The sequence below is a fragment of the Telopea speciosissima genome, chromosome 8 (genome assembly GCF_018873765.1).
Source record: "Telopea speciosissima isolate NSW1024214 ecotype Mountain lineage chromosome 8, Tspe_v1, whole genome shotgun sequence".
NCBI classification, from domain to species: Eukaryota; Viridiplantae; Streptophyta; class Magnoliopsida; order Proteales; family Proteaceae; genus Telopea; species Telopea speciosissima.
The window spans coordinates 21867413-21992951 of NC_057923.1; the positions used below are offsets into that span (position 1 = coordinate 21867413).

At 37.8% G+C, this 125539-nt stretch overlaps 4 protein-coding genes, 1 long non-coding RNA gene and 2 pseudogenes across 6 annotated transcripts; 5 read left to right on the plus strand and 2 right to left on the minus strand.

Moving 5' to 3' along the window:
- The first annotated feature begins 7587 nt into the window (after positions 1–7587).
- LOC122672152 (la-related protein 1C-like) lies at positions 7588–12507 on the plus strand. The gene is made up of 5 exons (XM_043869651.1): positions 7588–8203; positions 8275–8446; positions 8538–8628; positions 11686–11757; positions 11834–12507. The coding sequence occupies exons 1-5, from the start codon at positions 7588–7590 to the stop codon at positions 12029–12031; spliced, it is 1149 nt and encodes a 382-aa protein (XP_043725586.1). The 3' UTR covers positions 12032–12507.
- Positions 12508–18082: 5575 nt separating this feature from the next.
- On the plus strand, positions 18083–30544 carry LOC122672153 (annotated as a pseudogene).
- A 3319-nt stretch (positions 30545–33863) lies between these two features.
- On the minus strand, positions 33864–62192 carry LOC122670580 (annotated as a pseudogene).
- A 28881-nt stretch (positions 62193–91073) lies between these two features.
- LOC122672154 (protein FAR1-RELATED SEQUENCE 9-like) lies at positions 91074–91604 on the plus strand. The gene has a single exon (XM_043869652.1). It carries the CDS (start codon positions 91074–91076, stop codon positions 91602–91604), a length of 531 nt encoding a protein of 176 aa, XP_043725587.1.
- A 1759-nt stretch (positions 91605–93363) lies between these two features.
- Positions 93364–93886, plus strand: LOC122672155 (probable calcium-binding protein CML23). The gene has a single exon (XM_043869653.1). It carries the CDS (start codon positions 93364–93366, stop codon positions 93865–93867), a length of 504 nt encoding a protein of 167 aa, XP_043725588.1. The 3' UTR covers positions 93868–93886.
- A 919-nt stretch (positions 93887–94805) lies between these two features.
- Positions 94806–117647, minus strand: LOC122671887. Its single transcript, XR_006334407.1, has 3 exons — positions 117514–117647; positions 97015–97020; positions 94806–94817 (listed from the first exon to the last, which is right to left on the minus strand). It is a non-coding gene; the product is annotated as an uncharacterized LOC122671887 (long non-coding RNA).
- LOC122671886 (serine/threonine-protein kinase AFC3) lies at positions 115805–121952 on the plus strand. 2 transcript variants are annotated; one of them, XM_043869359.1, is made up of 12 exons: positions 115805–116066; positions 116248–116368; positions 118083–118109; positions 118196–118349; positions 118444–118492; positions 118898–119012; positions 119206–119297; positions 119396–119543; positions 120819–120883; positions 121052–121149; positions 121399–121504; positions 121662–121952. In XM_043869359.1, exons 1-12 carry the CDS (start codon positions 115977–115979, stop codon positions 121797–121799), a joined length of 1203 nt encoding a protein of 400 aa, XP_043725294.1. In that variant the 5' UTR covers positions 115805–115976; the 3' UTR covers positions 121800–121952. The 2 variants fall into 2 exon arrangements, with proteins under 2 accessions (XP_043725294.1, XP_043725295.1); XM_043869360.1 differs by lacking the exons at positions 115805–116066; positions 118898–119012 and having other exon boundaries at positions 116091–116368; positions 118083–118349.
- Positions 121953–125539: the final 3587 nt, after the last annotated feature.

A 125539-nucleotide genomic window follows, 5' to 3' on the forward strand; every position in this document is an offset into this window, starting at 1 on the left:
TGTCCCGAACCCCCGGTTTCCTAGGATTTACATGTGGTTGCAGAATTTGGGCATGAAACCACTCCTGCAACCACTTTGTTTCCGAAACCTTATACTTAAGTGTTTATGGGAGACCTTTTGGGGATCCTTTCCTTTCGCTCGTTTAACCTTATTCCACTCTTTGTATAGGTTAATATATTCACTTTTGTGGCTTATTGCTTGATCGAGGCGACAACTGATAATCGTGGTGCTTGGCGTATACGTAGTGAGTGGGTTTGGTTGTTTGGGCTTGTTATTATTATTGCATTATATATTATGTACTCATTATAATTAATAAGCATGTTTGCGCATATTGCATAATTTTATATCTATGTGTTATAATGTTGATTGGTAATGTTATACCTTGATGGGTCTCGGTGCCGGAACCCCGAACACTATATACATTTATGAAGAAATTATGTTGAATGTCATGTTGAACTGTATGCGTCGTGCCGTGCTGGTAACCGGGCACTAAACCAGATGAAAAGTTGATGCGCCCGGATTACCTCTCGGGACGATAGGACTTACATGTAGTATATTTGTGGCTAGGATTTCACACCCTTATGCTACGACCCTTACCAACAGGGGTTTAGGTGTTGGGTAATCAGTACACCGGATTCTATGGAGGTGGGAGAGGCCAGTCATGGTAGTATTGGTTATCAGGGGTCTGCCACTGAGTGGTCTTGGAGGCTTCGATCGGCGTAGGTCCCACGTGACAATTGAGGTTTCATTGTGGCGATAAGTTAAGTGACCCACAGTGTCTCCCGAGTTGTCACAGTAGCATATGCCATTGACTTAGTTGTTTGTTAGGTGGAAAAATGGACTTAACATGTGCATGCATCATTGGACTATGTGAATTGCGTGTTTGTGCATCCCCATCCCCTCACTGGCTCAGTGGAGCTAACCCCCTCGTGCGCACACTTTTTAGATTATGATGCAGGTGATGGATATCTCGCGGGACTTGGAGTTCAGCCCTCGGGATACGATGAGATCGGTGAGGAGGAACCAGAGGCCGTGTTTGAGGAACATGGCGACGGGTGTCCTTGCGATGATTGTGCCTACGGGCCGTGAGGATATTCGGGACTCGATCCCTTTTTGATCACTTTTGAGGCTAAGGCCTATGGTGAAATACTTACTGTAATACCATTTTTGATAGCTATTAGATGGTCATTGGAAATGTAACTAATTACTGTATTTATCATCTAGCTTTGAACATCTTGTAACTATTCGATTTATACGCTTCCGCAATACTACTGATCCTTGGAATGTAATATTCCTCTTTTCTGCATTCTAATATTATATTGTGTTAATATTGGATATGACTGTGCGTTGGGACACTGTGTCAGTGATCCGGGCGGTTTAGTAGGATGACACGCGTCGTCCTAGTCACCCTTTATATGATATTATATTCCTTATCTGGAATAGGGGTGTGACAGTGGTAGTGTGGAAAAATGATGTATTCCTATCCCCGACAGACAGCCACTTAACCCTAGATCTTTGGGCCCAATAGGCCTCTTCTTGTTTCAACGGAGACTCTAATTTCTTGGACAGCTGGGCTTCTTCTTTCCAAAGGTTTCCACGACAAGGATCATCTTGTATAACCTCTAATTCATGCCTCACTTTACAGACTTCTAACTTAGCATTACCAAAAGTTTTCCTACTCCAGCCTCTAAGCTGATCTTGACATTTCGTCATTTTTTTATACAACTTAAAAGCATCAGATCCTGAAGTAGTAGTCAACCAAGCCTTATTAATGACACTCCTAAGTTCAGGATGATCTTCCCATTTTGCTTCGTATTTGAAGCAATAAGGATGCCGAACAGCATTGGACTGAAAGTTAACAGAAACTGGGGTATGATCAGACCCTACCATAGCATGTCGATGAATACTTACATTATCAAAGGTGCAAGAAAATATGTTGTTCACCAAACACTTATCAATGCTGGACATTACCAACTCAGAACCACTACGCTTATTTGACCAAGAAAAAGCAGGACCCGAAAAAGGTAACTCAAATAAATTACAATCAGTTACAGCATTATAGAACTCAGCTATTTGGGCAAAAGTTTTAGGTATACCTCCCATCTTCTCTTCTGGCTTAAGCACCTCATTGAAGTCCCCCAAACAAAGCCACGGTCCAGCCACAGTGTGTCCTAGCTGCACCAGTTCCCTCGAGCCACTATCCCTCCTGTCACGAATGGGATCACCATATACAAAAGTAAGGTGTAATGGACAAACTAAAAATTTGCAGAAATAGAAAAATCAAAAAAATTATTTGATATAGACAGGATAGTAACAGATACGCAAGAAGAATGGAAGAGAGCGAAACCTCCGGATAGGCCGATAGGGTCTTTACACCACAAATGAGTAAATCCCAGCTTCCTTTTTAGCTTTTCTATATATAGTTTTTGCTGCTTTGTTTCTAGCAGAAACAACAGATTTGGTCGGGTAGTAGAGCACACACAGCTCAGATACTGAATTGTCAAGGCCCGACCACTCCCTTGGCAACAACAAATTGACTTGTTCAAAACAAGGACATTTGGAGATCATCCCAACGCCACTTTAGTTGGCATACAGTCAAAGAGTTTCAAGAGCGTATAGGCAGAACTCAAATAATCGGACCAAAGAATCCCAAGGGCCCACAAAAAATATAATAAATTAATTTTAAAAAATAAAAAAAGAAAAGAAGAGATTTGAAAATGAAAGTAAGCGTCCTATGTCATTTAAATTAACGGTGGAACAACGTTCCGCAAGCATTTATTACCCAAAAAAAAGAAAAATTACAGATTAGCTAACATTGGGCTTGGGTTTACGGAATTAATCACACAATATTTATGTTAACGGAATTAGCCAGATCGAGTTTGGGTATTACATAAAGAGAAAAAGAACTTTGTCCGAGACTACGGCCTATGCCTGCACTCCCATGAGTCTATCTCTCTCCCCTCTATATGAAAAGACACCTCTGCCCCTTATTTGAGGAGGAGAGAGATAGACACATGGGCGTGTTTTTACCATTACTTTTGGGACTTTATTTGGAAAGACATTGAGGATTTTATTCGCTCTTTTTTCCTTACTGGGGTGCTTCCTCCTGGGTGTAACCACACTTTATTTTGCATGGTTTCCAAAAATGATCATGCCACTTCTGTTGCCGATTTCAAACCAATCAGTGTATGTAATGTGACATATAAAATTGTGACTAAAATCTTGGCAAATAGACTTAAACCTTTTCTCTCGTCCTTCATTTCCCCTTTTCAAGCGGCCTTTGTTTCTAGCCATCAAATAGGGGATAACTTTGCTATTGTATAGGAGATCTTTACCTACCTGAAATAGCATAAAGGGAAAACGGGCTTTGCTGCTATTAAGTTAGACATGTCAAAAGCCTCTGACAGAGTTGAATGACAATTGATTTTTAACCTCTTCTATTTTTTGGGGTTCAATGATGACTTGATTTCTCTTGTGAGTTGTCTGATCTCTACTACCTCTTTCTCTTTTAAAATTCAGCTTAGTTCTTTTGGCTTTCTCAAACCTCATAGAGGGCTCAGACAAGGATGCCCCTTGAGCCCCTACCTGTTTATTCTTGCTATGGAGGTTTTATCCCGTTTACTTGATGCTTATAGGGAGCTTGGTTTATTCAAGGGCATTAAAATTGCCAGACTTGCACTTGAAATCTCCCATATGCATTTCGCGGATGGCACCTTCATTTTCTGTAGGGCCACTAAAGATGTTTTTTAACTATTAAGCCAATTCTTGACCTTTTCTCAGATCTTACTAGACAAGAGGTAAATTTCAATAAAAGTGAAATTTTCTTCAGTAGGAATGTCTCTTTAGGAAACAAAAAACACTTGTGCTCTTTGCTCCAAATGAATGAAATGACCCCCAACTCAGTTTATCTAGGAACAAAACTCTGCCACTCTAGATCTAAATATAGAAATTTGCACCCAATTATGGAGCGAGTTAGATACAAACTTTCTTCCTGAAAAGCTAATTTTCTCTCCTTCGCAGGAAGACGAGTTTTGATCCAATCAGTTCTGGCTTCAACCCCATCTTTTTACATGTCTAATTTTCTTTTTCCTCTTAAAACTTGTAAAGATCTTGATAGTATTTATCTAAGATTTTGGAATAATGATCCTGCTGATAAGAGAAGATGTCTTTTAATTGGTTGGGAAACTATCTGCATGCCTGTTGCATCTGGTGGATTGGGACTTCGGAAATCTTCAATCCACAACAAAGCCCTAATCCTTAATCTTGGATGGAGACTGATTTCTGAATCATCCTCTATTTGGGCCAAGATTTTAAAGGCAAAATACTTCCCAAGATCTTCTATTTTTTACCCAAAAAGTCTTTGCAAAAGAGGATCATGGACTCCGAACAGTATTGCCAAAGTGCTGACATACCGACTCATAGGGAATGGTAAATCAACCTCTTGTTGGTATGATCCTTGGATTTCCTCTGATTCAGGTAATTTCTTACCTCAAATTATTAATCCTTCCTCAAGTTATAAGAATGTCTGTGATTTTATGACTAACAATGCTTGGGATCGATTAAAATTACATGCTAGTTTCTCCCCTTCTTCTATCAATAATATTCTTAGGTTTAATATTTCCTCCAATGATGACTACTGGAAATGTACTTTAACAAAAAATGGATGCTTCTCTACAAAAATGGCTGCCAAGTACATTACCAATTCTAGTCCTATCAATCCTTTGCTAGCCAAGTGGTGGAAGTTTTTTTGGAAACTTCACATTCACCCCTGTTTTAAAATTTTCTTTTGGCGTGTTTTAAATGCAGAACTCCTTGTCAGAGCCTCTCTTTCAAAATGGATGCCCATCGAACCTGCATGTGTATTTTGTGGTTCTTGTCCTGAATCAATTTGGCATCTATTCTTATCTTGTGATTGGACTAAGCGTATCTGGGCTTCTAGTCCTCTTGGATTGAGAACTGAGCATTTCTTTGACCCATCTTTCATCCACCTAGTTTCATCTTTGACTGGATCCACTGCTATGGATAAACAATCTTTAATCTGGTTTTTCTCTATTTTTATTAAAACATGTTATTTCATTTGGAATGAAAAGAACAAAGTTATCATGTGTGATTCTAAGGCTAACCCCATGTTGGTCATAAAAGATGTATTAAGATGGTCATCAAATTTGAATATTAATCCTCCTACAAGGAACCCATCCATGATGGACATTCCCTATTATACATCTTTAGTACAATTTACCCCTATCTTTGCTAACTTTGAATTGAAAATATCTGGTTTAATGGTCGTAGGAATATATGAACCAGATCTTAAATTAGCAAAAATAGACTTATAATATTTTGATAGATGGACAGAGTATCCTAGCAGATGCAGGTAACCTCACAACACAAGATGCAAAAGAAGTGGAGTTTTATGGCATTTGACAAGGATGGAGAAGAGCAAAGACAGAAAATATCACAATCAAGCAGATATGGTTATGCAATAAAACCCTTTTTGATATATTAACTTTTAGAACCAATTCCCCTATACTTGGAATCTTATAAATCTGTTTTTGGTCCTTGCAGAAGAAACTGAGAACTTTTATAGTATTGAATTTCTGATGTACAGGCATAGTATGACTGACCTAAACTCGATGTACTCTGTTTTCTAATCTTTAATATAGTTTTTATTACCATAAAAAAAACATTAGATGGTTAATTTTGTAAATCAAAATCCAATATTAACTAATCTAGTAATTTCCCCAAACAAAAATCTCCTATGTCATAAGTAAGACTCAGTTTATTACCCCAAAAAAAAATTGACTAAGTCAAATAGGAATAAAGCATAATTGGCTATAATTAATTTTTAAAATATAATTTCCCAAATGGGAAATTTTTTTCCTCCATCTATGGTTAGGGGTATTAAATGGTGTGGTTTTGATAAATAGTGTAGTAGGTAGAAATTGAAATTGTATTCAAGTTGTGAAACCAAATCATTTATCAAACGGCATTAGTTTCCTGATTTAAAATGGTTTAGGTTTACGGTATTAAATGGTTTTTGTCACGATTTTGTTATTGGTTTGAGGTAATAGGTTCATAAACGGCTTCGATCTCAATTTTATGACTCTAGGGAAACTGAAGAGATGAAACGAACATCGAAGGAAGAGGTAATAGGTTCAAAGACTTTCTTTTGTTTTGTTTTTTTTTTTTTCCTATAGATAGGCCCCAAGGTAATAGGTTCATAAACTGTTCAACGTTTTGATTAATATTTGGTTTAATAGTTTTTACATAGTTTTCAACTTTCAGTTCAACGGTTCAAAATCAGACCAAGCCGTTTAATAGACAATACCATTTTAAAAACCAAAATCAACCTATTTGCCAAATGATTTACTAGTTAGGTTTAAACAATTTGATTTCAATTTCGATAAACAATTTCAGTCATTCATGGGGGTGGGATGGTCATTTCGCCCACCCCCATGTGTTGGGCACAATCTATGCCCCGGGTGCAGAGAATAGTTTCCCTTCGATTTAATTTTGACACCCTTACCTATGGTGAAAGGTTACCACCTTGAATCTGATGATTATTGTTACTCTCCCAATGTCTTAGAGGCATGGAACGAGGAATTGAAGGAATCGATCGGTATCCCGTATCAGGAGTTGGATCAGTTAAAAAAAACACATTGTTCCAAAATGATTGGGCTGATACGAACCAATCAGTCATTATTAAGCCGATCTGAGCCCATATTGATCAATCCAGGCCGATCTCAAATCTAAAAACCATGATAGTGACCGATTCGGATCAGTATATATCAATATCGGTTCAGACCGATACCATATCGGATAGTGGATACGGACTTACCGATTACAAAATCCCTGGTTGGATGTCCGAAATTCCAATTATATTCCCAAACACCCGTCAAGTACGAATGTAACCAGGAAGAGGAATTCCCTTTCGAGGAAGGAAAACTCATGGAGAAACACGGTCTAATCCTAATTCTTGTGGGAATGGGGAACTAAAATTCTTAGTAGTTGCGGAAAGACTCGGAAATCAAAGTGACAGAGATATATATATATATTTCTCTGGAACCCAGAATATCCAAATTCCAAAGATATATTGGTTCTGTAATTTCCTCGTTTCATCGTATGCGAAAACGACGTCAACAGATTAAGCTTAAAGTGGTTTTTTTCTTTTCTTTACTGGTACTGAAAGCTTCGTTTTGGTCCCCACAGAGTTGTATTTGAATACATTCAGAAGCTCATCCCATGGCTAACCAGCCCTGCAACGATTCCAACACTTGTTCTCCGATCACAAGCAACCCTTGGAAGAAACAGAACAGTCAAGCTGCATTCATAATGGATTCTGTCATGGATGCTTCGTACTGGCCCCCTCTCTCTTCTCATAGAGTTTCCTCACCTGAGGTCTTTATTTTCTTTGGTTTTTGTTGTTCTCTCTCAATCTCTTTCATATCTTGGACGGTCTTTTAGGTTTTCTGTTGGTTTCGTTCATATCAATGACAACTGCTAAATAGATTTTGGGAATTTTTTTTTGGGCAGGTGATCTCGACAACTTCCATGGTTGAAATTGAAACTTGTAATTCTCTTCCTAAGGAGATGGCTGGAGCAAACGACCATCAGTATTCTTCTTCTACTATTGATTCTACGGTTTCAGTCTCTGCTCCTAAATTGGAGCATACTATATCGATGTCCTCATCTTCTTCTTCTTCTTCTACTCCATCCTCAATGGGGCTTAGGCCGATTAAGAGTCAGTATAACCAAAATCATCATCATCAGCAGTACCTTTCTAGGCGATTGGGTCCGAATCAAAGGGGTAATAGTTTCAATTCAAAGGGAGGAAAAAGAGATGGGTTGACAAATCAGCAACGTGGATTCCGCCATTGGAATGCTGGGTTCAATTACAATGCCAATGCTAGAATGGTGAATTCGCAACGGCATAACCACCATGGATTTGTTAATGGATTTGGATTTCTTGGGCCGCCACCGCTCCCATACGCATTTACTCATTCGACTACAATGGTTAACCCTCCATACGTTAATATTAATGTAAACACTCCAATGGTTAATTCTCCATACGTCAATAATAATGTAAATACTCCAATGGTTAATCCTCCATACGTAAATATTTATGTAAATCATCCACCTCCTACTCCAGTTCCGATTCCAGGCTATATGCTCCCCTTTGGGTATTACGGCAATGCATACTTTTCAGGTGAGTTTCTTGTTCTTCTATTCTTTTACGGGAATGTTTTCCTGTGATTAGTCTAACTATGCACTTTACAGAGGCATCAAATCCATCGTATTGTCCTCCTCTGCCTCCAGTGCTGTCTCCAGTACAGTCCCCGCCATCTTATATGGACGCAATGAGTGGAGCACTAACATACAATCAGCCTATTTTGCCAAACTCAGAAGCACTGCACGACAGAATACTCCGTCAAATTGAGTATTACTTCAGGTACTTAAAAAATTTCAAGACTTTGATCTATTTGTATACACATACCGATTATTGTTTTCCGAGAATTTAACTTTTTTGGTTGATAATGTAGCAATGAGAACTTGGTTAAGGATGGTTACCTGAAGAGTTTGATGGATGATGAAGGCTGGGTTCCTGTTCGTCTTATTGCAGGATTTAGAAAGGTGATTGCTCTACTCTGATATCTGTTTTCTTGTGCTATAATGTAGTTTATGAGGTCATTTTTATGAATTCCTGAAGCTCACAAAATCCCTTCCCCAAAAAAAAAACACCATAGAACGTGTGGTATGTCAATTCCAGAACACTCGAAGTTGTGGCTGAAAAAGATCAGTTTTATTCGTTAGGACATTAGGTAATATTGGTTGTGGAAGGAAAATCTGTTTGAGGTTTACTGGTTAGGCACCTGATTGTAAGGAGGCAACCGTCTGTTTTAGTCAACCAACATGACTATAAAGTTAAAAAAGAAACATGTTCAATATTTTTTCTTTTATTAGATACTGTTTTAGGAGGACTCTTCATCCTCTTCTCTCTTTAAAGGAAAGATGATGTAAACCCTTGCACCAAAACAAAACTTAATATATTCATGTATTGAGTTTAACTACTAAACTTTTTAATCAATTTATGAGCTACCCTCCTTAAGAGCTGGAAGATTCTTTATCTCATAGAGTTTTGGGCTTTGGCTTCTCTGATGAGCACATCTCATTCCCTTGGACCAACGTTTGGGAATGATGTGGTTCATGATCTGGCCAAGAGTGGTATTTCGTTGCCTATTTTATGTTGTGGGATATTATGTCAATGTATTGAGTTATTTCTGGGTTTTGATTTGGTTAACATCCTACATCTTTCATTTGATTTGAAACAGGGGTCTGTTTTCTACATATCTATTCACTCTGATTTAGAGAAGAAGATATTGGGTTTTCTTCTGCTTCTTCCTCTCCTCTTTTTTTTTTTTATATGTAAGAAAGCAATTAACAAACTACAACACTGATGTTGATAGTAAATCATTTAATGGACTACGAGGGCTAGAGTTTGAGAGGCTTTTGTCTCACTAAAATAGGATAGAGAGGAACCATTTTCTAGATGACCAACAATGAAGACTATATAGGATCAATCGCAGCTGAGTCCGAGAATCTTCATATATCTCCTCTACATCCCTTGCATGTGACTTCTATTAGCCATACCTGAAGCACATTTTGTGGGTTATTTCAAATATATGTGGGCAATCTTTATTTTTTTATTTTTTTTATGTATTATACATCCCGTATTAGATATATTTGTCAAACATTTTTAGCTTTATGAACCTTGGAAAAGGTAGACAGAGAGATACGTTAATGTCCTCCTCCCGAGTTGGTTAGATGGCTATTATAGATTATTTTCCAGTAATATGAGAAAATTGTATTTATTAGAGCTACTAAGAAATTTAATTTGATATACTTGCAGCATTCCATCTGAATTGAAAAAGAAAATATATTTTCAGGAAAGAATCTAATCACCCTTCTGTATTGCTCTTGAATTGCTTTTTCTTTCTTCCTTTTTGATTGTGTAATCCCACATAATCTTCTTCAAGATCTTTTTGTTGTGACTAGATCTGAAGAATCTTTCCAGCTTTCATGATTCATTCCATCAACCATAGAATTTTTTTGATTTGTCATTCATGAACATTAACATAAAAGTTGAAATATTAGGTCTTTGACTATTATTACCTCTGATCCTTGTTAGGTAGCCCATGTTTTTGCCAAACTGGTTGAACCAACTTGTCAGAGAGTGGGAATCATATTTTCCCTATTTGACATAGTCTGGGTTTATATGCTAGCCACACTAGCTTATTTCTCATTTTTTATGGTCTGAATATTTTGCATTGATACTGTAACTTTTCTGCTACATTTTCCAAGAACAAATTTTCCGGGTTTTTTTTTTCACAGCTTGTCTGTCTTTCCTCTTTTTTATTTTTTTTAATTAGGGAATATTCAGTACCCCCAAACATGTCCTTGTGTTAAAACAAATAACAGTCACATCCCACATGTACTTATTTTCTTGCCTTTGATATCAATACAACAATGGACATGATAGACACTGAAGTTTATATTAGCCTGTCAGGCTAAATCTAAAATATTTAATTTTAATGGGAAAGTTTAGGTCAAATGACAAATAAATCTTCTGATATATTTAACCCTTCTGTCCTTTTAAGTATGATAAATCTTAACTAACATCATATTATATATAATTTCTGGAAACCACTTGAATATACAGCTACTGGTATGTTAGATTGCTGCCAAAGTCCAAAGTTCAGGCACCTTGTTTGACCTGGACATGTGTATAGTTCCAAAGTGGAGTTTTCTGTGAGGATATATAAATATCTCTGACTGCATTTCTTGTTCAGGTTTGCTATCGATTTTTTATTTTTGTTTCTCTTGTAATATTGCTGCACGTATGCATGAATGTGGTAAAATATTTGATGCCTACTCTAATTTCCTTGAAAACAGATGTAATACACAGCTTCCATCGCTCAGTGAAGCGCAACCTTCACTGCAATTTTTCTTCTAGGTGCATGTTATGAACTAAAATTATTTTAATTTAAGGGTAGCTTGTTCGCCTAGGCTATTGTATTTAAGTTATAGTATTGACATAGGAGCTGACATTAAAATTAGTTGATCATTCTGTGTGTGTCAATATCATCTGGAGGTAAATATTTGAATACAGAATTTCCTACTTCCCTAAATGTCTATAGTTGCACTTCTCATTGATTTGGGGAGAAGCACACAACTTTTGTCTCACCTGATGTTTTTAGCTGCCTTCTATCATTATGTCTTCTTTGTTACCGGAGCATTTAAGCTATTTCTTCTCCCATATGTATTTTGTGTTCTTTCCAGAAGAAGTCTGTGGGGTTTTCAGCAAGTGGATAGGGAAGATCCTTTTAAATCTCAGATACTTGCACAAGGATAAAACCAAATGAACCTTGTTGACATGTAATTTAATTATAGGCTTTTGCATTTAAAATAACAAAAAATATGATAAATCAAAACTATAATTGCTTATCCCCCCCCCCCCCCTTTTGCAGTGGTTGCTGGTTTTTTTACCTTCCCTTTTAAAATGTCCTTTTTTTCTTGTATATATATATATATTTCATCATTAATATTGTTCTTTTTGCCCATTTTATTTTTCCATTTTAAAATGTTTTTTTTTTATTGATACTATTTTTCCTATCTTTCTCTATTGCATAGGTTAAAGCCATGACAAGTGATATCAACCTGATATTGAGAGCATTGCAGCCCTCTGCTGTTGTAGAAGTACAAGTAAGTCTTTATTTACTGTTTAATACCTGGTATGTTTTGAAATGAATGGATTTACTTATGATGACTGTTATTACAGGGTAATAAGATGCGTAAATATGGAGACTGGATGAACTGGGTACAAAATCGCTTCACGGATGCTCGATCTAGCTTTGTCACTGACATTTCAACAGGCATTCAAAACATTCATCTGAGAGAAAAAGCTGGAGCTGATGCACTCATAGCTGATGATTCGAACTGTCTCCATGCACAAATGAAGGGATCTGGTGCAAGTTAGTGACCACGGTGGTTGATTGAAAAAACGAAAGAAAGAAAGAATGAGATGAGTTAAAAAAAAAAAAGATGGAAATTTAAATAGGAGGAAAAAGAAAAAAGGAAAAGGAGAAAACAAACTGACTTCTGAAACCTGGAGCTGTTCTAAGCACATTAGCATGTTCAGCCCAGTACTGAAAGATTTCATTCTGTATGTGCGAAGAGGTTACATATGGATGGTAGAGGTTCCAAGTGAAAGCCCCAATCCTTTTAACCTACAGAGAAGGCAGTTGTTGTTGATGTCCATAGCTGTGTACAGAAGTATGTGTTCAATGACCCTTCATTTATAACTCTTCTTTGGGCTAGCCTGGTTTGGAGCCCCATCTTATGTTACAAATGATATTGGAACCAATTTTGAGTGTATCTATCTGGCCATATGAAGAGGAAGGCTCATTCTAATCCGGGATTCTTTTATTAGTATGGTCAAGAATGTGCAGACCACTGGAAAATGGATTATTGTAAAGTCCTAGCCTTTCTATTTCTACTAATGCCCTAACTTACTTTTTTGTTTTTTTAATTAAATACTTCCTTTTGTAAGTGAATATAAAAATGGATTATTGGAACTTGGGTTTGTTTATATTTGCATGCTTTTTATGACTTAGTTTGAGGTTAACTTGACAACAATCTTTGGCACATATACTATAGTTTGTAGGGATTCTTAAGTAATCTTCCATGTGCTTGATATTCTGAATGAGCTTGCACAGCAATTATAGTAGTCATTTCTTGAGGATGATTGACTGGTGAGCAAGTAAAGCCCTCTCTTAGTTAATACAACCATAGTTATCAAGGCGACCATGGTGTTTTAAAGCGTCAAAAATCAAGGCGACACCGCCATGGCGGCAAGGCGCCCGCCATGGGGCCCAAGGCGTTCAAGGAGCCTAGACCATGGCGACGCCTTGATAACTATGAATACAACTCAACTAAGCCCCTGATCCCTTCTATAATTGGTGTAGTTATTTAAATGCTGTTTTGTCATTCCATGGAATTAAAGTTGGTGCCAGAGTCATAACCACTAGAGTTCATCCGAATATATTTATTTCTAGTTCTATTCTTGCCAGTCATCTATCTTCAGAGCTCATCATCCACATTCTTATTTACATGTTGCCTAGAATTTTGGCACCATACTGCATTGTTCAATCCAGGGAACAGGGTATGGTTCAACGGGCTTGGTTTTTTCATCGGATTCAATCTAATCCAGTTTTGCTAGGAATAGACCAGTCAAGATTTCTGGTTCTGGTTCAATTCAGTCGGGGCTGTAAGTCCAATCTGGCTTTTTAAAACCTATACTATGTGCTCTACTGATGTGTTTGGGGTGGCGCCTTTGAAAAGAACCAAAACCAAAGCAAACCAAATTAGGTTGAACCAAATCCGCCTCAAACATCATTCTGCAATCATTAATTATACAACCAAAAATGAATCAAAGAGGGAATTATTGGAGTCACTCACTTTACAGTATAAGGTATTTGACAGCAGATTCGACTTTAGCTTCAATAATTGTATAAACTGAGTTTATATTTTTTTTAAACCTTATCCTTCATTTCTATTGATAGCTTACTTACATAATAGGGCCATATGAGAATTGCTTTGATCAGACCACACCTACCCGTAGGCCTTTTTCCAGTAAGTTCTAATGCAAAAGGAGTGATAGTAGTCATCTTATTTATGAGGTCCGCTCAAAAAAGAGTTCACAACTTTACGTGGTGATGGTGACGTGGTCGACCCCCAATGCGAGGATGACACCTGTCAGAGTTTCAGATGACACTAGGAGTTCTAATTGGTGTGTATATAGACTACCTTTTCACCCTTAGGTTTCAATATAATAACCAAGATATTTTTTTCCACCATTGAAGTACTTGAAGTTAGTGTTGTCCTCATTTGTTCAGTCAATTTGGGTTTGATATCAAGTACAGCATGTAGTTTCTCAACTAGATGAGTTTATTGATGGGTGTCAATCGGTCGGTTCCGTCAGGTTGTTTTGGTTTCAATGTTGCTTTTAGGGAAATCGAAACCAAACCAATAAGGACTTTTTGGTTTCGGCTTGGTTTCAATTTTAGTATAGTTTGGTTTCGTGTTGGTTTTGATTTATGATAACAGGTTGATAGCGGTTTGCTCATTTGGTTTGGTTTTCAATTTGTTATCGGTCAGTCCGGTGCGATCCAATTTTCAACCAATCCCATCATACCCCAGTCCAAAACCAATCCAATAAGGATCGATTTGGTTTGGTCTCGGGTTTTTTGGTCGGTTTCGGTTAATCTTAACGATATGGCCAATGATTTGACACCTTTAGCTTATTTCATTTGATTTTGTACAATGCACAGAGAAAACAAGGTTTGAAGTAAAGAATAGGGTGGATAGAAAGGTGTGATATGATGAGAGAGAGAGAGAGAGGTCCTGTGTCCTGATGTAGCTATGTTTGCATAGAGACGGCTTTATTTTCTTGAATAATATGTAAGTTTGGATCGTACTCTAGCTAGGAAGGCTAGGTAGGAGAAGTTTTGGACAATTAGTACTAATTCTATTCTTTTTATTTCATAAAAAAAATTAGGTAATTTGTTCAGAAGTTTATCTAATTGACTCAATTAGAAAATTTTGAAAATAGTAATAAGGGACAATGTTCTCTGTCCGAGAGCGGAGGGTGTGCTGGCACCTACTGCATTGTGTCTTCTCATTGTGCAGAGGAGAGAGACAAACAGAGAATTGTCGCCCTTGTAATAATTAAGGCCTAAGTTGTCTCCCATGTATATATAGGAGGACTCTTTTGCATTCTTAGTTCTGGTTCAAGTAAACGGAATCGACTGGAATCAATTTGAACCCTAAAAATCAAGTATGAAAGGGCTGTAATCAGAATTTCCTCAAATCATATTCTTAGCAGTCTAAATTTTTAACAGAATTAGAGAAATTTTAACCAATGTTAAAGCTCTTATTCAGTTACATGGAAAAATCTTTTTATTTAAGCTGGATCAAAATATGAAATACAGATACTTATCACAAAGTTTTTGAGTACCAATCAATTCTACTTGGACAGGGAATGGCTTTCTCATCCATTGGACAAAGAATTTTATTAATCACTTCCTAATAGGAGGATTGGACCGAGTTTCCCTCCACCCATGGTCAATGGAGCATCAATTCAACCATTTTATTAGTAGGCCGTGGATTAGAATCATTAAATCTTGACCATTGCAATTAAGCACATGTCCCACCATTGTGATACAGTGATGTATATTATGTCTACATATGGATATCTCATATTATTGCAAAAGATTATGAAATACAATGGACTCTAAAATACAGTATGTCTATAGCATAATTGTCACGGTGACTTGGCGATCCAAGGCGTTGGAGAGCGTCCAAATTCAAGGTGACACCAACTGGGGAGACCAAGGCGCCTGAATGCCTAGGCGCCTTAACAATGATGGTACTATATGGGAATCGAAACAATAAAATCTTCCCGCCATTATTTGTTCTTGGTGGAAGAAGGGAGTTGCAGAGTGTATTGAAGAACAGATGCTGAGTTCGGTGATCGAAGTGAGAGAGTATGATCGTGAGGGGAGAGGAAGACGGAGGGAGACAGATAGAGAGAGCACGGAGGGGAGAGAAACAGAGAGTGGTGACGAGATTGTCATGGATCTGGAATTTTGGTTTCTGACCTGCAGCAGACAGTGAGGAATGTCCACAGGTATCTGAAATTTTGGTTTCATAAATCTCTCTTTCATCTTGCATGTTGAATGTCTACTTGTGCTGTTAGCGGTGAATCGTGACAAGGGTGTGAAAAGAGTCTGAAATCGTGGTTTGATAGAAACCCCAATCTTCTATTAACGGTGTAGGAGAAAGTTTTCCTTCACCGCAGTATCCTTCACTCTTGTCATATTAATATGAGGACAAGATGATGTATGCTTTCCTATTCTCTCAATATCTGTCGTACACAGCTTGAATGTCTATGTAACAGACAGGCGTTCAATGCCGGACATTGTTGGGAAAGGAAGGGGATCTGAATATGGGGTTTTTTAGATACTGCAATAATTTTTTGGTAATGTAAGTAGCGTTCAATTTTATTATAATTGCATAATTTTTTCTATTAAAAAATATTTGGGTAATTTTTACATACCACCCCTGAGGTTTAATTAAAGTATGATTTGACCTCCCAGTTTTAGAAAATTCTGCGTACCCCATGAGGTTTACAAACTTTAACAAATAGATCTATTCCGTCACTTCATGACTAATTCGTCTAATCGTGTTAAAATCAAAGAATAAAGTTACAAAAATACCCCTTCAAGAAAAAAAATAAAATAAAATCTGCAACTCATCTTCCCCAAATCAATTGGGGAAAATGAGTTGCAGGTATCCTTGTTGGGAACACTATGGAAATCTGCACCGATTTCATGGGAACCCATTCCTAACAATATTCAGGCATGATAAGCTTGTATCCTCTTCTTCTTCTTCTTCTTTTACACCACCACCACCCACCATTGCCGCAGCCACCACCACCACCCACTGATTGCATTCTTGAACGGCCTGATGGACAGACCTTCCTTGCTGTTTTGGCAGCTTGTGCTAGTGCAAATGTTGTTGAAGAAGGTTCATGATTCTAATCGGAGGTTTGCCATTTCGAATAATAGGAAAGGGGTTTAGGGTTTCAAGTTTTGGGAAATTGGGAAAGATGAGGGTTGTCTGTTTCTATTAACTTGAAGATCCCAACAGTCGCTTAAGCCATTGTTTCCAAAAAGGAAAATAAAAAACCTGCAATCTCAGCAGAGAAATGATCATACTTAAGCCATTGATTTCTCCTCTGAATTAATTTTCTTTTGTCCATTTTTTTTCCCGCTTGAACAAATCGACGCAGTTTGGGAGAAACCCTTCTTAGAGCTTCTTCTACCCAACTCATCTTTGATGGCGACGAATTCTGTGTCTTTGATACCGACCATAACTTCCATAAATCTTAGACGACGAAACCGATGAGTCTTAATCTCTGCAATTTGATTCTCTCTTTGAGGGTTTCGATTCGTATCTAAAGATCCCACCATATTACTTTGGGTTCTCATGATGATGTCTCAATGCTTAATTTTGTCTTTCCTCAGTTTTTCAGTTGATTCTCTTATTTAGCAAAATATGGTATTGGGATCTGCTTACTCTTTTGATTATTATAACACACACACACTCTAAATTTTCAGGTTCTTTGATGTTGATGATCTGTTTTTGTTTATTCTTTGCTGAAAATTCTATAAAGTTGAGGCTTTTTCTTGATTTATGCACAGATCTACTGGTTTAACTCTTTCATGTTCACACGAAGAAGCTTCTTCTCTTGGTTGCTGTTCTGGAGTTCAGGGGTTCTTACTTCTACAATCTTGATCTGACAAAGATGAAGGGACAAAACTCCACTAGCACATCCAAGACATAAGGATACCTGCAACTCATCTTCCCCAATCGATTTGGGGAAGATGAGTTGCAGGTTTTTTTTTTTTTCTTTTCTTGAAGGGGTATTTTTGTAATTTTATCCTTTGATTTTAACACTGTTAGTCATGAATTGATGAAATGGGTTTATTTGTTAATGTTTGTAAACCTCAGGGGGGTACGCAGAATTTTTCAAAACGGGGGGATAAAATCATACTTTCATTAAACCTCAGGGGTCCTATATGTAAATTACCTAAAATATTTTTAATTGAAATAATTGACAAGTTGGAGATATTGATGCGTGGACATAGTAATACATTATACTTTAATTTAAACATTACTGATCTGTGCATACCAAACACATTGTATATATATTAGGGCAAAAGTATTCCTTCTCAATATTTTGTTATTTGATTTGTATTGCATATATCTTAATTTAACATTTCCATCGCGACATGGCATATATTTTGTGAGGGAACAAGGTGTGTAGGAGGGACTGGATTTTGCACTGCATTATGTAGACAGTGGTTGGTAATTAAAGCAGGTGTTTCTGATTTCGCTTTAATTTTAGTAATACTTAGATAAAAATTGAGGACATAATAGCACATTTGATTAAATTATGCAAAAAATGTGTGGTGATGTAGAGCAGACTGACGTTGAAGCAGCTGTGGAGGCTGATATAGGAGAAGCCTCGAGTGATGAAATCAATGTTGGGAATGAGAACTTTATTTGGTGTAAGTCAATTTTGGTTTGATACCTTCCTCCTAGTGTTTGCTATGTGTTCATGAAATGACTTTATTCATTAAATGAACATAAGAAGGGGTGTCTAAAAATACTTTCCATGAACACAGACGTCCTTTTGTATTGTATCAAAAGGAGATTTACTTCTCTTTAAGAACATGGCTTTTTAAATATTTGTGATTCTATCAATCTTTAATACAAACCATTTGAATCTTAAATAAGTCACAAGTCTTTTAGGAAGGAAAGAAAGATGAAAGAGTTGAAAACTCATAATTAACTATCTCGTGTAGTACAAGAAAAGCTGAAATCTCATATAAAATCTATTGGTTCACCACTCAATGATAACTGAATAACAAGCTCTAATGAAAGAGAAGGTACTCACTCACTCAAACTACTGACTTAACTTGGCCCCCCCCCCCCAAAAAAAAAAAAAAAAAAAAAACTTTCCAAATCAATTATCTTCATTTGGAAAATAAATCAGCAGCTGCGCAGAGGATATTGGGTTTTCAAATTGCTGAAGGACTAGTGTGTCGTAAAATGTAAATACATATGATTCTAGACTGTCCCAGCCACTGGCTTCTTTAATTTCTCAGGATACTGATGTTCCACTTTAGTTTATTTTATCTTATGTTTTCTTTCCAACTGATTCATCACTAAAGAATTGGTGCTCTTATGGGCTTTCAATGTATAACAAGTAAATACATTATACTAATTAAATCCCTCCTTTGCCCACTTGTAGTTTTGAAAACAATGATGCTTTTCTGGAAGATAGGGGTAAGCCAGTTGTAGTTGTGCATAAATCTCCTCCTCAAAATGTGCTACTTTGTTACAAATGGTACATGTATAAGTTTCTAATTTTACCGTTAATATTCTGAAGAAACCATTTATGGATTGGCAATTCCTATACTAATGAGCATGCACACATTGTTTCATGAAAGTGTGGAACTGAAACTTTGACACCAGTAACAGTGCTTTTGCACAAAATCCCGCTGGTATGAAATTTTGCCACATTCTGGCCAATAATACGTGGGCACTTAGATGCTACACACCGGATCCTCAGGTACTCAAAGTCCTGCCCAGGAAAAGGTCTTCTATATGCCAAGCACAACAATTTGAGAATTGAAGGCTATACTGATGCTGATTTGGTTGATTTAGTTTCAGACTGACGATCTACATCAGGCTATTGTACTTTTGTGGGTGGCCAGATCTAGTGCATAAACCTACCCAAAAACAGGTTATACGTTAGTTTATACTGAAAAAGATCAATTTAATATACTGGGTTAAGAAAAGGCTAAGAAATGTAGTCAAAAATAGTTGTCAGAGAAGAACAATGTTATAACATTTAGGGGGTAGCATTCTCTGTGGGGGAGCACAAGGGCCACGTGCACGGCAGCCAATGAGAGCGCACGCACTGACATCTCGGGGGCAGGATTTCCGCCTTTCATGGGAACGGAGCGGGGTAATCATTTCTTCCCCCCACTGTGTCTGGGCATGGTCCCTGTGTCCCCCACAGAATTTTTCTCCAACACTTGTTTTTCACTATTAATTGTTGTAGTTTGAAATATTTCTGATGCATGGCCAACAAAGTGGAAAAGGAATATATGATCAAACTTGGTTTCTACTGTGTTCTGACATCACTTCTTTTTACTTCTTGGATGTATGTCAGGATCTCTTGGAGGATACTGCCACCATAAGTGAATTCAATGCTTTAGTGGTATGTGATTACTTCCATCTCAACTTGCAGATAACAGTCATTACTCAACTGGGCTCTGTATAATTTCTCTTTCATTTCAAACACATGCACTCTCAAGTCTATCGTCCTCCAACCACTACCTAAAGAGACGCATCAGCCCTGGTCAACAGCTTCATGGGTACACTATCAAGACTGCCATTCTCTCGAGTCTTTCTTTTGGGGGGGGGGATGCTCTGATAACCTTGTATGCCAGATGGGGTAAGCTTCAGGAATCAAGGCTGGTTTTCAAATATATGCCAGGGCTAAATATTGTATAATGGACTGCATTGGTATCTGGTCATGCTCAACTGGAAGGTCAAGAAGAAGAGTCTCTTAGAATGCATGTTTGTTATTATGATGAGAGAAGGGGAACAATAGCCAAACCAATTCACACTTGCCTCCATTTTCAGTGCATGTGCGAGATTGGCTTCCCTCTCTCAAGGGGGTGCCATCTTTTTTACATGACCAGGGAGAAGTAGCAGAATTAGCTGCATCAAGACTTCTTGAATTGGAGCCTTGTGATACAAAAACTGTTGGCTAAACAACGGTCCAGGGATCAAACCATGGTTCCCTAGGGAGACCAAGATATTTATCTTTAGGGTTTTGCACGCCCTGGGTTAGCCCATGGTGTCCCATGGGTGCCCCATTTTAATTTTAGAGTTTCCCATGGTCGCCCATGGGAACCCTGGTGCATCCCTATTAGGGTTTCTCCTTCCCTATTGCATTCCATAAAATTAATTATCACAATAGGGACGGAGAAACTCGTCTCTAGTCCATCACATGGCAAGAGGGATCCATCCCATACTCGAATGCGCAACTGAAAATAATCGATTCGAGTTTCTTTCGCATCCCATAAATATTAATAATCAATGAACAGAAGGAATTAATAAAGAACTGCTAACCTGGTAAGCCTCAAGTGTTGCTCCTCCAATAGACAGTGGTTCTTCCTCCAATGAGCGCTCCAAGCAAACAGATTTGAACCTCCAATGGTGCTACCAAGGTTCTACACGCCAATCCTAGATGCCCTCAAACTCCTCAAGATGAGATCTAGGGTTTCACAAACCCTAACTCTCAAACACAGGTGAGAGAAGCAAGAAGAAGAAGAGAGATCACAAGAGGGAGAGAGAGAAACCAAAACTGCAGGAGAGAGAGTGTCTGCTCCAAAAACGTGGAGAGCTTCTCTTCTGTGTATTTTTGGTCCCCTATTTATAATAATAGGGTTTAATTAAATCCTAGACAGATTTAATAGAGCCCTAGTGAGAGTCTGACTCTCTCTCTCTCAGTCTGGCAGTTCTGTTTAAACTCAAAGTGCTACACAGGTGAAGAAGCAGAATCTAATAGGGAAAGTATTAATTAGATTATTAATTATTAATGGATAATTACAATTAGCACCAAATCCATTAATTAAATAAAGAGCCAATTAAATTAGCAAATTCCAAATAACTCCCTATATGATAACAATTTATCATATACAACCCCCCCACTAATCAACACCATCATTATGGAATCTAGGGCATGTACACATGTATTGCCAAACCCCAATCCATAGTACATGTCCATATAAGAGCGTCTGTGCATCCGATCAGGTCCCGCAAAACTCGATAAAACACTTTATTTGAAATAACTATAAATAATGTATCATTTTATGTAAAATAAATTTTGCAAAACCATTTCCAAAACGGTACTGGATCCAAATTCTGATCCGACCATGCACAGACAGTCTCTATCTTGGTGTTCCCCAATCGGGCAGTGGTGACCGTGTTGGATAACTCCTTCACTCACAAAATGTTCACGCATTCCCAGAACATCGGCTTTGACTCGCTTGAGTCTCGGTCATTGATGAACCAAAGAATGCGATCACACTTTGCAGTGAGGGGTTCCCTCAGGTACAGGTGTCGTGACACATGTCTATCCCTTCCTACATCGCGGCGAATACATGAGGGAATCGACAAAGTAGATTCTTCGCCAATGCACACATCAAACATGTGAGCACTCGCATTCGTACCCTGACATCACATGTCTAGGCATACCCAATGTGACGACCATATGATAAGGGTGCCCAGCCCAAACCCTAGTCGTGACTACCATTTTAAGTATAACTTACGGACACATAATGCTTAAAAAGTTTATATCGCATGTGACAATATTAAACTAAAATGTATAAATGTTCAATACAAAGGTGAACCGGGTTGAACCGGACCGAACCGGGTTTGATGGACACACACTTGTCCAACAATCTCCCACTTGTACATCAAAGCCAATTCCCCATACATTTTAAACCCATGCCCTCCATGTGTTTCTCAAACACACCTGGTGACAAACCCTTTGTCATGGCATCAGACACATTTTCAGTTGTGTCCACTTTGGAGATACTCACGTCACCCTGCTGGATAATCTCTCTGATGAGGTGATACTTCCGATGCACGTGCTTGTTCCCCTGATGAGCCCTAGGCTCCTTAGCTTGTGCAATGGCCCCTCTGTTGTCACATAACAGGGGAATGGGGCCCTTGACAAGATCAGGAACTACTCCAAAAATGTTAGGAACTTCCTAACCCAAACACCTTATTAGCCGCATCACATGATGCAAGGTGTTCATAAAAATAGGGATCGGCTGTAGATTTCTATTTTGCACTCCTCTATACAATGACACCTCCACTCATTAGACTCGTAACGACTCACAATACCTACTGTATAGCAAACGTCTGACCTCGTACGCAACATAGCGTACATTAGACTTCCTACTGCTGAGGCATAGGGAATCCTCTTCATCTCTTCAATGTCCGTCGGAGACTGAGGACCTTGAGATCTGGAAAGACTGACTCCATGTCTGAAGGGAACACTTCCCCTCTTGGAGTTCTCCATACTAAATCTGGCCAGGACTTTGTCTATATAGGTAGCCTGTGACAAGCCTAGCATCCTTTTCTAGCGATCTCTTATGAGTTTGATCCCAAGGATATAGCTAGCTTTACCAAGGTCTTTCATCGAAAACATTGTGGATAACCACTGTTTTACTAATGAAAGGAATCCTACATCATTACCAATCAATAATATGTCATCTACGTATAAAATAAGAAAACATACTGCCCTCCCACTGATCTTCTTGTAAACGCATGGTTCATCCATGTTTTGATCAAAACCAAATGATTTGATTGATTGATCAAACCTGATGTTCCAGCTCCTGGAAGCCTGCTTCAGCCCATAAATGGACCTCTGCAATTTTCACACCTTTCTTTCTTCCTCCAAGGAAGAGAACCCCTCTGGCTGTTCCATGTAGATTTCCTCTTGAAGGAACCCATTTAGAAATGCAGTTTGCACATCCATCTGCCGGATCTCATAATCAAAGTGTGCTACGATAGCCAATAAAATCTTGATGGATTTCATCATCGCTACTGTTGAAAAGGTTTCCTCATAGTCTATACCCTCTTTCTGGGTATAACCCTTTGCCACCAGTCTCGCTTTGAATCTCTCGACCTTTCCATCTGCGCCCTTCTTCCTCTTGAAGATCCATTTACATCCAATCGGCTTGACGCCAAGTGGTGGATCTACTAGAGTCCAGACCTTATTGGAATGCATCGAATCGATTTTAGAGCGCATTGCTTTCAGCCACCTAGTGGCATCAACATCCTTTAGAGCCTCAGAGTATGTCATCGGATCATCATCCGATTCAACCGATACCATGTGGAACTCTTCCACTGTTTCCTCTTCGGTTAGAAGAGTTAGCCTGGTGGGTGGTCTAATAGTCCTCCCACTGCGTCGAGGTTCCTCAGGTGTTGGTATTTGAGCGGGTATGTCAGTTGGTCTCACTTCTGGAAGTGACATTTATGAGCCATCTGATAGCTCTTTTATGATTACTGGTTCGGACCTCTGGGTCATCATTTCTTCCTCCAAAAATGTGACATGTTTACTTACAATGACCTTTTGGTCAACTGGGTCATAGAAATAATAGCCTATCGTGCCTTTAGGGTAGCCTAAGAAATAGCATCTCGAAGTCCTGGATTCTAACTTGTCTGTCTGTTGCTTTCGCACATGTGCTATGCAACCCCATACCCTAAGGTGTTGAATACTGGGCTTTCGCCCTTTCCACAACTCAAAGGGTGTCTTGGCTACAGACTTAGATGGAACCCTATTCAAGATATATATCGTCGTCTCTAAAGCGTACCCCCAGAAAGAAAGAGGCAGTTCACTATAAGTGAGAATCATCCTGACCATATCCAATAGGGTCCGATTGCGTCGTTCGGATACACCATTTTGTTGTGGTGTGCCTGGATTAGTTAGTTGACTAACTATCCCTTGGGATATGAGATGTTCTTTAAATTCATCCGATAGATACTCCCCTCCACGATCTGATCGTAAGGACTTGATGCGTTTATCGAGCTGTCTCTCGACCTCGGCTTGGAATTCTTTGAATTTATCAAAGGCTTTCGATTTCCTACGCATCAAGTATATGTAACTATATCTAGAGTAATCATCGGTGAATGTGATAAAGTACTCATACCCATATCTTGCTTGTATGTTTATGGGTCCACACACGTCAGTGTGTATCAACTCCAATAGATCTGTGGCTCTAGCACCTCTATTGCTAAAGGATTTCTTGGTCATTTTGCCCTGAAGGCATGACTCACAGGTGGGGAATGGTTCCACCCTCAGACTCTCTAAGGACCCATCCCTCACCAATCTACTGATTCGGTCCACATTAATGTGACTCAATCTTAGATGCCACAGATATGTTGAGTTCACTGGAGCTGCTTTCCGTTTCAAATCAACATTTGAAACAACATTCGTTCTAATAGGGCAATCTAGAAAATACAAACCACTTTGCATATATCTGGATGCCACAAAGGAATTATTAAAATGAATAATCAATTTAGAATGAAAGGAAAAACTATATCCGTCCAAAACAAGTTTTGAAACTGAAATTATCTTCCTCTTGAAAGAGGGTACATAATAGCAATCCTTTAAAACTAAACTAGCAAAACTAAAATTTAAAATAAAAGTTCCCACAGCCAACGCCATGGTCTCAGCTCCAGTGCCCATCCGAAGACGCACTTCATTTCTTTCCAGGTTCCTTGTCTCCTTGAACCCTTGCAAATCATTGCAAATGTGAACAGTGGATCCACTATCCACCAACCAAGAATTGGTCGGTTCAAAAGACAAATTAGACTCATAAAGAACGTGAACATCACATATACCTTCTTTAGCAGCCTCTGTTTCATCCGGCTTCTTGTCTTTCAAAGTTGCCAGGTAAGCACGACAGTTTCTTTTCCAGTGACCCTCCTTCTAGCAATAGAAGCACTTGCCTTTGCCGTTATTGCCAGACTTCCCACCCTTGGCTTTCAGGGTCTTGCCCTTACTTTCCTTTTTCTTCTTCTTCCCATTTGAAGAAGGCTTTACCTTAGTTGCATTGACCTCAACCTTGTCCTTTTTCAAGGACACTTCAGCCTCTACCAGTGCATTAGCAAGCTCGGTGAGCTCCATCTCCTTCTCAGACATCTTGTAGGACATTCTAAAAGGTGCGTAGGCGAAGTGAGTGACGCTAAGATCACATCGTCTTGTATCGCAGCTGAAATCAGTCCCCATGGATTCCAGTTTTCAAAGCAGTTGATCATTTTCATTACATGATCCATCACGGAGTCCCTTGAGATATCTTGGAGTTATGGATTTGACTCACCGCATCGGAATGTGCGTGTGTCAACTGCCTGTTGAACAATTTAGCAAGCTTATCCATTTTTACCCCAGCAGTGCGTATATCCTTAACTGAGTCTACAACTGATTTTTCCAACGATCCTAGGATATAGAGTGATGCCTTGGAATCCCTCATGAGGAACCCTTGCATCTCTTCATTTGCCTCAAAATCGTTCGGGTCGGGTTGAGGAGGAACTTGTTCATCTAGAACTGTGTACAGTCCTTCAGCAGTCAAGAGCAACTTAATGCTCCGGTACCAATCGACATAGTTTGTACCATTAAGTTTGTATTCGCTAATGAGTGTTAACAGGTTGGAATTAACGGCAGCCATCGTATATTAATCTACACATACACAAGTAAATAACCACATGCTAATTAATGACCATTAAAAATAATAAATTGAGCACACACACATCAATGGTCTTTCATGATTTGGGTTTTCCTCATAACCCAAAAGATGAATTGGATACCTACAACCCTTGCATGCATAACTTACCCTGTCGGGAGTCATTATACACACCATGGTAGTGTGGACTAAGCTGTCCGCCTCATGGGCTTCCAATATTTTTGGCCACCTGGGTGTCATGTCCAGATCCTGTCGGCTGACATACACCCAAGTCATGTACTTACCTATCGCATTAGTTAGAATCATGGAATCATGAAAGATGGCCCACTGTCGCAGTGCCCTCTCACTATCCATACCCTAACGTATATAGATGGAGGTAAATATAGATAAATGCGTGACAGAAGTCCTGACAATGTCCTGTCGGCTTATGCGGGGTCATGTCACACATTTTCTACATTTATCTTCAATAGGAGGCCATGGACATGTCTACCGATTAAGACTAGTCCATATCATACATGTATTGTGAATAAAGAGGGATTAATTAACTCTCACATACATGGATAGATTTAAACAACATAATTAATCAACATTAATTAAAAGTGATTATGGGATGACGGCATTTTTATCAGAAGCAATTAAAGAACCCTCCCAATAAAAATAAAACTAATAACTTTGGGTGCATTTATCATGCCATGGATGTCACGCCTCGATCATCTCCTCCGCCCGATCACGTCTTCAAAGTAGGTGACTTGCATCTCCATAAGCGTTGAGCACCACATGTGGATCACCATCTACATGCCCTGGGAGTCCTAACTCCTCTAAAATTACAATGGAAACCTAAAAAAATTCTATACACTTTCCTTTCCATAATAATAAAGAAACCCCGCATGGAGAAACCAACCCACCATTTGGGTTGCCCATGGGGTGGAGTACATTTGTTTATAAAAAAGAAAGGGGGAGAGAGAGAAAGAGAGAGAAGCATCACATCCACCCATAACCCCATGTATCACATACATAAACAATCCATCCATTTATTAGAATGCCATTCCATAATCACATCATAATATAATTTCATGCATGGGCATTAAAGCAAGTGAACCAAAATTTAAAACATGGATTCCTTCAATTATTGAACCACCACATCGCATGTGATATCATGTATCCAAGCCCATAAAATTAAAATCGCATTTTAATTGTAAGTGGGTAAAGAGGGAATCTCTTCACCCATCATCATCCTCCAAAAACAAAACAAAATAATAAAATTCTGTTTTGAAAAAACTGTTTTTTTTTTTTGTTAAATCGGAGGGAAAACAAGGGGGTGCATGCAGCCCACTTGCGCAGCTGTGCAGCACTCCTCGCGCAGCCCATAGGCACAGGGCCCATGGACAATGGCCTTGGGCTGTAGGCGCAGCCCGCTGCCCATAGGCTAAAGCCCACGGACAGCACCGCAGCCGCAGCCCGCAAGCTTGCTGCCCAGCAGCAGCCCACAAGGGGATGCGCACAAGGGTAGGTTCATGGGGAAGGGCGTGCACAGAGGCTTGGCAGCGTGCGCTCCCCCCCCCCCCCCCCCCACATATTCCACGGACAGCAGCCTGCAGCCGCAGCCCGCAAGCTTGCGCCCATAGCAGCAGCCCACAAGGGGATGCGCACAAGGGTAGGTTCATGGGGAAGGGCGTGCACAGAGGCTTGGCGTGCGCTCCCCACATATAGAACATGATTAAAAATTTTAAAATAAAAATTAGTAATCACAACCTAATTGGATACATGCTTCAATAATTGGAATAAACAAAACAAACCAAATCCATCATCACATGGGTAGGTTGTTACACTAACAACCTTGTAACTACCCATGTGCACATGGGAAGGTTGTTACAACAACCATATCCTAACCACCCATGTTCCAACTTGCATCCCACTCATGATAATCATATTAACCATTAATTATCTAATATTCATGGGTGGGAAAGGTGGCTCTGATACCACACTGTTGGCTAAACAACGGTCCAGGGATCAAACCATGGTTCCCTAGGGAGACAAAGATATTTATCTTTAGGGTTTTGCACGCCCTGGGTTAGCCCATGGTGTCCCATGGGTGCCCCATTTTAATTTTAGGGTTTCCCATGGTCGCCCATGGGAATCCTGGTGCATCCCTATTAGGGTTTCTCCTTCCCTATTGCATTCCATAAAATTAATTATCACAATAGGGACAGAGAAACTCGTCTCTAGTCCATCACATGGCAAGAGGGATCCATCCCATACTCGAATGCGCAGCGGAAAATAATCGATTCGAGTTTCTTTCGCATCCTATAAATATTAATAATCAATGAACAGAAGGAATTAATAAAGAACTGCTAACCTGGTGAGCCTCAAGTGTTGCTTCTCCAATAGACAGTGGTTCTTCCTCCAATGAGCGCTCCAAGCAAACAGATCTGAACCTCCAATGGTGCTACCAAGGTTCTACAAGCCAATCCCAGATGCCCTCAAACTCCTCAGCACAGATCTAGGGTTTCACAAACCCTAACTCTCAAACACAGGTGAGAGAAGCAAGAAGAAGAAGAGAGATCACAAGAGGGAGAGAGAGAAACAAAAAATGCAGGAGAGAGAGTGTCTGCTCCAAAAACGTGGAGAGCTTCTCTTCTGCGTATTTTTGGTCCCCTATTTATAATAATAGGGTTTAATTAAATCCTAGACAGATTTAATAGAGCTCTAGTGAGAGTCTGACTCTCTCTCTCTCTCAGTCTGGCAGTTCTGTTTAAACTCAAAGTGCTACACAGGTGAAGAAGCAGAATCTAATAGGGAAAGTATTAATTAGATTATTTATTTAATTATTAATGGATAATTACAATTAGCACCAAATCCATTAATTAAATAAAGAGCCAATTAAATTAGCAAATTCCAAATAACTCCCTATATGATAACAATTTATCATATACAACCCCCCCACTAATCAACACCATCATTATGGAATCTAGGGCATGTACACATGTACTGCAAAACCCCAATCCATAGTACATGTCCATATAAGAGCGTCTGTGCATCCGATCAGGTCCCGCAAAACTCGATAAAACACTTTATTTGAAATAACTATAAATAATGTATCATTTTATGTAAAATAAATTTTGCAAAACCATTTCCAAAACGGCTCGATCCAGTTCGATCCGACCATGCACATACAGTCTCTATCTTGGTGTTCCCCAATCGGGCAGTGGTGACCGTGTTGGATAACTCCTTCACTCACAAAGTGTTCACGCATTCCCAGAACATCGGCTTTGACTCGCTTGAGTCTCAGTCATTGATGAACCAAAGAATGCGATCACACTTTGCAGTGACAGGGTTCCCTCAGTGCAGGGGTGTCGGTGACACATGTCTATCCCTTCCTACATCGCGCAAATACATGAGGGAATCGACAAAGTAGATTCTTCGCCAATGCACACATCAAACATGTGAGCACTCACATTCGTACCCTGACATCACATGTCTAGGCATACCCAATGCGACGACCATATGATAAGGGTGCCCAGCCCAAACCCTAGTCGTGACTACCATTTTAAGTATAACTTACGGACACATAATGCTCAAAAAGTTTGTATCGCATGTGACAATATTAAACTAAAATGTATAAATGTTCAATACAAAGGTGAACCGGGTTAAACCGGACCAAACCGGGTTTGATGGACACACACTTGTCCAACAAAAACTTGGTCCTTCAGGTGATTGGATGGCCACCTGTGAGATCATTTAGGAAGAATGCGTTGAAGATCTGTGCATACGTAAAGGTGGCCGTAGACGGAGTGCCATATCTACAGAAGGTAGACTTGGAGTTAATACTTCAGCTATGAGCAGCTCTTGAGTTCTTTAGAGAAGATGTTCACCTGCTTTACCATCCGTATGTATTCGTTTTTACCTAATACTTCGAAAATGAAGACGGGATTAGAAGGGAATTTAACTGAATTTTGTGGTCCTTAATTGGCTTTTTGAATTATGAATATTTTGATTTATTTCAATTTGCATTAATTTCTTCAACAACAAATACAACCATTCTTCTTAAGTTTCAGAATATTTGTAGAAATTTTCCCTTAAAATATTCATGCACTTCATGTATATCTCCATACAATTATTTTCCAAAATTTTCAATGAAATGTACAAAATTATGGGCGATATGAAAAAACAGAGGAAATTATCAAGGTGAATTGTCCCATAGATTTTTATTTGAAAAGCTGGAAATACCACTTTGTTTTAGCCAATGTCTAATAATTTAAAACCTTAATGCAGAATGTTCGTCTCTTCATGCAAAAGGATTCGATTGATGAAAAGTTTAGAGGCAATTGGATTAGGTAACATCAATGTTCTATTCTGGAAAAAAAAAAAAAAAAAAAAACTTCTCTCCTTCTACATAGCTTATCATCATTATACATATTTCATGACATCTGAACAGAACCCTTTCATTGTTTGGTGATGCAGCACCAAGAACGCCTTTAAAAATGCACGAGCACAAGATGGGGAAGGAGCCCTTCGAAAGCTTTTTTTGGATTGATAACAACACCATGTACAGAGACTTATGTTACCCCTCCCCCCTCTCTTGTGTTTGATTTTCTTTTGTTGGGGAGTTTTGACTGTCTAATGGGAGTAGAAAAATAAGAGAGACTTACGTGTAGTTATACACTTCAAATTACTGATGTGGTTCCTGAAGTCCTTGGCTTTTTAGGTCTGCAAATCTAAAGATATAGCTTTCATATTCAAGAATTACATTTCTTTTGATTTTGTTTTAGTAAGATAGAGATTAGACCATGAGCAAGATGGCTTCCTTTTTCTGTTAAGCAGATCGAAGTCGGTTGAATCGAATCAGCCGAATCATACTGGATTTCGTTCAATTCAGACTGATTCAGAATAAATTGGAATCGATAGAAGCAGATTTCGTTGCCGATTCCATTTACTTAAACCATAGTCTAAGCTTTAAGTCTTGAACTCAACCCAGCCAATTCATCAAATGAATTGTTTTCTAGTTTTCAAATCCTTGTTGGGGTTGTGAAAATAAACATATTGGGAGAAATGACTAATTGGTCGTGACCCCTGTGCCTTTAGACACAGGGGGCATGAAATGACTGGTCCGCCCCCATGGAAAGACGAAAATCTTGCCTCTCGTGCTGATTGCCCAAATGCTCTCCCATTGGCCCCCGTGTTGGCATAGGGGCCATGTGACCAGATAGCATTTTCTTGCTCAAACATATTTTAGTTGCAAAGAAACAACGTTTATTGTTGGAAAACTAGGTTTTTGACTCAATTTAAATTTTTCGAAATCTGGTTAAGGTGAGTCATATTTTTTCTTATTTTTTTAATAACTTACTTCTTCTCCTTCTCCGAGTGATGAGTAGGAACTGAGACATAGAAATTTTTTTTTTTTAAGTTAACATTGAAGACAACAAACAAAAATTCTAAGGTTTTGTATGAATAGTATATGGCCCGATAAAAAATAAAAAAAAGAGACTTTTTGAATTTCACATGACTCAAGCAAAAACAAGAGTCAATAAAAATTTGGACTGACTCGGACCTAGTGGTCTGGTCATTTCTTAAACTTGGGCAAGTCTTCATGACACTTGATCAGGTTCCGTGTTTTTTTTACTCCACTTGGGTCAAAACTTTTAAGGTTATTGTCAATAGAAATAACTATGTAACCAGTTGCAAAATCGTCACTTTTTTAAAGTTTCCAAGGTTCTATAATCCTCACCACGAATAGTGTGTACTGGAGGTGCAAGGGATGTAAGCAAGAGTGAATCTTTTCAGCTCTCAGAACAAGCAAAAGCTTTCGCTTCTACTCTACGTAATTTGCATCCGTCAGTCGATTTTCGTTCAGTAGTGAGTTAAGAGCAACTTTGTTTGTCATAATGGATGATGTAGGAAGGTCTACAAGCCATGTACAAGAATATTAAAAAAATTAAAATCATTGAATTCAGAATAAGGAAGAAGTGCAACATAATTAAATGGTCCCACACAATTCTAGTTTCCCTCGTAGTTTCAATTTGTATACGAAGAGAATAGGTGATGTATATAACGCATGGTTGACGAGTAACTGATATTGTTGCCCTTACTGTAATGTTCTTGCACTCGTTTTTTTTTAAGCTCAGTAGAGTGTGATTTAGTTGAGTATTGCAACTTCACCTGAGAAGCTTCCGATATTAACTATTTTTTGGTACTGTAATTGAGAGTTTTGGTATAGACTATAGAGTCCACTTACTTTTGGAGACTAATAACAATTTCTTCTTCCCATATCACATATTAATGTCTTCTTGTTGGCGCATCATAATGCATGGATTTTTCATTATTTTCTGGTTGCAGGGGTAGGGACAAGGTGAGGGTGGATTAGGGAATTGGGGAGGGAGGAAAGGGGGTGGGCTGAGGTTGCCTTTTCGTGTTCGAAGGAGGAGGTTGAATAGAAAATTTAAAAAAAAGGAGGATTGAATATAACACAAAAGAAAAGCAATAAAAAATGATAAAGAAGAGGGAGAGATGATGACAAACGGTTAAAAAGTCGAGGGGTAATTTCATCATTTAAAAACATCAGGGGAGAAGAAGAGATCAAAGTTCACTTTGTGTGTGTGTGTGTGTGCACGTGCAGTGCCGGACACAGCGAGGCATGAAAAGATCATCTCACCCCTGCTTGGGCAGGGGTAAGGCGGTCTCTTCACGCCTTGCTGTGTCTACCGCTGCACGTGCAGTCTGAGCAAGGTGCTGCACAGGAGCAGAGTCCGTCTCAGGTAGGGGTAAGGCGGTCTCTTCACGCCTCACTGTGTCTACCACTGCACGTGCAGTCTGGGCAAGGAGCCGAGTCCGTGTTGGGAGGGGAGGGGGAAGGGGAGGGGGAGGAGGAGGGGGGAATCAGAACACATTTCCAATGCATGGGTGAGACACCCTTTTCTTATTGTTTTCCTTTTGGGGTTACCAGACTGTGGAAAGGGGAAAATCTAAAGGAAGAGTGCTCATGTGAATCAACACATCTACCACAAACAGTGTGACATGCAGCACCAGCCTCCAAGTGAATTGAACTCAAGAATTTGAGCCATTCGGAGTATCATATTTATTTTAGGTACAACTACAATCACTCCCCCCTATACTTATCCTATATTTACTAATACTCCTATCTTAGCCCACACTTGGACTAAGCTTATCAGAGGTATACAAAAAAAAAACAACTTAGTCTTTCAGTGTGGCGTACGCTGCTTGGAGCCTGCCAATTACATGGTGAGGGAGAACTAGCAGAATTAGCTGCATCAAGACTTCTTGAATTTGGAACCTTGTGATACAGAAGCTCACATTGTTCTCTCCCACATCTATGCTGCAAGTGGGAGGTGGAAAATGACGGCAAAACTTGAACGCTCAGTTAAGGAGAAAGGTGTTGTAAAGGAGACTGGCTACAGCTGGATTGAGGTTGGGAACCAGGTTCAGTCCTTTATGGCAGTAGATTCAAACCATCAACAGATAGATGTTATTTACAAAACACTGGCTACTTACTAAACATACCAAAGAACAGATTATTGAGGTTCCACTACAGCAACCGTGAAATTGGAAAGAGACTAGAACAAGTCATTTCAGAATTCTGAATTGCAACAAATGTGCAACATTGGGTATGTGCAAAATTGGCATGAGCAATGTTGGTATCTCTTTCTAAAACTTGTACCTGAATAACAAGTTACAATGGATAGCTGGTTTTTTTTTTTTTTTTGGGGGGGGGGGGGGGGGGGGGGGGGTGGGGGGAGAACCCGAAATATATTTAGAAGAAAGAACAATACAAAGGAGCCCAAAAGGAAAGCCAGGAGAGGGAGAACCACCTCTAATATAGAGAGAAACAAAAACAAGAGGATCAATGGAGCCGAATTTCAAGACCCCAAGAACAATTGTTCTTAGCAGTTCAAACAAGACATGTTACTTCTGTTGGTGGAGCTGCTGAGCGATCCAATTAAGATAAGCATGTGTTGTTCTACTCATAGGAGAACTCTTCTGGCATGTTACAAAGGGCTCGCATTGTATTGCTGGCTACATCCATCAACTGCAAATATTCATCTGCTCCATCAACAAGACACTGCAAACCACAGAATAGCAAAGTGAGGAATGTGCGCCAGTAAATGTTTCTAATTTCCTTTCATAACCAAAAAAAAGAAAAGGAAACAGAGACAGAATTATGCTTGTAATCAGACCATTTGGAAGCAACGGCAATATACATAGAAACACTAAATTTTAAATAGTGAAAGAAAGGAGTAAAACTGTGGCTATAGATTTGGGTTTTGCTACTATGACCACCTTTTTGAGCAACTTGAACATTTGTTTCAATGATTCAGTTCATCTAGAGCAGGTGTAAATATTTCAGTATCTTGAAAGTAACAAAGAATCTCATTTTTGTTATATCCAAACTATACCCAACTGCAGATGTTTGAATAAAAGGCACTGACCTTATCTGCCTCAGCTAATCTCTTGCAGATTCTTGACTTTTGTTCATCTGATATATCATCTGCTCCCACAACTACCTCAAACAACTGGCAGACATACAATCTCAGTCCCGAAAATATCGAAGAAAGGTTAGGCAATAGGGACAAATGAAAGACAGGAAGTTAAGAACTGCTACTGGTAAAACCTGGTAAAGCATCTGAGAAACTGGATATCCCTCTGCAATTATATTATTGACTTCCTTGTTTGCCAATTCAAAATCCCCACTTCTGCATGCTGCAAAAAGAGCCTGAACAACATCCTGTGGAATGACCTGGTAAATTGAGATTTCAAGAGTCAGGTAGGGAAACCAACATATAATGCCAGACTAAAAGATATTCAGTCAATCAAAGTTATGAATTGAAATTTTAATGTTGTTCCTTGTAGTTGCAGAGTGCAGACAATGCAAAACAATAGCTGTTTTTCTTCTTTACAACTTGTGTCAGATATTGGTTCATAAGTAAACGATTTGCACCAGTCTCCAATGTCACCAGCGGCTGAAGTACACAGAAAGTGTACAAACCTGATGGTTGAATATGCAATTTTATACATTTTGAACAATCCAACACTATATATAGTTACAACATAAGAAGATGGGTCTCATAGGTATTCAACAAAATCAAGTGGTAGTACAGGTTTTGAGATCTACCATCTGACGCTCCTAATACAGACAAAAAATGAGATTCAGGCTTAACTAGGAATATAGGTATAATTGCTGAAACATAGAGGAGAAGGTTATTTATCAGATTGTATATATTCGATGGATTGTATATTTTCGATGGATTAGCAAGGAACATGGTATCCATAGTTGTTAAGGCGGCGCCTAGGCAACGCGTACAGGCGGTTTTGTTGGGGCCTAGGCGACAGCCGCCTTATTGCAGGGCGCCTTGCAGTCTTGCACTGGTATCGAACCCGGTATTGGCCCTTATTTATGCCAAATATCATTTAAGTAAATGATTTTATATTCATTTACTTAAGATTATTATTCATAAATAAGCAAATACCTCCCTATTTGAATCCAATAAAAATAGTTAAAAAATCAAATTCCAAAAGGATAAAAAGTCAACCCCCCTCCCCCGGTTTCAAGAACAAAAACTGGATTTTCGACGGTAGGTGAAATTCTCAACTTTCAAATGTTGGGGTTTTTCTCAAATCTAAAAATTCTATTAATCTTAATATGGTAAAACATTGCTAAAAACCAAAAGTACAGTAAAATATTCATTTGTTTTGATATATAAAAAAAATATTTTCATTCAGAGCGATTTTTACAGCATTCGCGCAGACCAAGTAAGGTTTGACCAGAACATAACTTCTTCAATATAAATCAGATTTAAGCAATTTTGGATTTGTTGGAAAACTGGTTTTGTGCTCTAACTAATACAAAATGTCTCATGTAAAAATAAAATCATTTGACTAGTCAAACTTCTTAGAGAACAATAACTTCTCTCTAAATCGAGAACAATTTAATTACTTATAGATAAGATCATATTTTCACAGAACAGTATAAACCAAATGTATGTTTTGATTGTTTCAAACTTCCAATAGCTTGCTTCTTCAATTCTGCTGTCTTCTAGTTCTATGCTTATTTTTTATGACTTGATGTGGCTTAATATTTATTTTTTATGACATGATGCGACTTAATGTTATTTTTTATGATTTTCGATGACTTGAGGAGACTTAATGTTGATTTTTGATGACTTGAGGAGGCTTAATGTTGATTTTCGATGATATAAAGTATATATTGTAGCACACTAAATAATGTTAATAGGGGGGGGGGGGGAATAAAAAAACAACACTTGAAGGCGCCTTGGTCGCCTAGGCGGGCACCTTGGTCGCCTAGGCGGGCACCTTGTCGCCTAAGCGCTTAGGCCCCTCTCCACCGCTTTGCCGCCTTGACAACTATGATGGTATCTAGACAGATTTTAGAACGATGACAGGGTGACAGTTCAGATTGGGTGGATACTGTATTTTTTGCTTGTTAGTTGAATTTTTTATATCCTGCCATGCTTGCTGAATAGTGTCAATATGTCTTTCCACAAATTTAATTCCGAGTCTTGATTAACACGAGGGTAACTTGTATTACTTGAAATGATGAGATTTCTTAATCTAAAACCAGTAAGATTTTTAGAGCAATGTAAAAGAACATGCTTTAAACAAGCTCTCATCCATGTAGAAGTATCTGATTCATTCATGATTATATGAAATAGGTACACATACATATTTCCAGTTTGTTAGAATACCTCCAAAAAGCATTCGAAAAGAATCTAAATACACATAGGAAAAGGCCAAAATAGTAATAATCCACTAGCATCTTCTACAACTACCAGACTGAACGTTTGCAATTATCTGTGCTATATGGAACATATTCACCCATAAGCTTTCCATGGCACCAAACAGTGAGGGAGAGAGAGAGAGAGAGAGAGAGAGAGTTGAAGAGGAAGGGGGGAGCTTAAAGTTTATTGAACTTACCCCAGACACACTTATTAGGTCCTTAGCAGAAACCGATGAGCCAAACAAACGAGCAGCTCCCTGTAATAATTCAAAACATTAAAATATTGATGTTCAGTAATCTACATTCAATAATGAGAACCTCAGTCAGATGACAAGGGATGCGCCAGAAAAGGTAGTTCATTACACTGCATTTGGCTGTCAAGAAAATCTCAGATAAATATCTCAACTTAAAAACACCAATTCTCCCATACAGCTAGAGTCTTTCACATTTCAAAGTATGACCCAAGAATGAGAGAAATTTCCTAGGATAGTGGGTCCATTTTAAGTGCTTCATGTGGCCAAGAGCTCCACACATAATAGATTTTAACAAAGGCCACAGCAAGCACCCTTTTGTGTCCATGATAGCTTGAGAATACAATAAGTTTGCCCAGAAGTCAGAATATTGAAAAGCCCCTAGCAGCAAAAAGACCTCTTATAAGGCCAGGAAAAGTGCCTCTTGCAGCATAACAGCACCAAGGCGCAACTTGCTTCTACACTCTGTTCATGAAGAAAAACTCTTCAAGAAGTATACTTTCCATTGCAAGTAATCATCAATACATCCCTCTGAACTAATTCTCATAATACAACCAGACTTTGCCAAATCCTGAAAGCTCAGTCCATTACTAACAAGCTAAACGCTTACTGTAGTGTCCTACTATCTTATTTTGGATAAGGAAACACCAACTCCAACTTTTCACTCACAGGCCGGAACTTTTTTAGGGCCAATGTACCTTGGCAGACATCCCAACAGATCCAAAACTGAAAGAGAGAAACAGATCTCCAGAGAGAAAAGGAAAATCAAGATATAACCAGGACATGACTTTGTAAAAGATTTGAACTGGTCTTTCTAGTGTCAATCTACAAAGACTAAGGCATGTGGTATTATTGATTATTATACAATGAGAGCAATCAGAAACTTCAATGAATGATTAAAAAAAAGGTTCTGCCTATAACTTGTAAGTATGTTATGGCCTGTCGAAGATCACCTTGAGAGATTGAGCTTAAGGTTGAAAGAGCCTACATTGAAGTGACACCATTTATAAAAAAGTTCAACCTAGCACTGGATACTAAGATTCTAATTTTATATTGAAAAACTCGAACTCATATTTTTTTATTAAAATATAGAAGCCAAAAAAAAAAAGTCCACCACCTCTGAATCCAGATTGAGGCCCTCTTGTCTACAAATGGGCAAAGTACGGCTGTTCATGACGTCTTCTGAAAGTAGTTTGAACCTAAATTTGGCACATCTAGAAGCAAGTGGCTCTATTATCCTACAAATGATATAACAAGATCACCTAAAGAATTAATTTCTCAATATTGTTCCTGCATAATCCTTTGTAGTTTATGGTAACAATGGGATACACAAAGATAGTAGAAAAGACACACCTGCTGATGTAGTTACAGATGAAAAAGAATCTTGTAACTTTGGAGTAAGTTTCCATCGTACGACGCAATGCATTCTGCAGTAGATACAAGGAGAAGTTCATATTTTATCTGTCAGGGCATCAGTGTTTCACAAATCAGTACTTAAGAAGTAATGGAGAATTATCGTTCAACAAACCTAAGCATCTTCAGTCATTGAATCAGCCTCATCTAGGATAATGAAACCAAAGAAGCACCATATGAACTAAATTTTACAAACCAAAGTGAGAACACAATAGATGGCAGTATACCCCTGACGAGCACCAGAAGCTACAGAAACAGCAGCAAAATCCTTGATCTTGGTTCGAACAACATTGATTCCACGGTCATCACTTGCATTGAGCTCTAGCACTCTAGATTTGTAAAGTTCAGGTCTGCAAAAATGTTCCGTAATTAGGAGGGCACATACTTATTTCATAAAACTCAAGGAACTCAGATACTAAAAAACCATCTGAAAATTGACCATTTTTAGCTCATTAAGCAATGAGTTTTGAATCTCCATGAGTGGTTTCTATCATAGTTGTCAAGGCGACGCATAGGTGTCCAGGCGTCTTGGTCGCCTAGGTGCCACCTAAGCGCCCTGTTGTTGTCGCCTTGATTTTTTCCCTCCTCCAACGCCTAGGATTGCTTAGACGCCATGACAACTATGGTTTCTATATCTCCAAGCTGTCTTTTACATCTTCAGGGAAAACAGAGACTATTGAGTATTGTATGCACATTTGGAAATAGAATGATAAAAATGAGTGAACCACAGAATGAACAGTAATGTGTTTTGAAGGTGACCAAATTTCTTGGACAAACAGTCCAGGACCTTTCCATTTGGATTTATGAAGGATTCCCAGATGTGCAGACACCATTACCAACCCATATCATGTGAGGCCCACCTCTAAAATCAGGCCTAACTTGAGCTTTTGGAATGTCAGGTTCGGAAGGTTCGGATCTCAATGTCCTGGCCATCTCCGCATTGTGGGCATTGCCCATCGTTGAGACAAACCCATACCCCGTTGCACCGACTGCCAAGGAACCATCTAACACAGCTCTGATGGAATCCGAGGAGTCCAATGGATCCCCACACATAGTCTTTGCCTATGAGAAGTGTTTGGCGAGTCACTTGCAGCGTTTATCCGTATAGGGTGCCGAACAATAAGTAATAAAACTCATCTTGTATTTAAAATAAGATTATTATTTTATGCTCGTATCGACCGGCTGTGTATCAGACTACCACTATGACTGGCCATGCCGACTCAACCCAGTCGTACCTTGTAGGCCCCGCACGATTTAATCTTATTAAAACCCTGTGCCGTACACAGGTATGAAACCAATAATACTCGGGATCTCATTTTTATATTCCAGTATCGGCATCCACTAGTACAAGAATCACTTTCTAAAAACTCATTTTATTACTAACCCTTAGCCAATCAAGCCCTAAGGGCTAAACACACACACACACACATATATATATATATATATATATATATATATATATATATATATATATATATATAAATATATATATATATATATATATGTGACTTGCTTTGAGAATTCATTCTCAAAACTTGGATGTTAGAATCAGTCTTGGAAGGAATAGGAGAAGAAGAAGCTTGGTGAAGGGATTGGGTCTTGTTGGCTCAAATCTTGGCTTGCATGTCTTCAATTCCTCTAACCTTCACTCTAGTTCATCTTTAGGTAAGATAATCTTGATTCTCAACTTTCAATTTCATAGGATTTACATCAATTAAGTCCTTACCCTGCTGATCATGAGTTCTTCAACTCAACCTCCTAAATTCCTCTTAATTCCCTTCAATTCTTGTTTGAAATTATAAATTTATGGATGATCTCTTGATCATACATGCAATGGGTTCAAATTGACCCTATGGATGAGTTCATCATCTTCCCTTGAGCCCCTGGACCTGCTGCACTGAGTTTGGAGACCAAACTCAGTCAAAGAAGCCTGCAAAATTGGGCTCTGTTTCAGGGGCCAGCCCCTCAGAGGAGGTCGACCGGCCCAGCCTGGGCTTGAAGATCCGGCCCTCTGTAGAGCCCAAATCTTGGCCCAGATTGGAGTGGTTTTGGGTGCTGGTCTCATGTGGGTTTTCCTAACCTCTTGTGACAGTTTTGGGCCCTGCATCTATCTTGAACCTTCCTTCCTTGAATTGGATCTTTTTTGGTTGTTTGGCTTTGATCAAGAAACTCAAGGTGAGTGGGGTTTTGATGTTTCTTGTATTTTCTATTTGATCTCTTTATATGCATGATTAAAGTCCTTCAATATGAGTTTCTTATTGTGGATATATAATCTGTTATTAATTTCAAGTGTTGAATGAATTGGACAATATCTTGTTAATATTGTCCATGAATGATATTGTTACATTTCAAATGTTAGAATGCTGTTTTTATGGTTTGATTATATTGAGGATGATTGGTTATGGTTTCCTATGTTGTAACTGTTGATGTAATTGAATATTGCATAATAGTTGCTTGTGAGACCCTGTGTTCTTGAGTGGACGTGTATATGAAACACGGTGCACTCTCGAACACAGCATGTCATCATTTAGAGCACATGGTTAGGATGGAAACCCCGAACTACAACCATCACCAGCAGGGGTTTAGGTGTTGGGTAATCAGGTACCTGACGCTTGGAGAAAGGGATTAACCCAGGGTCAGGTGTACTTGGTTATCGGGGTCTGCCCGAAGGTTTGGTATTGGGTACCAAGCGTGGAGGTGGGCTTCTCGTGGTCTTGACTGAGGGAGTGTGATGGCGATAACGAAGAAGTGACCCAAAGCACTCCCCGAGTCATTACTGTAGGTCAAACCAATGACTTAGTCTGCTTGTTAGGGGGATTAATAAAATGGAAACATACATGCATCATGTGATTGATCGATAGTTATATTTATTGGAATATATTGCATGCATGATTTGTATGTTCTGTGTTTCCCTCTCATTGGGCTCAATGGAGCTCACACCCGTGGAAAACCTTTTTTAGATGACTGTGCAAGTGACAGACTGCCCACGTGCGAGTTTGAGAATGATGACGGTGAGGACTTCACCGAGCAAGAACTCGAGGAACATGACGGTTCTTGCATCTGTGATCTGTGTGCCTTCTCCTAGGCGGGCCTAATGGTTTAGGCAGTTCCTTTTGATTGTTCTCTTTTTGGATATGTATAGAACTTTATCTATGCAAATACACTTTTTCGATGATTGTAAATATGGGTTCTGGGTTATATAACTGAACGTAACTGAACGTACGTATACAAGTTTACCACATGGTCCTCAACGGACTTCTTTGTAAATATTTAAGTTATAGTATATTCCGCTGCTTTAATTCTCTGTTATATGTTTGGTAATTGTGCTGCATTGAGCTTCCTGGCTAGGTTGGGTGCGAGATTCCATCGATTCATGCTACGCCTGGACTGCCCAAGGCGGGGTGTGACAACTTGGTATCAGATCCATCGTGCTCCGCTTTTACCGACATTTGAAATACCAATGAAATGGTATTTTGGTTCACAGACTCAATGTGAACCAGTACTTACGATAAGATAAAAATCTAAATTAGAAATCATCATAGGTAATAGAGACTGGGTAGCGATCTGTATGATGACAGTAAGAACTGCAATAACAAGGATAAATTTTGGACAATCATAGGGTTAAACAAAAGCAATTACATTAATATATAAACCGATAAGTTGAGGTACAAGTTCAGTTGTGAAGGTTGGAAAACTTAGAAAGTTCAGTACATGACATAAAATCCAGCAGTATCTACTGCTGACTACAAAACCTTTCAAAAAGTAAAGAACAAAGTTGGCATGCTGGGCTGCCTCTACTGTGGTGGTGGATGCTACTGATAGTATGTCCCCTACTCCGCGATCTGCTTCTCCACGACTGTCATCCGGGTATTGAGACCCTTGTTCTCCTCCAATCCTTGTCTTACCAGCCCTTCGATGGTGTCCAAGCGGTCAGCAAGCCAGCTCCATCTCTGGTTCTCATCAGTAGGAAGTGTTGATGATGAAGATGTACCAGTGTGCGAACTAAATATGCGGGGCTGGAATCCTGTGTGGACATCACAGTGTGTCTCCACCTGTGGTTCACCGACCCTTTGACTGGTTTCATGTCCTTCCTCCCTTTCTTCTTCCCGTTCTTCCACCATGCTCACTGGGACCCTATCTAATTCTTCAGGAGATGCTACGGGAGACACGTAGTTCATATTGATGTGCATCTTCGAAAGCGTAGACTTAGTGAAGTTTACTGTCCTCTTTCTCAGGACTTCTTGTTCCACAAAAGTCACGCCATAGTGCCTGAAAACCTTAGTAAGTATCCTCCCATATCCCACAGGGAAGGTTACCAGCATCTAGGTCATCCCTGTGTAAGGCCATGTATCTCATGATCAAATAAGGAAGGTTAATTTCATGGTTACAATAGAGACAACAAGTAACAAAAGCTTGTAAGAGAGAGACCTCAGTGAAATGACCTGCCTTGGGAAGGATGTTATAACTAACAATCCTTGAAATGATCCGGGCTGAGGGTGTCAACTCCACTCTGATGTCACCCTGGTCAAGGATCTCCCATTAGTAATATTGGAGAAAGTCCATTCGTACTCATTCCCTTCAAAGAACTCGTCTACCTTAGTCAATGGAGCACAAAACCTCCACTCTCCACTGTTAGACACTCCTAGTATAGCTGCGAGCTGGCTAGTGTTGAAGGAGAAGTGAGATCCTTGCAAATAGCTCCTAATAACAAATTCTCCATCTTCATGGGTGCGATTGAGATTGTTGTAGAAAGTCCTCACTAACTTGGGGTAGCACGGATCATCAAGATCTAACATGGGACCCCATCCCAAATTTTCAAACCTTTCTGGGACCTTAAACCTTTCAAAGTCTTGAGTTACAACCTTTCGTTCTAACTCAATTGGTTTGCCTCCGTAATATTCTTCATATCGTACTTCACCTGCCATGGCAGGATACCAGTATCCGTCATATGGTAGAAAATCATCAATATCCACCTCGTTCACATTCATTTTCTACTACCTATAATAAGGAAGGAAAGAAAATTAGTTATGTAAAAATTCTAGCAAAACAGAATTTTAGCTAATTATCCAAATACAATCTCAACCAGCCAAGAAATTATGGGTAGATTACCCAAAAGTTAGTCTTTCATCATTATGAGGTAAGTTGGAAAGCAAATATATATATATCCATTAGAAGGGGTGAGGACTATCTCACAACTAAAATAAGAGTTTAAAAAAAAATGGAACTTATACAATCTCAAACAAGTTCAAGTTGGGCTGTCAAGCAAGACATAATAAACCATAAGCAAAGCATTACAAGAAACTAGTTCATTCCCATAAGAACATGCATTGAAAGTAAACAAAACAAAAATACAGCACCATGGGTTCCTTATGAGTCCATATTGGGTCTAACGAGTTAAGGATCTAACAACCTTAAGGACCTCACACAAACAACCCCACATTAGTTGATCAACCATATGATAAAATGAGCAAGATTGTAAAGCATTGTTAAAAAAAAAATCTGGAATTACATGAACCTAAGTTGAATGAAATGCAAGCTAAATGAACAGAGGAAAGTAAGCTGTCAGCCATAGGCATTGTATGAGGACATGTTGGGGTTAAACCTACATTTTGGTGGGTTCAAATCCTTAGAATCTCATGATAAAAAGGGTGCTAAGAGTGAGTCAAGCATTATGTCAAATAGTTCATGGGCATAAGAAGTAAAGAAGATTTCCCAAAAATGCCCAAAGACCTCTAAGTGGGTAGCAATTCTATATAAAAGTGTTTTTGGAGAGCATAAATGCTTGAAGCAACACAATATCTTAACTAAATAATAATTCAAAGCAAAACAGAGCATGGAATAGGAAAAAGAACTTGAGAAAGAAAAGCAAATGCTGGAAAATAGGAAGAGAGTGCTTAGAAAAAAAATAAGGGGGAAAAGGGTTAGGAAGCTTACCAACAAATAATATGATTCTTGAAGACTTGAAATGGTAGAGCTGTGATGGTGTTTAGAATGCTGTAGGTTCAAAAAAAAAAAAATCCTAAAGTTTAGAACCTATCGATGCCCATTGTAACAACTTACCAAGAACAAAAGAAGTTGTTGAAAAACAAGAGGAAATTCGAAATTTGGAGAAAAAAGAAGACTAAAGATGGGTTAGGAAAGTTCCCAAGAAGGATTGAGTCCTTGGATTGAAGCTTTGGGAAAGCTTCCTTGAGATTTGAAGTCTTTGGAGTTCGTGGAGATTGAAAACAAAGTACGAAGAAATGACCTCTGTTCCGATTGTTTTAAAAACCCAGTATGGGCAGGCCAGTCGGCCGGGTCATCTGGCCTGAAGCTCCGGCCCTGAAGATCCGGCTGTCCCAGGTTTTTTAAAAAAAAAAGGATTTTTCCTGTGGGACCACATAGGGTGGACCCCACACCCCAACTAAACTCTAATAGACACATAAACAGAAACTCCCCCCCCTCTAGTAAAAAAAATTTTTTTTGGTAATAATAATAATATTATACATACTTGAATAGTTGTATAAATGGAGTAATAAATCAAGGTTTCATACTTGTTCTACTATACAAATAGTTCACCACACTAGGCTATTCCTTTTAGTTTTCTTGTTGATTATTTTAATTTCATGAGGTATGTACTATCTAAATATCATTTAAACATGATAAATCATATTTTTAAATTGTTATATTAGTCATGAATGATTACTGGAAATCCTAGTGGGAGGATCTGGAATAGATCAAATTCTCCTACGATCATTTCCATCTTGTTTATTCCTTCTTTCTTCTCCAAAATCATGGTGCTACCTCCACGTGAACCTTGACCTACTATGGGTACTCGGACACCGTCCAATGTGGCCTCTACGTCTAGACCCAATGAAGAGGGTCAACCAGCAATGGGTGCACCACATTATCTCTCCGCCCAGGATGTTACCAACATTGTGGCGGGCATGATGGATCAGCAACAACAACAGATGGGTGGATTGATGCAGGAGATGCAACGTCAACAGCAACAATTCATGGCCACTACTACAGCTCAGATGCAAGCGAACACGCGGAACATGCCGCCTACGCCTGCATATCCCACTGCAAATGTACCACCAAGGGCAGCAGCGGCTCCTCCAGAGATCATAAATGATGCTATGTCCCGTCTAATGGAGAGGTTTCTTAAAATTCAACCCCTTACTTTTGGTGGGATTTCCAAGGATCCGCTCCAGCCAATGAAGTGGGTAAAGGAAATGGAGAAGGCATTTGAATTTTTGGGCTGTACTGAAGCACAAGAGTTACAGTGTGCCAAGTACAAACTCCAGCATGAAGCCGAAGCTTGGTGGCAGACAACCAAACCCATTCTTATGGCTGCTCACCCTGAATTGACATGGGAAATATTCAAAGAAAAATTTTCGGAAATTATTTCCCCAGTTGTGTTAGAAGGAAGAAAGAAGTGGAATTCACGGAACTGAATCAGGGACCCAAATCAGTTCTGGAGTATCAGCAGAAGTTCGAGGAACTTTTCTTCTTCGTTCCCGAGCATTTGAAGACTGATGAGGCCAAGGCAAGAAAGTTCGAGGATGGGTTGAGACCTTCCCTTGGCCATGTAATGGTAGCTCACAGGGCATAGGGCTACTCTGAGGTTGTCCAAATGGCCAAGGCTATTGAAGACAAGCAAAGGGAGAACTTTGTCGGACAACAGGGTACCGGGAAAAGGTCCATGCCTTTTTCTGATCAAAGATACAACAAGTTCTCGAGAACCCCATACCATAAATCATCTTCTTCGCAATTTCAAAAGAGAGGGACTGGATCGGCTGGACAAGGTTCTAAGCCTGCTTATGAGAAATCTACTGCTACAGGAGCCTCAGCAGAGTCAGATGGTCAAGATGACAAGTGTTTCAAATGTGGCCGGACCAGCCAGTTTGCAAGAGATTACGCTAGTCGGAAGACCCCGGTATATTCCCGACAATGCCAAGGTAGCAAGACCCAAGGCCGTGTGTATTCTGCAACGGTCGAAGAAGCTGAAGTAAATCAGGAAGTTGTAACAAGTACTGTTCCTATCTGTTCATCACCAGCATTTACATTGTTTGACACGGGTGCTACGCATTCATTTGTATCTCCTTCCTTTGCAATGAAAATGGGCGTGTTACCTAAGAAATTAGCCAAGGAATTAGATGTTAGTAAACCCACCGGGGCGGTGATTAAACTTGACACAGTATACGAACCATGCCTCGTACAGATTGTTGACTAGAACATGAATGCACATTTGATCCAACTCAATATGACAGATTTTAATGTCATATTGGGCATGGATTGGTTATCAGCACATAAGGCAAATGTAATTTGTGATAAGAGAGAGATCTTATTTAAGCCTAGAGGTGGAAGTGAATTCACTTTTGTTGGTGACAAAAAGAAGAAACCTAGAAGGACGATTATATCGGCACTTCAGATGAAGAAGATGCTTGATAAGGGATGCCAGGGACACCTTGTCTCAGTAAGGGACACTGAGAAGGAGGTTAGGCCTATGTCTGAAATTCCAGATGTAAAAGGATTTCCTGATGTTTTCCCTGACGTAGGCTTGGCCATTTATCTTTATCTAGGTTAAAGATAGTTTTTCCTCAGTTTAAGACTTTGAATAAATTAGTGTATGAGGGCTGCGAGTTGAATAAGCATCATCGTGCTACTTATCCCTCTCGTCCTTGGCCCCGTAGTACTTCTTTATTTTCCTTAGTACATTCCGATGATGGGGTCCTTCTCGGGCAAGTAATAGACATGGTTTTCGTTATTTTGTGACTTTTGTGGATGATTATTCCAGAACTACTTGGTTGTACCTTTTAAAGGATAGATCAGAATTTTTAACTGTGTTTCCGAATTTTTGCAATGAAATATTAAATCAGTTTAATGCTTCTATCAATGTCTTTCGGTCTGACAATGCTTTGGAAATTGTTCAGTCTGAGATATCCTCTTTTTGTGTTACTAATGAAATAATTCATCAAACTAGTTGCTCCTATACTCCTCAACAAAATGGAGTAGTGGAGAGAAAAAAATAGGCACTGACTTGAAGTTGCCCAGGCCCTCATGTTGCATAAGCAGGTGCCCAAACATTTTTGGTGTGATGCAGTTTTTACTACTTGTTTTTTTATTAACCCAATGCCATTATCTGTTCTTGGTGACAAGTCACCTATATCTGTTTTGGTTCCGGATGTTTCGAGTTTTACTTTGCCACCTCGTGTTTTTGGGTGTGTTTGTTTTGTTCATAATCACCATCTCCATGGTGATAAATTGGACCCTCGGTCAACCAAGTGTATATTCTTAGGTTACTCTAGGACCCAGAAGGGATATAGGTGTTACGACCCTCTTACTAGGAAACAATTTATCAATGCTGATGTCACCATCTTTGAAGGTATATCCTATTTTTCGGATTAGCCTACCATGTCTAGTGACCCATTAGCTGTGTCTGACCCTCCTCCTATTCCCGCCATTGTTCTTTGTCTTCTCCACTACAGCTGTACCGATGCAAGAGGCACTTCGGGCAGCTCCATTCAAATCATACTGGCCCATCTGCATCGCTTCCTGTACCTTCCTCAACCTCTAGTAGAGATCTAACCTTACCTACTTCTCCTGCCCTTCTAGCTAATCTGGATCCTGATGACTTACCAATCGCCACTCGAAAAGGTAAACGTCCATGAACTCAATAATCTTTAGTTGCCTATCCAATTGAGAAATTTATCTCCTTGTCCCATCTTCCATCTTGTTCGCATAGCCTTGCTACTGCCTTATCTTCTTATACTGTGCCTCGCACTGACACTGAGGCTCTTACTATCCCTGCTTGGAAGAATGCCATGGATGTGGAAATGGATGCCTTGCTAACTTGACATACATGAGAGTTGGTGGATTTACCTCCTAGTAAAGATCTGGTTAAGTGACAGTGGGTGTACACTATTAAGTATCATACTAATGGGTCTGTTGAGCGGCTTAAAGCCCGTCTGGTTGCTAATGAGTACACCCAGACCTATGGTGTTGACTACTTTGAGACCTTCTCTCCTGTGGCTAGACTAAACTCTATTCGTCTTATTATATCACTTACTGTGAATTTTGATTGGCCTTTATACCAGTTGGACATAAAAAATGCTTTCCTTTATGGTGACCTGCTTGAAGAGGTCTATATGGAGCAACGTCCAGCGTATGTTGCTCAAGGGGAGAATAGTAAACGTGTGTGCAGGTTACACAAGGCTATTTATGGGCTGAAACAATCCCCCCGAGCATGGTTCAAAAAGTTTAGTTCTGTTGTGACTGATTGTGGTCTTACTCAGTGCTTCTTAGACCATTATGTGTTTGTTCGCCACCAAGGAGAGAAGATGGTGGTTCTGGTGGTTTATGTTGATGATATCATTGTGTCAGGAAATGATGAGAGTGGGATCAAGGAGGTGAAAAGTTACTTACAACAGCACTTTCAAACTAAAGATTTGGGTCAGCTTCACTACTTCCTTGGGATTCAGGTTATCCAAAGTAAAAAAGGGAATCAGCCTGTCCCAAAGGAAATATGTTTTAGATCTCCTAACCGAAACTAGTATGCTTGCTGCAAAGCTAGTGGACATTCCTATGGATCCTAATCATAAGTTTGGCTCTGATGATGGTGAGGGTCTTAAGGATGTACATGTATACTGAATTCTGATTGGAAAGGTGTTATATTTGACAGTCACTAAGCCAGATATACCCTATGCTGTTGGGGTTCTCAGCCAGTTTATGCAATCCCCATGTAAGTCTCATTAGGATGCAGCAATTCGGATCCTTCGATACTTGAAGGAAGCCCCTGGGAAGGGACTGATTTATCGTCCAAATAGACATATGGAGCTTGTTGCCTATTCTGATGCAGATTGGGCAGGCTCGGCTAGTGATCGTCGGTCTACTGCAGGATTTGTACCTTTGTTGGAGGAAACCTGGTTACGTGGCGAAGCAAGAAACAGACCACTACTATTGCTAGGCCAGTGCTGAAACAGAGTATAGAGCCATGGCTCATACTACTGCAGAGTTGATGTGGATTAGGTCTCTCCTTGAGATGGGGTTTCCTGTTCCAACCTCTATGAAGATGTTTTGTGACAACCAGGCAGCCATCTATATTGCTAGTAATCTGGTCTTTCATGAGAGGACCAAGCATATAGAGGTGGATTGTCAATTTGTTCAGAGCGCCGCCTTGAAGAAACTTGTTAAGACTCCTTTTGTCTCCTCATCTGATCAGGTTGCTGATGTGTTCACCAAGCCCTTGTTTGCTCCTGGGTTTCGCTCGTGTTGTAACAAGCTGAGCATGGGTGATATATATGCTCCAGCTTGAGCGGGAGTGTTGAAATTTGTTATTATAGGGGCAAAACAGTCTTTGGTTTTATGTTTATTTTCTGTCCTTAGTAGGGTCGATTATGTAAGGGCATACTTGTCCTCCTGTATTTTTTTACATTCTATTATATTTATATAAGGGAGCAGACCTGCGGCAGATTCTCTAATTCTGTCCGCAGGTTCTCTCCTCTCTGGGAACTTGCGACATCTCTTTTCTCATCTCTTTTTCTTTCTTCTCTTCACCTTTTTCTCCATGCTCTGATCTGATTACTAGGTTCTAGTTTACTAACAGAGTTAGTTTGATAAGTCTAGTTAAGTCATTGTTAGTTAGGATTATTTACTTTATTTGTTATCTACTTTGGTTGTAATTTGACTCTTGAGTGTTTTTCTAGTTTTAATATAAATCGTGGGCTTAGGCTATGATTGGAATAATTCTGAATCCTATCATGGCCTAGGATTCTTCCTCCCTTTTCTCCTATCATACTCTCTCAGTTCTCTTCTCTTAATCTTCTTCAAAGATTCTGGTCATCAAGTACAGGTTTAGACATTTAGTTACATGGTATCAGAGCTATGAAGAAGAAGAGGAGGGAAACAAAAATATGAAACTCTAGTTGGGAAAAAAAATAATGTTTCTTTTTCTTTGACGAAGACTGATTCTGATGCAAAGGATTGCTGATAAAATGTAGGGAATTGATTTACCTTCACGGTGATGTGGTACTTGAGTGACCAGGCTGGTTTCCTGGAGTTCTTCCTCCCTCCTTTCTCCTATATTACTACTACCGTTACTCTGTTTCTGGGTAGTATTTGCAGCCTCAGGTATTGTGCTTGAACTCTTTGAATATCGACCCAATCAACCTAGAGTTCTGCGACCCAAACACTAGATGCATGCTCCCCATATCTTCCTCTGCAGTGGTATCGAAATCAGCAAACCAGACAGGTTCATAGTCTACTGCCATATCTGATTTCAGATTCATCCGGTTCCTTTGTTACCTGTCCCGGTAGCTATCCTATTTGGAAGAGCTACTAGTTATGATCTAGAAAAGGGCGTACCCAGTGCACGAGGCTCCCGTTAGAGTAGGGTCTGGGGACGGTCACTAGTTAGGATCTATAGACTGGAATTTCAGACCCAACTGTTATCTTGTGAGGGAGCTCAAACACCAGAACACTTGCTGGTTTTTCCACCTCTGCCATAGTCGAGATGTTCTCATGATTATCTTTCATCTTTATCTATTTTTTTTGTTTTCCAAAATAACCCTCCCCTGTTGTCTGTAATTCCTTTCATCCTCAACTTGTTATCCATGTGTTGAACACATTCGGTGTTGGAATTGATATCAACACAAGTAATAAGAAATTTTGATACGGAATTTGGTTTGGTATGCGACACAGTTGAATTATGGTTCAAGTATTGGTTCAATTTTATAGAGATTCGACCAGCAGCAATCTATCATCAGTTTGGTACAGCAGCTCCTATGCAGGTGTAGACAATAGAAATGAGCAGCAGCTGTATTGAGTTAAAGTTTCTTTTTAAGTGGATTCGTTCTCATCCTAATGCACACATATACAACACTTGATATCAAGGTTCAATCTACTTCTTTGGAAACCTGTACCGCAAGGTTTCCAAATAAAAGAAGAGTTTATTCTATTGGACATGCTCTTTAATCCTAGTCTAATTAGAATTCCTAAAGGCAAGCTATTGGGCAGCAATATAAAATTTATATTTACTTGTGACATATATATACAAAGTTCTGGTGGCAGCAATCAATTTGGAGTCTTACATGGACTGTAAAGACTGGGTTTTAAAGGATAAGATAGAGGTGCTGCCATGGGTGTCTAGAAATAATAAGAAAATATCACAGCAAGAGCCCAGGTTTTTCAAAATTCTTGAGAATCTCTCATGCGTGCAAGAGGAATCCAAGACTTCTAAGTTCAGTTGGAGTCTAATATATTAATGTTTCAAGAAGTCTGAGAGGAATCTGTTTCTGAGTTGCTGAAATCAAAAAGAGACGTTGAAAACCTATACAACAAGGACACCGACTTGTGCGGGTGTTTATTGGCAAGTTATCCAAGTAGAGCCTGAGAGGGATTCAATTCCCTTCATGCGTGGCCTGAGAAATCTATTGCTGATTTGTATGCTTGTGGATTTAGTTGCTGCAATTTAATAGCAAGAAGAAGCTTCATTCCCTATTGATCCGAGAGTTACTGCAATCTGAGGATATTTCTTGTGCATATTAAAGAGGTTCATTAGATCAACAAGATACAGCTGGAAGTTGATATCCGGGCGTTCACGACACAAGAGGATTACTTACTTGCTCACATGTGATAATGAGAGCATTTTACAGCAAAGAAGTCCATTGTAACAGTGGCTTCTAGATCAGCTACTGCCGACTTGGATTAGAGAAGTTTGAGAAGACTAGGTGTTGTTCAATAATTGGAGTCAATGAAGGTATGAGTAGTTGCTGCTGACATGGCATTAATTGATGCAATATAAAAGGGCTATTCACGGACAGAAGAAGCTGCTCTCTTAGTGATATGCTGCTAAACTGAAAAGAGAGAGAGTGAGTTGCGGATTCAAGAGAGAAAAGATTCTTGCTGCTGCTACTGATGTTTGAAGAGTACCAATGTTGCTGCAACAGTGTTTGCCATTGTTGATCTACTGCTACGGTTATCCTAAGTTCTGAAAATCTTTCAGTTGCTGCCATAAATTGTAAGTTTGAATCCGAGAAGAAGAAGCAAAAGGAAACGAGGTGTAGTCGACTGTTACTGCTACTGGTTCAGAGTAAGAAGAAAGGAGTAGTACAGTCTTGACAGGTGAGATCTTCATTATAGTTGAATCTGAAATTTTTCTATAAAAGCTCTTTTTTTTTTTTGGTGAATAAAAATTTTAAAATTTAAACACACGCAAAAGAAAACAAATATTGATCATGATTGCTACATCTATAAAAGCTCATTGATTTCAGCAAATATTGGTAAGTTTGAATTGAAGCTGTTACATCTGTTCAAGTTTGACAATCAGTTTGTTGGAATTATCTGTTGGCTGAAACTTTCGATCATGATTGCTACACCTTGTGATAAGGTGCCTACAGTTTGAAGACAAAGAAGTCAGTTGGTGCTTGGTCATTTAAAGTTTAATTTTCTTTATCAATTTTCATGTAAGTTAGCCTTGGGGTAAGGGTAGACTTCATGTAAACCTACTTTTCATTGTAAACGTTGTTGCGTGAGTGCGTGACAAGCTAATGCAGCCTCGTGGTGGCCACGGATCGGGAGAATTGAGAACGCTTTAATTCGTCATGGAGTTGATCAATCGAACAAGCACTAACAGTTGCAGGGGGGGATACTCTTCTTGATATCCAAAACTAATGTCTTAATTTTATTCAACCTTCACCATCTTCCTCCATTCATGGAGGATTACATATAGGCTTAGAGCTGAGTACATGTAAGGAAGAAAAGAAAAATAACAATCCAATCTTCAATCAGCCCAATATACTCTCAATCAGAAAATAAGAATCCAATCTTCTCTTCAATCAGTCCAATATACTCTCAATCAAGGTACTAAAACTCGGGTCTCGGTACCAACTCGGCCCTTGGAAAAACCGGGTCGAGTTGAGATCTCGCCGAGTTGGTGCATTTTTTTTTCCGACTCGAAGCCTCAACTCGGTGGGTTTTAGACCTAGTTTGGGTCTGAAACTTGGTATTCAGCCTATTTTAGGCCATTTAAACACAATGGCACTATCAGATTTTGCAAAAACAAAGTCCAAATCTGAGTTTCAATTCGGACCATAGGTTGGTAGGCGAAGACGTACTAAAATACCCTACTATACACATAATTTAGTAATAGAAAGCAAGAAAAACATTCAATTAATAGCTAAACAACTTAAATAAGAATTAGAAATGTTAAAGTGATACATCAAACTGTTTAATAGTGTTACAACTATCATCACAAAAAATGACTTTGAATCAAGTATTCAGTCCCCGCTAGTGTCACATAGTTTTCCCATGACATAGTGTTGCTGTAATGTTGCATATAGTGCTCCACAGCAAGCATATAAGAGTTCTGTCGAGTTAGGTAAGTAAATACATAGTAGATGGGTCATTTCCATGGGTCAACCCGAGATCTCCCCAAGATATGTCGAGTTCTGTCGAATTAAGTAAGTAAATACATAGTAGAAGGGTCATTTCCATGGGTCAACCCGAGATCCGAGATCTCGGCGAGATATTGCACTTTTATCAGTTTATGTACCGTATGCCATCTCGTCTCGATTTTTTGAGAGCCGAGTCGAGACGAGTTTTAGAACTATGCTCTTAATCAGAAAATAAGAATCCAATCTTCTCTTCAATCAGCCCAATATACTCTCAATCGAAAAATAAGAATCCAATCTTCTCTTAAATAGAAATTCCCCGATCGGCAAGTTTGGCACACTATTGAAAATTTGAGATTCAAATCTTCCATGTATAGATCGTCATCCAATAGGAAATAACTCTATAGAAGCTTCAATGCTTCCATAATAAGAACCGCTTTAATTAGGAAACTATGTGAAACAAGGTTTCCATTAAAATCCCGTTCCAATTAGGAAAGTGTATCTCCATAGCAGATCCAGTACTTTCCATAATAGGAACCTTCCAATTAATTGAGGGTATTGTTGAGATGGCTGATAGGAACTTCCAACAATAGAAGATGCAAATCTGGCCTGCATCATTTGCTTCAAGTTGAAAAAGAGTTCGTCCTCGAACTCTTGGCCGATCAATGGTGGTCGTCGGCCACCGAGGTCGAATGGGAACCAAGCAAATTTATTGTTGTTGTCTCCAATTGAATAAAACAATATTTTCATATCAATTTCAGATTCGACAAAGATATCAAATGAGGTACTCACGGCTCGAATGAATGATGTGTTCAAATATAGATTGTTGTTGACGCTCATATTTCGAACAAATTGAGATAGAGACGTGAAATTGATAAATGCCAAATACGGATCATCATACTTACTGATAATGTCAAACCACTTGAACGAGAGGGAATCATGGGTTGTGACATCATTTTGATGTGGGCCGAAATACTGTTGTGCTTTTGAAACAAAATCTGGTTCAAGACTTTCGAAAACTCCATGTTTGTCATCGTACTCATCCTGCTTCGTCGAAAATTGGGATTTTACTCAAGTCAACCTAGGTGACGAATCGATCGCCATCGTTGTCGACTTGTGAAGCCGAACTAGTAATTTCTAGTTCATTGTCTTTGAAGCTCATATCCCATATTGGTGGAGTCCAATTGGGATAGTTGTGTCGATGAATACTCCTCATTCGAACAGATTTTCGACTCTTTGAAGACGAAGACTAAGCAGCGGACGTCTCCTCATTTGTAATCGGACGTTGCGAAACTTTCCTCAAATGTTCATTCTCAAGGCGAAGTTCGGCAAGTTCTTCTTGAAGTTCTTGCTAAATGCGCAAAAGTTCGTCTCTTGCATTGATATCCTCAACATGGACGGTATGACCTCCTTGTCGCCTTGGTGCCATTTCCGTCTCTCGTTCTCCTCCAAGAGCTCTGATACCACCTAATGTAGCCTCGTGGCGGCTACAGATCGAGAGAATCGAGAACGCTTTAATTCGTCATGGAGTTGATCAATCGAACAAGCACTAACAGTTGCAGGGGGGGATACTCTTCTTGAGATCCAAGACTAATGTCTTAATTTTATTCAACCTTCACTATCTTCCTCCATTCATGGAGGATTACATATAGGCTTAGAGCTGAGTATATGTAAGGAAGAAAAGAAAAATAAGAATCCAATCTTCAATTAGCCCAATATACTCTCAATCAGAAAATAAGAATCCAATCTTCTCTTAAATAGAAATTCCCCGATCGGCAAGTTTGACACACTGTTGGAAATTTCATATTCAAATCTTCCATGTATAGATCGTCATCCAATAGGAAATAATTCTATAGAAGATTCAATGCTTCAATGCTTCCATAATAAGAACCACTTTAATTAGGAAACTATGTGAACCAAGGTTTCCATTAAAATCCCGTTCCAATTAGGAAAGTGTATCTCCATAGCAGATCCCGTACTTTCCATAATAGGAACCTTCCAATTAATGTATGGTATTGCTGAGATGGCTAATAGGAACTTCCAAAAATAGAAGATGCAAATCTGGCCTGCATCACAAGCGTAGTTGGGATTATAGCTCCAAACATAGTGGGTGTTGTGTTGAATCTTGTAAAGGGGTCATTGCTCCCGTATAGTGGGTGCTACACAAATCTAGGGGTGGGTGGTCCAGTGTCGTGGGTGCGATATGAATTGGGGGTTGGTGCTCCTGGCCGTGGGTGCGGTCGAACAATTGTATTGTACATTATACTAAGGCCAGATTTTAGTCGTAGCTCAAACGGTCATTTGCACCATGGATGTACACTTCCAAACCACGTATTGCCTTGTGTTGTGCTTAGTGATTTGCTTTCAGTTACTAACTGACGAGAGAACATGTGAGGCAACTTAGAGGATTGTTTTTAGACATCACTGATTCACCCCCTCAGTGATCCATTGGGTATAAGTATACAACAAAAGTGGTTTGGAACAATTGTATTGTACATTATACTAAAGCCAGATTTGAGTCGTAGCTCAAACGGTCATTTGCACCATGGATGTAGGCACACTTCCAAACTACGTATTGCCTTGTGTTGTGCTTAGTGATTTGCTTTCAGTTACTAACTGACGAGAGTACATGTGAGGCAACTTGGAGGATCGTTTTCAGACATCACTGATTCACCCCCTTTCAGTGATACATTGGGTATAAGTATATAACAAAAGTGTTTCTTCCAAGATCACCCCTTCTCCCTTTCACTTCTATTTCAAGATATTGCCTTTTAGTTTTTATTTTATTTTCAGATTTGCAGTTAAATTTGATCCCAATATTCCCTTCCATTATTACTTTCCAGATCTACCCCCATTTGTTTTGTTCACTTCCATCCAAGTCCACTTTTATTTCTTATTAGCTTTTGAGCTTCCACATAATTACAACACTGGCCCTACATCCTGATTATAGACCTTTTCACATTTGGGTGGGCCCATAGCTACTCCATTGCTACTATGATATTATTTATATACTATTGCGATATGGTCGGCTTGCTGTCTGATAATTTTGAAGGGCCTCTATGGCTTGTGGATGACATATATTGCAAACCAGTCATTGGATCAACTCAGTATTTTGGGGATTATTGCTATTGTCTGCAAGGAGCATTTGACAAGAATTTGGGAGACATCAGACTCTCTGGTTTTGGGCTATTAATTGATTACTCTTCTGCCATGTGTGTGTCCTGCATTGGAGTTCGTTATCTACTTTGATCTGATCTGTCGCTGCTATTGATGCTATTGTGGCTGATCTTGATTATGGGATCTATTGTCATTTCGCGGTGCTGGTTATTGCTGCCATATAATGATGGATTATCCTTTGGTGTTCTCCCTTGCATTATTTGTTCACGTGTTGTGCTACACGTAAGGGGGGAATGGAGTTATCATTTGATATTTGAAGATTACTATTTACCTATTCGTGTCATCTGCTCTAGTCATCAACAACATATTTTCTTAGATGGTTACTTGTGGTTTTCAGCACCAAGATTCTTATATATACTTATGTAGTTCCTAGCAACCTTATGTTGTGTTATGTGGTTCCCAGATACCTTATGCTGTTCGCAGGAATCTATGCTGCACTTTTATCAATACTTTTATCAGTGATTCGTAGCGACCTATGCTGCACTTTTATCAGGGATTCATAATGATTTATGCTGCACTTTTATCTGTCTTCTTTGTGAAGATTACTACTTGCAAGCCTTGAGAACTTATGATATTGTTGTTGCTGCTATGATATTTTGGCTTGCAGTTAGTATTCTCTACCACTTATTGATGCAGATTTATCACCAAATAGGGCTTGTTTCATTGGGAATAAGTCTAGGGTTGGGTTACATACATGTTGGGCCTTTGATCCCATGGGTTTCTAATGTAATAGGCCACTTTTATGGGCCTAAAATATGGGTATATAGGTTACATACGGGATTAGCCCAATACTTAGTTTATTTTTATGTTTTTTAATTGAACCGGTTCAAATTGGTTGCATCCAATTAATTCAATTTAAGTGATCATGTGACTTGGTTAAGTGGTCATGTGACAACTTAAGTGGTCATGTGATGTAAGTTGGGCTGGATTAGGACTCTATAAGTCCAGCCATGTTTTGAGTCTATGATGCAGAATGATCACCAAATAGGGCTTATTTCTTTAGAAATAGGCCTAGGGTTGGGTTATATACATGTTGGGCCTTTGTTCCCAAGGGTTTTTTATGTATTAGGCCACTTTAATGAGCCTAAACTAGGGGCATATAGGTTGCATACGGGATTAGCCCAATACTTAGTTTATTTTCCTATTTTTAGATTGAACCGGTTTAGAATTGGTTGCATCCAATTGGTTCAATTGGTCTAATTTAAGTGAAGTGATCCTATTGGCTAAGAGGTTCTTATATCCTATTGGCTAGTAGGGAATCTTCTTTATTTTAAGTAGTTTAAGTTGTTTTTAAGTCATTAGGACTCTATTTTGAGTCTATTTTAGTTTCCTAATCAGTTTAAGTTATCTAATAGGTTAGGGATTGGGTTAGGCCTTTCCTTTTTAGAGTAGAAGTCTATTTTTGAGTCTTTTATATAAGGTTGTAAGGGGGCAAAGCCTGGAACACGAATTTGATTAATGAAAAAAGCTTTTGCTTGTTGGCTGCCATTGTTGCTCTCCAAGAGGCTGTGCATCCTTGTGGGCTTATCAAGGTGGAAGGGTGGGTGGAATCCTGCGACTCCTTACGCCGTGACGGCTGGGAGGATCCTTATTTCGAAGGTGGTTTCATCCTTCAACAATCCAAGCTGCTGCCGGAGGAATCCAGTGTAAGTTTGGGTTTTAATTTTCTGTTTTATCCTTTCTTTCCTTCCCCAATCGATCCCCTTTCTTTTCTGTCCTATTTCTCATAAACCCTAGACTGCTACATTCTGCCCAGATCTGAATCTCAGTTCTGTCCAGATCTACTTACCTATCAGAAGCCATCCAAATTCTGACCATAGCCTCCCCTCAACACCATCCCTACTCGACCCAAGTTGCTGCCCCTTCCCATCACTCCAACCGTAATTTCTGTAAAAAGTTCCATTAGCCATTAAACCCTAAAATTACAGATCTCCCACTTCGGACCATCAAAACAGGCCCATATTAGGATCGAACCTCCCTCCCACAGTGCCCTAAACTCGATCCCAAGCCTAGCCCTAAACCCCCATTAAAAACCCTAGTTTTGGCTATTTTCTTAATTTAAAAAACCCGAAACCCTAACCCTAAATCTGCAGAATTTTGAAACCTAACCAAATCCAAATATTTTTATATCATAATGACCCTCTAAACCTGCAGATTAAAACCCTATAAACCCCATTCCCAAATTCCCATCCTAAACCCTAATTTTGCCCTAAAACAGCCCCTAATCAGCCTTAAACAGCAGGCTTACCCTAAGCTTGGTTCTACTTGGTTCCTAGTGGGATTAATTCCTATTCTAGGACTACATTAGTCTATTTCCTTTAGTATTCTAGTTTCCTAGTCAGTTTAAGTTACCTAATAGGTTAGGGATAGGGTTAGGCCATTCCTTTTTAGTGTCGAAGTCTATTTTTGAGTCTTCTATATAAGTTTGTAAGGGAGGCCCGCATTAGATACGAATTTGATTAATAAAAATTAGCTTTATGCTTGCTGCCATTGCTGTTGCTGCTCTTTGTGAGTGTATATCCTTGTGGATCTCAAGGTGGAAAGGATTGGTGGATCTCCAATCGACTCCTTGCATCGTGAAGATCGGGAGGGCTGCTACTTATCTCCTTGCATCATGAAGATCGGAAGACCCCATTGTTCATCTTCAAAGTTGCTGCCATTGAAGACCTGCAACAAGTAAGAAATTCTGCAACTATTCTTCTTCCTTCTAGAAGGTCACATACAAGGTGATTTTTGAGATCTACCAAACCAGCCATCCGATTGAACTCAGATTTTCACTATACCTCTATTAACCCTAATTTGGGAAGTGATTCAAATTTGACCTAATTCCTGTGGGCTGATTTGAATATATTCTCATATTTTCCATTCTGCCCCTACCTTCATTAAAGCATAGTTTCAGACCTTCAACCATACTCGATTCTGATTTCATGCTCAGAATAAGTAGTTGATTTCATGACATGTTAATTCTGAAATTAGTAACCTAATCATATCTCTAAACCCTAGAATCCCCTTCTCCTACCTCCATTAGGAATTGTCTCAAATAACCTTATCTTGCTGCCCAACTCACCTAACCTACTTCCATTCACTCAAACATCATAAAACCCATACCATTAGACTACCCTACACCTGCCCATCATTACTATATAAGACAACCCTAACCTAAACCTAACTTTAACCCTAATTTTGACCTAAAACTCAAGTGTCACCCATTCGGATGACCTGTTCAGATTAGATCCTGGTTGAACTGGCTCCTAGTAGGTCTCCTACCTATCTAGGGCTACATTACTATAGGATATATTTGACACGAACATTTTTCTCTACTACTGTGCTGATGGTTGATGTGCTTATGATTGTATTGCAGCTGGAAGGTGTTGTTGCTGGTCACGGGCTTCTACAACTCTGTATCTATCAAGTTTTGTTCTGCTGGCTATATCTATCTTTGTTGTTCCAAGTTGGAGCATAGGATATATATGCTCCATCTTGAGAGGGAGTGTTAAAGTGTACAGTGAGAGGGCGTGGGAGTCTTTGTTACGTCAATAAAGTTAGTCTTAAAGTTAGCTTGTGATAAGTCTAAGTAAGTCATTGTTAGTTAGGATTATTTACTTCATTGTTAATTGGTTGTAATTTGACTGCGAGTGAGTTTCTAGTTTTACTATAAATTGTGGTCCTAGTCCATGATTGGAATCATTCTGAATCATATCGTGTCCTAGGATTCTCCCCCCCCCCCCCTTTTTCTCTTATCGTACTCTCTCTCGGTTCTCTTATCTTCTCTTCTTCTTCTTCTTCTTCTTCTTCACAGGTTCTGGTCGTCAAGTACAGGTTTAGTTACAAAATCAAACTCTAGCCATCTAATGGAGGTCCATTACCATTTCTTTGTTTCTTTCTTTTCTGCTTCTTTCTACCCTCCTTTTTGAATTGGTAAGGTTCACTGACAACTCATCTGGATATGTGAATTTGACCGCGAGTGAGTTTCTAGTTTTACTATAAATTGTGGTCCTAGTCCATGATTGGAACCATTCTGAATCATATCGTGTCCTAGGATTCTCACCCCCCCCCCCTTTTTCTCTTATCGTACTCTCTCTCGGTTCTCTTATCTTCTTCTTCTTCTTCTTCTTCTTCTTCTTCTTCTTCTTCTTCTTCTTCGCAGGTTCTGGTTGTCAAGTACAGGTTTAGTTACAAAATCAAACTCTAGCCATCTAATGGAGGTCCATTACCATTTCTTTGTTTCTTTCTTTTCTGCTTCTTTCTACCCTCCTTTTTGAATTGGTAAGGTTCACTGACAACTCATCTGGATATGTGAATTTCTCAGTGACAATATTCCAAGGGACCTTGGCATATAAACCAAAACTATCTAAAAAACAGAATGAATTAAGGAATGCAATTGGCAGAGAATTTAATATAAAATATGTGTCATTATCCCAATAATATCACATTGAACAGGTAAACTGGGTAATTTCAGCTTATTCTAGCATAGGAATAGACATCTTTTTGCCCTGATAAACATTTGATCTACTCTAGCTTCAACTTGACCTCTAATTCATCAAGTTCAGAACTTTGACAATCCTACCACTTGGAATTTCCAATGCATTAGTTTTACTTGTAAATTTTCCACCCCATGACGATTATTTCTAATCCAAAATTTCATTCATTTCCTATATTTCCCTTGTTTACACATGAAGATTATTTCCAGTACCCAACTAATTAATCTTGGTTTTGACATTAATCCCCTCATTTCAGTACTGGTATCACCAGATCAAATAGTTTAATGAATTTGATGTAAGAGTTCCCAAATAGGAGAAATCACAGCCTACCCATACAACTGATGAGCAATAGCGAGCGCTGTAGTAGTCTTGCCGGTTCCAGGAGGACCATAGAAAAGCATGTGAGGGCACTGCAGAATAAGATTGAACATCAAATTACAATCAATAATGACAACGGCAAGAGGGTCTTACAGATGACTGAGCAAAGAAAGAAATTAGAAACCCAACAAACAAAGGGGGAAAAAAACTCAAAAACTCACATTCGCAGTCTCGAGTGTATTGGTGAGGACCAGAACTACTTCTTCCTGGTGAGCTACGTCCTTCACTTGCTTTGGTCGACTGTTAAATTAACCCGAAAAAATTAAGAAAGATAAATCATATTCTTCTCAATTAGAAAGAGAAAGGAAGCAAAGAATCAGACTATTTCTCCACCCAAGGCTGAGAACTCTGCAGCACAGGCGCCATCTCTATGTAATATGCGCTTCTTTTCCCGCCCTTAATAGAGGAGGATGAGTCTCAGGTTAGGGTTGTATACCATAGTGACGGTCTATAAACGCCTTAGGTAACGTGGCTTTCATGCAATTGTTGAACCAGAATTCCACACTTTTTTTTTGGGTGGTGGCGGAAGAAACAGCAGAAGGAGAAGAAAAAGGGGAGAAAAAAGGAATAAAAATAAGGGTAAAATTGTCTTTTTCAAAAACTAACTTCTAACATCATTAATTCATCATTAAGGGTATTATAGGGATTTCACCGTGGTAAGGATAATTTCGTCATTTAAAAAGAGTTAACAGACACTTAACTGTAGAGACTAACGGAGTGGACTAAATTGAAACAAATTCATAAAAATAGGGGGTGTCTGTGATATTTTGACCAAGTATGATGAGTTTCTTAGATATGAGATACTTTTAAGGGGTGCCCGTGAAATTTTCCCAAAAGATTTTTACACTTTCAATGGTTATGAACTTATGATCATGGTTGGAAAAATTTCCTGGATCTACTTAACAACAGAAGATTTACAAAACTGGAATATATAAATTATGTTTTACAGTTACAAATTACAATGTTGACAAGATTTACTTAACCCGGTCAAATTAAAAAAACTAAAATAAACAACCCCACCTTCTTCTTCTTCTCACGAATTTTTTATTCAACCGCTTCACAACTCCCGCCTTCCTTTTCTTTGATCTTTTATTTCAATCAGAATTGCTTTCGAGTTAAGCATTGTGCCTCTCTCTCCCCTTCTCTTCTTCGTGCTCGATTGCTCCTTGGGATAAATCCGTCGGAACAATGTGCTCGACTTTCTTGAATTGGGTTGGCTTGGGAGATGAAAGCTTCAAATCGAGTTCTTCTATGGTATGGAAGGTCTTGCGTGACGTTGGTTTGGAGTTGAACTGTGGGAAGAGTGATCGGTTTAGGTGAGGATGCTTCTGTGGTATTGGAGTTGGGACAACTTTGCTGTCAACAGTGGCTTAGAGGTCTTCCAAAGCTTTGCTACTCTGCAGTAATTCTTTTTCTAATTTATGTATGGCCAAATATTTCAGAGACCTTAGAAATAAAAAGAAGAGATGGGACGGTGAACAAGAATATTAAATGAGAATTGTAACTTCTCAAAGCAGTATCAAATAAGGCTGAGATTTTACCAACAGAATCGTCTGGCTCTCTTGATGACTTCCAGGCCAGAAAATAATATTTTAATAGAGTTGAAAATGGTGCAATGTGTTGGTTGCAGAAAAAACTCAGAAACAGAGTATGGAAAATGGTTCTTCTGTATTTTCATATTTGAAAAACTATAATCGATTTTAAAATTTCAGAGAGATTAGTCTTTTAGTATCTAGGATGAGGAAGATAAACAGTTCAAGCGAACTGAAACTTGACCAAAAAACAGAGGTTTCGACCAGCTTAAAAAGCAAGGGAAAACTGAGGGAAGAAAAGAAGAGAAACAGAGAGAGTAATAAGAGGAGATTTGACTTGAGATGGAGTAGGAATAAAACTGAAACAATTGGACCTAGAACACTATACGATAACTCTAGTAGTAGAAGAATGCAGAAATGTTCCTTAGTCATCGAAGAAGTTGTCATGGATGAAAGATTCCAACAGAAGTCGAGAGCGAGAGAGTGAGTGAGACTTGATAAATTACAAAGATGTTGGGGGTATTTTAAGAAATTCACTCAACTTTTTCTAATGGGTTGGGGTTTTTGTAAGAGTGCGTTTGGTAACATTCAGAACAGCATTCTGAACAGTTCTTTTGTTCAAAAAGAACAAAAAAACATGAAAAAGTGTTTGGCTTTGAGGTTCATTTTTTCGTTCTTTAAGAACGAACCGGAGATCTTGAGCACCAAAAGAACAAAGAACGACGAGCAACAGACAAAAGTCACAAAACCCTTGATTTTTTGAGAGAAATCACGAAACTCATCTCTCGCTCTGCTAGCACCAATTTGGGAGACGATGAAGGAAGGACTCGCTCTGCAACCCTAGGTGAGATCTCTCGCTCTCTCTCCCTCTCTATCTCTCGCATGTTCTGGTAACGTTCGCTCGCTGTTTCCCTCTCTCTGTTTCTCTCTCTCCCTCTCTATCTCTCGCACTCTCTGCACCTCTCTCTCGCTCTTTCCCTTTCTCTGTCTCTCTCTGTCCTTCTCATACTCTCTGTGTCATTTTTTGGCTCTTTTCCTCTCTCTGTCTCTCTCTCTCCCTCTCATACTCTCCCTCTCACCTTCTCTGTGTGGAGATTATGGAAGATTGATCCAATTTGTTTCCGATTTTGTCTCAGAAAGTGGATCAGCAGCCTACAACCGAAAAGGTATGGAGAACAATTCCTTTGTTTCCCATTTTGTCTCTGCAAAAATCGATCCTCTATTGGTGTCTCTCCTAAGTTCTGTACTGTACAGGACTTTGGGGTTTTATTCCACCCTCTAAGAGGGCTGCTCGAACTCAGTCTTGGTTCCTTTTGCCCACTGCTGCTACTTCTGTTATTCCCCTGTGGTTATCAAACGTTTTCTCTATTCAGCCCTAATGTTCAGATTTTGGTTGATTACTTCTTCTAATTAAATCTTAGTCTGTTCTTCCTAAGTTTCCTAATAATGTTTATGACTCTTTTCAACTTTGTATTTCCTCAGATTGAGAAACAGAAGCTTTATCCTACACAGTTTTTTTGTTTTACACAGCCTCTCAAGTCTCACTGATTCATAAATCATGGTTACATCCAATATTGGTTCAGATATACTTCTTTCAGATGTAATTTCTAATTGCCTCACATCTATATAGTGTAGAAACAAAGGAATTCATCTTTTGATCAAAATTCAAATACAAGGCAGTTGTAAATCATTTCCATACTTAAGGTAATGGGGTTTCAGCACTTGAAATTATTTATTCTCCATAAACCACCGAATACTCAACACAACTCAACTAATCTTTGACCCAACTACAACTACTTTTTCCTACATGAGTACTGTTGTGTTGGTCCCCTATTTAGCACTTGAAATCATTAGCACACATGTCCTTTCTTACTACTGCAGCCCAAATCATTTTTTCCCCTGTACCCATATTAATATAAGAAATTCCAATTTGCACTGTAGCATAAATCTACTTATTCAAGTCATGCTTCTCATGCAGCACTTGGACTTTCCTTACATAGCACTGAACCATCTCAGTCAACTTCCTTCATCTTACCAATTGGTGTTAACACTAGGTTCCAGGGAATGCATTCAGTGTCAGTTCTATGCTTTATAGTTTCACCCTTGATCTGTTTAGCCTTTTTCAGCCTTGGGTGGGTTTGCATTTTGAGTGAAAGTGAGTGAAAGAGTGAGAGAGTGAAACAGAGTTTTTTTCTTAGTAAATATTGCCATAGTCTATGGCATGATTATTTTCAAGCTGGCAAGGCAGTCTTGAACAGATGTGTTTTTATAAGCAGTGGTTTTCAACACATCAAGCCAAGAAGCTGGTGGGCCCATGATCGGAAAGGCACTGTGTGAGACCACCAATGTGAATTGCTGGTCTACTTTTCCTTCCATTCCAGCATCTCTCTCTCTCTCTCTCTCTGGGGGGTGGAGAGGGGGGGGGGGGAAGGGTTACAGGGAAGTGGAAGGAAAAGTTAGGGAAGGTGGTCATCCTAGTCAAGTCATTTTCTTCTTTTTGGTTTCTGCTAACTCCCTCTCTCTCCCCTGCCGTGTGTATGTGTGTGTGTATGTGTGCATGGCTGAATGATGTAAATTGGAATCTGCAGTCTCAGAGGAGTTTGGTGTCATTCATCCACAAGTTTTGATACTTGGGTTTACCTGGATTGATAAACATTTTTTTTTTTGTGGGGGGGGGGGGGGGGGGAGAAGGGTTTCTTAATTTGCTGTCAATTGATTTCAGGTTGTTATAGTTAGTAGATTGAGTTGCAGAAAAACATGATTTATGATTACCTTATATGAGTATGTAGATAGACAAACAAAATACAAAGGAAAGAAAACTGGGCTGGTGGAGTTGGAGTACAATAATGATGGAAGAAAGAAGAAGACGAAAGGGGTTGCACTCAGTTTTGATGGGTCTTTAGCTCAAATTGGTAGAGCACTTGAACCATGAGTATGTTCCAAGAGGATGGTGGTTCGAGTCCACCAAGGCCCTCTTTATTCAATTGTTCATAGCATAGTCAGTTATGCTACTAATCCACACAAGAACCCAATTTTAATGGCATCTTTGAAATTTGACATATTTTTATACTTACTTTGGTTATGTTAATGAGATATTTTAATTTTATGCTAAGGTTGGTAAGAGAAAAGGATTTTACAAGTCTTTTTTTTTTGTATAATTGACAAAGAAATGACATTATTGTAATTAATATCAAATAGGAAAGAATAGGTTTTACCAAACACCATTTTCGTTCTGAACGGCGTTCTTGAGACCGTTACCAAACGGTCATTTTCGGTCTCAGAGCGCCGTCCTAGACCAAGAACGCAAAAGAACGTTTCTAGTCAAGAACGGGCGTTCTTTGTTCAGACCGTTACCAAACGCAGTCTAAATCTTTTCTACCTTAAAACTAATTCGTGTAAAATAAATTTAAAGTGTGTCGGACGGGTAAATCTTTTTTTAATCATGTAGATCTAAGCAATTGTCCCAAAAAAAAAAAACTTATGATCATGGTTCCAATCCATAATAAAAAATTAAAAAAAATTGCCCAGATCTACTAAATAAGAAAAATTATTTACAAGATAAGTAGGTTGAAAATTTGTTTTACATCTACAAGTTTCAATTTTAAAAGAATTTACCTAATCCCCAAAGTTAGTTATTGCTCATCGATTCCAATAAAAAAAAAGATGGAATTTCCCAAAATACCCCAATACTTTATCTTCTCTCTATTTTTTTTTATTTAATTCTCAATTTTTAATCACAAGTGGGACCCACCACTACCTCGTCCTCCTTTCTTCTCCGCACAAGGCCGCACCATCCAGTCGATGCAACCTCGCAACTCCTCTCCCATTCTCAGTCTCTCATCCTCCACCTGCAACACCCCCTCCCTCTCCCGTTCTCAGTCTCCCCTCCCTCTCAACCCCGACCCATCCCCTACATCCCTACCCTGCCCTGTCACCCCTGATTGCCTTGTTATTAATATTATTGGAGAATTGGGGAAGGTGAGCCTAGTAAAATCTTCCCATTCTATAATATTTTAAGGCCTTGAAGAACGCGGTAGTGCATTAAAAAACAGAGAGAGATTGAATCGGAACTTGCCAAAGTCAACTTGGATGAGATGTTGAGATTTGTCTTGAGACTCAAAGATTGAATCCACTAGTGTAGGAAAAGTCAGTGCATGGTTAAATTGATTTTGCAGATGACCTTTGGTGGTCTTACACACGAACTTTTCCAGATCTTGGTTGCATTCTGCAAACAGATGTAGGAAACAATTTAAATTTGGGTGTCACACCCCGGCCCGGTTATTAAGGGTCAAGTGTGGCGGGATGTCTCTGACATCCAACCAATCCCCAAGGATCACAAGTGCAGTACTCTATTCACAATCATTGCTCACAGATACAGTAATCAGAGGCAGCGGAAATAATTTAATTAATAGAGATAACATCATTAGTAAGAGAAGTCTAAGTGATATTTCATTTATATAAAGGATAAGGCTTGTGATACAACTATACAGTTCTCAAAGATACCACAGAGTAAAAGTATACAAGAAACTATACTATAACTATATAAAGCATTTATAAAGCATAAAAGAGTGGGGAGGTAGCCTGGACTATCAGGCCAAGATCAGGAGGTTGCGCAATCATCACGTGCGCACGGAGTATCGTGCACTTCAAACTCCAGCGTCTCAAATCCAACATTAGAAGTAATTAAATCACCTGAAAAATAAGGATATCCACAGGGGTGAGTTCTCAACTGAGCACAGTAAGGGGGGGTACAAGCATATAAACACAATAAATCCATGATGCATGTGCTAAACTAACATGTTCCTAGCACAGATACTAAGTCTCATGGGGTATAAGTACTACTACTAGTGGTAGATGCTAACCTCGGTCCCGGAACTAACCCTTCGATCACCCGAGCGAAACCATTCTACCACGGTGAAGACCCGCCAGTTCCGGAACTAACACATCGGACCCCGACAGACCCCCAAATGACCAACCGTGCCTGTTTATTCCCACAGCGGAAATAGGGACCCGCTAACAAGGGACAGAAGATGGCATCCCGGAACTAACACATCGGTCTCTACCACGGGTTGTCCAACACCTTTCCCCCTATTGGTAAGGGGCGCAGTACTGGGTAATGAATATCAACCTAGCCCAGTGCAGTCTAAACATGATGAGGCAAGCATGATCTGAGTCATAAATTATCGAATTCCATCATCATAAATTCACATCATATAAATAATCAATGCAAATGCAATGCAGTATGTCTTTGTGCAACCTATTTTACATGTAGTCTAATGCATTAAATAAAAGCTAGAAAACTACATGCTCCAGGTATAGAGGTAATGATGCATGAGCATGGCATTCAGCATAAAGTTGAAAGTAATGTGATAAACACGCAGGAAATTAAGGTCGAATCCCTTTACCTGTATTGGAGTCTAGTTCAACTAGGGAGTTCTCCAATAGATCAGCAAAGCACACAAAGACAACAGAGAAATAGACCTAAATATCATGACAAAACAGTGTTTATTAGGTCCATGAAGTGTCAGGGCAAACCCCAACATAACAGAGCATCAAAGGCATCAAAAATGACTAGCCGGATGCAAACTCCAAAGGAGCCGGTCGACCTCCTCTGGGCCTGCAACTCCATCCGGGAGTGTTTTCGAATTTGGGGTTTTTCTTATTTTTGGGCAGATCCTTACATGCAAGGGTAAATCTTGGTGTTTTAACACCATAATAAGGTGGGTCTACCTACATAGGGGTTCAATTTCATAAACAACTTCCTAATTTTGATAATTTCAATAATTAAACCTAATTAACTAGATTAGGGTTTATGAAATACTATTAAAAACAGCAATACAGCCTGGAGACTTGATGAATTACTGAATTTCAGGTCTCATAGGGACAAAAATTGTTTCCAATTAGTCCAAACATGCTCAATCTCTAAATCCCATGCTTGGTCTTCAAGCTTTAATGGTAGAATTTCCTAATAGATGAACTAGAGATGGAGAAGAAGTGAAATAAAGAGGGAGACAGCAAGTATTCAACGCTTACCTTAATATAAGAGCAGGAAACAAGGTACAATAGCCTTCTAATGGAGTTTCTAAGGTCAATTACAGAAGTAGAAGGTAGGTTGTAGGGTTCTTCTTCTTCTTTTCCTTTCTTCTCTATTTTTCCTTCTTGCTTTCTAGTTCTTCCAAGAGAGAATTCGTTTCTCTCAGCCCCTTTAGTTTGTTGTGATTGTAATAGTAAAGAGAAGGTTATATATATATATATATATATATATGGTAATGGCATTTAAGCACTAAAGGGCATTTCAATCTTTTTGACTGAAATTAGATTTAAATCAATTTCTATAACAGTTTATATATCTGAAATTTGTATTCAATACACTATTCTATCCATAATTCGATGCCGGGCGACATTAAAGGTCGTCCGAGTACGAGTAACTATCGGGGATAGCATTGCCTATTGGGAAAGTGGGTCCCACATGGTCAATTTTACTAAAATACCTTTCTAACTCTATTTGGTTGTACGATTCTTACCTGGGATTCGGCCTAAAGATAGAGAGAGGCTTCGCAGGCCATCAAACCAACATGGCAAGCACAGGAAAAAGATGTGATGCTGCCCATAACTTGAGGTTAGCATGGGAAATACTGAACCAAAATCTGAAATCACCTGGGTTCCAAAAATTCAAATTTATTCGGAAATTTGACTGGGTTTCACATTCTCCCAACCTTATAAGAATTTCTTCCTCGAAATTTGCTGCAGGAGATAATCTGATCAGTTGAGATTACTTCAACAGCATCATGACTTACACTCTCTTAAGTTATTTTCTGTTTTGGGTATCGTACAATCTACCGATCGATGGCTTTTGTTGACCGGTTTCGGGTCAGACAATATTCTAAACCGGCCAAAGACATTATCCTCTTTTCCAAAACTCTCCTATTCTTTCCCTAAATACACAAGAATAAATAACAGGGGGGTCCTAGAGTATCTAAGGTAACTTGGGAACAATTCATTACCAGGCTCACTTACCATATCGACAAAGTATCTAAACCTAAAAATACAAGGAAACTTTGCTTCTTTTATCTATATTTTATTATGTTCATGGTATTTTCATATAATGCAATTATTATATTTTATCTATATTTCCGAGGTTTGGGTTGTAGTGTATAGGTATGTATAATTTTTTTATTTTTTTTACTTATAGGGTTTTTCTATTATGAAGACTTTCCCTTCTGGTTATGCAATACCTAACTTAACTGTAGGATGACTTGGAATATTGATGGAATCCCAAGTGTTCACTCCCAAATGGAGGGAATATTCGGTGACCCATTACTCCATTCATATCTATTATTGAGCAAAGTGTTGACACATCCTTGATTCCAGTTTCCCTCCGTTCTCGATTATTATTATTATTTTTTGTTTACTTAGCTAAGCAATGTAGCATTATTCTTTCTTTTTTTTTACTCTCTAATTCTTTCAAGAATTGTCCTAGAAGACTTCCAACACATTTTGGGGCATTGAATCCTAAGATATACCTTCCTAATCTATAAGGAAGTTGTCCAATCTCAATTTTTCTCCTCAAATTTTATTTTTTTGTTTTTCATTTTCACCTTTCTTGATCCCAGGTTGTGTTTCTTAGTCTTTTACTTTTGCTTACTTACTCTAAGTACTCAATATATAACTCGTTATTGAGAGGCAAAGGCATGATAAGCTATCATGGCAAGTTCTTAAAAAGAAACATTAGCATCATATAGTACTTTACATATATTACAATTACATAAGCAACCAAATCATACACTATATTCATTATTAATAATTATGATAACACAAGAATACACATCTTAGTGTCATAATGTATTTAGTTTCTTTTTCTATTCACACTTACTACATTAATATATATACTTTTAATACATATATATATACACATTTATATACAATATGCATGTTTAATCTTATTTTATTTTCTATATATTTCATTATTTTGATGAAACATATGTTCTATTTATTTATTATATTCTATACCTATTATTACTATTTTAATTAATATATATATATATAGTATATAATATGTATATAATTTACTATATTTTATTTTATTTTTTGACCAAGCCAGATGCAATAGTCGGATTCAAGCATCTAATGGGCCGGACTACCGCCTATCAAAGCAGTAGCTTCATAAGATTTTCGGATCAGCCGGATGGAAGAGCCGGATTCAGACACCATCCAACCGGATCGTCCGCCAGGCAAAACAGGCTTTATAAAACCCACTCAAAACACATCAAACTTTATTTCTTTCTCTTCCCTAACCCTTTCTAACTTCTCCTAAGGTTATTCTAGGGTTCCTATAACACTAATAAGAGCTGAAATCATAAGATCTACTCCTCCACATCTAAAGTAAGTGTTCTTCTTTTCAAAATCTAACTATGGCTCAGCATTTTTCCTAGATTTTAGGTAAATATTTACTCTTTTACTCCATTAATACATATTTCTTTTATTCTTTGTTGGATTTTATGCATTTCTTATATTTTCTTCCTTTCATCTTAGGTTTTAGCTAAGGTACATTGTTGATTCTTATCTATCATTGTGAATGTGTTAGGTCTTAATATTAGGTATTATTTTTGTTCATTTTAAACATAGTACAGTGTTAATCATAAGATTACCTAGTTCTTAATATTTTCTTATTAAGTTTTTAAAGTTTACTCTATATTCTGCACGTGTTCTATCTAATGCTATATTAATGTACTATGATTCTTATATAATTACCTTCTCTCCTTATTTTTTTTGTGTTTGCATCTATTTATACTTATATTGGAATCTAAACAGATTTTATTTATTCCTAATGTATTCCTATATAATTAGTTTACCTAGACATACTGATAGGCTTCCTACCTTAGTACCTTATAGGTTTAACAATCTTACCTCAAGTTTTGTTGTTGTCCTAGACTTTACCTAAATAATTTTTTTCTTAAATTTGCAGTATTTACCATAAATGACTGCAGCTCAAGGCCGTGGAGGGAGACGTAGAGGTGCAGCTACGGTTGCCCAAATTGAAATCAACCCAAGGATCTTCCTGAAAGTGGAAGAAGAAAGGAATGTAGTTTTGGCTGACCTTATCCCATTCAAGGTCAAGGAAAGATTTGAGAAACTAGGGTAGTTATCCATGCTACAACCGGAGACACATTACTACCCTCGATTGGTGCGATTCTTTTTGAGCAATCAATCTTACCGGTAGATGAAGGAAAAGAGTTCATCATCAACTCTTATGTGAAAGACATACCCATCTCTTTCAAGACAACCCGGTTAGCTAATATTCAGAAGATATCATATGAAGGGGAGTGGAGGTACTGCCCTCCAAGTGCTGATGCATCTGAGTTCCTGGCTGATGAAGAACAGGAATGGTTATATTCAGTAATGGCAAGTTTTATGAGAAGATGAAATATGAGTTGGACTTGCTTCCATCAGCCCATGTCTTATCTAGGATTTGTGGACACAATGTAGTCCAGAAAAGTGGTCACCGGACTGAGTTGTCCACAATACAGATCCTTGCCACTTACTGTCTCTATACAGGATACTAGATCTGCCTTCTTAATGTCATCATGAGTACAATGGCACACCTGCATGATAACCCAGGGCGTGGAATCTGTTACTGGGGAGGCTACTCACCAAAGTATTTCCCAGGTTTGGTGTAAACCTATTGAATGAGGAGGCTTCGGGGGTGAAGTCTCCGAATATCAACTGGATTACCCGAGTGAAGATGGGTATAGAACTTCCACCTTTTTCTCCGAGCTTGGTCATCCTGACCGCACCGATATGGCAGACTCACGATGCCGAGGATGCTACAGAGAGAGGACATACAGAGGCACGCAGAGATCCACTTCCACCTCCTCGACACCCTTCACATGGTCATGCGGGTGTTTCTTCCTCGTTTGTTGCGGCTGTTCCTGCAGATGGTACTCCCTGTGGATAGCTCTTTAGCCGATTTGAGGGCATAGAGAGATCCATGAGATAGGGTCTGCTGGCATGAGGAGAGACTTCACTCAGGTTAGCAGCCGTATTCAAGCAGTGGAGACAGAGTTGGGTTAGTGGAGACCCTGGGACCTGTGGGTTATGGGCCCACCACCACCACCACGGCAGTGATGACTTATGCATCCTAGTCTAGCTTTTACTTTACTTTCCTTAGTTGTTCTTTGTTGAACCTTGTACTTAAAGTCTGTAAAAAGTTGTAACCATTGTACTAAAGACTCAAGCTTATTTATAAAGTTTTTAATTTTCTATTTAATATCTCTTGTGTTGTACAATCAAATTTTTATTTTTATTTTTTTATTTATTTATTTTTTAGTTGTAGCTTTTAGTTGAAGCTTTTATTTATCCTAGGTAGACTCACCTTCAGATCAATGAGTCTAAGAGCTGCTGTACTGTGAACTTGATTGTAAATAGGAGTAGAGCACAAAGGCTCTGATACCACTTAAATGTCACACCCCGGCCCGGTTATTAAGGACTAAGTGTGGCGGGATGTCTCTGACATCCAACCAATCCCTAAGGATCACAAGTGCAGTACTCTATTCACAATCATTACTCACAGATACAGTAATCAGAGGCAGCAGAAATAATTTAATTAATAGAGATAACATCATTAGTAAGAGAAGTCTAAGTGATATTTCATTTATATAAAGGATAAGGCTTGTGATACAACTATACAGTTCTCAAAGGTACCACAGAGTAAAAGCATACAAGAAACTATACTATAACTATATAAAGCATTTATAAAGCATAAAAGAGTGGGGAGGTAGCCTGGACTATCAGGAGGTTGCGCAATCATCACGTGCGCACGGAGTATCGTGCACTTCAAACTCCAGCATCGTAAATCCAACATTAGAAGTAACTAAATCACCTGAAAAATAAGGATATCCACAGGGGTGAGTTCTCAACTGAGCCCAGTAAGGGGGGTACAAGCATACAAACACAATAAATCCATGATGCATGTGCTAAACTAATATGTTCCTAGCACAGATACTAAGTCTCATGGGGTATAAGTACTACTACTAGTGGTAGATGCTAACCTCGGTCCCGAAACTAACCCTTCGGTCACCCGAGCGAAACCATTCTACCACGGTGAAGACCCGCCAGTTTCGGAACTAACACATCGGCCCCCGACAGACCCCCAAATGACCAACCGTGCCTGTTTATTCCCACAGCAGAAATAGGGACCCACTAACAAGGGACAGAAGATGGCATCCCGGAACTAACACATCGGTCTCTACCACGGGTTGTCCAACACCTTTCCCCCTGTTGGTAAGGGGCGCAGTATTGGGTAATGAATATCAACCTAGCCCAGGAGTCTAAACATGATGAGGCAAGCATGATCTCGAGTCATAAATTATCGAATTCCATCATCATAAATTCACATCATATAAATAATCAATGCAAATGCAATGCAGTATGTCTTTGTGCAACCTATTTTACATGCAGTCTAATGCATTAAATAAAAGCTAGAAAACTACATGTATAGAGGTATAGAGGTAATGATGCATGAGCATGGCATTCAGCATAAAGTTGAAAGTAATGTGATAAACACGCAGGAAATTAAGGTCGAATCCCTTTACCTGTATTGGAGTCTAGTTCAACTAGGGAGTTCTCCAATAGATCAGCAAAGCACACAAAGACAACAGAGAAATAGACCTAAATATCATGACAAAACAATGTTTATTAGGTCCATGAAGTGTCAGGGCAAACCCCAACATAACAGAGCATCAAAGGCATCAAAAATGACTAGCCGGATGCAAACTCCAAAGGAGCCGGTCGACCTCCTCTGGGCCTGCAACTCCATCCGGGAGTGTTTTCGAATTTGGGGTTTTTCTTATTTTTGGGCAGATCCTTACATGCAAGGGTAAATCTTGGTGTTTTAACACCATATTAAGGTGGGTCTACCTACATAGGGGTTCAATTTCATAAACAACTTCCTAATTTTGATAATTTCAATAATTAAACCTAATTAACTAGATTAGGGTTTATGAAATACTATTAAAAACAGCAATACAGCCTGCAGACTTGATGAATTACTGAATTTCAGGTCTCATAGGGACAGAAATTGTTTCCAATTAGTCCAAACATGCTCAATCTCTAAATCCCATGCTTGGTCTTCAAGCTTTAATGGTAGAATTTCCTAATAGATGAACTAGAGATGGAGAAGAAGTGAAATAAAGAGGGAGACAGCAAGTATTCAACGCTTACCTTAATATAAGAGCAGGAAACAAGGTACAACAGCCTTCTAATGGAGTTTCTAAGGTCAATTACAGAAGTAGAAGGTAGGTTGTAGGGTTCTTCTTCTTCTTTTCCTTTCTTCTCTATTTTTCCTTCTTGCTTTCTAGTTCTTCCAAGAGAGAATTCGTTTCTCTCAGCCCCTTTAGTTTGTTGTGATTGTAATAGTAAAGAGAAGGTTATATATATATATATATATATGGTAATGGCATTTAAGCACTAAAGGGCATTTCAATCTTTTTTACTGAAATTAGATTTAAATCAATTTCTATAACAGTTTATATATCTGAAATTTGTATTCAATACACTATTCTATCCATAATTCGATGCCGGGCGACATTAAAGGTCGTTCGAGTACGAGTAACTATCGGGGATAGCATTGCCTATTGGGAAAGTGGGTCCCACATGGTCAATTTTACTAAAATACCTTTCTAACTCTATTTGGTTGTACGATTCTTACCTGGGATTCGGCCTAAAGACAGAGAGAGGCTTCGCAGGCCATCAAACCAACATGGCAAGCACAGGAAAAAGATGTGATGCTGCCCATAGCTTGAGGTTAGCATGGAAAATACTGAACCAAAATCTGAAATCACCTGGGTTCCAAAAATTCAAATTTATTCGGAAATTTGACTGGGTTTCACATTCTCCCAACCTTATAAGAATTTCTTCCTCGAAATTTGTTTGGAGATAATCTCGATCGCTTGAGATTACTTCAACAAAGATCATGACTTACACTCTCTTAAGTTATTTTCTGTTTTGGGTATCGTACAATCTACCGATCGATGGCTTTTGTTGACCGGTTTTGGTCGACAATATTCTAAACCGCCAAAGACATTATCCTCTTTTCCAAAACTCTCCTATTCTTTCCCTAAATACACAAGAATAAATAACAGGGGGGTCCTAGAGTATCTAAGGTAACTTGGGAACAATTCATTACCAGGCTCACTTACCATATCGACAAAGTATCTAAACCTAAAAATACAAGGAAACTTTGCTTCTTTTATCTATATTTTATTATGTTCATGGTATTTTCATATAATGCAATTATTATATTTTATCTATATTTCCGAGGTTTGGGTTGTAGTGTATAGGTATGTATAATTTTTTTATTTTTTTTACTTATAGGGTTTTTCTATTATGAAGACTTTCCCTTCTGGTTATGCAATACCTAACTTAACTGTAGGATGACTTGGAATATTGATGGAATCCCAAGTGTTCACTCCCAAATGGAGGGAATATTCGGTGACCCATTACTCCATTCATATCTATTATTGAGCAAAGTGTTGACACATCCTTCAGTTCCAGTTTCCCTCCGTTCTCAGTTATTATTATTATTTTTTGTTTACTTAGCTAAGCAATGTAGCATTATTCTTTCTTTTTTTTTTACTCTCTAATTCTTTCAAGAATTGTCCTAGAAGACTTCCAACACATTTTGGGGCATTGAATCCTAAGATATACCTTCCTAATCTATAAGGAAGTTGTCCAATCTCAATTTTTCTCCTCAAATTTTATTTTTTTGTTTTTCATTTTCACCTTTCTTGATCCCAGGTTGTGTTTCTTAGTCTTTTACTTTTGCTTACTTACCCTAAGTACTCAATATATAACTCGTTATTGAGAGGCAAAGGCATGATAAGCTATCATGGCAAGTTCTTAAAAAGAAACATTAGCATCATATAGTACTTTACATATATTACAATTACATAAGCAACCAAATCATACACTATATTCATTATTAATAATTATGATAACACAAGAATACACATCTTAGTGTCATAATGTATTTAGTTTCTTTTTCTATTCACACTTACTACATTAATATATATACTTTTAATACATATATATATACACATTTATATACAATATGCATGTTTAATCTTATTTTATTTTCTATATATTTCATTATTTTGATGAAACATATGTTCTATTTATTTATTATATTCTATACCTATTATTACTATTTTAATTAATATATATATATAGTATATAATATGTATATAATTTACTATATTTTATTTTATTTTTATTTTCTATTTTGACCAAGCCGGATGCAATAGTCGGATTCAAGCATCTAATGGGCCGGACGACCGCCTATCAAAGCAGTAGCTTCATAAGATTTTCGGATCAGCCGGATGGAAGAGCCGGATTTAGACACCATCCAACCGGATCGTCCGCCAGGCAAAACAGGCTTTATAAAACCCACTCAAAACACATCAAACTTTATTTCTTTCTCTTCCCTAACCCTTTCTAACTTCTCCTAAGGTTATTCTAGGGTTCCTATAACACTAATAAGAGCTGAAATCATAAGATCTACTCCTCCACATCTAAAGTAAGTGTTCTTCTTTTCAAAATCTAACTATGGCTCAGCATTTTTTCTAGATTTTAGGTAAATATTTACTCTTTTACTCCATTAATACATATTTCTTTTATTCTTTGTTGGATTTTATGCATTTCTTATATTTTCTTCCTTTCATCTTAGGTTTTAGCTAAGGTACATTGTTGATTCTTATCTATCATTGTGAATGTGTTAGGTCTTAATATTAGGTATTATTTTTGTTCATTTTAAACATAGTACAGTGTTAATCATAAGATTACCTAGTTCTTAATATTTTCTTATTAAGTTTTTAAAGTTTACTCTATATTTTGCACGTGTTCTATCTAATGCTATATTAATGTACTATGATTCTTATATAATTACCTTCTCTCCTTATTTTTTTTGTGTTTGCATCTATTTATACTTATATTGGAATCTAAACAGATTTTATTTATTCCTAATGTATTCCTATATAATTAGTTTACCTAGACATACTGATAGGCTTCCTACCTTAGTACCTTGTAGGTTTAACAATCTTACCTCAAGTTTTGTTGCAGTCCTAGACTTTACCTAAATAATTTTTTTCTTAAATTTGCAGTATTTACCATAAATGACTGCAGCTCAAGGCCGTGGAGGGAGACGTAGAGGTGCAGCTACGGTTCCAGCTGAAATCAACCCAAGGATCTTCCTGAAAGTGGAAGAAGAAAGGAATGTAGTTTTGGCTGACCTTATCCCATTCAAGGTCAAGGAAAGATTTGAGAAACTAGGGTAGTTATCCATGCTACAACCGGAGACACATTACTACCCTCGATTGGTGCGATTCTTTTTGAGCAATCAATCTTACCGGTATGAAGGAAAAGAGTTCATCATCAACTCTTATGTGAAAGACATACCCATCTCTTTCAGCACAACCCGGTTAGCTAATATTCAGAAGATATCATATGAAGGGGAGTGGAGGTACTGCCCTCCAAGTGCTGATGCATCTGAGTTCCTGGCTGATGAAGAACAGGAATGGTTATATTCAGTAATGGCAAGTTTTATGAGAAGATGAAATATGAGTTGGACTTGCTTCCATCAGCCCATGTCTTATCTAGGATTTGTGGACACAATGTAGTCCAGAAAAGTGGTCACCGGACTGAGTTGTCCACAATACAGATCCTTGCCACTTACTGTCTCTATACAGGATACTAGATCTGCCTTCTTAATGTCATCATGAGTACAATGGCACACCTGCATGATAACCCAGGGCGTGGAATCTGTTACTGGGGAGGCTACTCACCAAAGTATTTCCCAGGTTTGGTGTAAACCTATTGAATGAGGAGGCTTCGGGGGTGAAGTCTCCGAATATCAACTGGATTACCCGAGTGAAGATGGGTATAGAACTTCCACCTTTTTCTCCAGAGCTTGGTCATCCTGACTGCACCGATATGGTACAGACTACTGATGCTGAGGATGCTACAGAGAGAGGACATACAGAGGCACGCAGAGATCCACTTCCACCTCCTCGACACCCTTCACATGGTCATGCGGGTGTTTCTTCCTCGTTTGTTGCGGCTGTTCCTGCAGATGGTACTCCCTGTGGATAGCTCTTTAGCCGATTTGAGGGCATAGAGAGATCCATGAGATAGGGTCTGCTGGCATGAGGAGAGACTTCACTCAGGTTAGCAGCCGTATTCAAGCAGTGGAGACAGAGTTGGGTTAGTGGAGACCCTGGGACCTGTGGGTTATGGGCCCACCACCACCACCACGGCAGTGATGACTTATGCATCCTAGTCTAGCTTTTACTTTACTTTCCTTAGTTGTTCTTTGTTGAACCTTGTACTTAAAGTCTGTAAAAAGTTGTAACCATTGTACTAAAGACTCAGCTTATTTATAAAGTTTTTAATTTTCTATTTAATATCTCTTGTGTTGTACAATCAAATTTTTATTTTTATTTTTTTATTTATTTATTTTTTAGTTGTAGCTTTTAGTTGAAGCTTTTATTTATCCTAGGTAGACTCACCTTCAGATCAATGAGTCTAAGAGCTGCTGTACTGTGAACTTGATTGTAAATAGGAGTAGAGCACAAAGGCTCTGATACCACTTAAATGTCACACCCCGGCCCGGTTATTAAGGACTAAGTGTGGCGGGATGTCTCGACATCCAACCAATCCCTAAGGATCACAAGTGCGAGTACTCTATTCACAATCATTACTCACGATACAGAATGTGAGGAGAGCAGAAATAATTTAATTAATAGAGATAACATCATTAGTAAGAGAAGTCTAAGTGATATTTCATTTATATAAAGGATAAGGCTTGTGATACAACTATACAGTTCTCAAAGGTACCACAGAGTAAAAGCATACAAGAAACTATACTATAACTATATAAAGCATTTATAAAGCATAAAAGAGTGGGGAGGTAGCCTGGACTATCAGGAGGTTGCGCAATCATCACGTGCGCACGGAGTATCGTGCACTTCAAACTCCAGCATCGTAAATCCAACATTAGAAGTAACTAAATCACCTGAAAAATAAGGATATCCACAGGGGTGAGTTCTCAACTGAGCCCAGTAAGGGGGGTACAAGCATACAAACACAATAAATCCATGATGCATGTGCTAAACTAATATGTTCCTAGCACAGATACTAAGTCTCATGGGGTATAAGTACTACTACTAGTGGTAGATGCTAACCTCGGTCCCGAAACTAACCCTTCGATCACCCGAGCGAAACCATTCTACCACGGTGAAGACCCGCCGCTTTGAACTAACACATCGGCCCGATGGACCCCAAATGACCAACCGTGTCTGCTTATTCCCACAATGCAGTAAATAGGGACCCACTAACAAGGGACAAAGATGGCATCCCGGAACTAACACATCGGTCTCTACCACGGGTTGTCCAACACCTTTCCCCCTGTTGGTAAGGGGCGCAGTATTGGGTAATGAATATCAACCTAGCCCAGTGCAGTCTAAACATGATGAGGCAAGCATGATCTGAGTCATAAATTATCGAATTCCATCATCATAAATTCACATCATATAAATAATCAATGCAAATGCAATGCAGTATGTCTTTGTGCAACCTATTTTACATGCAGTCTAATGCATTAAATAAAAGCTAGAAAACTACATGTATAGAGGTATAGAGGTAATGATGCATGAGCATGGCATTCAGCATAAAGTTGAAAGTAATGTGATAAACACGCAGGAAATTAAGGTCGAATCCCTTTACCTGTATTGGAGTCTAGTTCAACTAGGGAGTTCTCCAATAGATCAGCAAAGCACACAAAGACAGCAGAGAAATAGACCTAAATATCATGACAAAATAGTGTTTATTAGGTCCATGAAGTGTCAGGGCAAACCCCAACACAACAGAGCATCAACGGCATAAAAAATGACCAGCCAGATGCAAACTCCAAAGGAGCCGGTCGACCTCCTCTGGGCCTGCAACTCCATCCGGGAGTGTGTCCGAATTTGGGGTTTTTCCTATTTTTGGGCAGATCCTTACATGCAAGGGTAAATCTTGGTGTTTTAACACCATATTAAGGTGGGTCTACCTACATAGGGGTTCAATTTCATAAACAACTTCCTAATTTTGATAATTTCAATAATTAAACCTAATTAACTAGATTAGGGTTTATGAAATACTATTAAAAACAGCAATACAGCCTGCAGACTTGATGAATTACTGAATTTCAGGTCTCATAGGGACAGAAATTGTTTCCAATTAGTCCAAACATGCTCAATCTCTAAATCCCATGCTTGGTCTTCAAGCTTTAATGGTAGAATTTCCTAATAGATGAACTAGAGATGGAGAAGAAGTGAAATAAAGAGGGAGACAGCAAGTATTCAAGGCTTACCTTAATATAGGAGCAGGAAACAAGGTACAGCAGCCTTCTAATGGAGTCTCTAAGTTAAATTGCAAAAGTAGAAGGTAGGTTGTAGGGTTCTTCTTCTTCTTTTCCTTTCTTCTCTATTTTTCCTTCTTGCTTTCTAGTTCTTCCAAGAGAGAATTCGTTTCTCTCAGCCCCTTTAGTTTGTTGTGATTGTAATAGTAAAGAGAAGGTTATATATATATATATATATATATATATGGTAATGGCATTTAAGCACTAAAGGGCATTTAGTCTTTTGACTGAAATTAGATTTAAATCAATTTCTATAATAGTTTATATATCTGAAATTTGTATTTAATACACTATTCTATCCATAATTCGATGCCGGGCGACATTAAAGGTCATCCGAGTACGGGTAACTATCGGGGACAGCATTGCCTACTGGGAAAGTGGGTCCCACATGGTCAATTTTACTAAAATACCTTTCTAACTCTATTTGGTTGTACGATTCTTACTTGGGATTCGGCCTAAAGACATAGAGAGGCTTCATAGGCCATCAAATCAACATGGCAAGCACAGGAAAATGATGTGATGCTGCCCATAGCTTGAGGTTAGCATGGGAAATATTGAACCAAAATCTGAAATCACCCGGGTTCCAAAAATTTAAATTTATTCGGAAATTTGACCGGGTTTCACATTGGGCATAAAGCCTTCACAAGGTAGCTTCTTCCTCTGGTACCAACGTTTAAGGACTTGAGATCGGGTACATAGCCTGGTTGGATATATCTCGGGCACATAGCCTGGTTGGATATATCTCACTAACAAGGGGTGGGGTAGTGGAGATGAGGAAGGGTAGGGAGCAGGGGATGTGCAGGTTGCAGGGGGAGAGGAGACTGAGAATGGGAGAGGGAGGGGGTGTTGTAGGTCGGAGAGGAGTTGTGGGGTTGCAGCGCCCGGATGGTGCAGCCTTGTACAAATAAGAAAGAAGGAGGTGATGGTGAAGGTGGGTCCCACACATGTGATTAAAAATTAAAGAACTGAATACAAATTTAGAAATAAAAAATGAGAGAGAAGATGAAGTTTTGGGTATTTGAGGAAGTTCAATCTTGTTTTTTCTTGGAAACCATTAACAATAACTGACTTTTGGGATTAAGTACATCTTTTCAAAATTGAAACTAGTAGATGTAAAATAAATTTTAAACCTACTTATCTTGTAATTTCTATTCTTATCTAGTGGATCTAAGAAATTTTCCCTAAAAAATATACTTTGAAGTTCTAACTGCCATAAGAAATAAACGGTCTTGATTTTCACGTTAAGTGAAAGGCTACGTTTGATTGCACTCCCGCTCCATAGGAGTCAATCTTATGTGGAATTGATATTTCATGATTCTAATCCGATAGAATGAGAAACAACGTTTGGTAAACTATTCCTGGATCAATTCCTCTATGCTTGGATCACTAAATGGGGCAAGTTATTAGGAGCAACAAAGATTCTTTACTACTCATGCCATCATTGTTTGGGAGATATGAAAGTTGAGAAATACTAGAGTTTTTAGAGCCACCATCCCTTCCTTTAGTGAATGGTTATTAGTGGTCAATCACTATGTGGAAGAGGTTCTTTCATTGATGCGTGAATCTTCTGGTGGCAAGGCGACTCAATTCCAACATGAAGCCCCCCATCCCCTTGGAGTGACCTTCAATGTATATACATATGCTACCTTATCTTCACGATACATGCCTTATTCTAGATCCGTCCAACTTACTTATGTTGATTGCTTCTGATCATCTTTTCTTAATGTCGATACTAGTTGGGAAACCTCTCGCTGTCAGATTGGCCCTCCTGTCCGCCTGACATGTTGGACTGACTCAAGCTATTGTTTTCTCAAATTGTCAAATTCTTAGTTGATTGCCTTTCTTCCACCCTAATGCAACCTCCGTTGATGATTTCCAATATTGTAAAAGAAATCAACAGGATACACGCCAAGTTTCTTTATTGTTGTTTCTTACATATAAATAGGTTGGCTAATGTTGTGGTCCGTTCTATTTCTAAATGGATGACAACCTACCCTTGACATCGGTTATGGGAGTTCTTCTTTCCGGAAGAGTTTCTCCATATTGTAAAACAATTTTTTTTCGGGTGAGGCTTAATAAATTCCCCCTTTCACGAGGTATTTGCAACCCTTAAAAAAAATATGCCAAAACATACCATTTTGGATGCCCAAGTTTTCTGTTTTTTGGGGAAAAGAAGGTTATTACTTGCGCCTAGACACTGAAGTGCGCGAAAGTACCACGTTGCTCTAATAGAAAGGCGCAAATCCCACCTAGGACAATGCTTGTGCGCACATTCCCACTCGCCCCTCCCCCCTCCTTATGCTTAATTCACCATAGGATGGAGATTCATTGGAGTTGCAAACGAACATGTGTATGGTTGTGTGATAGTGATAGATGACGATAATACAGTACATATAATCGAGAAATTTTTGCTTAACTTGCATATAAGGTCACTTCCGAGCTTTACCTAGTGCGTGCTAATATTTCTTTGAGTGACTAGTCGCAGCACTACCATTATAATCATTAAACGGACCATTAAATGCAACAGTTAAATCTCAGCCGTTGATTTTTTTTTTAATGAGATATTGACCGTTAATGGTGTTGACTGTAGAATTTAATAGAAAGTGGGTATGACCTCCTACTGTCGGTTATGAGAAACTGGGTATAACCTCCTACTGTCGGTTATGATATCCCATTTTTTTACCTATTATGACTTATGGCCCTTAACTGAATTTGACTTTCAAAAACAACCCTCTACCAAAAAAATTCCAGTAACACCCTAAAACGAATTTAGGGTTTAACGAGATGGAGGTCCTCACCCGCATTCCCCCATTTGGTCGATTGTCACCGGCGTCGGCGAAGATGGAGAGATCTCAGTAGCAGGTATCCCCCATTTTGTGTTCTCTCTCTCTCTCTCTCTCTCTCTCTCTATATATATATATATATATATATATATATATATATATATGTAACTCTTGTTTTTTGTAAATGATCCTTCTCTGTTTCTCTCTTTCCCTCTGTTTTTGTATTTTTAGGGTTTATATGTATACCGTTTTATCTTGCAAGTTGTGCTACATTATAACCTTTTTAGGTTAATAGAAGAGGGAAGATAGGCAGACAAAGGGGTTTAGCAGTGGGATTTCTCTCATCGGAACCAGGCTAATGGATTTCTCATTATTCTCTTATCCCAATCCTCCACTACATGTAATTTTATTTCTCGCTTCTATTTAAGTTCTGAATCATTTAGCCTAAATGACGGATTTCTCATCTATGCTCAAATATCATGATCAATTGCACCCAACTGCTATAGGTATTTCTATTAGATCTCTGGTCATATACCTGTTGTTCGATTTTTATTATTCTGGTTGTTGTCTGATTAGGTTTGTTCATTGGTAATTAATTCTTTGGATTTTTACGTCATTCTGTTTATCAAAGATTGAATTGTTTGCATATGATTTCGTTACTCTAGGAAATCCTAATTAGTCTGATTGTTCAATTTATTTACTTACATTCGATGGTACAACAATAGACTATGGGACTTATTCTTGATTTTGAGATTTCAGAGTTAGAACTTGGGGTTTTGGTACACTTTACAATGACGAAAGTAGGAAACTATGACGAAGATCTGATTTTTCTTTTTGAGTTCAGGTTTTTTCTAATGTTATAAAAATGGGAACTTGCTTTGCTAAAGGTGATAAAGTAATTAACTAGATGAACCTGTTAAATAATTCTGACATATAAGAAAGGAGAGAAGAGCAGGAAGAGTTTAGAGTTGAAATATGAGGAATTGAGGATCAAAGAATAGAAACACAATGGTAAGAACTGAAGACTTCATGAACTTGCTTGCATTGGCAAATATAATAGAAAATATTTATGCTTCTATTTTTCAATCATAGGAAGGATTATAGTATCTCACAGATACCGTCATATAAACTGAAAAAAGGAAAAAGAAACAACTAGAAAAGGATTAACTATTTGACACAGACAAGAAACCTACTCTAAAATTTTTAAATGACCAGCTGCTTCACATAGCGAGTAATTCAACATCTCTCTTGAAAAAAAGGTTTTCGAGTACATAGGGTATCGTCTTTAGTTAGTTTTGCTTCTATATCTGAATTATGCACCTATTTTGCAATTCTGGATAGAGGTACAAATAATACTTGTAACACCAATCCAACATTAGAGAGAAATGTCTATTTTGTCAATCATGGTCTCTATAGACAATGACAACCACTTCACTGAAATATGTTGTTGGTTTAAAATTGAATTGAACTTTTTTTAAGTAACCTAGATCTTTCATAACTGAATCCCCCTAGTTCAAGGTTTAGTCTTAGTTTTGGTGCCCATTACCAATAGGTTGTCTAATCTGGCTGGCATCATTGACTGACTCTCTCTTTATCTATGTAGAGGCTAAATTAGACTTTGTTAATAATAGTCTTGGCTTTAGAAAAGGTCTCCTGCAATATTTGTATCCTTGCGTCCTCTTCGAAGTTATGTAATATCCTAAATAATTACAACATTATTTGCTGAATTAGTTTTGTTATCTTGATGTTTCAATTAGTTTTTTGCTGAAATTAGTTTTGTTCTCTTCATGTTCCTACACATGGTTACACATTGCAGGATCATCCATTTGTTGCGTTGAAATGGACTTGAATGAATTAGATGTAAGGGTTTAGGGTTTAAGCACAAGGTTGTTTAAAGCATTACACCCTGAGTATCGAGTTTGGAATACCCAGGCTGCTACCTCCAACTAGTGTTTATAGGAAAACTAGGGTTTAAGTTAGATAGGCGAATTACTAGATTGTCCCTCACAGCCTGAGCTTTAATACAAGTAGGATTATATTAGAACATATGAAGGGATATTACATCAATACCCTTATAATCTCCTCATATGTTCTACATATATCCACCATGCATGTATAGAAACCATTGTTCAATCAGTAATTGAATCAATATAAATTGAATAAGTTGAATATCAATAATCCAATAAATCAAGTAAGTAATAAGTAAACTTCAAGAAATAAAACTAAGGTTTTAGGTCAAAACTAAACCCAATAGCAAATTCAAAGTTCCACATGCAAGTGGCTAAACCAAAAGAAATAGTCAAAAGGAAAAGTCTTTGCAATCCATGTGACTTTATTCATCAAGTAAGTCATCCTCATCGAGATCCAGGTTCAACCATTCTCTTCCATCTTCGTCATTCTCTGTAATTTGTCAAATATGAATTTCATAAGATAATATGAATTCAATCATTTGCACAATAGTATTTAGTTCAATAAGAACTTAGTACATTCCATATATGGCTGAAGGTAAATTAAAAACTAATAAGCATCATCATCAAGTTTCTTTATAAGAATTCGATCCTATATAGTCTCTATCACAAAGACCATACCATGTTCCATTTGGAATACTGTGTTCGTCATATCAGTCATAGATTTATGTTGTATCATCAAATCTGGAATGATACACCATACTATGAAAGACATGTCATCAAATTTGGAATGACATAAAGACTAGCACAATATCATTGAAACATATCAGACATTTTTCATATTCCTTTGTGGGATAACAGAGTAAGGAAACGTCACATGAAAATTTTGCTGCACCATCAAGTTTGGAATGGTTTCACAAATCCCCATACTTAGTAACTTAACTAAATATCAAAAATATGTAAACTGTCCCGAATGCTTTCCAAGGCTATATGATATTCGAATAATTCAAAATAATACAGGGTTAGGTTAAGACCTAACTAAATGGTCTTTAACCCCATCTCCCCCGTAGTTTTGAATGTTCGATCTTTGTTCAATCCCTTTGTAAGGGCATTTGTCATATTATCCTTTGATCTCACATTAATCAAAGTGATAATCCCTTATTCTATTTGATAATTCAATATGGTCTGTTTTAGCTTGATGTGTCTCCTCTACCATTAAAGAGTGAGTTATTCACTATCGTCTTTGTTGCTTGATTATATTTACCACAATGTAGAAAATATTGAGGTACTTCAATCCAAACTAAGTCCTCATTTTCCAAGAATTGAACTCAGAGCCACTAAAGCTTTTCAATTTGACCATCTCAATTGAAATAACATGTTTTTCCATTATTATGTGATATGTTTATATGCTCAAGGAAAAATTCAAATAAAAAATAAATACTCCAATGAACAATCACACCTGAGATGGAGAATCCTGGATTTAGGCGACGAATGAAGGATCACAGCAGTGCAGCGGTGTCAACACTCGTAGTGTGCTGGCTGCTGGCGTGGGTGTTGTTGCTCACGAGTAGTGGCCGAACCCAAAAAAGAATTTCTGCCAAAAGATCGTTGCCCACTTTCTCTCTTTTTATTTTTTTTTAAATCAGGCAATCAATCAAATCAAACCTTGTTGTCAAAAACTTTTCTCAAAGTTTTTTTTTTTTTTTTTTTTCAAAGTTTTCTGACAAATACGTTTGCTTCCTCTTTTGCTTTTTTTTTTTTTAAATCAATCAAAGCTTTTGTCAAAGCCTATTTGATAAAAGACAAAATTCTGCAAAGTAAGCTTTCGTCTCCCCCTTATGTCCTTTCTTTCTTTTTTTTTTGTTTAAAAAAAAAAACAATCGATTCAAAAGCTTTGGGATGACAAAGCTTTATGACATTCTGCAGGTTTGTTTTTCCAAGTAAAAGCTTAGATAACAAAAAATTGGAATCGAAGCCGAACCGTGAATGGAGACGATCACCGAAACCAAAAAATCAGATTCGTACCAACAGAACCTTGATTCGGAGCACAAAAGATCAAAACGTTGAATGATCAACAAACTAGAATTTTCCAAGTGGGTAACGACGTACAATTGAGGAGAAAATTCTGCAGAACCCACGCACGATCACCAAAGCTGATTGCATAATCAATCTCTAAAGTCGATTGCAAAGTCGATCGCACAACCGTAATCCGATCTTCAAAACCAGAATTGTGAATCCAAAAATCCAAAGCCGATCAAGAGAAAATATTTAATGCTTTAAGATTATTAGGGTTTAGGATTTAAGCACAAGGTTGCTTAAAGCATTACACCCTGAGTATCGAGTTTGGAATACCCAGGCTGCAGCCTCCAGCTAGTATTTCTAGGAAAACTAGGGTTTAGATCAGATGGGCTAGTTACTAGATTGCCCCTCATAGCCTAAGCTTTAATACAAGTAGGATTATATTAAAACATGTGAAGGGATACTACATCAATACCCTTAGATTAGAGGATACATACAATGAATTTATGGATTGAAAAAATTATGTATTAGATAGAAATGAAACTGGGTCAAGTGATGTATTAAATGATGAGATTTATAGTGACAGTGACAATACATTGAATGGAGTGGGTCATGATGGTAGTAGTACAAATGATGAAGACTGGAATAATTATCAAAGTGAAGATAGTGATAATAACATCAAATGTTCTGAGAATGATTTAGTCGATGGGGTTAACGAGGAAGAAGCTGTGGATTTGAGCTTAGATGGGGATGAAAATATGCTAATAATGAGTACTAATGCTAATGACTTGGAACTTACTATTGGTATGGTATTTCAAACTGAGGATGAGGCATATCAATATTATAACAATTATGCCAAGGAGAAGAGGTTTTCAGTTCTAAAATACAAGGTGGATTGCTCAAATCAAGGTGCAAAAATAAATGACAAACGAAGAAAATTGGAATACCAGCCTCGTGTGACAAAGAAAATTGACAGTGGGCTTTAATGAAGATTAAGATTAGTAATGGAGTGTGGGTGGTGGATAATTTTAAAAAAGTGCACAAGCATATATTGGCGGACAGGAATGAGTCTTCCAAACTTATATCACATAAAAAAAAGGCGTAGAAATATAGTTGGCCTTATAGAACGACTGCATTAGTGTGGGATACCACCAGTACAATTAATGAGAGTTGTAACAGATTTTGTTAGTGACGAACAGTTTATTGGTATAATGATGAATTTTGTATGAATCTACTAAGGACAAAGCGAAAGAATTGCATAGGGGTAGATTGTCAACAGGCAATTATGTATTTGGATAGTAAAAAGGCATCAGATCCAGTGTTTTTTTATGTTGTCCGTGTCAATGAAGAGTTACAATTTATTGGGGTTTGTTGGATGGATAGCAGAGCATAGAAACAATACAAGATTTTTTATGATGTTATTGTCTTTGACACGATATATAAAAAAACAAGTATAAGTTCACATTTACTCATTTTACTGGTGTTAATCATCACATGTAGTATACGCTTTTTGGTTGTGGCTTAATAGCTGATGAGACAAAGGAATCATTTATATGGTTATTTAGGACATGGCTTCATGCTATGTCAAATATCCAACTAAAAGCAATCTGTACTGACAAAGACCCAAGAATATTGAGAGCAATTTGTTAGGATTCCACAAGTTAGGCAAAAAAAATAGTCCCATATCGGATATGAATGAGAATGTAGGTGGGTTAATAGGTACTTGGGCACCCTCTCCTTAATGCCTAGCTTTGGAGAATGAGTTCTACCTAAGTCCATAACAAGTGGTATCAGAGCTGGGGCATGTGCAAAATCCCATTTGACCGAGGATTCTCGGGTTTGATCTCAGGCTCCACGTCAGCTCCCACGTGGAGGGAGAGATCAAGATCTCAAGCTCCACGTAAATAGTCCCACATCAGATATGAATGTAGATGTGGGTGGATTAATAGGTACTTGAGCATCCTTTCCTTGAAGGCTAGCTTTTGAGGATGAATTATACCCAAGTCCCTATCAAGTGGTATCAAAGCTAAGGTTGTAGTAGGGCCATGTTATGGCATCGCCAAACTTGGGAGAAAGCCAAACGTGGGAACCCGGTGCAATCTCGGAATGGTCCTGTGTAGAGGGGGAGATGGAGATAATCTTGATAGCTCTCGCGTAAAGGAGAAGATTATTGGGATTCCACGCGGTAGATGAAAAAAATAATCCAACATCAGATAAGAATGGGGATATGTGTGGGTTAGTAGGTACTTGGGCACCCTCTCCTCAATGGATGACTTTAAGGATGAATTTTATCCAAGTCTCTAACACAATTAAACATGTGTTTCCATTAACTGTCCATCGACTATGTGGATGGTATTTAGAGAAACACAGGGGACAACACATGAGACCTATGTACAAGAAATTTCCTGATTTGAAGGTAATTTATAGGATTTATGGTTCTAATACACCACTTGAATTTGAAGAGAGTTGGGAGAGCATGGTAGAAAGATTTAATTTACAAAATCATAAATGGCTAAGGAAGCAGTTCAGGATACGTCAACACTAGGTGCCTTGTTACTATCGTAACACTTTTTGTGCTAGTATAAGTACAACACAGAGGGGAGAGTCGATGAATAAGTATTTTAAGGGCTTCTTCAAATTATCAACACCTCTAAATGAATTTGTTACTCAATATGAAGAGGCTGTCAAAACAAACAGAGAAAAAGATGCCAATGCAGATGTTATCTATATCACCTCAGCCCCTGATTGTGCTTCAGCTCACAGAATCGAGCATCAAGCCTCTAATGTTTATACCGAAAATGTGTTCAAGGTTTTCTATGAAAAGTGGTATCTAGATTTTGGTCTGAAAGCGAATCAGTGTGATGATGAAATTATAAAGAAAAGGTACAAGGTCTTTAAAAGGGATGAGGATCGAGAGATTGATGTGCATTATATGTTGGATAATCATGAGACTGATATCACAATTTGTGGATGCAACTTGTTCAATAAGAAATGTATATTGTGTAAACATATACTTAAGAAATATGTGATAACAGACAGATCCGAGATTCCCTCAGGGTATATCATGCCTAGGTGGACCAAAGCTGCCCGATTTGGTAACACCCCATCTGTATCTGTGCCAAGGTCATCTCAAGGATAGTCACAACAACCAGTGCGAATATTACAAGTCCTTGCCAATAAATTTGTAAGAGAAGGATCTCTTTCCTAAGAGAGGTTTAAGGTTGCTTTGAAAATATTGAAAGAAGGGTTAGAGCAGGTCTTGAGAGTGCAAGCAACTGTACCTAATTTAAGTTGTAACCTTGACCTTCAGCTATAGTCAAACGAAACGTAACTAATCCCTTACGTATCTCGATAACACAAGGGAGACCTAATTTACAACGTCTGTTGTCTGCCACTGAAATAGACACTATCATAAGGGGTTAGCATTGTTCTGGTTGTGGCAGTACAGGGCACAACATTGCAAGTTGTCCTGTAGTAATGATTTCCTTGTTTCAGTAAATATATATTGCTTTGAACTTTATATTTATTTAGTCAATAGTGTTATCTCTAGATTTTACTGATTATTGTACAATGTAATTTTAGGTTAATAGATTGACATTGGGTGATAATACACAAGGTAACAACCAACCTTTGCTACCAAATTTGAATGGTAATAGATTTTTTTTAAGCTTAATCTTATATTTTAGTTTGTTAAAATAATTCAACGTTATTTTAATGGATTGACTAAACCCTTAATTGTCATACAGAATCTCCTACTATTTGATGACAGTTTTGTTCCTACTACCTATTTTGTTAAGAAGTACGGTTAGTTATTGGACAAAGTTAGTTTGAGGATTATTCTGATTTTTCTCTTCACTTTGCTGCTGTGAATGTCTGTTTGATTAGGTTTATAAATGCAATGATGTAGGAATGCACTTTCCCAGCTATGTTTGCATATTACAGCCACCAAGTGCCTAAGGTACAGATCCTACAATCATAGGTAGACCAATGGACATCTGTTTCTTATGCCATGATGGGTTTCAGAAATTGTTAACAAAGAGTTCATTCATCAAACTTGAACTTTGCTTCACCAGTTTTGAAGAAATTCCCTCTCCCCATCACAACAAGCATTGATGTTTTGTTTGTAAACAGTATGACTACTCACTGTCCCTCTTTCGAGGTTGAAAACTCGTTCTATTTGAATGTATCAGCTAGCCAATAAAGGAAATGCAGTCTCAAATGTATAACAGTTGGTTAATATATTTGATTTATGTTAGATTGCATGTACGGATTGCCGTGGAGATGTTAACAAGAACTCCCAAATTTAAATGATGCAATGTTTTTATTTTAATTTTTAATTAATATATTTGCATTCCAAATATGTAACTGTTCGTTAATATATTTGAATTTTGGGTAATTTACACATACCACCCCTGAGGTTTGACGAAAGGATATTTTCACCCCCCAGTTTTGGAAAATTCTGCGTACCCCCCTGAGGATTGCAAACGATAACAAATAAACCCATTTCGTCTATTCATGACTAACACTGTTAAAAATTAGACTTGAACTGACGGAATTGCCCTTACAAGAAAAAAAAAAAAAAAAAACATCTGTAACTCATCTTCCCCAATCAATTTTGGGGAAGATGAGTTGCAGGTTTCAAAACCCTTTCAACCCTTAAGGAATTTCGGGTACTACCTGCAATCCCTGTGTTTACATCTTCCTGTGATCGATTACGTTTCAAATGGACTAACTCCTTGGTCATTCTGCCTTTCCCTCTCTTGGATTCCAATCAAGAATCGGTCGGGTTGGACTTTCATCAATACTGCAGTTAAATTTCTCTCTCGTAGCTTTGACCCAATAGAAAAAGTAGCATTAGCAGCAAGAAGCAAAGTCACAAAAAAGTAGTGAGTCCCCAAATGAGTTTTGAAAACCCTAGCCTGAAATCTTCTGTTTATCTGGATAACATGGAGGAGATTAGGAAGGTTTTCAAGAGATTTGATGCTAATGGCGATGACAAGCTCTCTTCCACTGAGCTCGGTAATGTTCTCAACGCCCTTGGCTCTGAGACTTCACCAGATGAGATCAAACGGATGATGGTTGAGATTGATACTGATGGTGATGGCTTCATCGATCTCCAAGAGTTCGCTGATTTTCACCGTGGAGTTAACAACGGAGATGCGAGGAGTACTGCTGATGGAATCAGGGAATTAAAAGATGCTTTTAATCTGTTTGATCGGGACAAGAACGGTTTGATATCGGTGACGGAGCTTCACATGATTTTGAAGAACTTGGGCGAGAACTGCTCCCTCCACGACTGCTCCAAGATGATTAGCTCCGTTGATGCCGATGGTGATAGCAACGTTAACTTTGAGGAGTTCAAGAAGATGATGATGACTAACAGCAGAGCTTCCTCTCATTAGACTTGAATCTGTAAATCCTGACTTTAACGGTGGAACGAGGATAGGAAGCGACGCCATAGTTGCTTTCTCATTTAGTTTGTTCTAATGTGAAAGAATACAACATCAGACGGTAAGGTTTCTATTTTTCTGTAACTCTCTGATTTCTTCTAGAGACAATTCAACTCAGAGGAAGTACTTTAGTCTTTAGGTTTAGAATTAGGGTTTCACTTTCATTAAATGTTGGGGACTACTACTACGGTACTACCTGCAATCCCTATGTTTACATCTTCCTGTGATCGATTATGTTTCAAATGGACTAACTCCTTGTTCATTCTGCCTTTCCCTCTCTTGGATTCCAGTCAAGAATCGGTCGGGTTGAGTATCAAAACTTTGATGCGCAAAAGGGTTTTGATTTGGGATTTTTTCCCAATTTGAAACCCTAAATTCCTTAAGGGTTGAAAGGGTTTGATTGAACTCATCTTCCCAAAATCGATTGGGAAGATGAGTTGTGTTTTTTTTTTTTCTTGTAAGGGCAATTCCATCGTCAAGTCTAATTTTTAACAAGTGTTAGTCATGAACTGACGGAATGGGCTTATTTGTTATCGTTTGCAAACCTCAGGGGGGTATGCAGAATTTTCCAATACTGAGGAGTGAAAATATCCTTTCGTCAAACCTCAGGGCTGGTATGTGTAAATTACCCTTGAATTTTTTTTCAAATAGCTTGATTTCATTTTCTCACTAGAATAAAATATCTTGGGAGTCCAATGTTTCTTATTATAGGTAATACAAAGAATTCCTGCATCTGAATGAAAGAATCACGGAAAGCACCCTAGCATGGCAATCTAAACCATTTGTGAAAGGTGGCTTGGAGTCTTGGACTGATCTTATATGGTTAGTCACGTGAACAGGCCAATCATTCCCATGTCCCTTTCTCTCCATAGGAAGATGTTTTTGAGGATATGCCTTTGTCACTCCTCTATCCATACCAAAAAACAAAGTGTTAAAGATACAAGTAAATTGGTTTTAGAAAATTTGAACTTTTGAATAAAGGCTTGACAATACATATTTTTTATACAGCCTTCATTTCAATTGCGAAATTTGAAAGAACTCTTTGTAATATTCAAGTGGTGTGGCTCAATGGTATTGCCTCCATATGCCATGAATTCTAAATTTGTGGGTAAAGGTTACAATTATGGGCTGGTAATTCATGGTACCCAACGCATTATCTCTTACCCATCTCAATTATGTCTCTTGCCATTTCATACAGAAATTTGAATGGGTGTTTTATTTGCTGGATAATGGTCGATTTGAATAAGTTATGGTACCCACTAAATATTTTTTTTTTTTGGTAAATTACCCACTAAATATATTATCATAGTACTTTGTAATATTCAGGTGACTTGAGAGCTTGTAAGTCATAATTGAGGTGGGTAAAAACACCCATTCAAGCTCAATGGTATTGCCTTCATAAGTTAATATATTTAAATTTTTGGGTAAAGGTTATAATATGGGCTGGTAAGTCATGGTACCCAACGCATTATCTCTTACCCATGATCATTCTTATGTCTATTGTCATTTCAATAGAGAAATTTTGAATGGGTGTTCTACCTGCCTCAATTATGACTCTCATTGAACTCCAGACTTGCCCAAGAATCAAATATATGAAATTTTGAATGGGTGTTCTACCTGCCTCAATTATGACTCTCATTGAACTCCAGACTTGCCCAAGAATCAAATATATACACATGTCTTTTGGATTTCTTCATTCAATATCAGATTCGATAATCGGCCTAGCAATGGAGTTTTAAGGTCCATTCATAATGGTTTTAAGACCCATTCATAATTACTTTAAGGCCCATTTACATCGAGGATTCAAGGTATTTAAGTAATCAATAGAGACCCATTCACATCCAGAACCAACAGCAAAGTCCCATTCGTTTTTTTTTTTTCGTAAAAATATAATTCTATCCATGGCGTCGCCCGGACTCGAATCGGAGACCTTCAGTAGAGTCTCATTCACATCCAAGACCAACAGTAGAGGCCCCATAAAAAATTAAAAAAAAAGGATAAATTACACGTCACCCCTTGGTTTTTGAAAAAACTCAAATCACCCCTTCTACAGTAACAATGTTAGTCTGTTGTTAGTTATTGGACTGAAAGGACTATTTTACCCTTATATTAAAACATTAGAATTAAATTTACAATACTACCCTTTAAAATCTATGTTTGGATGTCAAGGATAGTTTAGGGATTTAAATTTATTTAACTAGCTGACATCATCACTTAACAGCATAAAACTAACGATAGGGACTATTTGTCATATTGGGATCTAAACCAGGGGGTGCTTTGAGTTTTTTCAAAAATCAGGGGATGACCTGAGTTTCGTTTGAAAACCAGGGGTGATGTGTAATTTACCCAAAAAATAAAAAATAAAAAATAACAGTAGAGACCCATGCACTAGTAAAATGTGAATACCATAACAATCCATTAACATTTATACAACCTTCATTACATGACATCCCCAAGGAATACTATGCATAAACATTGGGAAATTAGATTCAACCATACAAAAGAAATCTACTTTGTGACACTCCCAAGATACTTGCTGAAAAAACCACTGATGATAATGCCCCCATCCCCATTCATAATGATTTTAACTCATGTGCTATACATGCAGATTCAAAATGCTCACTTAGCTTGTACCACTAAAGCCAGTAACTATTTACAATAACCAAAGTGGGAACCCTAAACATATACTATCATGAGTTCAGATCATTATGCTTTAAGTTGACCAAAAAATTCCAAGATAAAGCTGTGCAACAATCAAAGTGAAAACCCTAAACATATACTCCACATTGATTCATTCAAAAAGACAAAAAATAGAAGCTATTTCTTCATGTTGTTTCTTGTTCATCATCTTCTTCTTCATCATCTGAAGACAATACAATGCAAACTGGTGTTTTGTCTTCTATGTCTTCTACCATAATCGGATTATCATAGGAATCCCCGGTTGGTGGAGCTAATGGACCTGCCAATCCATCAAGTTGCATCTCCCTCTGCTTCTGAAGACGCCATCTCCGAAAAGCTATAATAAGAACAAGGTTGGGAGCTCTCCTCCTATTAACCCTAGTTGGAGGTCGCCTTTGTTATCTTATTACGATATGACACCTTGTTCTTGCTATTATCCACTGAAGACCACTGGATGTTTTTTAAATAAAAGACAGGAACTCTTTCGATAGCTGTTAGTATAACAGGAAAACAAAAAAAATTCGTGAAGCAACATAATGAGGTTTTAAATGAATAAACAATACAGAAACTGGTAAGAGTAGGAAAAATGCAGATGTTAAAAAAAGAATCCCCATTTACCATCGATCTGCTTCAACTGCACACATTAACAAACAAATTACATCTTTAGAAGAATAAAGTGATCAATAACATATATACATGTCTTGAAATTATATGCAAATTCACATTGAGAACAATTAAATGAAATAGAAATGAAAGATGCCATAAAAACAAAACTAGGGTTTTATGTTCTCCTCCTATTGGAAATTAGTGATATCAGACTGCTCCATCTTTAGTAACTAACAAGAAAATGACATTAATAGAATAAACCATTGATCAATAACAGTCAATGGGCCCTAAAATACTTAGGTAATTTATACAATAGAGAGAAATCATGAAATAGAAATCAAATATGCGATGAAACACATCAGATTTTATTTTTCTAAGAGGGAAATTGCCTTCTTTCTCTGTTAAAGTGAATAAACAATTGGGAATGTAGCAAATGCAAGTATATATAACAAGAGAAAGAAGATGGTGGGAAAGAAGAAGAGAGATTTTTTCGTTCCTGCTTTCGTCACAAACATGTAACTATTTTAGACAAAGAAGGTGTCTTCTTCAATCTCTATCCAATCCCTTTTATTCCATCAAGAATCAAACCCTGATTAATCAAATATGTCATATTTATCAATCGTGATTTTAGGGTTTTCCAACACTGGTAGCTGTCAGTTATATCGAAAAAGAATCTACACTCCCTCGCCTTCGCAATCGCCCTCTCCCTCATCGTCTCTCTTTATCTCCTACTCTCTCTGTCTCTCTGCTTCACATTGATGGGATTACATATCCTGTGTCACCATCTTTTTCAAACGACCATTACCGTAGCACTAAATGAACATCCGATTGACGTAAGTTTTGTATAGATCAATAACCTGATCCGCTTTGAACATCCTAATATCCATCTACAAAATCCATTATGAAATCTTCTTATTATCTTAAGCGTCGCCTCCTATGAGTACTCATAGGCATGGTCTTTTGCAGCTAGCTTTCTTTCCCTTATGACTTCTGACCTTTGCTTTTAGGGTTTCGATAAAGTAACCCTAAATTTGTATGTTGGTGCTAATGATTATAATTAACTAAACCATAGCTGTGTTGTGGGTTAGTATATTATTTTAACCAAAAAAATAAAAAAGATTAATGTGTTATCGACTTTAGCTATTTGAATAATATATGATTATTAAATATGGGTCAAATGGGGTTATTTATGTTGTATAGTCTTAAAAAATAAAGGGAAGAAACTAATCTACTTTAAAAAAATAAAATAAACCAATTATACTTTTTGATTTATCACCATATGATTAATGTAAGTGTCTAATAAAACATATACTTAGTGGACCATAGTAAGAATATGTGGTTCTTTTTTGATTTCTTGATCAAAGAAGATGGATATTTCTAATTGTAAGATTTTTTATTTACTCACAGTTAGTGGGCCATAATAAGCATATGATTTTTTTTTTTTAAACCATAAAGAAGTTGATAATTTAAATAGGATAAACAGTACTAAATGTGGATTTAAAATAAATAAATTTTTTAAATTAGAAATAATAATAAACTCTAATTTAAATCTGAATACATTTGAACTACTTGCAATTTCATTAATACAATTCATTATAATGTGAAAATTCACTAATAATTAGCCTAATTTAATTCTCAATTTGATTGGCATCTAGATGTACCTTATATAGTTTCATTCATTGTCGATAGATATCTTTACGAGCAATCGACTTATTCATGTTCGAATTGCCATAATAAGCAAGGTTTAAAGTATCGATATCAGGTATCGTATCAGAATTGTGATTTTAAGCGACGTATCATATCGTATCGGAGAGTATTAACCATATTATGTCACGTATTGACAATATACACTTGATACTTTTTAAGTATCTTATTAATGTCGTATCGTATCAATCCCATAAAAATAAGTATAGTTATCGCTTAGTATCGACGGGTATGTTAAAATACTTAAAACCTTGAGTAAGAATGATATTATAATATTCAAATAATTTACTAATACAATATAAAATACAATTTGTTTAATATTCGGATAATTTATCTTAGACGATTATAAAATGCGAGTTGTTTATTATTCGACTAATTTAGTAGCCAATGAGACAAACGAGCCATTTATATGGCTATTTAGAACATGGTTTCAATCTATACAAAATATCAACTCATAACCAATCTTTATTGATCAGGACCCAGGAATAATGAGAGCAAAAATCAAAGTGTATTTCCATTGATTGTCCATCAATTATGTGGAAACACGTTTTAATAAGTACAATTGTCATGTACAAAAAATTTCCTGACTTGAGGACAAAGGTCTATACATAATTTTCATGTACAAAAAATTTATTTAATCAATACCAGTATTACTCATCAATGTAAGGGTGATATGGTCTTTTGTGCACGAGTCTATTATTTTATAGAGAGAAGCATCCAGATGTCTGCGTTCTATTATCCTCAATCGTGCCAAACCTTAATAATAGGTTCAATTTAAATAAAATAACTAAATTATCTTTATGTATTTAACATATATCAAATCATTTATGTGATGGTTTCAATTACTTGAATTGGAGCATTCTTCTTTTGGATTGAGTTATAATGATATATTCATGTTCTAAGTTCATCATTGTTTGAATTGGTTAAATTCAGGGTCTCTTGACCAAATTTGTATTCAATTAAATCTTATTTGGCCAAATTCAGGCTCTCCAAACCAAAATTGGAATTAACATTAGTCATATAAAAATATATTTCCATAACATTGATATAAAAATCTATACATTATTTACCTGTAAAAAATAATTATTTAAATAATATAATTATTATTGATGTGAGGATGTTATTGTCGACTATACACGAGTCAATCACATTATTATTGGAAGATAAATCTTGATTTGCATTCTTTTATCCTCAATGCTATGATTCACAACAATTAGGTACTCATGAACATATTAAACGCATCGACATCTGCATATTCATTTTTCGTGTCCTTTGGGATTTATCTGGGGTGTTATAAGTTCATCCAAAAGGAATGCATTTTTCTAATTTCTTTGAATCGGTGATAGTCATTTATATTAAATGAGTCTGAACTTTATTTCAAAAATAGACAACAGTTCGATAATTACATTCCAATATTCTAAATCTGTAGATATTAACTTTTCGTGACCTTTGGGATTCATCTGGGTTGTTCTAAACTCATTATACCAAGGAATGCAGTTATATAATTTATTTGAATTGGTAATAGTCATTCATATTAAATAGGTCAAATTTTCATTTATATGACTATTACTCAGTCTTGACTGATCAATATTACAGACATGTTTATAAGACAACAAAACTCTCAAAATTCAGATCAGAATCCAACATTATTATACTTTTAAACGGGCAACATTTTGGTACAAACAACATAATATTGCAGACCTGTATATAAGACAACAGTAATCTTAAAAGATAGACATAAAAATCAACATCATTCTACTTCTAAATGAATAACATTTCGATATAAACAAAACAATAGTTCAGACAGATCTGTACATAAAACAACAAATTTTAAAATGATCCAAAAAGAAATATATGAAATCCAACATCATTTAACTTAAATTAAATTACACAACATTCCATATCAATATATCCCATTATCAACCATCCAACCTAAACTTCATATCCAATATACAATTCAAACATTATTTGGTTTGCATTCACAAAATGCAGATGTTCAACCCATGAACTCACCAATGGAAGAAATTGTTCAAATTCAAAACCATAAAATACTGTAGAAGCCACTGTTCTAGACACCTTAAATTAATAATAATACAATATTTTTTGTTCCCAACCCATTAAAATGTTAATACATGACTTAACAACTAAATAACAACATCACTTCTCAGATCCAGGCCACCACTTTCATCTTCTCGACAAATATAGTAGCAACATCTTCCAATCTTCTCCACTACCCGGGCATGCTTTTCTCATTTCGTTCCCCTCATCCATTTTGCCTCTTATCTCCGCTTGTACATACCCAACTGTGGTACCATTAGAACATAAATCGCATATGAGTACTTATTTATCTAGACAATCATAAATATGTAATACATTTACAACGGTTGTCTTGCAAAGCACATAAATATGTAATACTTCCATCAAGGAGGTGGTTTTATTCAATTCTTTTTATTTAAGTCAACCCCATTGAAGGCATCAAAGACTTCTTTTAACATTCTTGTTTGATTTTTTTAGCCTTTAATCGTTGCTTTAAAATATTTTTTTCATAAACTCGTGTGAAATCGAAGGAGCTTCAGACGTGGACGTCTCCGCTCAATCAACTGAACTACATTTATGTTGGATAGAAAAAGCTTCAGACGTGGAGGTTTCATCTTCTATTCAAGCGAACATTCCACACCCATTATCAGCAGTCTGTAGTTCAAATAAAAAAATGTTAGAAAAAAAAAAAGAACTTAAATCTAACTTTATTTGTTATAAAGGACACAAAAATGTACAAGTTGATATAGTAGTCATACAGTAGTTGATTTAGGGCAACACCAGAACCCTACTTGTGCTTTTATCGATTTTTGAAGTTCTAACTTTACATTGTCCATTTCAATATTCACATAATCTATATTGATCTATCCACAAGAAGAATGAACATCTTCGTGGACATTGGTAATATTCTTTACCACTTTTATGGGACCTAGAAATGTATTTCTTATACCTCATACTGCATATCAAACAACTAGCAATGGTAAGCATATTCTAGTAAAAGCTATGTGGTGAATTATTTAAAACAAAAAGGTAGAATAATTTCAATAAAAGTCAAGGAGATTCAATATTTTATGTTAATCAAAATCACAAGTTGTTGTAGACATACAAGACTAAGTTAAAACTACATAATTAAAACAATTGGAAGGAAAAGATTTCACAAAAGCCAATCAAAAGAGGGAACATAGACATTCATTCGGGATATTAGAAGGTGGAGTTTATGTCACTGCATGAGCTGTGTGAACTTATAAAGAGTATAAGCCAATTCAAATCTATTAGATCAAATAATGGGGTTATGTGTAAGAGTGTCAAAACCTAGACCTAATTGTTAGGACTGAACGAAACCGGCCAAAAAGCCCAAATCGAACCGAATCGATTCTTATTGGATTGGTTTTGGACTGGGGTATGATAGGACCGACTGAAAATCGGATCGCACCAGACTGGTCAATAACCAACTGAAAATCGAACCGAATGAAACCAATAAAAAAAAATCATTGAGTATAAGGTTATGAATAAGTGAATTGATTATCCATTGATTTCAATATTAGTGAGCAAATTTATGGTTGTAAGGGAAATTGTTACAAATCAATGAGTATGAGGTTATGAAAAAAATGAAATTGATTTGTAACCATGCTTCTTCCATTGATCTCCTTGTGTACTATACAAAATTAGTTGGTTATCAAATAAATGATTTGATAGGAAGGTTCTTTTTGTGATTTCAATATTAATTAGGGGAAATATCATCCCCCTATCCTCTAAGTATCCTTAATATCAACCCAATACCCAAATTTTGAGAAATGATAATGCCCTCTCCTACTTTTCAAAGATTCTATCGATCGTACCCTCAATGACTAACTCTATTAAAAAAAATATAAGAAAAGATGAAAGTACCCTTTTTACTTAGAGTTAAAGCAAAAGTCTTTCTCCCTTGTATATGAAAAGATGATATTACCCTTTTTTTAATTAGAGTTAAAAGGCAGCCCTTGCAACAGGAAAATCGATAGACAGAAAGAGGAGAAAGAAGACCTGCAAACTTCGTTCGCCATTGACGACTTGCAAGCTTCCTCCTCCATTCACTCTAATCTCTTTCTTCTCTCACTCTCATCTCTCATTAATTCGTTTTCTTTAGGTTAGGGTTTATCCTCCGCCTTTTGTAAGTTGTTTAGAGCAAAACTGATTATTCCAATCTGTCATAATATACTTTTCTATATTTGAATAGGCTGTTTCGGATCAAAATCAGCTAGACACCCTCTTCTGTCACTCTCATCTCTCATTCATTCTGATTTTAACAACTTTGACCCCACTGCAATCCACCTCCAAGTCCCAATTTTTAAGCAGCAAGATCAATATAGCACTAAGTTTTCAGACTGATGAACTAATGCAATACAAACAAATAGGTGGAGAATTTAAAGGCACCGCAGGTTTATGTAAACCCTACATATGTTGTGCATATTTATATGACATAAAAAATTAGAACACCTATTCAAAGAGTTCGTAATCTCAAACTTCACCTTATACAACTATTATTACTGCTCCATCGTGGAAATGCTAGCTTTTTCTCCTGAATAATTTGCATCAATTTGAAGTAAATTCAATTAAAAAACAATTACATTGGTAATAAAGCCATCAAGAAGGTTAGTCTAACCACAGAGTTACTCTATTCTTATATCAAGGGCTAATAAAGTCATCAAGAAGGGTGGGGTGAAAGAGAATCTGGGCAAGACACAAAATATGACCACCTGAGTGGAGAAACAGTGGGTAAGTAAGAATAAGAACGGGCAATATTGGGCTCTCAAAGACACTGGTTAAAACTTAAAAGGTGAAAGGGAATCTGGGCAATATTGGGCTCTCAAAGACTTCCATATGCACCTACTAAAATACATGTTAGAATCTGAAGGTAGTCCTCCTGTATTGTGAGTTAGTAACTTCAATTCAATCTGAATGCTTTTTATATAAAGTTATGGTATATTGTTGGATAAATGTATACTTCCTTAACACTCTTATGTTGTGTATATTTGATAGAAAAATGCCTACAGGAAGTGTTAATTCTAGAAAATCTATTGTACTCAAGTACCGATCATTGAGGTGTAAATGTAATTGAAAAATGGTGATTAGGCTCTTAGAGACGGATGATAATCCAAATAGACTATTTTACTCATACCCAGATTATAAAACTTGCAACTATTTCATTTGGTGTGATTCCATTAATGCACCAATAACCCATGATGTACAAAAAATGGAAGAGCAGGTGAGAGTATTGGGAGAGGAGATACGAGGCATGCGAGAGGTTAACCAAGGGTTACAGCAGAAGGTGCACGGTTGTAAAACTAAATTGGATGAAATATCTGGTTCAATGAAGCTTGTTTGTAGCTATGTTTTGGTTTTCTTTTTTACTGTATTTTTAGTAGTGTTTATTGGCAAAAAAGTGTGAATGTTTGTATGTAAGGAACCATTTAGTGTGTTTGTAGCAGACAAGAGTTGGCAAAAAAGTGTGAATGCTTGATGTAAGGAACCATTCAGTAGTTTATCTAGAGGCTTGTATTTCAGAGAACAGTTAAGACCTATTATGTTTGTATGTTATTGTTGCCTTGCATTAACACTTAGCTTATTTCTAACAGGTTCTTAATCCATTTTTATTTGTCGCCTTGTGTCATTTTTATACGTTTTCCATTTATGATAAATATCCCCTAAATATTAGGGTTGGACAAAAATACAGTAGACTTACTGCCGCCCATTTGCCTTAATATGGTGCATCATCTGGGCTGTATGACACCATCTCATGTGTGATCTGACACAGAACAGGAATCATCATCAAAGAAAGGGGAAACTGAAAGAAATTAAACAAAAATACAGCAAGGCTTCATGAGTTAAAAAAGAAATACAGGAGACAAAAAATTTAAGAGTCGAGTTGTACTATTTGCTTGCGAAGGCAGCTCAAATAATATCCAGAAAAAGAAAAAAAAAGATAGAATCACAGAAATTTCTTCAGTTTCCAAAACCTGACAAAAAAACAGATCTGATGGTCCCAAAACACAGCCATAGCTTAATTATATCCACATCAACTTACCCTCAGTTTAAAACATATACAGATCAACCCAAGTATTTTCTTCAGTTTTCAAAACCTATTGAAAAAACAGATATGAAGGTCCCAAAACACAGCCATAGCTTAATTATATCCACATCAACTTACCCCTAGTTTAAAACATATACACATCAATTCAAGTATTTTTTTCAGTTTCCAAAACCTACTGAAAAAACAGATCTGATGGTCCTAAAACGCAGCCATAGCTTAATTATATCCACATCAACTTACCTCTAGTTTAAAACATATAAACATCAACCCAAGTATTTTGTTCAAACTACATCCACATCAACTTAACCATAGTTTAAAACATATACACATCAACCCAAAAAGGAAACTGTTCAAACTACATCCACATCAACTCAAAAACTTTAAACAACACATCAAATCATATCTTCATTGGCTTCTCTCATTCTATTCCACTCTTGTCTTCACCGCCTTGTCCCTTGGTTTGTCCTTTCTTGTTGCTTTGCTCTATTACTTTCTCTTATTTTTCTTTTTTCTTCCTTGGATTTTTGTTGTGCTAAAGTCCTGGACTGTATACTCTCTTTAGTTTTAGTAGTGCTAGAAGATGTCTTTGATCTGATGGTCATTCTTTGAGATGTGCTCCCACCTGTGTCCTTTCTCTACACCACCATATAATAAATGCACATTAGTGAAGCTCTAGTCCTGTTACTTTATGAGATAGAATTAAAACTTCATTTATCTTAAGGTTTGTAGAAGTAGTCTCCTTGCCTTTCACTGGAGCTCTTTGAGATGTGTTGGCATCAAATGGCTCCCACCTGTGTCCTTTCTCTACACAACCATATAATAAAAGCACATTAGTGAAGCTCTAGTCCTGTTACTTTATGAGATAGAATTAAAATTTGATTTACCTTAAGATTTTTTAGAAGTAATCTCCTTCCCTTTCACTGGAGCTCTTTGAGATGTGTTGGCATCAGATTGGCTCCCACCTGGGTTCTTTCTCTACACAACCATACAATAAGAGAACATTAGTGGAGCTCTACTCCTGTTAGGCAAAATTAAAACTTGATATACTTTAAAAATTTTAGAAGTAGTCCCCTTCCCTTTTATTGGAACTCTTTGGCATTTCCTTACGTTATGACCTACTTCTTGGCATCTGTTACATTTGACAGAGTCATTTCTTCTTCTTCTAAGGGTTGTAGGTGGTCCTTCATTAGGATCCCTCCTCCTATTGGTATGTGGTCTTCCTGATAACCTCTTAAAGGGTGGAGGCAGAACAGTTCCAACAATAGGATGAGACTCTTTGATCTCATCTAGACCATGTAATGGGTGAATTATATCCTTGTAGGTTGGCAAGTATTTTTTGACACTGTAATACTCATCACAGTAGTCTTCCATGGTGTACCTCTTGTACTTAATACAACTTACTGCATGTCTACAAGGTATGCCTGTACTCTCCCAAACCTTATAATGGCAAGTGTATTTCTTCAAATCAACTCCATACCTTCCTTGACTATCTATTGCTTCAAACTCATCTAATCCAGAAGGAAGGATCATACAACTCTTTGCTTCATTTTTTAGCCATTCCAGCCTTTTCTCCACTTTTGGTGTAATTTTCCCTTTAATTTGCAACCCAGAGTATACCTATTCTGCATACAAACCATCATTTGCTTCCTTATCTCATCAATTAAAACCAGAATGGGCTTGCTTCTAAAAGGGTTAATCCATTGGTTAAATGATTCACACAAATTATTTGTGATATGGTCACTTTTGCATATGAAATCGAAGGCATGCCTAGACCATGAGTCAGGTGAATTTTTACTTAACCAATCATAGGCTTCTCTGTCAATGGTTTTAATTGCATTCATTGTCTTCTCAAAAGAACTTGCAGTAGTTGCCTTAGTTGCTGTCCAAAAACAGCCTCCTTAGTATCACACCTGTATACTTCTTGTTGAAGTTTTGGTACAAATGTTTACTACAAGATCTATGAAGACACCCATCAAATACCTCATTGATCGCCTGATGCAGCCCCTGCACAACATAATTAAGGAAAATGTTTACTTATGTGGACTGTTTTATAGATTTATTTCACAACATCCAAAAAGAAATTAACAGGGAGAAAAGAAAAATACCTTTTGTTTATCAGACATAAAAGTGATCTGGAACTCATATGTCCATTTGTAAACTACGCTATGTAAACAACTCAAGAACTATTGCCAACTCTCTCTACCTTCACTTTCAACAACACCATAAACAATGGGAACAACCCTCCGTTCCCATCAACAGATATTGCAAGCAATAAGACCCCTCCATACACACCCCTGAGGTGGCAACCATCAACCCTTATATAGGGTCTGCAACCATTCAAAAAACCACTAATGCAAGATTGGATGGAGATGAACAGCCTCTTAAAAACTGCAGGATGTGTCAATGACTGTTTTGGCACATAATGGATCTTCATCACACTTAATGGACTTTTCTCTTTAAGTGTTTCAATATAATTAGGTAGCTTGGCATATAATTTTGCATGACTACCTTCATGCTTTGCAAGGGTTTTGTTTTTGCCTCTGTGTAGTGTAAGGTAAGGTATTTTAACTCCATAATTTTCCATGAAATAGGCTTCTATTACCTGGGTCTTCATATTAGAGTATGCTTTTAATGAACATCAATCTTCTTGGTTACCCAAGAAGATGTGATAGCCTTGTTTGATCCCCCTCTAACACAAGTATGTTCATCACATAATGACTTAATTTCATATGTGATTCCATCTACACAAGTTGAAGCATATACTCTCCATGTACATCCATCTCCTTTGCACACAACAGTAACCCTTCTCTTCTCATTCTTAACAAATAGTCTATCAAAACCTTCTTGAATAACATACTCTTGAAGTACATTCCTGAAATGTCCCACATCATCAAATAGCATCCCAACTTTTAATTTTAATTTATCAACTCCAACATTATGAGCATGATCAGTGAAAGGTCCATAATAATCCTCAGAATCACAATTACTCCAAGCATTAGCAGTAGCCATATCTTCCTCTTGAGACTTGTCCTCTTCCATATCTTCCTCTTCAGACTTGTCATCTTCCATGTTTTCCTCCTCAAAATCAGTATTAGTATCATCACTATCACTCTCCTCCAAAATGTTATCATCAGCAGTTGCACATTTCCAATCAGAATCAGATTCCTCCTCAAAATCAATATCAATACCTGAAAGATCAATTGTTTCCCTATCCTCTGGATCAGTCCTACTAAAAGTACCACCACCCCTTCTACTTTGCATCTTTACTCTACCATCCCCAAGATGACTCTGTTGGATTTCACTACTATCCCCTAGCTGACTCTGTTGGATATCATGTCCACCTTCCCTTATCACTAGTGCACCAGGGAAGTCATTGACTGTATAAGTATAGCTCGGGTGGTCATCAACTTCAACATCATATACAAACTAATTAATGACATTCACTTTCTTGTTCAATTAAACATCTCATATACACTTGATTCCTCATTCCTGGTTGTTTGGTAGTATACATTTGACTTTGAATGTCACAGTATGGCCTACCGGGACATGCCTGATAACCATGTTGTATATTAGCATAGAATGTCCCGGTAGCCATACCGGTCTGGGTCAACAATAGTCACCTTAGAGGAATCTATGTAGTACTGATAACATATTGCTGCCCTAATCTCCATTACTTGAAATATTCAAATTACCCTAAAGATAAACATAAGGGGAGGGTATAATGCAATCAAATCCAAATTAACCAAATGAAATCAAGTCCAAGCAAATCCTGTCTTACTTGTGCTTTACAGCTTACATCCATGTTTTATATTTAAACAGATTTAGATAACTCAATAACATCCACTTGAAGTTTCTTTCACCTTACTTGAAGACAGATGCACATTAGATCAATATAAACCTGAAATTAAGTAGCATTTTTTTATCTTCTATATACTTATTCCACATAGATATAAGGTAATGTTGGAAATAGTCAAATACAACACACTAAAGAGTATTTGGATGTCCCATTCCTTAAAAACAGAAATAACATAGCAACACTATAACAAAGCAAAGGAAAAAGTAGGAACCAGTAGTCATGGCAACACTTGATCAAAGATTAAGACAGCACTCAACCAATTATATTTGTTCTGTTTTAAACATGTAAGAAGCTGCATTTTATTCCTCCAGTGATGCCCAACCACCCACCAACCCCCCTCTCCCGCCCATTCCCCCAGCTAGTTAGTGACCAAACCTTTCTTATAGTGGTGGTACCCCTACTCTCCAATCATTTAAATTCAAATGTTTAAGATTAAACATTGACGGGGCTTCCTCTGTTTGCCATTATTTCCAATGAATAGTGAGACAGGGAGCCACACAACACGAAACACCCTATTGACCCAGTGATTCTCTTAGCAATCACCCTTGTGTGGAGATACAAGGGGAGGTCAAGCACATGGACCCAAAGGTCCATCCAATCAAAGCACAACAGGGGGAGTTTCCTTTATCCATGGTTGAAATACAATTAGAAACTGCTTCACTAGCCAGGGTCCATTGATCACCTCCACCCTCCTTTATCCATGAACTAAAGATCTTCCCCACCAATACAGGGTCCCAGTTAACACCTCCACCCTCTGTACAAATATCAGCACCAAGATTGAGGTCTGCCTTCATAGAAGTGCCTGAGTTTAAGCCTAGACCGATAGCACTTGCACTTTGCTCTTCTTCCATCTTTACAACAAAGGTTCGTAAAATCACAATACCAAAAAATTCCAACAAGCCCGACACAACAAAGTACAAACTACCAGAGTACAAGATACAGCTCCACGCAACTATGGCAACACTCAGATAAATCAGCAAAAGCTTTGAGGACAAATACAAAAAATACAACTGATGATCCCAGATCAAGTAATACAATCAATTACAAAGCAGATTTAGAATCTTAAACCCTGAATTGATTTCAAGAAAAGCAATGACCATGACAACTTAAAAGAACAGATGACAGAAGAAAACAAAAAAACCCAGGTATCTAAATGAATAACACAGTCAATTCAGTTCTTGCATTTAGTAAAATCACAAGAAGAAAAGATAAGAGAGGTAGGGCCATTGATAGCTTACATTTAGATGATGAAAGTTGCATAGGGGTTTCGCAGAAGAGAAGAAGAAGATCGGCGGCAGTGTTGTGGTGCTGGCGCTGGTGCTATGAGGGTGGTGTTGGCGGACGAAGAAGAGGATCGGCGGTGATGGTGGTGCTGGCGGAAGAAGCCGAAGAAGAAGACGATCGGTGGTGATGGTGGTGCTGGCAGAAGAAGACGAAGAAGGAGAAACGCGGATAGGAAGCAGAGGAAGAAGAAGAAACGAGGAGAACAGTTAGAGGCAAGAAGGAGGGGAACAAAAAGTATTGTTCATCCTCATTATCTTCTTCGTTTGTCTTCTTCATTTTTTATGTTGCAGGTGTGAAAAAGAAGTTCTGATTTTGGGGGAAAACGATGAAAAAGGGGTTTGGGGATTGGAAAGGGTAAAAATGGAATCCCTTAAATTAGATTAAGGGTATTCTAAGGTTTTAGAAAAATTGGATATGCTACATCATCAATTAATAGTGTTTTTTAACTGTTAGGATACAATCGATAGAATCTTTGAAAAGCAGGGAAGGGCATTATCATTTGTCAAAATTTAGATATTGGATTGATTTTAAGGATACTTAGAGGGGAGGGGGGTGATATTTCCCCTATTAATTATCTTCTCAGTCAGATTTCAATTTTGATTATCTTCCCTTTACAATTAATGATAAATAATTATATGATTTGTAACAATGATTTCTCTACAAACTCTATTTATCCATTGATTTGAATATTAATTATCTTCCATTTTTTCCTATATAATTTATTCTTCTTTGTTTGAATTATAATATGAGCATATCAAGTCATTTTTCTTATTTTTAGTTGTATACTTGTTTTGACGTGGGAAGGTGAATTAAATTGTTTTTATCGAATCTTTCCTCACTACAAATTATAAATTTAAGATTTTATTGTGGTTCAAACCCGAAAATAAACCGATCTAAACCGGTATTTACCCGATATTGAAAAACCAAAATAAATGAAAACCAAAATAAATCGAAAACGACGACGGAAAAAAATGTATAAAAATCAAGCCCTTCTTAACGGTTTGGTTTTGGTCTCACCATTCGAAACCGAAATCGATTCAACCTGGACCACCGAACCGACCGTTTGACACCTCTAGGTATGTGTAAGATGCAATTGGGTCTTTTTACAATCTTATCCTTTGTTGTTCCCGTGAGAGAAGAAAAATGGTTTTTTTCCTGCCAAATAATTCTAATGTGTAAGAGAATCCTTTGTTGTTCCTATGAGGAATTTGAAGAATGTTTCTTTTTCTGCCAATTGATTGGTGTTTATATTTCTAAATTCTTCAATAAGTTTTCACCATCCCCCGCTTTGGATGAGGCCTTAATGGGTGGAATTAGCCATGGGAACTGATGAGGCAGAAACTGATAGAGTTTGCAGTTATGGGTTGTTTGGGGGCTTGGCTCATGGATGATAGGAACTGTGTAAGGGAGGAAGATGCTACATGAGCAACCAAAGAGACTTCTTGGATCCAACCTTTGTGTCTTGCAGGTGAAAGATATCTTCCTTTGTCATAAGCCATTAGTATGGATATGTTGATTGTATATTGAATAACAAACAATCTGATTTATTGGTCCTTTCGATTTCCTAAAGAGTTCAGATTTTCCTGTAAGTTATATGTTATTTGTGTTAACTAAACACCAAAATTCTTGAGGTGAAAAAGATTTTCCTGCAGTATATATGTCACTTGTTTTAATCCCTCTCTCTTAATTTATTGGGACAAATTTCTTTTGTTCCATAGCCCAATTCTCACATTATGTATATTCTTATTCCTATGCACTCCCTAGCTTTCTTGGTTAGTTCATTTTCTCCTAATTCAATCATATCCTTGAGTTCTGATTGGGCATTGTTATTCTTCTAGTTTCCTTCAAAACTTTCAGAGTTTTGATATCTTCTTGCTCATTTGACTCCCAAGTAGAAAATCTACTACATATGGTAATAGTGAAATGGATCCCAGACCTAAAACTATCGATATCAAAGAGATCCCACTTCAGAATTTTCTTGTTCATAGTAACAATTTTATTCCAGTAGATGCATCATAAATACTTGATACATTCCATGTCTCTGAAATGGATGGATTCTATACTGGTCCATCTCCACCATCACTCTCTTTATTTTCATTCTTCTTTCCTTAGATCCACCTTTAAACACATTCTCTGAGGACCCCTGGCTCTACTGAACTCCCTGACTAGTTCATGAGACAACAAAATGTTTTTAATAATGCTGCGGCCTTTGAGGAGGTTTGATTGGTACAAATCAAGTTCGAAAGCACAAATTGGAGCCGATTGGTAAGCACTTTAGCAAGAATTTTTTAAACTCTATTGCATTTTTGCCAATCATATGCTCAGAGAAAAATAGCTTCAAATCAAAATGTTGTGACTTGACTCAGGACATGCTAAAGTTTTGAATCAGGCAAAGAATTCAGCCATATGTACAATGGGCTTCAGCAAAATGGAATCAATTAGTAGGAAGAGTTCCTATGGGCTTCAGCAACATGGAATCACCTGCTGGCAAAACATGTGCGTTCAGGGTTTGGGGGAATGCAAATCTAGGGTTTCGGCAAAATGGAAAGGCTAAAATGGTTAAGAAATGCTGATTAATCCCTATGCCAGACTACTCCTCCCTCTTATATCAAGAAAAAATTTCATAAATCGATCGACGCCTAAACATGTCGAACTGTTCAACATGAGATTTATAAATCATAAAATGAGAAAGTGAGAGCAAGAAACAGAGAACATACGCTATATGTGTAAACATCGAATATATGAACAAACCATTGGAGAGAGGAAGAAAGATCGCTAGTAAAGGGATAGAAATAGAACCTTCATATACCGAGATTGATACAATTAGAGACGGAAGAAGGATAATTGGAAAAACATCTCTTTCTCGACTAGAACCAGAGTAAGGGTGTCAAAACCAAACTGAAACCGAAAACCGAACCTGAAACCGAGCCAAACTGAATTAATTCGGTTTGGTTTCGGTTCTGGTATATGGTATTCTAATTCGGTTCGGTTTTGGTTTCGATTTCATACCAAGATCCGTCGGTTTGAACCGAAACCGAACCGAATAAACCACTTAACCAAAAACCATATATCTTTGGGTAAATTACACTGCCACCCCCTGAGGTTTACCTTAAATACATTGCAACCCCATGTGTTTTCAAAATATACACTTAGACCCCTGAGTTTAGGGTATTTGTTACACTCAGCCCCACTCCGTTAAAGTATTCCGTTAGTTGCTGAGGTGTTGGCCATTGAGGCCTTAAAATGACAAATATACCCTTGATATGGTGTGAACTTACCATTTTGCCCATAGAACAGTCCAAACTTCACACCCCTTTCTTGCTATGGGGATCTGCTGAAGCCATCACCGACGACTTGCCTCAGTCCTCTCTCTCTGCTCCTCTTCCGCTTCTCCTTTGTTTTTCTCTCTACTATTGAACGACTTCTATTCTCTTCTCGTCCTACTTTCTCCGATATGACACGGTACAATAGGACAGGAGAAGACAAAAATTAGTTCAGATGCCGATGGCCACCAGCCCAGTACCATCGGCTGATAAAGCTCTGATGGCTTCAACGATGCCTATCCTGGCAGCACAGATGCCGTTGGAGATGTTCGCAATAGACGCCATTATCGCATGGTTCAGGGGAGAATTCACGGCGGCCAACGCCATTATCGACGCTCTCTGTAACCAGCTGACTCAACTTGATGGACTCGATGGCCATGGTGCTAAGTATGAATCGGTGTTTGCTGTGATCCATAGGAGGTGATTGAATTGGATCCAAATCCTTCAGATGCAGAAATACTCTATAGCAGACGTTGCTTTGGAGCTTAAGAAAGTCGCGGCCAAGAAAATGATAGAGAGAGGGAGGAGAAAAGAAGAAATTGAGGAAGTCAAGGTTTTTTTTTATCATAAAAGGGAAGAAAGTAGACAAGATGCCAATGGTAGTGTTCAGGTCGTGAATGGAGAATCCAGAGAGGAAATGAAGGAGAGTGAAGGTGAAGCAGTTGATGAGGTGGTGGAAGAAGTTTCGTCTGTTGACGATCAAGAGCAGCTCCAAGTTTGTATGATTTTTTGCTCGCTTCTTCGATTAGTTGTTCCCGATCTTCATCTGAGGATTTTTTTTTCCTATTTTTAATATTCTCCTGGTTAGCTAGAACTTCTTTCCCACTTTCGTCTTCTTTGGTTTCATTCCTTGTTATCCCCTCTGCAATCGGTCCAGAGTTTCAACTTGGTTTTGGTTATCATCTTTCCTTCCTCATACCCCCCTTTTAAAAATCCATATTTGATGAATCTTGGTGAAGCATGAAAATAAGAGTTCCATCATCCGTGTGATTTCATGCTTTTTTCTTTCTTATGGAGGGCTATCGATCATTATATAGAAAATTTATATAGGGGTTTTAACTTGATTTAATAGTTTTTGTATCCCCCATCGTTCAATCCAACTGAAATTTGGGTCCCCAAGTCACAACGTTTCTCCTTCTTCGTATACTCTCCCTTCTGATTCAAGACTATTTGGGTTTCCTTCCTTTTTTTTCCTTGTAAAACAGAACTGGAGCAAAAATAAAGGGGTTAAAAGTGCAAGAGGGTGGCTTTCTCCAGGGAGAAATGGCCACGAATTTCGCTTTCTACGGGGTTACTGGAAGAGGGTAGAGGATGGTAGACGGAGGTTGCAGCAGTGGTGGGGCGGTGGTTGAGGAGGAAGAAGAAGAGGAAAGAATAAGAGGAAGGAACAGTGGTGGGTCCCATTATGTTAGAAAAATTTAAAAAAATTAGAATATGATTAATTGAAGGGTAAAATTGTCATTTAAATTTTATACTTAACGCCATCCACTCAAGGGTCCACTCAGGGGGTGTGGTTGTATAATTTAGAAACACAGGGGATCATTCTGTATTTAGTACAAATCTTAGGGGGTGGTAGTGTAATTTTCTCTATATCTTTTAAAATTTATGGTAACTATATCTAACCGTATGACTTTAAATATTCCACTTTCTTATGTTTTCTTTTTCATATTCCACTTTTCATGGGGCAAAATAAAAACACTTTATAAAATTTCTTTGTATTTTTGGTAACCATCTAACAGAATGACTTTTCATATTCTATTGTCTAGGTTTTCTCTATTGCCCTTTCTCAATTTCTTGGTTTTCATTTTCAACTTCAACTCTTCAAGTGTGCAACCAGATTAGAACTATAACTCAAAACCGAATTTGACCCGAATTGAAACTGTATTTGAAAACCAAATTATAACTATAATTGAACCGAACCAAGTAGGTTTGGATTCAATTGGTGGCCCCAGAATCGACTCGATTTTTTGATCATACCCTCAAGTCATGGAACCGAACCGATCGACACCCTTGTCTAGAGATCGCAACCTTCTTTCCTCAATTCCAATTAGTTCTTTTTTTTGGTTTTTTTCAATATGTGTCGATTCTTTCCAGTGAAAGGTACTTTTTTTTTTTCAAAATGATACTTCACTGTCCGGTAAAGGGTAGTGGATTAGTTGGTTAATCTTTTACTTATTGAACGGTTAAATTCACAGTTAAATCATAACGATTAAGATTTTTTTATTTTTTTGATAAGGACGGCTGAGATTTAACTGTTGCGTATAATGGTGCGTTTATAGCTGTACTGCCACAATTTTGCCTATTTCATTTGTGTTGTTTTGTTTTGTTTTAAGATCCTTCCGATAATATTTTTCCTTTGACAACCGTACGTACAGCTCCTCAGATCATAGGTGTGACGGAGCAAGGTAATTGGAATTTTCTTGAGCTTTTGTAGGAAAACATTCACTGCAGGGGAAGAGGGAGAAGAAAAGGGTGAGAGACGGAGGAAGAGTCAAATTCGTCGATGGTAACTGTGGAATTGGGAGACATGGAGAAGCAGCGAACTAGAAAACGTCCTCGCCTCGCCTGGGATGTTGCCCCTGCTGAAGCCGAGGTTGGTGGATCTCTGTGAGGTTGGATTAGGGTTTGGGTTTCCAAGGCCACCTATAACATTCCCATGGATGGGTGTGGATGGGGGGTGGCTAGGGTTTTTATGTCCACTGTGAAGCAAAGTTAGGGTTTTCATGTCTGATGGAATCTGACACCGTTGGGAATGGCTCGCTGCATCTGTGTAGGCTGCTCGACTGCCGATTCCTGCTAATGAGAGTCTCGTTCGAACGGCGTCGCCGCCATGGAGAGATGACGATCGAGAAGGCCATTATGTCTTTAATCTTGGAGAGAATCTGACTCCAAGATGTAAGTTATCTGCGCATTACGATTGTTATTTCCTTTTATTCTTCTAGTTGAATAACACGTTTGGATGGTATATTTGCATACGTTAACGTTCAGTTCTTATATTGCAGGAGCTCCAATTATTCTTTTCAAATAAAATAGTTTACATAGTAGACTGTGAATTGTCTTTTCGTTCTCATTTTATTTTTTTTTGTTTGGGGGCGGGGGGGGGGGGGGGGAAGGGGCTTGGTATGAAGATGAATTTTGGGTTTAATAATAGTAATAAGAGGAGAATTATTGTCTTTGACATAGTCTAAGCGTATCCTCTATTTTGTCAGTTACTTGATGGTTCTTGATTGATATTCTCTTTATACGGTGGCAATGTATTGCAGATTCGTCGGTGTAATAGATTACAAACCTGAATCATGCCCAACATGCTGCACAGCATATCAAGATTCAGAACTACTTCAGTGCAATACTCAATTCGGCCTTATCCCAACTAAATGGGGTTGGCTACATGGATCCTATTTCTGCAATCAGCTCTATTCGAGGTCATACTTTATACAGCTTAGGCATATCTTTCCTCACCACTTCTCCTAGGGTCATTTTATGTCTGCCCCTTTCTCTTTTAATTCATTCAATCTGAATCAAATCACTCTTTCATTTCATCCACCATGTTCTAATTCTTTGTATAATATCATTCTCTATTTCTCCTTTATTCATGATTGAACCTAGGTATCTAAAGTTATCATTTTGTGATAACTCCCTATCATCAATTTTTCCCACTCTTCATCTTATTATTTTTTCTAAAGTTACACAACAAATACTCTGTTTTTGTTCTACTTAGCTTAAAACCTTTTGATTGCAAGGTTGATCTCCATAAATCCAACTTTGCATTTATCCCAAGAGTTGTTTCATACACCAAAACAAAATCATTTGCAAAAAACATATTCCGAAGGATCTGATCTTAAATGTTTCTAGTCAACTCATTTATGATTAATGCAAACAAATATGGACTTAGAGCTGAACCTTGGTATTATCCTACTGCTATTGGGAATTAACTACCCTGTCCCTCATAGTTCTTACGCTAGTCACTACATCATTATACATATCTTTAATTTTGTCCACGTATTTACTTGAAACATTTTTCTTCTCTAAAACTTGCCAACTTAACTCTCTAGGCACTCTATCATAAGCTTTTTCTAAATCAATAAAGGCCATATGAATGTCTTTCTCATATGCTCTAAATATTTCCATTAGTCTCCTAAGAAAATAAATAGTTTTTGTGGTAGATCTCCCTGGCATAAAACCAAATTAGTTATCCATAATATTAGTTTCTTGTTTCGGACGAGCTTCAATTACTTTCTCCCATAATTTTAAAGAATGACTCATGAGTTTTATTCCTTTATAATTATTACAGCTTTGAATCTCACCTTTATTTTTATAAATCAGTATCACAATGCTTCTTCTCCATTTATCCGACATTTTCCTTGTGCTCAAAATCTCATTAAATTATCTAATTAGCCATGATAGTCCACAAATTCTTACTCTTCCAAACCTCTATTGGAATACCATCTGGACCTACTTCAGTGCAATACAAAACTTAATATTTTACTAATTTACACATACTAGATGGTGTCATTTCATAATAAGCGACCAAACTAGTTCATATTTGTTTCTGTTTTTTTTTTAAAACCATTTTGTAACCTTTTGGGATGTTTTCTTTGCTGTATTGCAGATAAAATACTAAGCAAGATGGGTGAAGGTTAGCTGTCAAGTGCCCTGCTGTCTCCCAGATCTTTTCTTTATGATTATGCTTGTGTCCATGTCAGCAAATTGATAGTACTGTAGGCACATTTGGCCGTGTTTTGGAATGTTGGGACCGTCAAACACGAGAGTATGTTGCAATTAAAGTAGTTCGAAGCATTAGCAAATACCGTGAGGCAGCAAAAATTGAAATCGATATACTTCAACATCTTTCTAAGAATGATATAGGTAGCTCACGGTATGTATACATTGGGTTTGCTATTGAAAGAAAATTGCTACCTCCATAGGTACTTACCAAGTTCTAGTCGTGTTAATGCTTTTCTCCTCTGCAGATGTGTGCAGATCCGAAGCTGGTTTGATTACCGCAATCATATATGCATTGTAAGTACTTGAGTCAATGGAGTTGTCCTTCTTATTGCATCTGCAAGTTTCTCTTATTTCTACTACGGATTGTGATTCTCTTTCTCATCTTAGAGATTACTTTTTGTCCTTAGGTGGTGGTATTCTTTAACTGTCCCAGTAAGTGTTTAAATGTTTTCATAGCTGGAGTTCCACTAAAAAATTTACAGATATTCCCAACTCTATTCCATTGTATATGGATTTTCACAGGAACCCAATGTTTGCATTTAGAGGGATTGATGTATGAAATAACACACGAATGATTTGTAACTAAAAGTTGGAACTTTGTGGTAGTTTGAATTCATTCATTCCTATGGGCTTCATTTATTATACTACTGGAGAACTGAATATTGAACCTCTTTAAATGAACTTCAATGGTGTTACCAGGTGTTTGAGAAGCTTGGACCAAGTTTATTTGATTTTCTACGGAGAAATAAATATAGCCCATTTCCTGTGGATCTTGTCCGGGAGTTCGGACGTCAGCTTTTGGAATCCGTAGCATGTGTGTGGATTGTACTTTGCCTCCTCTTTTGGATTCCCTTTACTATCTTATCCTGTAGCCAATGGGTCGAATCTCCTTTCTGGCTGTTTGGATTGTCCATGGGCTTGATTAACACTTTTTTGTTGGTAATTTATAATAATAGATTATTTTTTGTGGTTTAACAAATGGATTATGCTTTTACCATCTCTGACAGATATGCATGATTTACGCCTAATTCATACTGACTTGAAGCCAGAAAATATACTTCTTGCCTCTTCTGAGTATGTAAAGCTTCCAGGGTACAAGGTATTTTGCATCACACTTATTTGAAAATTTGTTCCCTTCCAGGTATTGGGTATCTGAGACTCGTTAATCATCCTTAATAAATGCTTGGAATGGTACAGAGAAATTCCCCAGAGGATATGCACTTCAGGTGTCTGCCGAAGTCAAGTGCCATAAAACTGATTGATTTTGGTAGTACTGCCTTTGACAATCAGGATCATAGCTCCATTGTCTCCACAAGGCATTATCGAGCACCAGAGATCATTTTAGGTAAAGGGCTACTGAAAATGCGTTAGTTTATTTATTTGCGTTCATACGAGATGTTTTCTACCCGAGAAAAACTATTTTTCTGTTGCAGTAGACAAAATAAAATTGCTCTGAAGAAAACCTTACTTACATTATATTATGCTGGTTTTAAAATTTGATTGTTTATGTGGATTTGTCTCTTTCTCTGTTTTTGTATTATCCCTATGCATAGAATGAAGCAAATAACTCTTTTTTTTATTTACATTTTTATATGTCTCTCTGACAAATTCGGTGGTGCAGCTGTAATAGCGCCAGTTTCTACATGTCTTTTGGATTTACTTTTTTCTAAAAGTACATATGTGCATGGTTCAAGTTTCGCTTGCTTCACCAAGGAATATTTTGTTTGCTTTTGGTGGATCACTTACTACTAGGTTGGATGGGATATCAATCTGTGGAGGACCACTTGTTACTATTGGACAACTTCCTTTTTTACTTCTTGTTCTTTGCCACAATGCTCCCAACCCCCGGGACTTGGTATCGACAATAGTTTTGGTAGCTTTCTATTCATCAAACTCCTTATTCCCTTGTCTTCCAAGAATTGATTGGAGAGAGGGTGATTTGAGAGAATTGCAAATGGAAATCTAATACCTGAAACTTGGATCTTTTGGAACCCCTTTGAACCCGCTGTGAAGCAGGAACTGTCCTGTGAAACCAAGGAAGAAAGGGCAATACAAGGTTGGGCATATGGTTGAGATATGCCACCAAATTTGACAATTGTCCTGTCTAATTAAGTTTGCATAAATCCAATGGGAATATTGCCGGGATCATCAGTCCTAGTGGCTGAAAAACACGTGTCGTGGTGGAAAGGGCTTGTGTGAAGTTGTGGCTGAAAGCTGAACTCTCATGTAACAAAATTGATGCCTTTGAAACACAAATTATGTATTGGGGGAAGTTTTCCTTTACCGTAATAGGGTCATTAATATCCGACTCCCCTATAGGATGAAGTGGATAATGCCCCCCCACCCATTGCGCAATATCCTCTCAACACCATCCGCATCCATTGGTCAAGGGATTCTCCCTTGACCGTTGAGTTTGGGAGAACTCGATCCTTATGTGTATATCTAAATGTTGCTGTCATGTCCATGGCATGAAGATATGTTTTACATTGTGAGTGAGCTCGGCTTATTGTATGATTTCCTTGAGAAGTTTCTCTTGGTTGTTTAGGCATGCCTCCATACGTGGCAGATGCTTCCCAGTGCACGATATCTATCTATCTTGTTAAATGTGTATTTGTTGCAGGTCTTGGATGGAGTTACCCTTGTGATCTATGGAGTGTTGGTTGCATACTTGTGGAGCTTTGTTCGGTTAGTCATCTCATTCTTCTAGAGGGATCATTGTGTAGATGAAAGAGAGGGGGAAGGGGGAAGGGGGAAGGGGGAAGGGGGGGGGGGGAGAGACTTTTAGAGAGTTATTAAGCCTGTGTAGCAATTGGAAGAAACTTAGAATTCTAAACCCTTGAAATTTTGTTTCAGGGAGAAGCACTGTTTCAGACACACGAGAACTTGGAGCATTTGGCAATGATGGAGCGGGTATTGGGACCTTTGCCAGGGCATATGATACAAAGAGCCTGGTAAGTTTCTTTGTTTTAAGGTGTTATTTGTGCCACATAAACAGAACTCTACTCAGCCTGGTCCCAATTAAATTGAATTGCTACATGAATACTGTTTGGTGATTCAGTTATATTAATAATATTTGTTCTGAATTGTGCGAAATATATGATGCATATACATGTAATACAATTGATGCCTCAACCATGTGCCTGAGTTCTTGTTGATTGTTTATTGAGAATGTCATTCCAATTTTGAGCTGTTCTCTGCAGTCGTGGTGCAGAGAAATATTTCAGGCGGGGAGCACGATTAAATTGGCCCGAGGGGGCAGTTTCAAGAGAAAGTATCCGTGCTGTGAAGAAACTTGACCGGCTAAAGGTTTGGGTTTTTGCAGCTTATCAGTTTTAAGCCATTATAGTTTGTTTAATCTGTATGCTAAGATATATTGTGGGTTCTCCTGGAAGCTTGTTATTTTGGACAAACTAATATCAGGGGGTAGTAATGTTTTCTGACCACATTTTCCTTCCTTCGGCAGAATCTGGTTTCTCAATGTGTAGAGTCCTCAAGGGCTTCTTTAACAGACTTGCTCTATGGGCTGTTGCAATTTGACCCGTTGGAACGGATAACTGCTCGACAAGCGCTCAACCACCCGTTCTTCAGGAATCCAACTTAAATGGAGAAGCTTAAAGTTAATTTATCAGTTTGCCAATTTTAGTAGACTCTGGAGGATGAAGACGAAGGTCGTCTAGCTTAAGCTAAGGTTAACAACATGTAACATGCTTATTTTAGTTTGGTAAATGGGTTGTGTATCATCTTGTTTTGTGGCCAGGGGGAGAGGGGTGGTTGGCTACACGGGAATGCATGAACCTTTTCTCTCTAAACAGTCTGTGGGTACTGGGTAGGGTACCGAGTGAGAATTAAAACCGCATAGGTATTGTTTTGGATGTACGAGATGCAAGGGGAAGTATAATACAGTATGGGATTGTGGATTTCTGGTCCCTTGCTACATTTAAGGGTGTCAAAACGCAATCCGAACGGTATATTGGTATCAAAATTGATCGTAAAACATCGAATAGAACTGTACCAGAAGTGTACCATATAAAAATAATCCGATTTTGATTTCATAGGTTTTCTTTTAGGTTTATTTTTTGTGTATTGCAAAACCGACGGTTTTAAACTGAATAGAAATTGGTAATCTCTCAAATATTAGCCTGTGCATCAATTGGGTTAATTAATATATATGTTCTAAATTCAGATTGAAAATCATGGATCATGTTAAAGTTGATTAATAAATCTTAATGTATTAATTGAAGAAATAGTTTGTTTATCATGTGAGATTAGAGAAGGAAAAAAAATGGGAAAAGAATGATCATGAAAGGCCAGGCCCGGCCCGGGTTAACTTCACTAGACAGTAGACTAGATTCACAGTTGGAACTTAGAAGTCCTTCAGGTCTTTCTTCACTTACCTCTTGGTAGAGAACCAAAAAATGGCTCCCAAAAAGAAGCAAAAACAACAGCAGAAGATCGAACTATCCAAGGAGTAATATGATTTTAGAGGTAGCGTCTCCAACCTTCGTCCACCTCCTCCCATCTAATCATCTACAGTGCCTTCTACTCGCTCCACCTCCACCTGCCCAACTCGCTACTCCCCTTAATCCTTTCTTTTCTTACCTGTGGTTGAAAATTAGGGCTCACCTTCGGTCACTAAAGGGCTGGAATGCTCCTTTCTCTGCTTCTTCTTCTTACCCTGCCTCTAATCCCACACCATCCATCTCCTCCGCGATGCTCTGAGGACCGTTACTAGAACACATCCAGCATCACTCTTCCTTGCTTTGGGCTTGATCTCTCTCGGCCCTTGACTTCTAATCCAACGGATCTGATCATTTTAAAAAAATCAACGTACTAGATCAGATTGCTTTCATCACGTGCGTACACCACTAACGTCTCTACAACCCACTGTCCACATCGCACGTGCACGTGCGTGTGCGTGTGCGGACGGCTACGTCGTCATCGCATATACACCGTAGAATGTCTCCCTTTTCTGATATAATTCAAGAGATAAAGAAGGTAATATAATAAATACCATTTATAACTCTTGTAGTTTTTCGATGTGGGACTAAAACACTTTTCCCAAAATAACAAAATATTTATTTAATCTCTCATTTTATTGCAATCTATCTAACAATCCCCCACTAGATTGTAATAAACATCTTAATATCTCTAACTACATAGTTATGTATACGAAAAGGTTGGCTTGGCATTAAACCTTTAATTAGTGTAAGTATTTCAGAGTTGTAATGTAGAATGTGGTTGACTTAGCATTAAACCAATTCTTACAAATATTAAAATCGAAAATACTACTCGCACAACTATGATTGATTCTATATCAAAATCTTTAACATAGTAGCACTCTTACGGCCCTGTGCTCTATCCTGAATTCATAAACACTTACAAGAATAAACCCTAAATTCTTGTTTAGAAACGACACCATTTCAGTATTCATATAGGTAGATTCTTCTTTAGTATCTCTGTTATTGTAGATACTCTTACTTTATAAAAACCTTATTAAAACTTCATAGAAGTTATCCTCAACTCATAACAGTTAACATTGACACCTTTTGGGCTATTAATTTCAATGTTTTTACAATCACTTAGCAGTAGCTTGTTATTACCCATTAAACCTTATTAATAAGGTTGGGTTCCCACTACTGGTGACTATAAGGGTTTCAGCCCCGTTCCTTTGGATGTACCTTCTACAAGCTCCCTAAGTAGGCTTTTCGTAAAAGGATCCGTTAAATTATTGTTAGACTTCACATACAGAATGGTAACTATACCATCTTGGATCAATTGTCTAACATAATCATTTTTTAAGCTTATATGTATACACTTTCCGTTGTAGATCTTACTATAAGCATTAGACATAGTGGCTTCATTATCACAGTACAGAAAAATAGCTGGCATCGGTTGTGGCCACAGCTTTATATCCAGTAACATATTTCTAAGTCATTCTGCTTCTTTTCCTGCTGCTCTCAAAGCTATAAATTCAGACTCTATGGTTGAATGTGAGATACAAATTTGCTTCTTTAAAGCCCAAGATATGGCTCCACCAGTTAATGTAAAAATCCATCTAGATGTGGACTTATTATCACCTCTACTAGTGATCCAACTAGCATCCGAGTATCCCTCTAACACTGCTGAAAAGTTTCTATAAAACAAACCAAAGTTCATAGTCTTCTTAAGATATCCAAAAACTTGACCAATGACTTTCCAGTGATCCACACTAGGATTACTAGTGTATCTTGAAAGTTTACAAACAGCAAAAGCTATATCAGGTCTTGTACAATGCATTGCGTACATTAGGCTTCCAATTGCACTAGCATACTTAAGCTGTGCCACAGCCCTACCTGAATGCTCGCTTGTTTTAGAACTAGAATCATAAGGAGAGCTTGTTTCTTTTATGTCAAGAAACTTAAATTTCTCTATAATTTTCTGAATATAATGTGACTGACATAAAGCAAACCCTTCATTATGTTTCTTTACTTTAATTCCTAAAATAGTATCCACTTCATTTAAATCTTTCATTTTAAATTTTGAAGTAAGATACTTTTTAGTTTCAAGTACACCAACTAAGTTAGTTCAAAAAATAAGCATATCATCGACATAAAGGCATATAATTACACCATATGTGTCTGTAAACTTAGAATATATGTATTTGTCTGCACTGTTATGCTTAAAACCATTTGATAAAATTACTTGATCAAAATTCTCATACCATTGTTTTGGCGCTTGTTTTAAGCCATAGAGTGACTTAACCAATTTACAGACTTTCTTATTATTTTCAGGTAGAACAAAATCCTCGGGTTGTTCCATATAGACTTCTTCATCTAAATCACCATTTAAAAATGCTGTTTTAACATCCATCTGATGAACACATAAGTCATATAATGAAGCTAAGGCAAATAACACTCTAATGGACGTTATTTTAACAATAGGTGTATATGTATTAAAATAGTCAATGCCTTCCTTTTGTTTAAAACCTTTAGTAACTAGCCTTACCTTAAATTTTTGGACAGATCCATCTGTATTCAATTTTTTTCAAAATACCCACTTACAACCTATGGTTTAGATCCATGAGGTAAATCAACTAGCACCCATGTGCCATTAGACATTATGGAATCCATCTCATCATTTATAGCCTCTCTCCAGAAAGCTGAATCCCTTGAACACATAGCCTCACTATATGTTTTAGGATGAATACTATTGGTATTTCATTTAGAACAACTTCCCTATTTCCTTCCAAAAGAAAAACAAAAGCTTGTGAGGAAATAAAATCCAGACTTAAGTCCTTTTGTTTTCTAACTCTTTGACACTTTTTGGGTTCACTAATCACACTCGAATCTCTTTTCAAACTAA

Excerpts from the sequence above, each read along its gene's own strand:
- LOC122672152 (XM_043869651.1), top strand. The coding sequence starts at position 7,588 with ATGGCTGGAGCAAACGACCATCAGTATTCTTCTTCTACTATTGATTCT. Across the intron at positions 8,447-8,537 it reads CAAATTGAGTATTACTTCAG|CAATGAGAACTTGGTTAAGG; the intron begins GTACTTAAAAAA and ends TTGATAATGTAG. Across the intron at positions 11,758-11,833 it reads CTGCTGTTGTAGAAGTACAA|GGTAATAAGATGCGTAAATA; the intron begins GTAAGTCTTTAT and ends CTGTTATTACAG.
- LOC122672154 (XM_043869652.1), top strand. The coding sequence starts at position 91,074 with ATGAATAAGTATTTTAAGGGCTTCTTCAAATTATCAACACCTCTAAAT.
- LOC122672155 (XM_043869653.1), top strand. The coding sequence starts at position 93,364 with ATGAGTTTTGAAAACCCTAGCCTGAAATCTTCTGTTTATCTGGATAAC.
- LOC122671886 (XM_043869359.1), top strand. The coding sequence starts at position 115,977 with ATGGTAACTGTGGAATTGGGAGACATGGAGAAGCAGCGAACTAGAAAA. Across the intron at positions 119,298-119,395 it reads TAAAGCTTCCAGGGTACAAG|AGAAATTCCCCAGAGGATAT; the intron begins GTATTTTGCATC and ends GGAATGGTACAG. Across the intron at positions 121,150-121,398 it reads CATATGATACAAAGAGCCTG|TCGTGGTGCAGAGAAATATT; the intron begins GTAAGTTTCTTT and ends TGTTCTCTGCAG.